The sequence below is a fragment of the Populus trichocarpa genome, chromosome 2 (genome assembly GCF_000002775.5).
Source record: "Populus trichocarpa isolate Nisqually-1 chromosome 2, P.trichocarpa_v4.1, whole genome shotgun sequence".
NCBI classification, from domain to species: domain Eukaryota; kingdom Viridiplantae; phylum Streptophyta; class Magnoliopsida; order Malpighiales; family Salicaceae; genus Populus; species Populus trichocarpa.
The window spans coordinates 10,393,037-10,494,197 of NC_037286.2; the positions used below are offsets into that span (position 1 = coordinate 10,393,037).

Consider the following 101,161-nt stretch of genomic DNA (forward strand, 5'->3'; position numbering starts at 1 on the left):
CCAACAAGGATAATGTAGAAGGATGAGATTTAAAAAAAATCAATTAAAAAAAGAACATAAAAAAACAACTTGAGTTTATCCTCCAAACCATGACCCAAGTTATTAGACCAAGATAACCTCATAGAAAAAAAATAACTTAATTTAACCTAGATTAATCTGTCAAATCTTTAACTTTGATTATGAGATTGAGATAGCCTGAGAACAAATCAAAATAAATTATGAAACTCAATTTCCTATCGTCTTTGTCAAACTCAATGTAAAATGATGAAATTAAAAAAAAAACTATAATTAAAAAAATACACAAAAAACAAGTGAAAGTCAATATGAGTTAATTCGTTAAAAATTATTAGTGGGTCATGAGGTTAGGATCACATAATTAGAAGAAAACCAAAACAAATCACGAAGACCAAATTATCAATCAAACACAATATTAAATGAGGAAATTGTAGGGCGGGGAATCAATTAAAAAAAGAAAAATAAATAAGTCAATTGGGTTAACCCGTCAAACCAACCCAATAAAAAACAAATCCAATATTGAAGGACCCGTGACCCGAGTTATAAGATCAAGATAACTTTTTATAAATAAAACAAAAAAATAACCCGATTTAATCGGAATTAAAATGCCAAAACCTCTGACCTTTATCATGAGAACAAGATATCCTTATAAAAAACAAATAAAAAGATTACAAAACTCAATTCCTAATCACGTTAAGCACTATTTTCAGTTCATGAGGTTGAAATTACATGATAAAAGTAAAGAAAATAATAATCATGAAATCTAATTCATAATCAATCCAGTATTAAATGATGAAATTAAAAAAAAAAAACTTAAGGTAACTTTTCAAATCCACAATTTGTATTGTGAAAGTATTATAATTAAATTAAAAAAATAATATTAAATAAAAAAAAAAAAAATATCATCAATAAAAAAAAAAAAAAAAAAAAGAAGAAGCAAAGCTTAAATAGTGATTTGTAAGAAGGTAAGCTCCTCTTTCAGTTTATAGTTAATTAATTAATAATTAATGAGAAGGGGACGTGTGATTACAACTTGCAAGCTGTGAATGTTGCCGGTTAATATTATCGGGATTTGGCATCTTTGGTGGTGGTGTTTATATATATATAAATATATAATATTTGAGATAAATTATTTCAATATTTTTTTCTTTTGAGATTTCTGGCTAAACAATAGCACCTGTAATGCTAATTTATTGAAGTAATTGATTAGATGTTTTAAGAAAATACGTTTGAGTTTTAAGAACATTAAAATTGATTATTTTTTAAAGTAATTTTAGATAATTTTAATGTAATAAAACCAAAATCACTAAAAAAAAGTCTAAAAATATCAAATTAATAACTTTTTCATCGATAATTATTTTTTTAAAAGAGATATCTATATTATATCATCAAATTTTACAATATCCCTGAGTAGCTAATAATATTCTATTACTTACTCTCTGGATCCACTTTAAATAAAAATAGATACAAGTATGAGAGATAAATTATAATATTGAGGAATTTACACGATTCGTTAATAAATTGACATTTCACATATTAATTTATTATTTGTATTTAATTGAATTTTATAAGATGATTATCCCAAATCACAATAATTATCTTTATAATTTATTATTTTTAATTAAGCATTACCTTTTCAACATTGATTTATCGGCTTTTAAGCTAGGAGTTTATATAAATTCTAAGTGAAATAAATTCTTATTATTTCTGGTGGATTATTGATTTTATTTCCTTTCTCCTTTTATTATTATATTTTTTTTTAAAATAAACCCAATAAATAATTAATAGATATTATTATTTACTTCTTGATCATCATGAGATTTTTAACTAAACATGATCAATTGCATGTTTCGGTCATATCCATTTCACAATGATTTTTGGTAGTGTTTGATATTGTGATAATAATTGTTTTTTAAAATATTATTTTACTTGAAAATATATTAAAATAATATTTTTTTATTTTTTAAAATTTATTTTTAATATTACCACATTATAATAATTTAAAAATATCTAAAAAATATAACTTAAAATAAAAAAATATTTTTTTTAAAAAAAACGACAACATCACTGTAACAAACACTCCCTTGATACTGTATATGGAGCGGTTCGCTTGTGTCCAAAGGATTATACGGTCCCGAAAGGTCCGCATATCTTGGTCGTCGTCATCATCATCATATATATATATATATATATATATATATAAAGATTAAAGAGGCTTGTTTAAAATCCAATCAAGTTTTGATATTTGGCCCACTAATTTAAAAAACATTAAAGCTCAAGGCCAATCCAAGCCTTCTGTCTAATGCTATTTATATTTGTTTTTGCTTCCTCTTTCTAATTCTACCTTACCGCTCTCCTATTGTTATCTTCTCGCGATAACAGTCACCGACGAAAAAACCGGTCAATAGACATCTCAACTGTGAATCGCGATTACCTCGACGGGGAATCATCGGAATCTGGAAGCCTCTCCTTCTATAAGCAATACATCGCGACCTGACCATGAATCCAGAGTAGTAAGTTACTTTTCTAACAATAATCAATTACATCAAACACTTGTCAGTGTTTTTATTATGGACTGTTTAGGGTTTTTATTTAATCTCATTATCTGTTTTTGGATTGGATGCTGAAATTCGGTTTCCAAACCCTAGAATCACAAGCTCTCGCTGTAGATCCATGGATTTTAATAAAATTTATGTGTTATGATCAACTAATCGGCCCGATAAAGATTAATTAATTGGACATAATTGAATATAGGCTCGATACATTGTGTGTAGCGTGATTGATTTGCATGTGTTTTCCAATCATAAATTTGAGCTATGATGAAGGTTTTGGGCTACAGGGAAAGGCGCGAAAGCATTCAGGATGGAAATTTTGTAGTGTGTATGTTTTAGATGCGTGCAAGATTGCATAGTTGTGGCCAACGTTGTGTGACTGGAAAGGAGGAAGGGCTCTTCTTATAAATATATTTAAAATTTTGCATGATTGTTGTAGATGAATTTTTCGATCTTAATATGTCAACATGGGATGGAAGAAACGACATTGAATTTATTTATTTATTTATTTTTGACGTTTTTCATTGACTTAGTCTGTAATTGTCGTCAGCAACAGTGGTTATGGTTCTTGTTGGGGGCTCCTGGTTCCTGGGCTATTTCACCTTTGCAACCTACATTTTGATGGAGCTCTAATTTTTCTTCTGTTCTTTTGCAGTGATTATTTGTTCAAGCTCCTTCTCATTGGTGATTCTGGTGTTGGCAAATCCTGTCTTCTTCTAAGATTTGCTGTAGGTCTAAAACTGTTTTCATAGTGAATATTTGTATTGTGTGTATATTTGGTTTATTAGTGCTTATTTCTGTGATTTTTATTGGACAAAAAGTTTACGCACTGATCATAAGAAATTGAAATGTTACCACCATGGAGGAAATAATATGCCCTTGCATTGTTTTATTCTCTGTGGACACATGCACTTGATTTTTGTTGAGTTGTTCTTTGTGGTTGCATCTCTTACATTTGAGAAATCTATAATTTCTGTTATGCAGGATGATTCATATATTGAGAGTTATATAAGCACCATTGGGGTCGACTTTGTAAGTTAACAGTACAATGCACTCCATAATGATTCTCATTGACAAAGTGATGACTGTTGTACCGTATCACTGATTTCATTTTTTCTTCCTTTGCAAGAAAATACGTACCGTGGAGCAAGATGGGAAAACCATAAAACTCCAAATCGTATGTGCTTTGTTTTTGTGGACATCCATTTTTTAGACTGCCATATTCTTTATTTATCACAATATATATTGCTGATGGAGCCTTGGACTTTTTTGATTTTTTAGCACTTGGTGTGACCTTGTCATAGTTTCTCAGCGACTTATTTAATAGTTTGATTGCATTTTGTTTGACATTTAGTGGGATACTGCTGGGCAAGAAAGATTTAGAACAATTACCAGCAGCTACTACCGCGGGGCACATGGTATCATAGTGGGTGATCTTTCTCATCTATTTCTCTTTGTACTTTGATTTCACCTAGTATTTATCTTTTTAACATATCTCTTCATGGGTGGCTGTTGTAGGTTGTTTATGATGTGACAGACCAAGAGAGCTTCAACAATGTCAAGCAGTGGCTCAATGAAATTGATCGATATGCTAGTGATAATGTGAACAAACTTCTGGTTGGAAACAAGTCTGATCTCACTGCAAATAAAGTAGTGTCATACGAGACAGCAAAGGTAGATCTATTTTATCTCTATGTAACGAACTGTTATCAGCTGGGTATTGACATGTGTATATTTGTGCTGATCAAAATTTAGTTATTGAACTAAACTCCATTTTCTTTGTCATTTTTAGGCTTTTGCTGATGAGATTGGCATACCTTTCATGGAAACTAGTGCAAAAGATGCCACTAATGTGGAACAAGCTTTCATGGCCATGGCTGCTGCAATCAAGGATAGGTGCTGTTCTGTTATTTTTTGTGTTAACATTGAACCCCTCTTCTCTCCAAAAAGAAAAGAAGTCATGTCAGACGAGTCTAGGCGTAGAAGTTCTTATTTGCCTCTCTAGTTTTTTTTGCATTTAACTCATAGATTAAAGAAGTCTTTTGGTGGAAAATGTTGCACAAGCTGAAGTAATTGCAATGGTCAGATTTGCTAGCTTTTTGGACAAGTCGGTAAATGGCTTATTTGCAAGTGTGAACTGTGATTTGGTTTGGTGAACCTTTTTAAATCAAACCCTAGCTAGGTGATTAAACAGAGATTAAATGCAAGATTGTATTTAAATGAACTCTAAATACGTTCAGTTTGATCCAAAATACCAGAAAAAACGAGCAGTAAATTAGATTTTCTGGTTGATAGATATTTGCTGTATTGGGTGTGTTTCTTCTATTGTTCATTGGTGCTCCAGTTTAAGTTGGATTAAGCTAATTGTCATATCTGAAATCAGTGCGTAGATGTTCTAGAATGTAGTAAATTTCTTAATTTTGTCTTTGCTTGCCTATTTGTGCACTTGCTTGCATCTTTATGTAACACACCTCATACTTTACGTTTCCTATCAATCCAGAATGGCGAGCCAACCAGCCATGAACAACGCAAAACCTTCAACTGTGCAGCTCAGAGGACAGCCTGTTGAACAAAAGGGAGGCTGCTGCTCGTCTTGAGCCAGTAGAAGTATTTATGAGTTTTCTGTGCCTTGTCCATTGGCTCAACCATTACCTGTAAGAGACCTTTTCTTCTTTATTCTCATGCACTTAAAACCTGATTTGAAGCCGAACAATGTTATTAATTTCCCTCCTTTTAAGTTTCTGTAAACTGTTTCAAGGTCCGTTATTTAAACACATTTGGGCTTGTACAAAGTAGTAATAGTATTCCACATTGTTCCTCATGTGACCCATTCTTTTAAACCACGTGTCTTTACTGTATGTTTTCAGTTCTGTGGTTAATTTTGCTGTTTATTCAAGTGTGGATTCAAGCACATGAATAAATGAGTATGTTTCTGGCCATGATATGGGCTAGTTCAACTATTGGGATGGATGAAGTTTATGCAAATGGCCGTTGTCCAATTTTATTTCCAAACAACCGAGTCAGAAATGAGGATGGAGGAGGGATTCTAAAGTAGAGGGGGATCTGTAGGACGAAGCAGAACTTGTATACAAGATTGGGAACTCTGGTATAAATTGCACATAGGTTCAAAATGAAAATGCTATCTGAGGTGATTTTCTCCCTCAGGAAAAGGGAAACTGGGTCATCCTTGGATATCTCTGGCAGAGTGGTACTATCTTCCTCGTGTTGTCATGGAGCTTGCTTCAAATAGAGGGGTAGCTACTTACTGGCATGAGCCAGGTGCCTGCTCAGAAGCTGGCGATGTTTGGCGATTTGGGTACAGCTCGATGCTAACCTAGTCCCCAAAGTTAAAATGAACAAAGAGGTAAATGATGTGAAAGATGAAGATATGGTCCTTGGGCTCGGTAACGATAAGCTAGGATGGGGAGTTTCGGTTTTATGCCGACATTGTTTTCGACACGCTGATACAGTGGTTAATTGTTAAGGATTAGGAGGAAAGGGGAACTGAACTTGATATCCGTCATAGCATGGATTAGTAATAGGATCGTCTGAGGAGCTAACTATGTCAGTCAGTAAACTTCAATTTCAGTCGATTTAGGAATTGAACCTATTACTAAGAGGCAACTACTAAGGCCCCAAAGATATTATTAGCCAATACTAGAACGATTTTCTTATACAACTTCAACGTAAACCTAATTGAGAGGGGCGAAAATGTTAGCATAAGCTATTTAAATCATGACTCCGTCCACCCAACCCCACCAAAGCTCGTCATGTTAGGGCCTGTGATCGCAGCATAACCCCTTTCTTCTTTTTTTAGACGAATCCCAAGCTGCATAATCGCATACCAGGTGTGAGAAACGTCCGACAAATTCCACATAAAAATGCAAAGCAAATTACCCTTAGACCATACCCTGCACCAACATGGGCTACATCAAAGCTCAAGAATACAACAAGTAAAAATAAAATCCACTCCATCGACTCCATCCGACTTGTCGCCTACCGCACCTTTATCTCAAGTCTTAAATATATATAAAAAAACATATTTTTTCTATAAATACCATCCAAAAAAAAAGAAGGTAAACCTTGTAATGAAATGAAAAGAGAAAAACCTTCCAGGGGATAAAACACAACCAGCACTTCAGTTTTACTCATCAAGGCCAGATGATGCCATGCCCAATAAGCAAGAGACTTGGGCTGAACCCATTAAAGTCAGTAAAATTTGGGCTTTAAGAGTCGGTTCCCGTGACCCATCGCAGAAAGAAAACCCTGCAGCCCTTTGTTCCGATTTTTAATCCTTTTTCCTCACAAATAAATGTAAGCGAAAGAAAGGAGAAAGATAAAAGGAAGGAAAAAAGCCATGGCAGCGACGGAGGGAGATAACGGAGAGTTCTACCTTCGTTACTACGTAGGTCACAGAGGTAAATTCGGTCACGAATTCCTGGAGTTCGAGTTCCGTCCAGATGGCAAGCTCCGATACGCCAACAACTCTAACTACAAAAACGACACCATGATTCGCAAAGAAGTCTTCCTTACCCCCGCCGTCCTGAAAGAGTGCCGCCGCATCATCTCCGAGAGCGAGGTACTCGTCTTCCTCCCCCTCTTTTTCTATATGGATGCTATCTCTTGTTTCGCTTAGGGTTTAGTTTATTTTTTCGGTCTCATTAATTAAATGAAAATAACAACCATGCCATTTTTGTAATTTGTTCGTTGGATGTTTTTATATTTCCGAATGCAGATTATGTACCTATATGTGATTGAATTGGATGCTGTTGAAGATGTGATTAGTTCTATGATGGTGTAAAAATTATAGTAAAAATGCAGCACCCTTTTCGTAGATTTGTAATCCAAACAATTTTTTTCAACTCTTCGGAGCTGTTTCGAATTTGTAAGCAAATTCTGATGGAGCTTAGGGTTTTTGGTTTACTTGATTTGTAATTAAATAAGCTACGCTTTCGGTCATGATAAAAATCAATTCTCTTTTTTGCTTTCATTTTATGTAAGCTAGAAAATTACTTTCTGAATTCTGATTCGTTTTTTTGGTTTGGGAATGGGGCTTTTCTGTTCTGGATTTTGGTAGTTGCTCTGTGTAGCTTTTATTGTTGTTTGGTCCTTTTCATATATTTGAAATCATTGGTTTCTTTAGATTATGAAGGAAGATGACAACAACTGGCCAGAGCCAGACCGGGTTGGGAAACAGGAGCTGGAGATTGTGATGGGGAATGAGCATATTTCTTTTACTACATCGAAGATTGGATCACTTGTTGATGTTCACAGTAGCCAGGATCCTGAAGGGCTTCGCATCTTCTATTATCTTGTCCAGGTGATTGCAACTCATTGATTGTTTTTCATGCATGCTTTCTTTTATGGTTATCTTGGTTATGAACATGAATATCTCTTTAAATGTAGGAGTTTGAGCTTGTTTTTGTGCATAAATACTGTCTTTGTACGTTGCATTCTCTGTAAAAGAATTCTGATTTTGTGTTACTTTTGAATGCACTCGTTCTTGAATTGCAAGTTATCCTTGTTAACATGCTGATATGTGGTTGATAAATTGGGGCAATACTGAGAAAGTAGGTAATATTGCTTCCCCGAAGAAAAACTATACATTTTTATCATGTGCAATATATGTCATGATGAATTCAAACAACCTTTTTATTTTAAACAAAAAATGAAAAACGGAGTATTTTAGAATTTATGGTTTTATTTGCTTATGGTATTGTGGGATAGAATGACTTTTATGATTATCCATTAAACCTTTCTTGAGAAAAAAATACGTTCTCTAATTTTCTGGGGAAGGTTGACATGGTTCATTGAACACTAAAGGATGTTAATGGAAAAGCAATCTTCTCTTGTTCAAAATTCAAAACACCTTTTTATGTTTATATGTACTTGTTAATATTGGCATTAGTGTTTCATTGCTAGTCAATTTTAATTTTTTCTGGGACTTATTTGTGTTTATGTGGTTTCAGGACTTGAAGTGCTTTGTTTTCTCTCTCATCTCTCTCCACTTCAAAATCAAGCCCATATAACAACCATCATCTCAACCATTCATTGCATGCTTCAAGGGGCTGTTTTTGCAGATGTTTGAATTGTATACTTTGCAGTAGGGTTTGTCATTTGCTCTTTTTTTTTTTCTTTTAGTTTTATCCGAAGCTGTCCAAGGTTTTATCAATGCTTGGATTGATGAATATTTCGTGGACTGGAATGGTAGTGTTATGAAACCTTAATGTGTCCTGGATGCCTCTCCAGCGGTGTCTGAAATCTTTGGATATGTTAACTACTAAGATTTTAATCTAAAGAACATTCAGCTGTGTTCCAAATTTACAGTATTGGCTATTTAATGAAGCTGGTGACTTGGCTTAATTCGTTCCAAGGGTTCCAAGGAATCACGACGGACACGAGTCAGTGGATTTCAGGTGGAATAACTTGGTCCTGGTCATGCATTTTCCATTCGGCCTGATTGAAAATCTTTCCATCAGTTTGATTGCTTCTTCTGGTCTGCTGGTCATTGACCTCTAGCATGTAACGGAATGAGCAGGACCCTTGAATAAAACATCAGATTGCTGCAATACTTTTGTTGACCACCCAGAAATAGGAGTCACCAGGTATGATCACGGCTAGAAACATTTCGACTGTAATGTCTGATTTAGAGCACTGCTGAAACCAAACAGAGATCATCGGAGGCTGTTAGAAAGGTTGATGCTACAGAGAACATGAAATGCAGGAGCATTAAATTTGGATGAATGAAGTTCAAGCTTCCAGGACATGATTTTTGACCGAAACAAAAAAAAAGAAAAAAGATTGTGCTGAGCTTGTCGCTCTACAGTCAAAACTTTGATTCCTACTCCTATCCGCTTTGCTATTTTTGTTCACTTTTTTTACTTCGACTCTAATATTAAACGCTTTGGTATTCTCTCCACAATTACAGCATTGTATTACATAGCTTTCTTAATCTAACTAAGATCCAAGGTACAGATAAATCTTCTTGTAGGGAGTGGATAAGGCCAGCTTCTCCATCGACCCCATAATTTCTTTCCATGACATGGTTGATTCCTTGGCTCTAGTACCATCCTTCTACGCAACGGATGCCATCTTTGTGAACCATTATCGTGATAGCACTCACGACTTGCCTCAAACGCCTTCGTAGACCCCGCGAGCTCTGACGGTGGGTGCATTTTCACTGCAAATGGCTTCAATCAAAACCCTAATTGAACCCTGGATCACTGCTAACATTGAAGAAGGCGTGAAATTAGTTTCAACCCCACATCATCGAGTACGAGAATAAAAATTTTCCACTCTTTTTCAAGGTGCTCAAGTATTGCATGTGTTGTTTATCCCACCCATGTTTTATCGAAGAGTTTCCAACATTCTTTCTAAACCCACCATGCCTGCAATTGGAACGACAAAAGGAACTTGACGATTGAAAGGGGCAGTCAGCAAGATAATGATATTAGAGACGTCATATTCCCTTACCTCTGAGCTTCTAAGGGAGGAGTCTGTCTTCAGGTTGGGGTTATACTGAGGAATTTTATCGACAGTTATATAACCACTCCAAACTCGGTTGCATCCTTTCAAAGTTCATCTAAGAACTTGTTGATCTTTTTAACTTTTAGAGCCATACTTGTAGGATATAAGAAAGGGTTGGAGAGACAAAGAAGTTGCGCACCTTCCCCTTGAGATTGTTTTGAATCTCCAACTTCGGCCTAAGAATCTCAAGCAAACTCGTCTAATACATCTGCAGCACAGTGAGCTGCATTTTAGGCTTTTCCAACCAATGCCTCACAGATTCTTCTGCCTCTGGACTTTGCTCAGCGTCATGTAGAGCAGCTTTTATAATGGTCAAGACCTCCTTCAGCTTTTCCAGCTTTCCCTTAAATCCCCATGCAAGACTTGGCCATTCAATAGCAAGTGAATTCCCCCCTATTCAACATCTCCTCCATAGCAGATTGGAGAAATTAGCTGCCATGTTTTTCTTTGGTAACTATTAATGACGAGAGAATTGCCTTGAAAGTTTTGGAAATAGAAGTGGAAAAAGAAAAGAAAAAAAAACATAGCATGTTGTTACTTTTGTGCTTATAAATCAGTGAAAGATGAGGTCTCTTTCACTGAACCAAGAGTACCAATGTAATCAAACATTGTGCATTGGGCAACTGAGGTCTCTTTCTTTCTTTCTTTTTTTCTTTCAAACGGTTCATGATTAATGAATATGGAGTAGAAACATAAAAAAAAACCAACTCCGCTATGCCAGGACCGCTAGATTTGGAAGAATGCACATTCAAGCTTCAATGACATGAATCTCGAAATCATTAAACTCTTAGACTGGACTGAACTTGATTTGTCCTTTTACAATCAATCCCATCTCTGGTTTTCTAGCCCTAAGCAAACTATATTTGGCTCAAAATATAAAACCCTCGGACTCTCGAGAGTATCAGGACGTTGTATGCCAGAGCTTATTGATCTAAAAAAGATACAAACATGATATTTTATATTGAGTTATTGACATACCAGTCATCAAGTGAGAATTTATACAGGGAGTGGATCAGGCCACCTTCGCTTTACCTCAGATTTCCACCTGACCTCCCTTAATTTCCCATTTAACCCATAATCCCTTTCCATAACAAGATTGATTCCCTCATCTGAATACCACCCAACTCCAATGCAAAGGATGCCATCTTTGCTGACATCAACATAACCAGTTACCCCTCCAGGCAGCCAAAGGACAGTTACATCCTGCATATCTATTATCTCTTCCTCTCCAAAGTAAACTGGATTATCAGGCAGGCTTCTCTTTTTCAAGGTCTCTGTACAGAGATAGACATATGGGGTACCGTTGCTTTCCTCTATAGCAATCTCATCCCCAAATATTGGAGTAGCGCTCATCTCAAATACTTTCCAGGGCCCTGTGAGCTCTGATGGCTGGGTTCGTTTCCGCTGAGAAAATGGCTTCACATCAAACTCCAGATCACTGTTTTAAGTTGTTAAAGCATTAAATTAGTTTCACCGCAAAACGAGAAATATAAACTGTTCATGCTTATAGCTCTATTCCTAAGAACAGAGCATATGAATGCACAAAAACGAAAGAGGGGGTTTTGTACCCTGCTCGATAAGGTTGAACTAAGACTTGCACTGACCTATGTTACCTCACTTGTTCACCACTTGATCCAACATCCAAGGACTGTATATCTTAAAAATTACCTTTGAAACTTAAATGATACAAATTATGAACATTTATCATTCAAAGCTGCAGTACCATATAATACTGAATTGTAAATACCTTTCTGCACGAAGATTTGCAGGACTGACCCACTCTTCCTCGTAAACAGCAACTCTCATGATTTGTATATCTGAACCCCCATTGTTGAATTCTATGGTATGAACAATACGAAGTCTTTTGTGACAACCTTTAACCAAACACTAAGCACAAAAAAACATCAACAAACAGAAGCACTGTTTTTCTCACTGTAAAGTAAGAAATCGAAAAGCTCATGTATCATTAAAAAGCTCCATGGCGCTACCAAAGCATGCTAAACTTACTTGTTCAAATTTAAAAGTCGGAGAAAGGTAATAGTTCGAATCATCAACTTCACCAACTGGAATATCAACTGGTCCCCTGGAATATGATCCGTCCTGAAAATTCATCGTGTAGACCATTATATACCTGACCTTACTGATCAGGCATGCAGAGGAAAGGATGTACAAATGCATGTGTGCACAGACGCACACGTAGATATATAAGCAGTTTCCAGTTAAACAATTGATTGAAACTACAATTATGAGACTTCTTGAAACAACTATTCTAATAGCTCTGATGAAAGTGACAGCAATTACTCGGGTACACTGAATGTTAACATAAAGCAAACAAAGCACCATAGCATCGAAAACCCTAGTATAAAAATATGTGTCACTGCTTTCAATCCTCAAAAAGTAGCCTGTGCATCACATGCTAGCACAGACATAACTTCCATCCAGTTTTATATCAATAACTAATTGCAGCTGGGGTTAATCATACCTCAAAGAAAACTAGTCCTGGTTCATTACCCATAACATCTTCTTCCATTAAATCACTAGTTTCAAAGTTAAAAGATTCAAAACCAGGCAGAACATGATTCCTGATAGCAGGGCCAGCCATTTTTTCAGCAGGTAAAGATGCATCCCCTTCTTTATGATCATCTTTACTTCTATTGCTGCCTCCTATATACTGTGGCACTTCACCATAAGGATTTAAAGTCACCCAATTAATCTTTCTTTGAATTTGAGATCTCTGTTCTCCAGATGGAGACGGCACTGCTTCAATGCGAGCAAGAGTGTAGCAATCATATAGGTTTTCATTCTTGCTTCCAACTTCAATGGGCTCCATTTCAGCAGTAATTGGTGAAAATACAGCCCCCACCCCCTTCCATATCCCACTGACACTACTGGTAAATGTATTCCATACTGGTCTTATCACAGGTTCCTGAAAGGGAAAAAAACACGACTTCTCATCACTTTAAACTCCAAAACACCAAAAAATAATTTAGCAATCAAAGTTTGAAACTTTGAAGCCTGTATTCTACGTGCAACTAAAATGAAAGAAAACATCCCTTGAGACAAATAACAATTCCCAAAATTCAAGCAATTCTATTTACCACTTATTGCAAATTCAAATACAAAAGCAATCGCATCACAAAACATACTGAGAAAGTGAAAGAAGAAGAAGAAGAACAACAACAAGCAGTATCGAAGTTTAAAACTTTGAAGCCTAATTATATGTGCATCTAAAATGGCAGAAAAGAGAATCCAAGCCACGTAACAAAATATCCCCAAATTCAAGCATTTCCATTCCAAATTCAATTACAAGAACTATCCACGTAACAAAAAACACAAAACCAAAAGAAAGCAATAATATTTTATAACTACCTGGGTTTGAAGAATAGTTTCAGCCTCCATTAACATGGTGCCAGACATCATAATTCTTCCAGCTTTATTCCTCTTCCCCCTGACAACTCTCCTTCCTTCCCTCCTCTTTTGTTTCCCTCTATCCTTTGCCTTATCAGATGTGGTTTTTTCCATGTCATTGTCAATGCTCCATACATTTTCCTTCCTGCCCCTTGCTTTCACCCTCGCTTTACTCTGGTGTTGCTGAGGTTTGTTGTGGCACTGTGTTATCATGTTGAGTTTTTTGGGTTTGGGAAAACCGGAGGGATTTTGTGTGGTTTTGAGTGTGTGGTAGTAGAACCCTAAGTGAGGCTTGGATGTGAAAACCTTGCAGAGGTGAAGACATGGTGATTGCATTCTCAGACAGAAGAGGAAGAGGATAGAGGTGATTGACACGGTAGTGTTCGACTTTGAACTTTGAAGGGGATAGAGATGGGTTACTATTTCATTTTTTGTGTCCTCAAGGATATGGAGTGAGCCCAAACTAGCGGGTAACTAGCTCGTTAAAGAGAAGAATATATGGTGGGGAAAGATGAACCAAGCCCCAAATACTAACCCATTAGCCCAGCAAGTAAGGAACTAAAAGCCTGTTTTTAACTAAATCATTATTACATATTTGAAAAACCTAAACGAAAAAAAAAAGTTTTTCATTTCATTTTTCAGATTTGATTATGAAAAATAAAAAATAAAAATGATATCAAACTATCCCTTAATTAAGAGAAACAAAGAAGGAAGAATGTTATTATTCTGTCCTGAGATGGAATGGGATCCCTCCTAACAACTATTCTTAAACTCCACTGTACGTGATAGAAGAAGCAATGCTCTAAGCACTTGCCTTAATCAAATAATTGCTCAGTGTCCTGCTGCGACTGCTAGTGAATTTCAAGGATTAAGATTTCCGATTAAAAAGAATGGCAAGAGAAAAGGAACATCCCTTCTCTCTCTCTCTCTCTCTATCTTTTCTGTAGAATCTGTCTTGAGCTAATTTTATAAGAAGAAAAAGGTGACGAACGCATGTAAAGAGGCTTTGGTGTGTTTTTATACATGACTTTCAAAGCCTTCGGCTCGATTTATGCACTAAACGCCTTTTGATGCCACAAAAGGAATGATATCTAGAGATTGGGAATTATATATGTGCATGCTATGCAAACGTTGGGCCTCCCATGTTAGATTCAGGCCTCTGCATGCCATTTCACATGCATAATCATATGTGTACTAGTTCAAATTGAATGGTTTATTGAAATCCCAACTGCAAAAGATCTACGTAACGTTTGGAAATCCGATTAAATCGTGTTTTTTTTAAAATTTAAATGTTTTAATCATGTGAGGGAGTATGCCCAACAAATATATAATGATTAGGTTTTAAGTTATAAGTATTTAAGCTTATTATTTAATGAATTAGAGATTAGACAAAAATTAAAAAAATAGTTTATCTAAACATATTACGTATTATATCAGTACCGATGATGAGTTGGATAATATCAGTCATCAGGGTAAGTGTGAAGAAAATTAATTGGTGATTCATAAAACTTACCTAGATCTTTAGGATTCTAGAAGAGATCAATTATTTATAGAGCGACAACTGATAATTGATTTAAATATCTATATAGAATGGTATTTGCTCATGACACACTGGTATGTTGCACCTGTATTGTCATATTTCCTGAAGCATCCATGTAATCTAATGCATCACGAGCCTTGATATCTAAGATAAAATCGATTGGTATGCAATATTTTTTCTATATATAACATTTATAAATAATGGTTACTTTTATTATAGATGATGAGGGCTAAATAATTTTTTTTATTAGATTACTTTTTTATCACAAGAGGCTTATAAAGCAATATCTGTTATCCGTGAAGGCATTGATGAGATGACACATGCCTTGACCAACAATTTGCTCAATTTGTGTTGTTCTGAACTTGAGGAGGTTGGGTATCTCGAAGCGGTATTAATGGAAGATAAGATTGTTTATCATGAACATTTACATGCATTTAGAGAGGCAGGCCTATCTATGAGCGATCCAGGATTGTCCATAAGCATTCTATGCCCTGTCTATGAGCTAAGATGATTTTTGTGCCAACCCCCTACACGAGCCCTACAAGCCTATCCTTAAATTGGACAAGTTGGGGGTGGTACAAACCTGTTCATGAGCTGGGATGATTTTTAGGTGTAGTTAGATTGCATGCTTTCAGGTTTAAAAATTATGAATTTAGTTTATATTTAATAGAATGTTATGTTAATTTTTATTATGTTTAATTATGGACTGTTATATTTCATGAATTGTGATGTGTATTGATTTTTTTAATTGTGTTGGGGAGATAAACTGAGACTTGTGTTTTTAAATTGTAATGCGTGTATTGTGTTGTTTTTTTTAGCAAAAAGTTAAGAGTACGAGAAAAACTGTCCCAATAATTTTTTTTGGTGAGTCACGTTTTTCGTATGCGACTCGTGAGTCATGTACGAGGTATGCAACTTGTCAAATTGTGTTATTTTTCTAAATAAATTTTGAATTGAGGTATTTTACAAATTGTTTTTTTAATTGTGCTATATATATATATATATATATATATAACTGCATGATAAACATGTGCTGTAATCCTTACACATAAAATCTCTTCATTACTCTACCTGCACCCTCATCTCTTTTTATTTTTTCAATATTAGGTCAAGAGTTAAAAGGTTTCCATATAATTTTAAATTTATACCGTGACCTCCTTTTTTTTTTGTCTTAATTTTAAAAGTGTCCAGGAATATTATGTTACCATAACGAGAAGTAATGTAATAAAAGCAGCGCATTCATGAAACTTGACCCGACAGAGGTCTTGGTAAGAGTAGAGAGTCCACGCAGGATTGAATCGGCATGGAATAGTCTAGTTTATTCTGTTGCTTGCCAGGCGCAAACTGACAGCCACATCTCACGAGCACACTTACTTCATTTCATAACTTAATTAGTTGCAACGGAAAGATGCTTGTTCAAGTACCAGTAAATTGTCCAGTACCATTGCCCTCTCGTCAAGCAACCTCAGGAGGAGGTACAAGAAACGTTTCAAGCACTTATAATCTGACCATGGTAATAATATTTGATGTCGCCAATCCCAACACATAGGATTTTGTGTTCAATGGGATCTGTCTCTTTTTATTTTTATCTTTTATAGTTCATTTTTTCGGAGCTAGCGCTGAGGAATATTTTTTAAATATGAATTCACAAGTTTTTCTTAAAACTTGCAGGTTATACATTTATCTGTGAATCATATCAAGTATCAACGCTGCCAATATGATCTCACAAGTTTTTCATTCCTCGAACCAATGTCCTAGTACTTCCAGCCGGCTATCTGGGAGCCCTGGGTTCGAATCTCCACGTCGAGATTTTGCTTGAAAGTGATCTCATGTGTCAGAGGTGGCTACATCGTTTGTTTTACACCTATTTTTGTGTTTGAGTTGCAATAAATATAGCAAGATTCATTTAAAAATTGAGTTTAAAATGTAGATTTTTATGAAATAATTTTTATATGATTTTTTAATCGAGTTTTGTAAAATCTTATTTGTTTTTTGTGTTTTAAAAGTGTTTTTAAAAAAGTTTAAGAATTTTTAATTTTTTTCTTTGCTTCAAATTAATATTTTTTGGTGTTTTCAAATCATTTTGATGCGCTGATATCAAAAATAATTTTTAAAAAATAAAAAAATATTATTTTAATGTATTTTCAAGTAAAAAACATTTTGAAAAGTAATCGCAACCACACTTCCACTAAACATTTTAATATGTTTTTTTACTACACATAAACTTCAATCATAATTTTTACCAAACACGTATTTAAATCCAACTAACCACGATTAATCACACTTTTTTAAATTTATTTTTTAAAATCACGAACATAAAAACTGCTTTAGAAATAAACACACTCATACTCCCAGGACTTTCTGTGGTGGGCTGAGTTGGTCTCTAACGACTAACATGTAACCGTTCCGTTGCTTTCTCTAATAATTCACGGAGGGAAAACAATTATTGTAGCGTGTATGTTGAAAATGAACTTCTATCAAGTCCGCGCTAGCTTGCACTGTCAGTAACACATCCCGCGACAGTGTACAGAATTAGATTAATAATCTTGATTTTTTTATTTTTAATTCAGAAATAATCTCTCTTTGTCATGAAAAGACCTTTTTTTTTTTTGTTTATTACAAGAAATCTTATATTTATTTTGCCCTTAATTCTTTATCAAGAGTTGCCTTCAGTGCCTCGAAGTCCTAATTGGATGGAGAATCCAACAAGTCCTGGTCCACGCTGAAAGTCTAAGGTCGTTTGCTTGGGAGAGGCGGTTTTCGAGATGGGATATCTTGGGTTTAACAGGTATAGGTTACTGCTAAATTCTTTATTATATTCACATTAATTATTTGTTAATTTATTATATTAAAATTTTAAATATTTTTTCAGAAGAATAAGGGTTAACCCGCGTGATCTGGCTCCTAAACCAAGTTAATAACTAGATTTAACGACTATAATATAAATTTTTATTTATTTTAATATAAGTACTTTTAAAACATAAATTAAAAAACAAACGGGGTATATTTTGCTAAACGGTGGCCCAGAGGTCGAAAGTGAGTAAATTTACGAGCTAGATTCACACATACGCAGAGTAGAGAAGCAGTTTGGTGGAAAGGCCCCTGCGTGGGGACCATGCCCCTAATCAGTCACTGTGGTGTGTGGGCAAAGTACGACTGATGTTTTTAGCGCAGTCCCTGCGCACTTAAATGAACCCCATCCATCGTGCCCTTGGTCCACGTTTGGCGACATCCCATGTGACCTTTTTTCACTCTTCTCAAGGGCATTTCCGTCTGCTTCTCATCTTATATCGCGCAAATAATTTCTTCCTTTCTACTTTTGCAAATCTTTCTCCTCTTTTTTTTTTTCCTTCTATTTATTCAAAAGTCAAAGGCTTTTCGAAACTAAAAAGTAAATTGACATGGAATTCATATTTTATATGCCAAACTAGTATAAAAGCTAACCCTATCAAAACGTTTTCACATTTTTCCTTGAAATATTCCCATGCGATACAACCTCGTGGGATAACATTTATGTGGTAATGACTTGCACTTCATTTCCTACGAAGCCCATCGATAATCGAGCTGCCCGTTGAAGTAGTTAATTTCTTTCTCCAATCTCTTTTCTTTTTTTAGATTTTATGTGGTAATGACTTGCACTGATTCGGATTTTATCGTGTAAAAAGTGAAGCTCACAATAATAATATTTAATTCTGAATATAGTTTAACGGTTAGGTACTCAACTTATTATCTGGAAATCATCAGTTCGAATGTAATAAATTTTAAGGTTATTAGAGGTTTATATAGTTGTAAAATTTAGAGTCTTAAGGGATTAATCAAGATACGCGTAAACTATTATAAACAACCACAATTAACAAAAAAATAAAAAAATAAAAAGATATCAACATTTAATTGGCACCTCTTGGGAAAGAAGAAACATTAAAAGCAAGCAAATTACCTAAATATCTTATATTATCATAAATTTTAAGATTTTAATAGATTAATCGAGATACACGTAAGCTATTTTAAATAATTACAATTAAAAAAAAAAAAAAAATATCAACATTTAATTGGCACCTCTTGGGAAAGAAGAAACATTAAAAGCAAGGAAATTACCTAACTATCCTATCCTAACCAGCCAACCTTCTTAGGAGCCCTCTTTTTTCCCGCTCGGCACCCTCCCTCCTGTTTAAAGCCCACACCAATCAGCGTGAACATCAACTTCCCCGATACGTTACCCGCCGTAACCACACACAGAGTCACACCACCGCCCGCTCGTCCAAGATCAAGCACTAATTAAGACGCCGCGGCATTGAAGCTGAAACTAAATTCGAGATTGTTTTTGGTTAGCAATTGCGTGAAGGTTATGTTTTCATCTCCATCCCGCAAGCGTCAAACTAACTCAGCAGCAGCGGATTAAGAGCCTCAAGTGTCAAAAACGTAACATTATTATTAACTGGCGTATTAATTAAATCCCCATTAAATTCGTCACTCTCTAAAAAGATCACCTGTCCCTCTCCCCAAATAAACAAAATGCCTCCAAAAATCCAGAGAGACTGAAACAGAAAAGAATACAGCGAAAAATTCACACCGCTCTCTCTCTCAGATCTCAAAACAAACCCTGGCTTTCCTTTCCTTTTTCACCCTCTCATTCAAAACAGATTCTCTTCTTTTTTCTCTGACAATTTCTCTAACATTTCCTTCCTCCTTTGCTAATTCAACGAACAAATAGAATCGCTTGTTCTCCGTTCTTCGTTTTCTATAATTTGTTACCGTTTGTTGCTGACTCCGATCCGGTTGACAGCTGATTTGGCCGGCATTTCCATCCGGTTGACAGCTGATCCGGCCGGCATTTCCGATTCCGCTGTGGTTCGGTACTTTTTTCACTCATATTTCAATCCGTTTACGTTTTTTTTATATATATATTTGTCAATTTTGTGATGTTTAGGTTTTTGTTTGGTTTTCTCAGTGGTGAAATGTTGGAGTGAATAGAGAGAGAAAGGAGAGATGGATGATAGAGGAGGATCATTTGTGGCTGTGAGGAGGATTTCTCAAGGTCTCGAGCGAGGAAATAATACTTGCCATTCAACTTCTGGTAATCTTGTTTTAATTCCTTTTCTTTCTCTGTTAATGAGTTGTCGTTACTGTATTTTTTTTTAATATTGGATCTGTGGCTTGAATTGAATCAATTTATTTACTATTAATTAGGTTCTGAGTAACACGAAATTCTTCATGTCACCTTCATGTTTTCTGGTATTCAATTTTTTTTTTTAAAAAAAATTGTCTGCATATGTAGTCTGTTTATGATTATTCATGAAGTTAGATATCTGTACATGGTTTTTTTTTTCTTTTGCTTTTAATACACTTTAATCTGAAGTCGACAAGTCAATTTTTTTGGATGTTTATTTTGCACCACCATCACATTTTGCCTTGGTTTGGCTGTCAATAATTTGGACCTAAAATTTTTTGTGAAGCTTATTTCTGTTACTGCGGTTTTGAAGAAAAGATTGTTGGATATTGAGCATTGAGCATGCTCGTTAAGTATGATGTTTTTTCCTGCTTGTATTGGGGATTAGCAATAAAGCATGTGGATTGTTTTCTGCTTGTTGTTCTTGGAATGTTGCTGCATTGCATTGTTATGCTTTGCTGTTGAAGTTGTAGAAATTGAAATTTTCATCTAGAAGTTTTTATTGTGTCACAGCTGAGGCTGTGGCAGGATCAGCAGCGTGGCTTGGCCGTGGTCTTTCTTGTGTTTGTGCACAAAGAAGAGAGAGTGATGCTCGTCCATCATTTGATTTAACCCCTGTACAGGTATTTTTTTTGTGCCTGATCGATCTAAAGCTAGTTTTCTTTCCTTGTATCTCTTTTTCAAAGGGAAAACAAGCTTACTAGGAAGAAGTTTTCATCGACAATATTTTCTGCATCTCCTGGTGCCTTCTTTTGTTGTTTTTTCCACACGTGTTTTATTTGTAATGTAAATCCAACATTTGTTCCGTTTGTGGTGGACTATAACAAAACACTGAATATTTTTTCCTCCTCCTTTTTGATAGTTTCTGTACTCATCTGTTGCTTTCAAAGTACATGTACCCTGTTAATATTCATCCTCTGTTGTCATTAATGTTAAAATCTGCTGCACCAGCAATGCCAAATGAGAATTATCAAAGACACCGACCTCCATTTTTTAACTACTCTTTGGCTTTTCTTTAGTGACTTACTATCCTCGCCAATTAAATTATTATCTTCTCTTTGATGCGTTCAGGAGGAATGCTTGCAGAGGTTGCAGAGCCGTATAGATGTTCCCTATGATAGTTCAGTTCTTGATCACCAGGTACCCATTCTTCTGAAGGTTCCATTGATGATATGAACATGACAGATGTAGAATCAGTTCAACCAATTTAAAATATGAATTGCTTGTTTGCTAGATTTGTCATTTTTATGAGTCAATTATTCAATTCACATGTTTCATGCATATTATCAGGCTATAAATTTTTTGAAATGTGAAGGCTCTCTGATTGTGTTATCATGTCTTATTGCTGCTTTCCTCTAGGAAGCTTTGAAGACCTTATGGAATGCTGCTTTTCCTGAAGAAGAACTTCATGGTTTGATATCTGAGCAGTGGAAGGAAATGGGTTGGCAAGGAAAGGATCCATCAACAGATTTTAGGTAGACCATCGGTTCCTTTGTTAATCCCATGATGTTGTTCTCAGCAATTCCCACCATCATTGCCTTGTTATGCTTATGATACTCGCATTTATTTTTCTAGGGGTGGTGGTTTTATATCATTGGAGAATTTGTTGTTCTTTGCTAGGAATTTTCCGGTACGTATTGTTTAGAAACCTCAGTCAACTTGATTTCCTCTGTGGCTTCCTTGGTCTTTTTTTAATGTTTTTTAGGTGACACCATGGAAATCTAGACCATTGCATTACATTTTTTTTTAATGGACACCACAATATTTAGGTTCAGACTTATTGAATTTCTCTATCTCATGGCATTTGAGCTAATCTGTGCACTTCATGTGTGCCGCTAACAATAGTTATTGCATTTTTATGCATGTTACCCAATGGTTAATAAGCTGTAAGATTAGTGAACCTGTTTAAGAGTGTCATAATTTTTTTTTGTGGAAGTGTAATAATTTTAAAACGAGAACTATTTAAATTCTGCTATCTATATCATCTTTTTTCCTCTGAAAGTAACCAAACCTGTCCATGGCTCCATGCAGAAGTCCTTTCAGGATCTTCTTCAAAAGAGGGAAGGTGATAGATCAGTATGGGAATACCCATTTGCTGTAGCTGGTGTGAACATCACGTTTATGCTTATTCAGATGCTTGATCTTGAAGCAGGTATTTTCAGGGAAAAGTTCTTTAGTTTTGTTTGGTAATCCGTAACACTCTAATCTGGAGGAGTGTACTGATCTCCAAAGTTTCCTTTCTATGGTTATTAGTCTTTGGTTTCTGTTGAATAGTAAGAATATCTTGAAGTTTGATGTCCCATGGATATGGTTCACATGTCATTCTGAAATTGTTTTTTCTCTCATTCTTTTGAGATTTTTAAATGAGGCGCATGATTTTCTTGAAACTTGTTTCTACATCTTCTTGTAGGGTCTTGTGAATGCTCTTTTGCTTTTTCGGACAATTATGGTTGTCCTTTTGTTTTATTTATGCAAAGCTCAATAGAATTCATTTATATCCAAGCTGCATGCACACAAAGTATATTTGCAATTTTGAATTGGAATTCATATCTGGAGTAACTGTATAAAGCTCAATGTAATTAATTAATATCTATGGCACATCCAAATTGCAGTCTTTGAAACTAGATTTTTGGAATTGGAACTTGATTTTCTGGAAATGTAAACTATGTGCTTCAATTCTACAGTCAAACCACGAGCACTGGTGGGAGCAACTTTCTTGAAGTTTCTTGCAGGTAATATTAAGCTTCTGAGTTGTTAGATTTTTTGGTTTATAAATGTTTTTGATGGAATATTGTTGAAATGGCATGCATGGAAGCATTTCTTGCTCTTTCTGCATTTTTCTCCCTTTTCTCCAGTATATTGGTGTAGAAAATCATTAAGTTTCTTTTTCCCCAGTATTCTAGTCTAGAAAATCTGCTCTTGAGTCTCTGATTTAACTAATATTAACACCAAAAGTATCTATCCTGGTTATTTTTTTTTAACTAATCTTTGGCTTTTGCCTTGGCAGAGAATGACTCGGCATTTGACCTTCTCTATTGCATAACATTCAAGCTTATGGATCATGAATGGCTTACCATGCGCGCCTCCTATATGGACTTCAATGTATGTTTTCTTGCATCATAAAATTCCTTTTAGAGATAGGGAAAGACTTACACTACCATGTTGCATGATTTACCGTTGGATCTTGCATACAATCATGAAAATGTGACTTTTGGGGCAATTTTGAGGTCTTGCATAAATGCTATGAATGCTGTACTTGAAAGTGTTCAGGATGCACCGAGGCTCTTTAAGATATTTATCAAATTGATTCTCTAATATCTGCGTAGACCTTAAAACACAATACTATATTTTTTTAATTTGCTTTCTATGATATTTTCACCAGGCGGTTATGAAATCTACACGCCGTCAACTAGAGAGGGAGCTTCTGTCCGAAGACATAACGCGGCTAGAAGACTTGCCCTCTTACACCCTCCTTACACGATAGGATAGTAGTTGTAGAGTTAATTTTCCTGCAAAAGAAGAACCACTGCCAGCATTTGGCACATTTGGGTTCCTGCCACGTTCTTCTCCTTGTTCCTTTTAGTTGGATGGTGTTCTGTACATGATATGTTGCTTCACATAAAAACTTTAGCAGAAGCTATGTAGTGAATCCCCCATTTAATTTCAAAAAAAGGTTTTTTTGAGCTTTTCAATTTTCTTGTAGCGGAAAAAGGGAAGAAGAAACTTGATGAGTTTTTAAGGATGATGACAGGTGTGGTTCTATTTAGGTTCCGAACGCAGTGGTTCATTTCTAGCATCGCACGCAAAACAGTAGAGCCTCCCATTTTACTCTAGGTAGGTTTAAATTGTTTATCACCTATTGTAAGAAATTGAGCGGGAATTCTGATCCAGCTCATTTGGTTCTTTGCCTATGTTTGCTCTCATATAATTTCAGGTTCTTTTCCATGGAACAGATTGGCCACGTCTGGCTGCTTGAATTTCTAAAATAGGGGGTGAAAGTCGCCAACCATTTTGAAGCTCACGATTCAAGCAGCGGGCATCCTTTCCCTCAGTCTGAACCGACGTTAGGTTTGGATACTTTCCCTCAGTCTGAACTCGATGTTAGGCGTGGATTAGTCTTCTGGATATACACTGTTGCTGATCGATATCTGAAATTTCTGGTTCATTTGGATCGGAGATCCAGTATTGACAACTGCTTTCATCAAGTCTGATTGATATCTTTGATTTTGAGAGCTCGTTTAGTAGTAGTTTGCATGTTCCAACCCTCACGATTTTCTCTCAAAACGGCTACTTGTGCGCTTATAATGATAAAAGGGCCACTTGTGCACAAAATGAATGCGGAACGATGTGAACAATTTTCGGAAAGATATACTTGGAATCAGACCTTTGAAATATGCTACTTTCACTGTTGCTTTCCATCCTAACCTAAGATATGGCATAATCCAAGGATTTTTCACCTCGAAAAAAAGTTTTTGATATTGGGAAAAACATGCTTCCTTCGCTTAAACGATGGCCTAAAACAACTGGTGGGTAGTTAAAATCCATTTGTGTAACATGATGATAACAGATTAACTGATAAACATTTGTTAAAACAAACATGCTATGCATGCAAGCTAACATTTGTCTTTCAATATTCACTCCATATAAAATAGAACTCAAGATTAACTCCAATTAAACTGTTAACGATGATGATTGTTGATGCTTGGAAAACTATAGAGCTTGGTAAGAATGCTGATTAACTTGAGCAACTTAACAAAGCAAAGTCGCAGAGTACAGACTTGAACATGCTAGGATAACAACTTAACATTTATTGTTCACTGATAGAACAAACATGAGAAGCTAAATAAGGATGGCCAATGGCTTCCAAACTGGCACAAGTTTTACTCATAGATCCATGGGTGCAGGCTGCTCTGCCAGTTAGCAGGGCCCTCAGGGAACCACAGTCCAATTTCCTTAGTAGCACTCTCAACAGAGTCGCTTCCATGAATAACATTCCTGCAACGCAGCAGTAATGTTTCTATATTAGATATTTAGATACCACTGATTTGAAGATGCAACCATGTATCTAGATTTTATACTTGGATAAAACCATGCAGATTTTAATAGGGTATGCCAAATGAAACTTGATGTTAGAGATATATGGGTTATGGTTTGCAAATAGTGATTAGTATGCTACAGCCATAGTTATTTCAAAATTAAAATGCCGAGTCGATTTTAACATGAATGATTTAATGCCATATTCCTTAGCAAGAACTGATCTTTGTCGCAGAAGATACACACTATCACGAATCATCGAAAGGCAAATTCGAATTCCAAAAATAACTAACCTCCCAACATCAATAGCAAAATCACCACGGATAGTTCCAGGTTCAGAAGCCGCAGGATTTGTGGCTCCGATAATCTTACGGCCAGTGGCAACAACACCTTTTCCCTCCCAAATCATTCCAACAACTGGGCCAGAAATAATATACTGAACAAGACCGGCAAAGAATGGCTTCTTGGCCAGGTCCTCGTAGTGTTTCTCAGCAAAAGATTGCTCAACAGTCTGCAGCTTCAAACCTAAACCCAAACAGTTCATACTAATGTAACGACCATGATATTTTAATCAATACTCAAATGTAACTAAAAAATGATAATTTTCTGTTTAACACTACATACACGAAAGTTTACAGAATTTTAAACAAATCAATAGCAAATTGATTACCTTTGAGAGTGAATCCCTTCTTCTCAAATCTTGAAATAATCTCACCAACCTGAGAAACACAAAAATCTATTCATATTTCTAGAAAACTTAAACCAATTATCATACACCTGAAACACAAAAATTCCCGTTTGGGCTAAAAAGCTCATTATCTAGTAAAATAATTCAAACCCATGATGGATCTAATCATTCTCTTTCTTCTCAACAAAGAGGCACTAAATCTATAACTTATTATAAAGAAGTCAGCCAAGAAATTGATAGCACGAAGAAACCCAGTTCAAGGAAATAAAGAAGAGAAACTTACGAGTCCTCTTTGGACGCCATCGGGCTTGATCATAATGAAGGTTTGCTCCATTTCTCTCCCTTGAGTCTTTTCCTCTTCTGTTGCAGTGAAAGGGCAAAAACAATGAGTGACGGAGAAAGAGATTTATGACGGGCTTTTATACGTAGCAAAAGAAAAGCAAACCCTAGTTGGTAGAGAATATTCGGTCAAAAATATATTTTCTTTCTTTGTTGTAGAACTGGGCTAATTATTACACGATGTACCAAATAAATGCTAAAACAATTCTAGAAGGAGCGGTTTTTTTTTTTTTGAAAATATATTTACACCCACAATAAAATTAATGGATTCAAGATTTTAACATACAGAACCCATTCACTTGATTTTGCTCCTCTTTTTTTTGGTTAGTATGTTCAGAAATCTATAAAAGACATCCATTTTAATGTTTTTCTAGAGCTAATCACATTGTGCATGTATGTCATACATATGACCGGTTAAGTTACACCAATGCATGCTGTTGAAGTGTTAGATTAATGTGAAAAATGGCATCATTTCCGGGCTTTTCTCCTTATAGACAATAAATGAAACTAATGTACAAAATGCATGTTAAAGTATTTCTTACGGTTTAGTAGAAAACTAGTACATTTACCCATAAGTTGGATCAAAAATTTTCTTTAAGAGTTGAAAAATATTAAGATTGTAATTTTTTATTTTGAGAATATTATTAAATATGATCCATCAAGTTAATTTTGAAAGGAAAAAAACAAAGTTAAATCTTCCAAAACCAAGAACCGAGTGAACCCCCTGTGCCTGCAAACATGTATATGAATTTTCTAAAGTTCAATAACATGATTTTTTTTAAAAATATTTTTTTAACAATATGATAAAAAAATAGATGACCAAAATCGAGTTTGATTTTTTTTTAAAAAGCATGACGCTAAACTTGTGAGCCGAGAAACCTGATTTACCACATCAAACCCATAACCCTGGTCATTGACTTCATAAAGTATAATAACTTGATTTTTTTGAAATTTTTTTTGTTTAACTAAATGTCAAAAAATAAACGATACCAAGATGTCAGGATATTTTTTAAATACAAATATGATGGTGCGATATTTTACAAAAAAACTATGGATCACAATTGAATTTTTTATATTTTTAATTCAACATGTTCATTATGATTTATAGTTGATAATTTAATTTGCTTGAAACCATGATAACCCTATAAAAAATAGAAAAAAATCATTTATTTTTCAACTAATCCAATATTTAAATATGAAATAAGTAAAAATAATTTTTTTAAAAAATATCATTGATATAAATTAAAAGATCGAATAGCCCCAGACCAAATGTTTAAAATGAAAAAACCAATATGAGATTACAAAAAAGCCCCTAAAGCCATGCTTTATAATTTGTTATTTTAGGGGCAATATAACAATAACATTGTGCTTTGAAGAGTGGATTTTTTTTAAAAAATAAACCCCTAGACCTAAGCTAAGTGTTGTTTTACTTTTAAGGGTGTTTTTTTTAGCTACAATAAAATAAAACCTGGGTTAATTTTTTTAATTCATAACCTATGAAACTATAGAGACATATTCAATTAAAAAGTTCAATCTTCAATCAATTTAATATTGAAAGATGAAATTAAAAATAGATTCTCAAATAAAAAATACTTACCACCGTAGTATTTTTTTTAAATAGCAATGAAAAGAAATAACATCAAATTTGAAAGAAAAACAAATTAAAAAGGATGAAATTGAAAGAAAAAAATTCAAAATTATTCAAAAGGTAAGGAAACCTTTGACTAGAGAGTTACATGAGTTAATTTAGGTTTAAAATATTTTATTTCAATTTTAGCCCTCAATCTTATTATTTATTCAATTAAGTCCTCAATTGAATTTTGATTCTTAGAATCAATTCAATTCACCCCTTGTCAAATCTTAAAATGACCCTACGAGTTTAGTGTCTCTTTTAATTTGATTCTTAATCTTTGATATTTTCGATTTCATCCTTTACTGACCTTCAAACTTCTAATTTTTTTAATTTTGACCATGATTTCACTTAATTGGGTTCCCAAATTCACGCTCCTTTTTTAAAAAAGATTCTTAGTCTTGAATTTCTTCATTTTGGACTTTAATTGACCCTAAACTTTGATTTTCCTGCAATTTCAACCCCCTAATTTCACTTAATTGGGTCCCCAAATTCACACTTCTTTTTCAGAAAGGTTCGTAGTCTTGAATTTCTTTAATTTGGACCTTAATTGATCCCAAACTTTAATTTTCATGCAATTTCGATTATGATTTCACTTAATTGAGTTTGGAAAAATTAAATTTGGTTCTTTGAAATTTCAGTCTTTTTAATTAAGTCCAAATTAGGCTTTCAAACTTAATGTTTTACCATTTAAGTCCATAATAAAATTAATTTTGACCAATTAAAAGCCTAATTAAGTCTTTCTATTTAATTAATTCTTTTAATTTGATCCAAATTAATTCTAAAGTTTAATTAAATCTTTAATTGAGCTCATGACTAAATCAAATTGACCTACAAAGCCTAATTAATCGCAAAAGAAGTATCAAATGAATAGATATAGTTGCAGACTTTGCCATAATTGATAACTTTAAGTGGCAACGAACGCAGGGAGTAGCAAGCACATAACAATGGAATGATATCGTGCGAAGGCTCCCAACTGGGGGCGTCTGGGTTTGACAATCTTCATCGTTGCCGAAATTGCAGTGGCCGGTGAAATGCTAACGATGCTAGCTCTAAATAACGATGGCATATGTTAAATAAATATTTATGTAGTTCAAAACCCGCCAGAACCTCAAATAAAAAAAGGGCTGATTTCTTGACAATCAATTTGAATCTAGAATACCTCTAAAGCTCAAGCATTTGCTACGAGCTCTCTTGCCATCTGGCTAGAATGATTTTTTGACACTGACTTCCTTTTCTTCCACATTTAGCTTTAATAGTATAAGAAATTAAAGGGTGTATAACAGATTTTACAAAGCTGTCATAAGCTCTGGTGAATTAATTACGACTGAGAGACTGACAGCAAAGTTTGGTGAAGATATCGAAGGCTCACCTGCAAGAACACCTCCCTCAGAGTTGCAACCAACCTATGAAATTAGCTAATTATAAAGGGAAAACAAAAAGAACGGACAAGGTTTGAGAGGCAGTGGGATCCACCAAATATCTGATGCCTTACTCTGTCATCATGAAACTCGGAAGACTTTAGGAATCGATTGAAAGGCCATGATGATTGCATGGAATTCAGCATATGCAACCTTTGCTTACCCTCTCGATCTTTTATTGAGCACGCTTTTGAACTTGAATTCTAGCAATGAAATCTTGTCGGATCCGTACCTTTCCCCTTTCTCACGGGTTTTTCCCGTAGCAAAAGCATTCTACAAGAGATTGTTTATTTTTCTCATTTAACTTGTTTTTTTATCTAAATAAATATTAAATTGATATTTTTTAGATATTTTTTATGATTATAATGTAGTAATATAATATAAAAAATATTATTTTAATTAATTAAAAAAATAGTGTGTTACCAAATAACAAGTCCTTGTTTGCATATTGATAAAATTAAAAGAAACTAAAAGAGCTCTTACTTTATATATATACAGGGAGAGTATTCTTCAAGCCGTGAGAAAGTAAAAAATATTATTTATTGATCTCAAGATAAATGGTTTAAATTCTCTCTAATCAAACAAATAAATAAATCACATAATTAGTAATTAACTTGTCCACCACATAATTAGTAATTAACTTAGTAGTTTCTTAAAAGAAACACTTGATGTATACGCGCGCGCGCGCACTCTATTTTACTCTCTTCACCTTCAGTTTCCACGCTTAGATCATCGCACCTCCCATAGAATATTTCTTGAACTCCATTGATGATCTTTGACGAGTTTGGAAATTGTGGTACCCTCAGGGGTCTCATTTTCCTCCCGTCGGCGGAGAGTCTCACAAGCAGCTAATCTTAATTTGAATTCTTATTGACTTTGCCGAAGACAGGTCTCATTTGAATTCTTATTCTTAGTTTTTTCGATTTAATTTCTAGATTTGCAGCTAGCAGCCACTTTTCTCTTATTCGGTAGCCTCTTTTAACTCTAGCAAAATGTTTGGCATGGAGACAGGGGGAACTACAAGGATAATTCTTAAAACCCTGTACTTGTGTACCAATTTTTGGGAAGGAGAAAAGGGGTTTTTTTTGGGTGTTTATTTTTGTGCTTTCCGTCTATTTCTTAAATCCACTATTAATTAATTTATTTTTCAAACTTCTCATTTTAACCACAACTTGAATATTACTTAAATTTTTATTTAATTTAAAAATTGATTTAATTTATATTGAGATATATTTTTTTTGTTTCGGACTAGTTTGTTTTATGAAAAATAATTTCTTGAAATTTATTTTCCAAACTTTTCTATGTTTGTTTACCTTTATAAAAGTTGATCAACGAAAAAGTATTTTCCAGTTAAAGAAAAATTAAACTTGTTTTTTAAGAAAAAATTTTTCTTTTATTTTAGACAGAAAATACTTTTCAGGAGTTGTGAAAAATTCAAAAATACTCTGTTATTTTTTAATTATATCAAATTTCATCCTCAATCTTTTGATTGTTATATATTTTGTTTTAAATATTTTTTTTTTATTTTCAATTTCATTCTTAAAAATTTGATTTTTATATCAACTTTGATTCTTATTTTTTTAATTGCTATTTTTTTTTCTCTTATTATTTGTTTAATTAAAATTTTAAGATGAGAAACATACGCAAACTAAGATATTCAATCTTAAGTTGTGGGAAGCTTTTAATTTTTTTTACTTAATTATATGAAACTATTTTTTTTAAAGAGTAACAATTAAAATTCCATTGAAACAAACTAATTTGCTAGTATAAGCTTTCCTTCTCTTATTAACATTTTTAATTTCAACAAAAAATTCTAATTTTTTGCTCAATGTTGTTTATTTATTATAAATAAAAAATAATCAGAAGACATAACAAAAAAGTTTAGATTATTTAAAATAAGGATAAAAAAGATGTCTCTCTAACTAAAACCCCTTTGTCTCATTAACGTGTTTATTTTTTTTAACTTTTTATAAGAATATTTATTTCATAGACAAAATTTTATCATAATTCCAAAAGCAAGTTTCAATTACAAAAAAAAAAAATAACATTCTAATAATTTTAATACAAGGGCATTGAAAAACATAAAGTCGCTGCAATTGCCAATATGCTGAAACATTATTTGGCTTGTAAATCTAATACATAAATCTGATGTGATTTAGTTTTAGAAGCTTCCAGATTTAATGCATGAATTCTAGCTAAAAACATCACTTTTCTAGTTATATTAAGACTTAACTTTATTATTCATTATTTTCATTAATTAGTCAGATTTAGTTGTTATTATTTGAGGATAATATTTAGAATATTTTTAGGAGATTTGTCAGGCTTTTAATACAGGGAATGGACTTCAAAAGGGAAGGAAACCATCATTCTAGGGACATCTTTTTATTCCCTCTTCCCTAACAACTCTTTCAGGGGTTTTCATCATGACCTTGCATGACTGCACTTTTATAATTGATTAGAGGAGATAGAAGCCTTGGAATCAATACGGTGATATATGATTATTTTTATTGTTTATTTTACACTTTGAGTAATGGATATTTTTCTGTGTATATTTTTATGATTGTCTCATTTAATTACTAGGAGGCATACTAGTGTATTATTCATTGCAATTTGCCGCTAGATATCCATAATGTTTAATCCCTCTAATTTGTGAAGCAACTAAAATTTAATGATTTGCTGCATCATAAATTATTAAATCTTAGAAAGAATATTCAACTAAATTAAATGCAACTACTGCTTGTACTATTTAGTTTTATTAATCTCTCTAATTCTTAAGGTTACAACTAGATTACACTTTCAACACTTGTCTTAGGTTATTTAGTAGTTACGATTAATCTATTAATTAGATTGCTTATTTCTAATTAAATGCAATTAAAAAAAGATATGAAAATAATTTCAATGGTGAAAACTCAAAGTGTGAATTGATATATACTTGCATTGATGATCAATTATAAAATTTCAACTGTGGATGTTGACTTGAACCAATGTTTTTCTAGTTAATTTCGATCCTTTACTTAGAATTGTTTCTTAGTTGTTTTTCTTATAATTGTTTCCGTTATACTTAAACCCCCCCTCATCTTTGTTCACACAGACTAGGTTAGATACTCTACTTGGAAACGATTTTTACTCATTCTAGTAAATATATTTTTAAGAATTTAGGTTTTATATTTGGTTTCTACAACAACGGTAATTTATATTGAAGGAAGGTTTGCTCATTATGGATTTGAATGTGTTATATCAGTGGTGTATGCCTTAAATAATGATAACTCTTTTAAAAAAGATTTATGGAATCATTTTGTGGAAGTTAAAGCCAATATTACTAAGCCATGATGTCTTATGAGAGATTTTAATAAAACTATATTTCCTTCTAATATAAAGGTGGGACTACTAGTACATGCATGTTATATGGAAGTATTTGGAGATTGCATAAATGCTTGTGATTTGCTTGAATTATCTTTAATGGGTAAAAAGTTCATATGGTCTCAGCTAGTCATATTGATTTTTCTTCTGAATGGTTGAAAAAATTCCCTTCCTCCTTTTTGTGTGGTTTTTCTAAGTCTATTTTTGGTGTTGGATATATACTCAAACCTGATGATAACTAATTTTAGAAGAATGGTTCAGGGCTTCTAGAGGTTTTCTATGAATTCTATCTGTGGTGGTGAAAAAGTTATGAAGGTTGTCAAATTCCTTAAACAAGCTCTGAGAACATTGTGGAATAGAGATATTGTCGGTAACACTGGTGAAAAAACTTAAAGCTTTAGAGAAAGAAGTTAAGACTTTAGAGAATAATAAAGAAAGTAGGGACCTGTCTTTTGAAAAATAGGACAGGCCATCTTGCTCAAAACTGAAATTCTAGAAACTTTTGTCATCTTTGTCTATCTCTCTAGAGGTACCATTCACATTGGATGAGGTTAAAGAAATTATTTGGGACTGTGATAGTAACAAAGCACCTGAACTTGATGGTGTTAACCTAAAAAAAGCTCACCTGGTCACATTTCACATACATTTTTGTCTGTGCTGTTGTTGTTAGGGTGTTGAAATAGCAGGGAGTTTCTAGTTGTTGTTGATGTAGGTATTGCGGGGGAAGTTGGGAGGGACTTTTCATAGATAGAGAGAGCGAGAGCGAGAGAGAGACTGTGGATGTGGTAACATGTGAGATCGTGAGTGGAAGGGACGGCGGCCATGATAGTTTTTCGTTTCTCTCCTTTTTTGCAGGTTAGGTAAGGGTGGCCCGAGTGGACAGATATACTTACTATGTATACACACAGATACAGACATGGCTTATACTGGAACTTGATTTGGCAGGATTCCGGAGGCTATTATCCTTTTCATTCTTTCAACCGCCGTATACATATGTTGACATTGATGGAAGTTTTCATGTACCCCACCACCACTCATTGCTCCCAAAGACTTCCTCTTCTCAACCCACCACACCTCTCTCTCTTTTGTTTCTTATGAGAACGGACATGAATACCAGCTACTCAAGAATCGATTTGAGCTGCAGACACTCCCTTTCTCTCACATATTTGATTGATATAATATTCGTTTGTCATAACCCTTTTTTTCTCTCTCTTTTTTCAGGCTACTTAACGTTCCTCACCAAAAGAGGCGGAACTGGACGCCGCCGCCTCAGCCCTCCCGAAGTTCAAAACAATCTTTATTTCTAGTCTTAAACTGTGTATATAAAACACCCTTTTAGAATGAAAAAAACAAAGATATTCTTTGGTCTCTAATTCATAACTTTTTAATCTCATTGTTTATATTTATGAAATGATTGTTTCATCTTCATAGATCTATCGGCTCTTCAATATAAAACTAATTTGATCGACTCTTGAAGCAATTTCTTTTAATGATGCTTACTTACATAAATGAAAAAAATTAAACTTATATCATAGTTTGATTGATATTATCGAAAGGACAACATAGCCACTACCATGACCACTTTCTTTGATATTGTTTTACATGCCCATAGCTCCACATCTCCACTATATAATTAAGCTAACTGAGAATTGCAGCATCATGGAGTCTGAACGACGCAAGGAACATAGCCAAAGCCACGCACATCAAAAACCTTATTTTATGGCAACCCAGAAAAACATCAATTTTAATTATGCACAATCAGAATTGCTTTGGTTCCCCCCCCCCCACCCTAAGATCGTACTATCTTCAATATCTTTGATTAAAAATAGTTAATTTTCTATACAAAACGAAGTTGATCTAGAATTTCTAGGAATATCCTTTATGCTTAAAGAAAGAGAATCATATAGTTTTAAAAAAGAAGCAGCAAATAATTATGACGAGCGTATTTGATTGGGATTTTAAACAACAGTTGCTTAACTTTGAGAGTGAGATTTTTTTTTTATTAAAATATTTTAAAGATATATTAGCTTCTATTTTAAAAATCATGGAAAATGTTGATATTTTTTTTAGATGAAAAGTTTTTATTTATTTATTTAGAAGATAAAAACAACCATAAATATGGGGAAAACAAAATTAGATGGGAGGGGCAGATCTATATATCACTTAATTGAAATGTATCTTTGAAAAGCATTTCGATGAGAGGTATATATCAATCTCTTTTAGGATATTACCTGTACTGTAAGAAAATTGTTTTTAAGGATAAGTTCGACCGATTATATTCAAGCATGAAATACTAACAAGAATTTCACAAGTTAAGGATTTAGATAATTTAATTAATATCCACATCACACTTGAAAATAAATCTAAAAAGAAATAGTCAATTAGAAGAGGATATTTTTTATACAAATTCTATTATTTATATTTTTTAACTCATGTATAAATATGTGATGGACTAGGAATTTTGAGTTAATAATTTTTTTTTTATGGTTTGGTTTTTAAGAATAAACGCTTATCTATAACTCGTGTTCATGATATAAAAAAATAATTTAAAAAGAGAATTAAGCTTAAAAAGGGAATTAAGCTTTGCAACCAAGTATGTGCCACTTTTATTTCCATATTTAATTTTGATTTTATTTAAGTTCCTAATATCTAACACAAAAGAATATATTTTACTTAAGGGATAATTAAGATATAGGATAATTAAGAGGCTCCCTTCTCTTCTAATTTGCTATATTTGCACAGAAAGAAAAGGTAAATTCAATGGCCAATCCTCTCCTCTCATTTCTTGCCCAAATTGGATCGGTGGATGGACAACATCCAACGTCATCTTTTAAAAGCAGCATTTAGTGTGGATTGCATGTTAAGATAAAATTAAAGAGTGATTAACGATAAACAAGTTCTTAATTTGCAACATAAACATACGCGGCACCAAAAAACGTGTTTGCTTTAATTTATTGTTGATTAAATACGAGTTAAGTTTAATTTCATATATATATGTGTGTGTGTGTGTCCTTATTTGTTCCACATTCAGTTCATAATAGTAATTACTAATTAGCTTTTGAAACTTGATTGATCGCTATTGATTATTATCAAGATTAAAACCTAACTAATAATTAATTAATTAATAAGAATATATCACTAAATTTAATGTGAGAAACGTGCATTAGATAAATAGTCAGGCAAATACATTATTATTTCAGAACTTTTCTAGCAACTTTCACAAAAATATATACATATATATATGCTAATTTGCATCAATTTTCTATACGAATTATTATGTCACACCCAGAACCAAAACAATCATGAAAATACTTATTTTTTAATTTTTAATTGCTAAATATTTTTTAATAACCCTAATATACAAGCAAAAACTCAATTAAAAGGTAAGAATAGAGAACACACATCTTAAATTAATAAAAGAAAACAAAGATTTTGATACTAGATTAAATCTCATTTGTGATTCTAACAAGATATATATATGCTAGCGTAAGTTAATATAAGGTTTTATTTTCTTCGTAGTCTCTAAATTATTATATAATTATTAATAAATCCATTATTTCTTATAATACCCTTAATTAATAAAAAGAGGCATAAGAAAAATCATAATTAATTATATTATTTTATTTATGTTTACGTTTTTTTTTTCCGGTTTTCACAATTAGAATATATATCCTCTGATGAGCTTCCACACAGGTATTTAATTCCTCTCATGTAATGTTTTAGACAGTTATATATCCATTTCCGAACTCGTGTTATATATATATATATATATATATATATATATATGTGGTAGGGTTTGGTTTACTTAATTATTATAGTCCTCTCCCACTTACACAGGATGAAAAAGATTAGCCCTCAGTGTTATTTATTCAATTCATCTAGTGACCTAAAAAAACCTAATAATCTTATTTGATAGACAGCTCAGATATTACCTTAATTAATGGTCCGTACAGTTGATTTTGTGTATAAGAGGGAGATAAGCTGTGACTGTTCAAGTCTTTTACTTCTGTAAACTCTATTGGTACAACCTTAAAAGGAATAATTTCCAGGAAACATTCCGTTCGGCCCTTACTTGTTGACCGGACTAGTACATGGTGTGAAACACAGAAGGAGCAAGGCCAAGTACTGCTTGTGTTAGCTTGACACATGCACCAAATAAGCCAATAAGAGGAGGAGGAGGAGGAGGAGGAGGAGCAAAGCTTCTTGATTAGAATGGATCAAGGAGGAAGAGAAGTTCCAAATTACGGGCTACAAGTCTCTTTCTCTACACCACAAGCAATCCATGAGATGGGTTTTGTTCAATTTGAAGAAAACCAGGTCTTGAGCTTCTTGGCCCCTTCACAATCTTCTCAGATATCTCAACCGCTCAATACTAATACAACCACCAATAGTCACATGGGGTTTAGTCATAATGATGAGCAGGTATGTATTCTTTACTATTCTGTAATGGAAAATCTTGTACAAAAAAGACTAGGGTTGTTAGATCTTTAATACTATTCATGTATCTTTCTTTGTTTTTTATTTTTCTTCTTTTGAAAAAAACTTGGACCATTTCTCATCATATTACTCAATTAGTGTCAGTGATCCTAATTTTATCAGATATCTTCTTCTGTAATATTGGTATGCATGTGGAGTACTGCATGGTCGGTTGATTTCGAACTATATTATTGTTATCGAAAATTTAGGTGGGGACAATGGATCCAAAGCCTTCCAGTGACGAGAACTGCACTGGTAATGCTAACAACGATGGCAACAATTCATGGTAATGGTATCCTTCTCTCTATGGCGTGTTTCTTTTCTACTGTTCTGTTTCAAAGAGCTATAGGCACTTTGTTTTGTCTCTCTCCACAACAAGGACAAACATGCACGCACACAACATATACATGGAAGAAAATATTCTTCAGGAGGTCTAAATTTCAACAGAGTCCAAAGAGATCTACGCATCATATAAGTGGAAGAGATAAATGGTTTCCACTTTGTCACAGTGTGCTTTTATATACAATAGTACATAACCTCTCTCTTTTCTTCTGTTGAAGTCTTGCTACCCTTTGATTCTTAGATCTTCCTGTCCATCAATGGATCTCTTATCTTTTTACATATATTTAGATAAATACTTGTTCATTTTTTGTTCAATCTGAATCCCCCTATATGAACCAAGACAAAAGGTTGAGCTAGCTAGGATTTGAAATGATATTTTTGCAGGTGGAGGAGCTCATCCTCAGAGAAAAACAGGTTGAAAGTGAGGAGAAAGCTTAGAGAACCAAGGTTTTGTTTCCAGACAAGGAGCGATGTGGATGTTCTTGATGATGGTTATAAGTGGAGAAAATATGGCCAAAAAGTTGTCAAAAACAGCCTTCATCCAAGGTAAATATGTCAATAGTTAATCCCTGTCATTTTTCCAAGGTTAATGCTTTCAATCCCAGACAGGTTCCATGCGCACCTGAACCAATATTAGCAATGGTTGTTGCAATTTGAACCTTTACTTCAAGCAACGCTTTCAAGTTTCAATATATTCAACATAACATTTATTACAAGTATTAATTTAATTTCAAACTTTGTCATTTTATAAAATAACCAGCATAATCTTCAATACCTTTTCGAACTAATTAATAATTCTATAAATAATTAATTAAATACAGTTATTTTAGTGAGTGACATCATGCATAATGTATTTTTTTTAAGAAAGTTATGCGTAACTGTTTGATTTATTACCCTAGCTAGGTTAATTCTTTTGGAAACAATGATAATGGCATTATTGTAGTAAATCATAGCAAAATTCATAAACACCTCGAAGCAGTGATTGTCAATAATTTCATTCAAAGTCATCCACAGGTAGAGAAGAAACAATAATAGTACTACGGTACTGTGTCAGCCGTTTCTTTCAATCATTTGTCGGGGATGCTAAGAGAATATATAACCAAAAATTAATAATTATTATTGGATTGCTATTTAGTTTATTCAAATTTTATTTATATAAAAAATAATTTGATAGTATTAAATTATGGTATAATAAAAAATCTTACATAATCATTTTCAGTTTTACCTTTTCTTTTTTGGTTTTTTATTTTTGTTATAGCAAATCAGTTTTTTTTTTCTATTTCTCTAAATTTTTTTATGGTCTTTTTAATATACTCTTGATAATTATTAAAAAGAACACAAGCAAGCAACTGATTAAGGATTGATGGTACTTCATCACTTGTTCTTTGAACACTAATTAATTTTATTAAAGATTTGATTGCTTTACATTTAATTAATATATTGCACAATTGTAACCAAAAATTAATAATTATAATGCAAAATGTTTTTAATTACCACTATTTTAACTAGAAACCATCCTAACTTTTCCATCTATCAAACATTATTTTGCAACCATTTCTATACTCTTCAATAATATTTTCAAGGAAAAAAGAAATGCTCTTATAGTTTATTTTATTTTATTTTATTTAAAAAAACAGCTTCTTTCAAGCTTTTGGAAGTAGAGCTAGGTACTAGCTACATTTTGATAAATCAGTCCAAACACACTCACGCACAAATTAAGACAGAGACATTGCCTTCCGAAAAATACTTGAGATCATTCTATAGTTAAATACTTGCTAGAGTATGGGAGCAACACAATTGTAGATAATATATAGTATCCTAATTAACTCTTAATCATTTAATTTAATTAAAGAGGCTCTAATATGCATGATAATATAGAAAATCTTAATCCAACAATTTAAACAGGTGAATTCACATTAATTCACTTGAATCAATATAAATACACTCACACACAAAACATATACATTGCCTTCCAAGGAATACTAGTTAAGATCACCTACAAGTATAATTGAGCAACACACTTGTATTCTTTTTGTAATTTTGCTGTGAGAGAACGAGAGTGAGTTAACCGAGTAATTTAATTCACATATGAAAACTACCCGTGACCTCTAAGGTTAGGCTTTCAGCTTTGAGGCGTCCGTGTACACATAGAACTTCAACAATAGTAGCTTCTCTCCTTGCTCCTAATTATCTGTAAAATGAGATAGAGATACCTGGGAAATACCAACCTGTCGAGAGAGTTGCCTTTAGTCTTATCCAGTAAGACTCGAGAGGCAGTCTTCAGTCAGGAAATATACATACAGTGAGCATATAATATCCAAGAGAATGGTCAATATATACTTCTTCTTTTTTTTCTTCTCATTTTCTGTTTGTAATAACGTGCTGGCAGAAGCTACTATCGTTGTACTCACAACAACTGTCGAGTGAAGAAGAGGGTTGAAAGATTATCAGAGGATTGTCGAATGGTGATAACAACCTATGAAGGCAGACACAATCACTCTCCATGCGAGGACTCAAATTCATCAGAACATGAGTGCTTTACCTCTTTCTAATACATGCTTTAGTTAAAGTATTAAGAAAGACAATGTTGTAATATTAGAATCATAATGTTTAACGTGTCATCAGCTTGTGACAATATTTGCTAGTACATGATTTTGAGGGGTTTTCATCTTCCCAAGATCAACAAATTCTGACAATTCTTGATATTCATTTATTTGGATATCAATCTGAGAAAGATGTGTTCTCTTTATGGACTTCATTTAAAAGACTTGAATTAATCATGGATTATATATGGAGGGTACTATATTTCAGGAGTCGTAAGAATTTTCGGTAAAACTGGTATTGTCATTTCAATCTTGTAAGTTCGAGGTTAGTCTCGATCGATGTAATGAGACTCGCAAATGCTGTATAAAAATTTAGATCCTATAGCTCGTGTTGTATGGATAAATGGATGACACATGTACAAATCTGTGAGGCAAGGCCACGGGGAATAGATTCTTTGTGAATTTTATAAGCTCCACGATACCACCGAACTATATATATATATAGACACACACACTATTTATTCATTTATTGACCAGATTTAACCATTTACTATTTTATAATTCTCAAACCTTTTTTTTTTAATTGTATCCTTTTACAGTCTAATTATATAAAATTAGATTCTAAATTATAATGAAAATACAAAAATAAAAGATAAAAGATTTAAATGTAAAATACTGAGAAAAAACATAACTCACCTTAAACTCACAACAATTTTTATTTTGGTCCAAATATTTATTTTGTTTATTTTTTAGTTCTTAAATTAGAGAGAGGATAGAGAAATTTGCAACAAAACAATAGAAAAGAGAGAAAATAGTAGGCAATCATGATTCCAGCAACAAAAAAGATCAAGCTTGATGTCAATGAATTCCATTTAATAAGGAGAGTTTCATAGTGATAGGTTTTTCCAGTAAACATGCTTGAAAAGGAAGATTGAGTTTTGTTTTGATTTTCTAGGTTCAAATGATTTTGGTATTCTAGGGTGATTTAACGGTGTTTTAAGGTTAGTAAATAGTTTAAAAAAGCTTTTATGATGTTTATTATGTGTTTTTTTTTTAATGAAATGAGTTGAAAATAGATTTTTAACCTAAAAAACCCTGCCTCATGATTTTTAGACTACCACAATAGTGACTAGATTCTAAGTTGGGCAATAATAGGTAAGGTGTCACCTACCCCAACAGGCAATATATCGCCCCTTATAAAAGAAAAATAAATAACAAAGGCCACGCGTCTGGGATTTTTAAGGCACTAACACATTAGGCCACTTAGGCCCACGTTCCTAGCCTAGCCTGTTTTTTATTTTAATAAAACAACCCTTCAAACATTAGATTTTTTATAAAAAAATTATTATTATTTCAATTTTATTCTTTAATATTGGGTTTATTTTGAATTGGTGTTTATTTTTTTATCATATAATTAAAATTAAAAAAATATTATTGAACCCATTAGAGTCCAAGACCTAGGTTACTAATTTGACAAGTTAACTCGAGTTGACTGGAATCGATCAAATATATCATCAGCTCAATATATATATAAAAATATATCAGCTTTGATTTTTAAAAAAAGTCAAACCACTTAATCTCAGTCGTCAAGGTTATCTTTTGAACCTGCATGTTTGGTCTTTGTTTGTTTTTTTTTTTTAATCTTTGGACCTGCCATATCAACTAGGTCACACATCAAAGTAACTCCCATATAATTCAATTTCATACCCGGACTTGGAAAGGAGTCGAGTTGGGAGTTTTCAAATTTAAGTCGTTGGACTATGTTTAATGACAATGTTAAAGAGTTCCCCGCAACTTGGATATTCTCTCTTTTTTTTATGTTAAAAAAATTTAAGTCTAACATGCAACATAATTCGAGAAGTAAACTAGTAATATAAAAAAAATAAGAGATACGTATTGCCAAGACTCTTAGGCCTTGGTCCACATTAATTATTTGTAGAATTACCAAAGCCCGTCCATAAAAATAATTGACCTAATCTCTAATTGAATAAATATTGAAGGATAAAACTTAAAAAACATGAGCTTAAAAAAAAAGGAAAAATCAATCAAATACGGCGAATCTCTCAAATCTGGGTTAATCTCTAAAACATGAAGCTCGTGAAATCATAAATTCGAGCTTAGTCAAAAGGTTCAATTCTTAACCAATCTAATATCAATTAAGAAAATTTGCTAAAGAAAAAAAATTAATACTAATTGTTGTAACATATTTTTGGGTCCCCGCACAAAAAAAGAAAAAAATACAAAAAATAAAAAAAATAGTCGGAAGAAATCCAAAAAAATAATAGCAGTAAGAATAGGATGCCGGAGCGCCCAAAAAATGGTCAGAATTTGGTTGAGGGGGTTCAAAAAAATAAAGATTGAAATTTGACAGTATATATTTGACTGATGAGTGTCCTGTTGAAAAAGAAAATTCAATTCGAGGAAGAAATGCCCAAAATTAGATGTTTATGGACTCAATTAATTAAATTTTATTGAAGGTTTCATTGAATTTATGGAGGGTTTGATTACAAAAAAAGTTGATTTTAAAGTCAATTTGGGCTTTAATTGGAAGCAATTAAAATTCTAGGATCAAATTATAATTCTTGAGAGTTGATTTGGTCAAATCAAAGGTCTAATTGAAGTTTGAAAGCCAATTAAGGGCTTGATTGAAGAAATCTGAGACCAAGGGCTAGAGTGAAAAATACGGCCAACATCGGGGACTGATTTGGAATCTGATGCGTTCTGGCGCCATTTTTTCATTTAAATGAAATGGTGTGTTTTGGGTAAAACGATGTCGTTTCATGCACTATTCACTAAAAAAAAGTCAAAACGGTGTCGTTTTGAACGGCACAGTGTGCCTTCTTTTTCCCCTGGACACGTAGAGGCAAGGGAAGAAGAAGATTCTCTCCCTTGCAACACCATTATCTCCCTCCCCACTTGCACAAAACCTGATACAGCCCACGTCCCTCATTTGCCACCATGATGAAGATTAGACAGAGGAGCCCTGTGGGCGGCTGAGGCAACTGCACAGAGACGCCCCAACCACCCTACCCTGTCTCCAGGATTGGACATAGGCAGGGTAGCTCCTCTCTCTTCCTGCCTATAAATACGGGGGAAGAGAGCAGAACAGAGGAGGGGGGAAGGAGAAAAAAACAGGGGGCGGATAGAGAGAAATAAGTGAGGAGAAGAACGAAAAAACAGAGGGGGGATTTGAAGAAAAAAGAAAGAATGAAAACAGAGAGGAGGAGGAACGAACTGGAATAAAAGAAGAAGAAAGAACCACAAGGAAACAGGGGAGGTTTTACAGACGAATGAAAAACAGAGGGGGGTTGTTTTGAGAATTGAGGGGCACAATCAGAATAGAAGAGAAAAGAAGGGAAAGAAAAACATAGAGGAATAGAGACAATGAGGAACAAAGACACAGAGGGGAGAAATATAACAGAATAGAGGGGAGAAATGGAACAGAATAGAGAGCAGGAAAACAAAAAAAAACAACAACGAAAGAGAAGAGAGAGAGATGAGAGACCAGAAAGAGAGAGATGAGAGACCAGAAAGAGAGAGAGAATGAAGGATAGAAAGAGAAACAGAGAAGAACAAACAGAAGCAGACGAGGAGGAAAAACAGAGACTTGTGCCTTTGCACAGGGAAGAAAGAAGAAGAAAAAACTACAACAACTCCTCCTGGAACCACCGTCATCAGCAGCGCCGCCAATGACAGCAACCACCATAGGTTAGCTTCCCTCTCCTCCTTCTTCCTCTTTTTCTTCATCGTCTCCATTCTCCACTGTTCACAGGGCCGGGTCTGGCCTAGTAAAATATTCAAAATTTCTAATATTCTTCCAAAACATTTGTGATTTTCCGCGTATTTTTCTACTGAATTTTAATCAATATCGGTCTGTATTTTTATATTATAAAGATACAAATCCGGTATTAAAATACCCGGTTTTCTCCAAAGTGTTACAAAAAAAAAACTACGCAAAAGAAAAAAAGATGTCTTGTTTTCATGCATACGGTCAAATATCTAAAAAAAAAATCATATTATATTTTCATACAACAATGAAAACTTCAAAAAATATGTTTTAGCATGCATTTTGGCTTTAATAACCAGTTTATTAAAGTCATGAGAACTAGACCAATATTTCAAAAATTTCAAAAAATCAATTTTGTTTTCTTTTAATATTAAGGATTACACTCTTATACGTAAGGCATATTCCTGATATTAAAAATGTAGTTCTTTTATGTATAGACTTTAGAGCGGTTAAGTTTTACCTAGTAAAATAAGAATCTCTTTATCGATGAGAACTTTTTTTAAACCGTGGATGGACCGGCAATTGAAAATACAAACAAGACCTTAGATTTCTATCAGACAATTAAACAATGCAGCTTACCTTAAGTAGGTCGTATATTTAGGGTGCTAATACCTTTTCTTTACGCAACTAGTCTCCGTACTTGATCTCCGAGACCAGTTAGGGTTCCTAGTGACCAAAATACTAGGTGGCGACTCCCATTTCCTTTCCCACTGATAAGAGACAAGAATTCCTTTTCTCTTTATATTTGCTAGATAGACATTATACCTGAGGGTGGACGATTCATCGCGACGCCGCACACGTGCGACAGTAATAAAAAGAACACGAATCAAATTTGACAGGAAAAAAAACTTAAGGAGGATGAAATTGTAAAAAGAAGTAGATTTAAAAAATTATCTTAAACAAATAGCGATCAAAAGAATATGGATTAAATTAAAAAAAAATAAAAATTAAAGGGGTGAAATTGAAAAGAAGTTTTCATTTTATAAATTGTTTTAAAAAAATTTCCAATATTAAAGGATCCAATAAAAAAAACCAATTTAAATAATTATCCAAAAAAACCCAACAAAAATTACAAATAAAAAGATTTGAGATAACCAAAGTCATTTTCAAGATTAGTAAAATATTCTACAGAAAACAAATAAGTAAAAATAAAGGGATTTAATCTCCAATTGAATAAATATTGAATGATAAAAATAAAAAAATAACTTAAATAAAGGAAAATAAAAGAAAATAAAATTGTAATATACATGATATTATTCATGAATAGTAGTTTTTCTCTTTATGTTTTTTTTCTGCATATTTTTCTAGATTTGTTTCCAATGCTATATATTCTTAAGTTTTGAGAAAGAAAAGAGGATGTTTTTTAACAACATTATAGCACATTTTCACTGCACAAAGAACACACTCAACAAGACAAAAAACAAACAGATCTCTTCTCTATACAGATGCAATACTAACAGGGTAAAAGACGCAGCCTATAGCTTGGATATATAAGGCTTCTCAATCGATCCCTGGAGTTCTATAAACCTTAACTATATGTAGATAAATAAACTGAAGTTCTTAAATCTAAAGGCTGCAACCTTTAAATGTAGAGAAAACTTTCATAGTTTTAAGAGTGTGAAGCTTTAATTAATCAGTTATAGTCCTGCTTGTTGATTACTTAATTCCCATAAAGCTTCTTGGCGTTTCCTTCTCCTCCAGCACCCAGGACAGCACCTCTCTTCTACAATTCTGGTGGCTCTTTTTCTTCGAATAAGATCTTATAAGGCATGGCCTCAGCCCTCGCAAGCTCCTCCTTCAAGTTTATCTGTATAAAATTAAGATATTATTATAATAGAGGAATAGAGAAACACGATCAACAACACCATCAACATGAGAGCATATATAGTTATCGAACTTGGTTTGGGAATTGACCCGATATAAGGGTTGATCCAGCTAAGAGATTGGATCTTGGGTTGCATAGGTTGACTCAAGTCAACCCAAATCAACTTGAAATTTTTTAAAAAAAAATATTTGAAATTTTAATATTTCATATAAAAAAATTATGAAACAATTCATGTGAATATAAGCTATATATGTTGTAATTAATAAAGTTTAAAATATTATTTCAAAAGATTTTTTATCTCACATTTAAAAAATATAATTTTTTTCTTTTTATGAACATAGAATATATATTAAACAGCTTCAAGTCCTATATTAAAAACATAAAACATTCTTCTAATATTTATATAATGAACTTTAAAATTGATTAATAATCAATTAAAAAATATATATAAAAAAAGGTTTTTAATTAAAAAAAAAACATAATTAAAAAAAAAATCTCTATCAAATTTTGCTAAATCATCTACGTTCTGCGTTTACCCGGAGGTTGTTAATCTGGGTTTTGATAAAACAGACCCGGTTAAGATACTGAATTATCTGAATTCCAGGTTAACTAAACGAGTCCGATAAATGCTTCGAAGTACTAGAATACTCCTATTTAATGATTTTAAGTACAGGATGAGGGAATTAATATATTACCAGCTCTTGGTCACGGTCTGCTATCTCCCGTGCATGGTGTGCTGTTGTGGCCGTATAATGCTCCCTGAGCCCAAAGAAGGCCCGTATCAGCCGCTCTTGTCCCCCCATTGCCTGAAACCATATATAATTACGAGCAATTAATTTTAAGATCTCGTCAAAAATTTAGAGAAGAAATATTAAGAAGGTAAAATCCAGTGATGGAGTATTAGGGATGGAAAATATCTTAGAAGAGGTGAGGAGTTAAAAATGTGTGATAGAAATTGAAAAAACAAATAAAATGATGGTTAGTGAATCCTATAATAAATCAAATCAAGTCAAATTTATGTAATTATAAAATATTAAATAATTTATATTTGTGAAGTAGGAGATGGAATAAAAAAAGTTAAATTAAAAAAAAGGAAAAAATGCACGTTTTTCTCCCTTAAAAATCCTTTCCCCTCCATTTCCAAGATTAACATTAAATGTTAACTCTTCTAAAACCCACCCGTCTGTCAAAAAATTTACCAAAAATTAGTAAAGAAGATGAAAAATTACAACCTCTTTACCCCCTTACCAAATATATCTTCAGTGAAAAGAGAGAGGGAAAGAAAAGAAAATGGAGAAGTACCAGCTGGGTCCACTCCTCGGGGAGTGATTGGCACGGTTTGAATGACTCTGTCGTTACTGATCCATCTGACTTAATGGCTGCAACAGATAGCTCTAGTGGTGGGTAAGCATCCTTGTCTGTGGAGGCAGATATGCTGCCGCTTCCACCAGGGAGTGGCTGCATAATTTTCTTGCGCAACAAAAGTAATTAGATGAACTCTGATTTACAATCAAGGGAGAAGTAAAAAAAATTACTAATACTTTGTAACCAGTGTTTTCCTGATCTGTATGATGGATTAAGTGTATGGGAGCCATGTATATGCTCTTGACATCCAAAATTAAGATAAATCTAAGAGCAGCATTTACCCAAGAAAAAAGCTGTTTAAAAAATGATATATCCAAGACTTTAAGTTTATTCACTGAAGCTAACAACCTCAAACAAATGTAGAGCAACATATTCATGCTCAACAGCAATTCATAGGTCTTATTTTTTCATAATCCAAAAGTTGTCCATGCATGCATCTCTGAGAATTTATTTACCGTATTAATCAATAAGAATAACCTTCTAGCCTGAGATATTATCCGTTGACATATGTGATGTTGATGGAGATTCTAACTGCATCCATGAGTATGAGTGTGTGCATGCCTGCAATAACATATCTTCATTCAAACGAACTCGCATGTTTCCTGAAGTTGCAGGGTGCACAGTCCCATCATTATAGCCCATTTAATGGAAGGGTATATGCATGGTAGCCTGTGATCTTGGATAGATGCACTTGAGCTTTTTATTAGGAAGTCTCAAGTGAGGATTCGAAATCACAGAAGAACTATCCCACTTGTGCACGTAGCACAAAACTCGCTAGATCCCCATTGAACCAAGAAAACAATTGCTATAAGCGGAAACAAGGAGTGAGAATAAAGGGGCTCTATTGACAAACTTATTGCATGCAAGATTCCGTAACATATCCATAAATGAACTTTGATGTTCAACATAATAGAAATTGAAGTTGCATTGATTGAGCTTTTACAGATCTCCTCAAGTACATAAAGAGGGAGCTGGAAGCAAATGCATGGGATAAAACAAATGAAATGGGGCATGCATCTATATATGCATTGCACCCGTGATATCAGTACTCGGTGATATAAAGAAATAAGGTTGAGAGCTTCTCCCAGAATGCACTGGATATTGCTTGTAATCGATAGTGAATTTTTTTTACAGGAACGTTTTATTTTGATTGTGCATTAGTTTTGTGCAAAAAATAACAGGATAAAGAGAAAAGGAAGCACCTTTATTATATCCCAAAACTGATTCACCATATCAGTTTGTTTCTCGACAGTGTCTCTGGTGTGCCCTCTACTTTCTCCAAGCTCCTGAACAAATTTTCCGATCTGACATGCTTCATCCAATAAAGGTTTCATCATTGACTTCTTACAAAGATCTAATTGTCCTTTGTAGTAGTTGCACTCATCTTGAAGAGTTTTCAACTGCGCCTCATTGTTTTCCAGCTTTTTCTGCATTAGAGATATAGATTAGCAAATAAAGGCTGAACGAGTTTGAGATAGTAATTTTCTTTTCCAGCAGGTATAAGCTGTTAGGAATCTCACAAGCTATTTATTAGGAATAGATAATCTATATACATTGACTTTCCTATTGTAAAGCCTAACTTACAGGATGATAAACTATAAGGAAGTAATTGACTCCTAAGCTGTGAGAATGACTGTAAATCTCTTGTATAAATATATGATGTGATCAATAATACATTCATTCCTGCAAATTCAATATTTACATAAGCCAATGATTGATTAAAATACATTCATTCCAGCAAATTCAATAATTACATAAGCCAATGATTGATTAAAAGACAACGAGGCAAAGCACAAACTTGGAGAGGACACATATATACAAGTATAAAAGCAAAGATGCGCAGACCAAGAAACAAGAAAAGGAAACAAAAGGAGCGACGGTGCTAAACAACAGGCACTACAAAACCAAGCAACCGCAAAACTGTAATAAGAACGACAGCATCATGATTAGATATCAGAAAACTTATATAAGCAGGTAAATTAAATTTTGTTTTTGAAAAAGTGGAAGATCACGCGCGTTACAAAGAATAAGGTAACAAGGAAAGAAGGGATAGAAAGTTTTTGAGGGATTCATTGCATATCAATTCCTCAAGATATACCTTTTTCTTTTCACGAGACTTCTTGTCGATTTCCTGTTTCCTTTTCCTTTTTGCATCTGCAGCTAGCATGAGAGAAATCAAAGATCGAAATCGGATCAAGAACAGTCCCATGAATCACTCTGATTAATTAATTACTCGACACAGAAGTTAGCAACTTCTAAGTTTGGTGGAGAATAAGAAATGATGAGCATAGTCAAGTACAACCATGTATCCTTAATGTTTTAGTCAAAACTAAAACCTGCAGACGATGGGTCTCTAAATTATACCTTCGAGTCGTTGATGATCAGATGGGTTCTCGGTTGGATCGGTTGCCATCTATAGAATGGGAAATCAAGTATCGGACGACTACTTGAACACTCCAAATTAATGGCGAACCAGTATTATGAGAAAAGAAACAAGAAATACTTTGGATAGAGGGACTGATGAGAGAGTGAGAGAGAAAGAAAGAGGGAGATAAACATGTTATGGATAATAAAGATGAAAGCATAGAGGAGACATATTCAGATATCGTTCGAGATCGGACCCTAAGGCATCGAAATATTAAGACATGCCGCAGCAAGGAAGCTATTTTTTTCTTTTCTTTTTCTTTAATCGATGAAAATCTTTAACATAATTGTTAAATCCGACTCAGTAATCAAGTCACATGTTTTGGTGGTGACTATGGGACTGTTGGTGGTGTAGATTAATTATCTTTTTTATTTCAAAATATTAATTAAAAAAACTATTTTAGTGGTATTTACATTTTTTATACCAAGTAAAAACCCAACACAAGTCACATTCATCATTGCACTCATTTATCTCTTATGACGGTCCTGTTCTCATTTGGGAATCTCCCTAAAACTTTAATCAATTGATCCGTTTGTTTGATATATGAGAAGATTATAAAATAAAAATAAAGCCAAAAAAAAAAAAAAACTCACACCACCATTAAACTACTGATCAGTGATCACAACACAACTCACCAAAAGTTTTTTTATTTATTTAAGAAAATAGCTTTTTTTCTTTTGAAAGGCAAACGAAATACTAGGATAAATTAACTTCCTCATTTCACTGCTACCTAGCCAGTAACTTCCCTTTGAAAACCTTGAACAACAACGTTTTTTTCTTCAGTACCTGTAGGAAAACTTCCCGTACCTTAATTATAATTACCAGATGGAGTGTTGTCCGGAACCTTGTCTATTTTCTTGCAGCTTGTCATCGTAATCGACATAATTATTAATCACCGATCATATAAGCAACCTTGAAGCATAACTTGCTATCGTTTCCAAGCCTGGATCGTGTGTTTTAAACCGCCACAAATTAAGCTTCTCCTCCAAAATCTGCAGGATCTTTCGCTGCTCTCTTGTTTTCTTGCCCTTACTGCGTACATGTAAATCAAGGGAAGGACAGAAAGTTAAGATCAGAAACAAATATTGAACATGTGAAAAGGTTGAACTACGTGCAGCTCCTATATTACCTTCTCACTCTCAAGGAGGTCACTTTCCTGCTTGCCAAAATTATCCACCATTAGCACCAGCAGCAGAGACCTGAATATACGAGCTTGTTGTACAATAGGAGAGAAGTGGATGCAAATTAATATCACGGGTTACATAAGGATAAATAAAACGTTGACGAAGACTTGCAGAACGAAAGGCGACGGGTTCACCATGTGAGAGCGGGCCATCATAATATAGTATTTGAAAATTGCAAATTGTTCGTGGACTTTTCTTTGGTGGGAAATTATATATCAATCTTTGGGAACTTCGCTTATAGTTAAGTCCAGAATTCAAAGTGTTCCTGATGTGGTTAGATTATCAGAAAAATTTCTTTTTCTTAAAAAAGAAAAAAAAAGAGGGACCCTGAATTTAAGAAAAATAAATGAATATGAAAAAAAACATCGGGAATGATTTAGAATTTCACTCCTGTTACTGGACCAATTCAATGAAAACTGGAGGTAATACGAGCCGAGCCCAAAGAGTTTTTAGGCCTATCGGTAACACAGGAAGGGCTGTTGGTTTAAAAGCCCAAACCCTCAAGACATCCCGGTTCATCTGCGCGGCGCAAGAAAGACTCTCACCTCCCTCGACTGTGAGAATGGCGTCAAAATCCTCTCAATTCCTGCGTTCTTTTGGTAACCCAAAAAAGATACATAGAGACGCTTCGTTTATATTATCGATTATTACCGATATTGAGATTATCACTGCTTCTGCTGCTGCTGCTGTTGTTGTTGCAGGCTACGATCTACTCTTAGGATCAATAGCTGCTTTATACGTCTTCGCTGTACCCTACACTAAAGTCGAGGAAAGCTTCAACATTCAGGTTCTCCAATTATTCCATAAAACAATCTTAGAACTTTTCAAATAAGCTTGTTTTTTATTTTGATTTTATGAAATTTTTTTTATCGGTCAAGGCAATGCACGATATTCTTTACCACAGGCATCGCCTAGAAAATGTAAGTTTATTTACCTTCTCCGCTGTGTTCTAATTTGATTTTTTTCCTGTAATTTAATTATTAATACTCTGTTTGTTTGTTGTTATTATTATTAGTATGATCATTTGGAGTTCCCGGGGGTCGTGCCTCGCACTTTCATTGGTAAATTAATTCTCTGCGCCATCTGGGAAAGCTTTTATATTCTATTCTAGACATTTAGTTACTGTTTAGCTTTTCATGAAAACTGAAAATGAGGATTGTTAGGGTGTGATGTGACATGTGAAGGGAGTGATGAACTGTGCATCTTGCTCTGAGAAGGCATGTTACTCATTATTGTTTTCTCATAGGAGCGTTGATTGTCTCGATTTTGGCGTCGCCAATTGTGGTGGTAATCAACTTGCTGCAGTTGTCGAAGATCAACGCTCTCATTGCAGGTAGGATATTTGGATGGTTTGTGGGGCTCTATTTTATTTTAACAGCAATTTTGTCTAGGTTTTAACAATGGCTTACTTAATTTAGTTGCTTTTGGTTAGTGCGATTGGTGTTGGGTTGTGTGGTATTATCTACACTGAGGTTTTTCCGGATTCAGGTATGTACTTGATTTTTTTTCAATCAAGATTAATTAAGTTTGCTTGTCCAAGGGAATGATGAGTTGTGGTGGGAAGTTGAATACATGCAATTTTTCTTTTGAGCAGGTTAGACATAAGTTTGGTCATCAAGTAGAAGCTTTCTTTGTAATATTAACAGCACTTCAATTTCACATGCTGTTCTATTGCACACGTGCTCTTCCCAATATACTAGCTTTGGCTGTAGGTGATCACTTCTCGCGGTTTTATTTTGTCTTTGCTCCTTTTGTATATATGTCTTAGTGAATATATGAGGTTCTTTTCCATTTTGATTTCTCTTGATGGTTAATATTTTGATCAATTTTGGTATGGTAAGATAAGTAAATTTTGTCAAGGAAGTACTTTATTGAGCTGTTTGCTTTTTTCCCATTATATCTATTAGTTTGTATATTTTAAATGAACACATGCATTTGGTAGAAGGAGATGAGTGAAATACCTGGTTCTGGTGAATATGTGACAAAATTTGAAAAAGCACCCAGCTAGTTTTGAATTATAGCTCGTAAACTCTTATGTTGCAAGTGTTAAGCAGCTGAATCAACTAGGTGAGTTTTTGAGGGGATCCTTAACCATGTTATGCAAAACAACTGTCAACTAGCCAATCTTCAATTAAAGGGTCCGGGTGAAGATCAATTAGAATGTGCACACCTCACTGAACAGGAAGTTTATGGATACCTGATATTTCAATGACATGTGTACGAACGCACCACTTCAAATGCTATAATGTTCTTCATCTGGTTGTGAGACCAAGCATCATCATCCTCGAATCCTCCTCCACCACCAGAACCACCATGAACCCCATCTTATCATTTCAATTCCCAACCTCTCTCTTCTCCCTCACAAACTTAGATTATTTTCTGTATCTGCTTTTAGACAGCTTTTATTATACCATAGTATACCTCTAATTTGACTTCTTTTACAGAGTTTTCTGCATTTCTGTGCTCTTATTTTACATGTGTGATGGTTCATTGTTGATCCAATAACATATATTTTATAATAAGTTATCTAGCATATATTTCAATATCTGGAAGTAATGCTACTTTCCTCAACCTTATGCAGTTAACATGGGATATGCATATTGGTTCAGAGGGAACTTCTACACAGCATTAAACTGTCTGGTATGACTGCTCATATTTCAAAAATTACAATATGCAATATGAATTACACTCAATGTAGCAAGCTCCTATATGCTGAGCTTATTCATGCTATGAAAACTAATGTCATCTGTGTCTCCATTTTATTGGAGATAAATGCAAGTCAATATTCTCAACCTTTTCCTGTGAAAAAATACTTGTCTTGATACTTGAATGCACAACAAGGTTTTCCTTGTGTTGGCATGCACAATGTCTTCTCACAGCTGTTTTGTTTTATAATGGCTAGGTTTTCGCCACAGTTGTATTTAGATGCGATATGCTGTTACTTCTTTGCCCTCTTGCTCTGGAGCTTTTGTTGGTAGGTTCCTCTTTGATCTTGGCCCTTTTTTCATTAGTAACGTTTTAACTCGTTTCCTACCCCAGAATCCAATATTATTAGTGATGCTTTCTTGGAAATGTATCTTGACAATCTTATTTTCAGTTACCTTGATGATATTTATGCCCCATTGTAATAACTTGAGTTTAATGATACAGACCAAATCTATTTCATTGTGGGGAGCTATTAAATACTGCATTGGACCTGCGCTTCTGTCCATAGGTTGGTCAATTCTTTTATTTACATTTATGTTAATTACCTGTAATTATCTTGAATTGTTTATGTCAGCTAATTTAGTATAACTTTTATGTGAAATCCTCCTCAACACAGGTTTTACCATAATGGTTGATTCAATAATGTGGAAGAGGATATTGTGGCCTGAATTTGAAGTTTTCTGGTTCAACTCTGTTCTCAATCGGAGTTCTGAGTGGGGTGTATCCTCTTCTAGAACTTTTCTGTTGCATCGTTTAATGTGTTTTGAAAATTTGAAAAATTCCTATACGTTGTCTTTTTAGGAAGTTATCTACCTGGAATTTTTTTCTTCATGTGGGTATAAAGGTGCAGCTACATCTAGCTATATAATTATTCATGGCCTGGTATTTGTGTATTTTCTAGCTTGCGTAGCTAGCTTCTCTCACTAACATTGTGGATACGATTAGTAATTACTAGTGCTAGTAAGGACTCAAATGTAGTTGTTTTTGAGTTGGGGTGATCTTGGGAAACTTATTTTTCTCTGATGATTATGTGACTTGCCTGGATTTCTTAGCACATGGTCAATAATATTACTATAACTGATATGAAGGCAAGATTGTTGTTTGTTGGTAGGTAAAATGTGGACTTTAATCTGGGTATGTTATTATTAATGGCATATGGATTTACCATCAAATTTCTAGTTTTTTCTAGTCACATTGAGATTTTCAATGCTTCTTTACCTTTTGTTGTGCATTGATATATTATTCTAGTTTTTTTCTAGTCACATTGATTTCTGATTAATTATCTTCACTCGCTCTGGATAATGATCTGAAATACTACGATTCTTTAACGCTTACTTTTCCTCTCTAGACACATTCCTTTCACTGGTATTTCACTTCAGCTCTCCCCCGGTCATTGCTTGCTGCATATCCTCTTTTTCTGGTAAGTCTTGGAAGGGTGGTAAGAAGACAATATTTTATGTCACTAATCAAGCCTCAAGTATCTGTACCTTTTGACCAATGGGAGTTTACAAGTCCTGCTATTGCTGTCAAAAGAAAAAAAAGAAGAAGAAGAAGCTGTAGCTTTTGCTGTGTTCTACGTTTTTGCTGCCCAGTGTGTTACATCCCTAGCCAAATGTGTCTGTGTTACCAACTGATGTGCCACTTATAACATAAGAATGTTTTTTCCTCAAGTAAAATACTTTGGTACACAGTACATTCAATAAATATCATTACTCCGTAAACTGTATTTTAGGTATTCTGAATATGATTAGTTAGATTTTTTGTTTCTCTAGTGTTATAATTCCATGAATTTCTTGACAATTTTTTATATTTTTGAGTTTTTTTTTCTGGAAAAGTCAATTTATGTTGAAAATTTGGAATAGCTATTTCTTATGAAAAAAGAACAAAAATAAAGAGAAAAGCTTGAATTAGTCATTGCAGAACTTGGAGAGAAAATGGCTGGGATCATAATAAAAGCAAATGCAGAGATATAATGCTAACATCATAAGGAATGCCATAGCATTAAGGCCTTTAGTTGCATGTGATTGTTATTGCTCCATTGTGATTCTTAACTTGATGTTTTTCCTTCTTGCAGCTTGGGGTTTTGATTGACAGGAGGGTTCTAATCTTTGTGCTTCCAGTTTTCTCCTTCATTTTGCTTTACTCTAAGCTTCCACATAAGGTTAGTCATGTCAAATGTGAAGTTCAGCAGCTTAGTTCATTTAAACATTGCTTTTGGATGAATCATACTTTTGGATGAAGCAGGAACTCCGGTTTATCATCAGCTCAGTTCCAATGCTGAACTTATCTGCAGCAGTTGCAGCTAACAGAATGTATGTGGCTTCTTTTTTTCCTTTTTTTTTTTTTTTTTTTTTTTTTGCATTTATTTGTTGAGTAGATTCAGAAAATAATCGTGAGCTTGAGTTATTAATAGCATTTATCTTGTCCACCACTCGAGATGGATAAGATTTTTCTCTGGAAATAATACAAGCCTGTCTCAAAAATTATAACACCACTGGTTCACAAGGAGAGTCTTAAAGATTTCTGGTACTAAATACATGTACTTCTAATGGAACTTATGTTGTTTATTTTGTTGTTTTATGTAACTAATTTCTTTGTCTAAATTTCCGATAGCCCGTCAATATGCTTGCTAAACCTTTCCATGCTTTGAATAGTCAACTGATCTGTGATTTTTCTTGGATCATTGATTTATGGTTTCTCTTCTTTACTTTTTGCAGCTACAATAATAGGAAGAAGACACTATGGAAATTTCTGAATTTATTTATGCTGGGATTATTTTTTATCAGGTTGGATGGACATTTTATTTGTTGCCACAAATATGTTTTGCATCCTAATGTACTCTTTTGCCTCTGTAGTCTAGGTTGCACTATAGTGTTTTTCTTGGCATCCTATGACAATTATCCCAGTGGTAATGCATTAAAAGATTTGCACCAGATTGGTGAGTCCTCTTTCTCTTTCTTTTTCTCATGCAGACACATGCATTAGCATGTGCATGCTCATATTGGGTTGGTATAAAGCTTATTAGGTGCTTTGAGTTGCTCATCCTTGTTGAACTTGAACCATGCAGGCAAGCTTTCTGTCTGCTTAGTGTCCCTTTTCTTTTATTTTCTTGCTCTTTTTTCCCTTTCTTTCTTTCCTTTTTTTTTTTTTTGTGTGTGTGGGGCAAGGTTTGTTGTGTACATGGGGACTGGTATGATTGTCTTTGCATGCCAATGATCCTTCAGTCAGTGATTTTATCTCTATGAGTGGAGAGTATAGTTACCAAATCAAATATGCAGGAGATTGTATTTTTGTTATTTGGACCTTCTTCTTTGTGTGAGTTTTGTCATTTGATATTAAAAAAAGCTAAATTTCAGCTGTTCTGACAGGCCATCTTAATAACACCAATGAACTGTGGGTTCACATTGATACTTTTTCAGCCATGAATGGAATATCAAGGTTTTGTGAAAATGATTCACCATGGAGGTAATACTTGGTCTTCTTGTGATTCTTTTAGGCAATTATTTTTAATTTTCTGTTACAAGTAACTAGTTGTGGTGATTTCTAACATGAAGGTTTAATATCACTTAATGAGGATCTATCATATAAAATGTAGGTATTCCAAAGAAGAGGGGATTCCTCTGGAAGAATTTTGCAGGAGGAATTTTACTTATCTTGTGAGGTGAGTTTTTATGTCAATAATGTTTCTTGCACAAGAAGCATGATTGTTCTAAAACATGCTATGTGAATTTAGTGAAGGGTACTGCATTTTTACTTGAATGAGTCACTGGTGTTTGAAAGATGCCTTGAAACTGAAGAGCTTTTGCTTACATTCTTCACCGAGAGAGATTTGCGCCTCAGATGTACACCAACATCATCATGCCTGTTTCACTGCCTGATCCTTATATTTACACATGGACTTTGTAGAATATGGATTTGATGAATTGTTGTGACTTTAAATCATTATATTTCTAGACAGAAGGCCACTTTTCTGTTTGACATTTGAAGAAAGGGCGATGTTCACTGGATGATTACAGCTCTTTAATATTATTATGTATCAATGAGCTTATTTTTTTATTTTTCCACCTCCATTTAACAGTGAACAGTTTGCTGTTGATGGATTCAAGTGCTTACATTATGTAAGTGGCTTCTCATGGGTTCGTCTTCAAAGTAGTCTTCCACCTGTTATCCTGGTAGAAAATCAACACCATTCTCCTTGACTAGTTGCATTTTCTCATTATAGGGTTTAACTTTTAATACTTTTTTCAGGTCAAGGAACCCAAGTTATATATTCATGGAAATACAAAAATCAAGGATATAATGCAAATAAATTGGGCAGGGTGCTCTTGAATCTTTCAGAGGATGCTGGACTATGGGGAACACTGTAGCCTGACATGAATCCTACCTGCACATTCTCTTGTTCATGCAATGCCTGGTCATGAATAGGAGTACCTTTCCAGTGGTGGATGGCTGTGCTTATCCAGCTTTAATAGCAATGCTAACCATGTTTGAGGTTGATAGGATTTGTGTTAAATAGGAGCGATGTTGACAAATACTCCATTTTTTTTGTCCTGCATGATTTGTAACTAGAACCTCAAACCACTTTTTTAAAGCTCTTTCACCTTCAGCTTAATTTTTTACTCATCATCCTGGTCTCCATTTTTCTTTTCATTGTGCTTGAGTTTTGCTATCTCATTCCATAAGCCAGCAAACAGCATGCCTCCAAGAAATGTAACAGCTTTATTTCGCGTAGAAATATTATAGCATTGGTGTCAGGAGCAGGTAGGTTTTGCTTGTTATGAAACTGTCAGATTTCAGCAATCTGGCTGTAAGTGAGGCGCTGCTTTTTCAGTTCAATCCAATATCCTTTTATATCGTCCATAATTCCATCAGTTCAGAATGTCATTGGGTGTCAGCTTGTTGGCCACGGGACAATGATCAATTTAGAATCCGTCTCTTGGTTACGGAGGTTTTGTGAGGGCCGCTGCATTGTGATTGGGTGTATTGACAGGTTCGAATCTCGTAAAAAAATAGCGTTTGTCAAATGCCAAGTTGTGCTGTTTTCTCTTACGAGAGACATTGTACTGGTTACGGGTTCTCTCTTCATCTTTTTCATGACAGTAATTTCTCTGAAGCACCAACTGGAATGTGTTCAATTTTAAAGAAGCACGAAGGATCCGAGATTCAAATTTGATTTGATGGGTTGAATAAGTCTGGTTAATTTAACAATACAATTAAAAAAAAAGATATCAATGGTAAATTAAAGAAGAAGAAGAAGAAGAAAGGGGCAATAATTAACCACAAAAAAAAAATAACATCATACCCAAGAGAGGGGATGAAAGAAAAGTTCGTTATAGACTATGTTACTTAGCAATGGACACAAGCCTTTGATCATAAAGAGCTCGTCGAGATAGTTTTAATATCATTGCAAAAAGACTCTATAATAACATTGAGAGAAGTTACACGCACCGTCGTTAAACAACAACCAAGAAAATAAACCAAACAAACTATTATGAAGTTAACATTTTATATTTATATTTAATCAATTAATTTAATCTATTTTTACAGAAATATTTTTTAAAAAAGTTAAATTATAACAAAAAAAAACATGAGATAATTCGGGTCATTTTCAAGATTAGTGAAAAATCCTATAGAAAAAAATAAAATAAAAATTAAAGTTCAATCTTCAATCAAATAAATATCAAGAGATGAAACCAAAAAACATATGAGCTTAAAAAAAGAAAGGAAAAAAAAACCAGGCGAATCGCCTAAACATGGGTTAATAACTCAAACTCGCAACCTATGAAACTATGATCTGGGTTCAATTAAGAATTTTAATTCCTAACAAATTGAATGTTAAAATATGAAATTGAAAATAAAACATTAATTTTAAAAAATTTCCAAGTAAAAAATAAAATAATCAAAAGAATGAAAATCAAATTTAATATAAAAAAAATAAAAGGGGATGAAATCACCATAAAAATTCAGTTTTAAAATCATTCTATGTAAAAAATTAATAATTAAAATAATATAAGTATCAAATTTAATCATTGGAAAAAAATAGAAATATGATAAAATTGAAAATAAATTCCAATCACATAATTCAATCAAAATAAAAAAATAATTTAAAAAACAAGTATGAAGGAAAAATTAATTAATTGGAAGACAAACTCAAAAATAAGTGGAGAGAGGAAGAATATGGTAGGAAATGTGTTTGGGAATCTGTTTTGGAGAAAGCAATGGCTTTGGCTTTTAACCGGTCACCGTAGAAATGCCTTATAACAGAGACCACCATTTTTATTTTTATTTTGTTGGTTAAGAATCCATTGATTGGATTCTTGAACAGAATCGAAAGTGATGTTCGGTTATGGAAAAAGAAAGAAGAAAACAAAATCCTATGTTCCAACACAAATATCGAAATGATAGTAAAAGGAAAATCCTGATATTCTAATTTTTTTTATAAAAAAAATGGTGTATTTTTGGAAGGCTATACAAAGATTCGCAACCACGGACTTTCAGGTAATTTCACCAACTTTATCTTTAAAAATCAAAATCCAACACGACGGAATCTCAGAAGACCAAAACCTCTCTGCTTGACACCTCACCCTGCTGCAATCTCCCAAAACCCTAAGCAAAAATGCTCCTCCAACCTTCCCTTCACCACCACAAGGTCTCCCTCTCATCCACAATCTCCTACTCTCACCCTCTTCCATGGAAAAATCCCAACTTTACCCTGCACCAGACAGTAAACTACAAGAAACTCCCAGTGATCACCTGCTCGATATCACAAATCCACAACTATGGAACAGTGGACTATGAGAGAAGACCAATGATGAAATGGAATGCTATATACAGGAGGATTTCATTGATGGAGAATCCTGAATTGGGTTCTGGTAGTGTGTTGAATCAGTGGGAAAATGATGGAAAAAGGCTTACAAAATGGGAACTTTGTAGGGTTGTTAAGGAGTTGAGGAAGTATAAGAGGTACCAACAAGCTCTTGAGGTAATAAAAACATGGCTCGTTTGGGTGTATTTTTTGAGCTTAAGTTTGTTGCTTTTGTAGATGGGTTTAAAAATTATGAGTTCTTAAACTTTCGAGCTAGCTCCTTTTAGTATTGTTTGAATTTGGTTTCTTTTTTAATTTATTTTGTTAAATGAGTAGTTCATGTACCAGTGTTGATTGGGTTGGCATTCAGTTTCTATTTTGAGTTTGTTATAGTTCATGGATGTTCGGTTTTTTTTAGATGATTGAGTTCTTAGGTTGTTGCTCGAATCTTTTGAATCTGGTATGTTTGGTATTGCTTATGCTGAAAAAATCAAATTCAACGGTTTGCCATTTTACAATTTTGCTTGTAAGTGAGATGGATTTTAGATTTCATTGATTCTTAAGATTATAGTTGAATCAATTTGGGTTTTTTTTTCTTATATAGAGAATGTAGACTAGAGTGTATCGATATTTACTCTTTAAACCTACAGGTCTATGATTGGATGAACAATAGACAAGAGAGGTTTGGATTATCACCTAGTGATGCTGCGATTCAATTAGACCTTATTGCCAAAGTGCGGGGAGTTTCTAGCGCTGAAGATTTTTTCCTAAGGCTTCCCAACACTTTCAAGGATAGGAGGATATATGGAGCTTTGCTGAATGCCTATGTGCGAAACAGAATGAGAGAAAAAGCAGAATCTTTGATTGATGAAATGAGAGGTAAAGATTATGTCACGCATGCACTTCCCTATAATGTGATGATGACTCTCTACATGAACATCAACGAGTACGATAAAGTTGACTTGATAATTTCAGAAATGAATGAGAAAAACATCAAGCTTGACATATATTCATATAATATCTGGTTATCATCTTGTGGATTACAAGGATCAGCTGATAAGATGGAACAGGTATTTGAGCAAATGAAATCGGATGGATCCATCAATCCCAACTGGACAACTTTTAGCACGATGGCTACCATGTACATTAAGATGGGAAAGTTTGAAAAAGCTGAAGACTGCTTGAGGAGGGTTGAGAGTAGAATCACAGGTCGGGATCGGATACCTTATCACTATCTCCTTTCTCTATATGGTAATGTCGGTAACAAAGAAGAGGTTTATCGTGTATGGAATATTTACAAATCTATTTTTCCCAGTATTCCAAATTTGGGTTACCATGCTATGATCTCATCTCTGGTTCGGATGGATGACATTGAAGGGGCAGAAAAGATTTATGAGGAATGGCTATCCATTAAGACATCTTATGACCCAAGAATAGCAAATCTTTTTATGGCTGCTTTTGTTTATCAGGGAAATTTGGATAAAGCTGAGAGTTTTTTTGACCATATGCTTGAAGAAGGAGGAAAGCCAAATTCACATTCATGGGAAATTCTTGCTCAAGGGCATATTTCAGAAAGGAGAACGTCTGAGGCTTTGTCTTGCTTGAAAGAAGCTTTTGCTACTCCAGGATCAAAGAGTTGGAAGCCAAACCCTGCAAATGTATCTTCCTTCTTTAAGCTCTGTGAGGAAGAAGTTGACATGGCAAGCAAGGAAGCTTTAGCGAGTTTTTTGAGGCAGTCAGGACATCTAAAAGATAAAGCATATGCATTACTCCTAGGCATGCCTGTTACTGGTGATGAGCTATCAACAAAGGAAGAGAGAACTGAAGACCAGATTGACAATGAGGAAAATGATGGTGACAATGGGTCTGAAATGCTTGTCAGCCAATTGCAGGGTAGTCTGTGACAACTCCATTGGGGTGCTTCTATATGCAGGAAGTTTATTTTTGACCTTGAGTTGTGGAGCAGGTTTTATCAGAACTTCGGTCACAAGATGCTTTTCTTCGTGGCAATCATCTCCTGCCAAGTTTGTGAGTCCTGCCAGATGCAAATGGTGGCCGGGATTTTGAAATTTGAAAGTTCTGGTGTGGCATGATATTTATTCATACAGATGTTTGTCCTTAAAGACATGCTCAGCAAAGGAATGAATGCCCTTGACTCTTCCTAATTAATGACTGTAACCCATCTCCCGTTCTGCTGTTTTAAATTTTTTGTTGCGGTTTGTTTCGTCAAGGCACAAAAGCAATTTAATTTACGTAGTCAAGCGACTCAAGTCGTCCTGTATAACAGCAAACTGAATGTCAATTCAGTCCCTATGCTTTCGATTCGAGCACAATTCCATCCCTAAATTATTAAGAGTCAATCCCACAACAGGGAGGGTCAGTCTCTGAGGTCCATCCCAAAAGATCAACACACTGCTGCCCAACACACCCAAAATAGAGAATAAGCCGCTCCTGATTTGGTGGTTTGGTAGATAAGCAATGCAATTAATTACCTATTTTCCTGTTTAATTAAGATTTTAGCAAATTGTATCAATTTAAAAAATGCTTAATCAATTTTGTTACCAGAAATCAAACCCGAAAAGTAGAGTTTTCATGAAACTCCTGGCTAGAATCATCAGGCTATGAAACACAAATGAATATTTTCAAGAGCTATCATTTGTCAATAATATATATATTAAAATGCCATACCATTAAAATTATGGATATTTTTTATAAATCTAGAAAAGAATTTATAAAAAAAATATAATCTCTGAAAATATTTGAGAAATTTAAGTAGCTTGAAAAACTATCAACAATTAAAATTTTAAAAAAAATCACACAATAGAGAATTCTTTAACCGTTGATTTTCACGGAATAGATAAAAACAAGGTTTTTTTTCACGGAATATTTTTGTAATAATTTTGAATAAATTTATGTTATTTTAAAATAGAAAATGCAAGGGATGTGTTTTTTTTTATCGTTATTATCTATATCTCAAGAAAATAACTAAAAACTATATAAAATATTAAAATTAGAAGAAAAAAACTGATAATTATTTGGAAGTCGTGGTAGATTTATTATCAATTGGCTATGGCCATGCGCATTGGCGCTTGCCCTACAAAGGAAGGCTGAGCCTAAACCAATTTCCAAAATTAGAATCCAAACAACTCAAAATAAACAGATCACCTCCACCGAAAAAAAGGAAGAAAGAATCCCGGAATCGGATTCTTTTCAAAAACAAAAAAAAAGTCGCTATTATCTCTCCGATAAAACTTTAAAAGCTGGCCACTAATAGTAAACACCACCTCTTGTCCCCGCACCTCCCTCCTCAGTCAAACCGAAGACCACAATCCACTAAAAAAACACCACTAAAAAGTGACTGCTGCTCGTTAATAATGCCAGCGCAAATAACCTCCCAAGTCATTGAACCACCCACCACCGTAGACGGTGGGTTACCACTTACCACTATTCCCCAAATGGATGATGATGATGATGATTATCTTAATCATCTATGATCATCACAGCCACCATCATGGCCAAAAAGTCAGAAAGTGGACCTCTCTTTTGTCCCTAGACTAAGGGTGCGCACGTTAGCCCTTCCCTCCCCGCCCACTCACTCACCCAAGCGGTGGCCTCATCCGCACACCCCTCCCTCCCCCCACCCTCCCTCCCTTATTCAATATGCCAACAAACCCCAATTTCCCCCTTCCACCACCACATCCACAACAACAACCACAACCGCTTTTCTTTTTCTCTCTTATCCTCCCTCCCTCTTCAACCTCAAGTATCCCCCTTAACGTTCGCCACCTCTCTTTTCTTTCTTATCGGTCGCTACCACCACCAGAACCACCACACGCAGTTTTCTCTCTAATCTGCCACCTCCACGACAAACACAACAAACCCACTATTCCATTTTCTCTCTAATCTTCCCCACTCTTCGCCCTCAAAATCTTTCCTTTGCTAACGTGCGCCGATTTTAACCACGAAAGCCCTTAATCCACACCCGCACCCATGTCCGCGCCAATCAAAACCGGATCGCCATCATCACCACAAGATCTGACCCCCCTCCAAACAACCGCTCAACAAACTCTCCCTGCACCGCCAACGCATCCATCCACCAACCCACGGCGTCTGCCTCCACCATGTTGGACCCCAGATGAAACCGTGGCCTTAATCGACGCTTACCGTGACAAATGGTACACGCTCCGCCGCGGTAATCTCAAAGCGAACCACTGGCAAGAAGTAGCTGATGCTGTAGCTCGCCGTTGTCCAGATGCTTCGCCACCAAAAACAGCTGTGCAGTGCCGCCACAAGATGGAAAAGCTCCGGAAACGGTACCGGACCGAGATCCAAAGGGCTCGATCTATGCCGGTCTCGAGGTTTACGTCATCTTGGGTCCATTTTAAGAGAATGGATGCGATGGAAAAGGGGCCTCAAGCTAAGGCTGATTATAATTCAGAGAGCGAAGGCGATGATAATGACGATGATAACGAGGATGATGGTGATATTCGTGGATCTTATTTAGAGAATTGTAGGAATGCTAAAAATTTTATGAATACGCGAAGTATTCAAAAGCTTTATGGAAATGGGATTGGGAATCCGGGGAATGGTGGCGATAATAATGGCTTGAGTGGCGGAAATTCTAGTTTGGGTTCGGGTAATGCTGGTGGATTTCGAATTAGAATACCGACAGGAGTTAGCGTAGCGCAGCCGGGACCTAAATTTTATGCCAAAACAGAGCAGAAGCATGGTGGGAGTCCTAATATGGGTGTTAATGCGAGCCCAGACCCCTACCCGAAGCCTAAATATGGAGGTGGGGTGGGGACTAGTAGTAGGGTTATGAGGGGGAGTGAGGAAATGGGGAGGAAAAGGGAAAGGGAGCCGATGGAGGAGTTGGTTGCAGCGGTAAAGGTATTGGGAGATGGGTTTGTTAGAATGGAGCAAATGAAGATGGAAATGGCTAGAGAGATGGAGACAATGAGGATGGAAATGGAGATGAAGCGAACGGAGATGATTCTGGATTCGCAACAGAGGATTGTTGAAGCTTTTGCTAAAGCTTTATCAGAGAAGAAGAAGAGGCCTAAGAGAATGCCCTCACCTGAGTCATAGGCGGGTGAATGCGACTGTCTTTTGTTTTTGTTGTTAGTGTTTGACTATTGTTTGTGGTAGGGATGGAGTGGTGCGGTCAGATTTCATTCATCTTTGGATGAATAGATGGAGATGAGCAAGTCAAGGGTTGAATCTTCATGTTTAGATCAGTGTTAATCCACTCGTTTTGTGATTGTTTATTTAGCAACTTGGGAAGATGTGGAACTTTGTTAGTCTTTTCAACTTAACTTTTGGATCAATGTAGCCTTAAATTTGTGAGATTAGATGCGTGTGTACAAGATGCTCGATATGGTTTTTGTGTTTGTAGTGTTTTTATTGAATGGATATTCGAAAGTGGTGGAAGAACCAAATGATTTGCTAGGTAGGGAATCAAAACATTGGGCATTCCCTTAGCATCAAGTGACTGTGAGATGGTTACTCTTTTTTTGTATGATTAGTTTTAGATTTTTTGCTACACTTTTCCTTTCAAGCACTTCTGAAGTTGTGCACTTTTACTTGGTGGATAGAACTCGGAAGTTAGATGTGCAAAAGGGATCGTATCTTGAAGTTGCAGAGGTTTCCCCTGACTTGTTTACACGGTTCAATAGGGATTTTTGCTTTTTCTTTGAAACTGAGGTTTCAGTTTTTCAGATGAATATGTTGCTTGTACATTTGAAGGAATGCAACTTGCTTGTATGGCATCTTACTCATAAAAAGGTTATGCTCCCAGTGTTACTGTCAGCTCAAAAACCGAGTCAGGTGGGATTTTGAGCACCCGTACATCTCTTGTCAAAACTGATCCTTCTAAGTTCTAAAAGCCAAATATCTCAGCATGTCGTTAGTTGTCATAAATATAGAGAAAAATAAAAGAATGGATCATTCTTGGGAATTGAACCCGACGTGAATCGAACACGCAACCTTCTGATCTGGAGTCAGACGCGCTACCATTGCGCCACGGATCCTTACTGTCAATATATGTTGTAAATATTTATTTAGTCATTGTTAATAAGACCATGAACTTGGCTTGCCCGACATCAAACCACACTCGACGTGTGAACTTTGAATGCTGTATCAGAACCTTGAGTTTAGGATTCTGGCAGTGATATATCAATAGGATAGAGGCTAAGTTCGAATTGGAACATGACTCTCGCCTGATGGTAACGAGAAGGAAGGGTGTGTGCACATACAAAACAGCGTTGCTCGAAATGAAACCATGTGAAGCTGTCTTAAAGATACAGAACAAGCGGCCAACAACACAGGCATTTAAACAAGCTGAAGTAAACCACCAACAACCCTCATGGGACGAGTAAAACATTCTCCATCTATCTCTGGATGAAGTTTCAAGATGGGGATAACATAAAAACTGTTTTGCAGCACGGTTGAATATAGATTTCTTCCTTCATTTCTCGTATTTCTCTCTCTTTTTTTATTTCTTTTTTTAATCTACAAAATAGATCCACTACAAGGAGGAGCTACCAAAAATTGGGGTCCAAATCATCCCTTTAGTCCAATTGTGAATCTAAAATACACCTAAGAAGTAAGTGCACGACAATAAACACCTAAAAACTAAGACCCGCTTGAGCTGGTGCCTCTGTTCGTATTAAAGTTTTAAGTTTCCGACACTTCTCTTGATTCTTCGGACATGTAATGGGACAGGATTTTCCAAGACAGCAACATTAATATTACTCCACACTTCTGGCTTGGCTGGGAGCTGTGCAATTCTCTCTATGATCTCCATATCTTCAGTAAGAACGAAACCAAACACTGTATATGCCTTATTCCACTCATTGTGGTTAGCTAAACTGATGAAGAATTCTGGACCAGAATCAACCCATGCAACCGAACCTCTTCTAATGGTAGGGAAAGCCTCTGTTGGAATATCCTTAAATACTGTCCCATAGGATCCAAGAGTCCCTTGAATTAGTGCAAATGGAGGGCCGTATGGAGCCTGCACAGCTCAAGTGAGGAGATTTATAGTTAGAAAACTCAAAATACGGAAAAACACATTACCTTGCATGTTATGTTATATGAGGTTTAGTTAGAATACTGTGTGAGAAGAGCACTCCAACGCAATTTGTTTCAAGATCACTCCTGTTCTAAGTAATTCTTTCGGAAATTATGGAAATCCCAAGCCAAACATGGAACTTTATCAATTGGCAGGCAGCCAGGCTCTTCAATGGGCCTACTTAAAACTTGGTATTTAGATCTTACATGTTCAATATGATTTCCTTCTGGATCCCAAGACTTTCCCCTGCTTTCTGCACGGTAAAAGTGGCAGCCCACACAATGGCGTGATGCCAACAACTCAAGAATATACGAAATAGAATGTGGGGCACAATCAGGTAATAGCTGCACATAGCATCACAATAAAGCTGGGTTAGAGCTAATACTAGAGTAAAAAAACAACATTTAGTAGGCTGCAACGTGCAAACATCAAATGATAGTTGACTTGATGATTTCCAGTATACTCAACTAGTTACTTAGATGGCAATAAGAACCCAAAGAAAACATGCAGAACAATAGGTGATTTTTTTGTTCTTTTTACTGTATCTCTCCTGCTTCCAGGAGTGTAGACGAGCCTACTGCCACACAAGTTTGAGATAGGCATGCCTGGTGCATTTTATGTTAGGTCATATATCATCACCATGCACTCTAATTGAACATCAACAGCAAAAGACAGCAAGCACCACACAGGTGACCATAAGTGTGTTACTGCAATCAGCTGCCCTAACACTGAGGGTCTTCACTATGTTAATGCTTTAGAGGGCAGTTATCAGCTGGAGTTTATGAGATGATGAGACAGTATAACTGTTGTGCATTTTTTACAGAACTAACTTCAATTTCCTATGTTGGATATGCTGCCATTCATTCTAACTTGTAACAATAACGGAGAACGTTTATAAACCATTGCAACAAATCTTGCAAGGGGTTGATCACCTAATTTAGCAGACAACATAAAAGCATATCGTTTTAGGAACATGCAGGTTGGAATCATAAGCATATGTTATAAAGTATGAAGAGTGTTGTGTTTGAAACTCATACCAGCGACTACCATATAAGAAAGGTCAGGCATACAGGAATGTCGATGAACACTTACTTTTACATGAAATGTCCCGTATCGCGTTTCAAATCCAACAATGCCCTGCTAAGGAAAAGGAAAAATGAAAGATGATCAACAAATCAGCAACTGAGAACTCAAGGTAGATATGCTAATGCTCACAGCTGTGGAAACTAGAAACATGAATTAACAGATATGTTTCAGAATTTCACCCATGTGTTGATGATGAAGAAATGGAGGTCCTTCATGTGACCAACTAATAGTTATATTGGTGGATTATTATCCAAGGAAAAATCAAATAAGGCCCAAAGAATTTTCTTCAGGAAACCAACATGGATGATAATTCGATCCTCCTACACTTTTAGAAATAAAACAAAAGGAGTTGCCATTCAAATCCAGCTACTATCATATCTGAGAATATTGATCGTCAATGTTTTCCACTTTATTTTTAATACACGATGTGTACTTAGCTGTTGCCTTTGGATAACTGTGAAAATGCACACGCATCGATGTTAGGTGCTACTGTACTCAACGAGAAGCTAGGAGAACATTGCAACATCCATAAGACCTTCACTAAGTAATGTACCTCTCCTCTCCCAAAAACAACTCCAGAAGTCCACACAACATGATCTCCTGAGTCTCGCTTTTCAGGCTCCAAGGTATCCTTCTGTTTCTTCAGCCAACACTAAAGCAGAAAAGGAAAAAATGTCTCAGAATCATGCACATGCACACGACTGTAAACACAAATTATACCAAAAAAAACATTTTTAACCCATTCTCAATCAGACCAAGTCACTTTCTGCATGGCTTTTCTGTTCATTTAAAATTCTGCGTAGCACACAAGAGGCGATGTCTGCTAGTGTTTAAAATTTACTTTGATGGCAAAATATCATAAAATTGCAGAAATGAATCATCATTTCATTCTAATTACAAAAAAAAGAGAGAAATCAACAACAAATTCATTAAAAATACTATAACTTGAAACTCAAAATGAAATTGGAAAGGACCATACCTCACCAAATTGATCACCACAAGCCAGTTTATCTCCACAAAACACCCAAGAATCACACAAACAAGGCCCGCTATCATCACTGCACATTCCTTTACAAGCCAAGCAACAATCTTTAGAAGAATTGACTTTATATTCAGAACCCCATTTAACAGCATCTCCCCATAGCTCCAAATGTTCAATCCCTCTACAACAATCTCCATTTCTATCTTCACGCTTCAAATCATCGCTAACTCTTGAGTCCAAAAACTCTGTACTATTAATAGGTGGTCTAAACAGTGCTGAGAAACATAGGTAGACCATGCAACAGGAGATTGTACCCATCGAGAAAAGAACCAGAAATCCATAACGACGATTTCTAGATAGGTTTGCTTGCGACCCATTTAAAATTTTAAAGAGACCCGGATGGGTTTTTGGTTAAATTTGATTCTTGATTAGTTTCTTGATTTATTGGAATTTGGTGAGAATGGAAACAGGGGACTCTGTTTTTTCTGGTTGTCGTGAGATTGTCAGGGAAGTTTGGAGCAGAAATCTAACGATACGCTTGCTTGTTGTGGACACGTTTACCCTTAAGGAAGGAAGAAAGAGAATTTTCTATTAAAAATGTTCATGGCATGAAAATCTCTGGTATTTTTTTCTTATTAACACGTATTTAAAAAGGTTTTTGAAATAGAAGAACATTTGGCAAAATAGTGAGTATTTTTGTTTATTAGTACTGTTTTAAAGAAAAATTAGTAAAATATCACAATTAAAAAAAATTTAAAAATGATTAAATAATATAGTTTGGTACACATCATTATGAGAAAATAATATGCGACATTTAAAATTGTAGTATGCGAGAAACATAACATTTTAAAGAAATTGTTAAATAGGTTGCATGATAACATTTTAAAGAAATTGTTAAATGGGTTGCATGAATTACAATGAGAAAAGAGGAAAGAGAAAAAAAACTTAAAGGTATATTGAAGCCTCATTACAACATCACTAGTATCATAAAAAAATCTCGAGACGAATCTAACAAAACCAAGAAAAGTTATTAGTGGTGTCTGGAGCGAACCACATTCTTCATCCAAAGACAAGTAAGCAATTACAATGAAAAGAAAGGAGAGAAGAATAAAAGAAAAAAGATTAGACCTCAAAGACAAATCAAATATATGATTATGACATCACTGGTAAAATTAAAATAATCTTAACAAGATAAATCCATTAACACCAATTAAGGTAACCAACGGTGACTGCAATGGGTCACACTCTACGTCCAAAGGCAAGTGAATCATCTGTCACGTCTAACTCACTTCGATCATCGTTGGTGATCTTTCTTGGTATCATTAAATTTGTCTCTGTCAAGATCTTTTCTCTGATACCGATGATGTCATAATTGAAACTTTGACGTGTCTTTGTAGTCTCTTTCTTTCTTTATTTATTTTTTTTTTCTCTCATATCTCCTCATTGTAATTGTTTACTTGCCCTTTAACAGAAAGTGTGGCCCACTCTGATAACTATTAATGACATTTCTTAGTGTCGTTGAATTTATCTCATCGATGATCTTTCTGATAGTACAACTGATGTCGTAATTAGAGCTTCGATGTGCTTTCAATATCTTTTTTTTTTTGTACTATCCTCTATGCAATCCATTTAACAATTTTTTTTGAAATGTCGCATTTCTCACTGACTTTAAATGTCGTGTTTTCCAATCGCATTTACCACACTGTTATTTTGCAATTTGTTTTTTAAAAAAGTGTCAATTTTAAAAAATCAAAATAGCATAGTCTGGTATTTGTTACTGCTAGAAATAAGAACTTTGTAGCAGTTGGTTCAAAAGAAATTATTAAAACAAGTTGACACAAATTTCTAGGAAAAGAGCAGAGAAAAGAAAACAAGGTGACACAATTATTAGTGTAGGGGCGCACTATCACTGGATTTTAATATTTATTTGGGCTGAAACGAGATGCATTATTTATTCAATATCACGTAGAAGCTAAGATAGTTCGTGCTTTTAGAAACCACTTAATTGTTCACAAACTATCTTGCAATCTTAAGGGACAAATAAATAGCTAAGATAATTTACTCCGTTGACTAATTGAATTCGAAACTTAGCAATCACTTGAGAAACGTATTCTTCATAGATGTAGAGAATACGTCCAAAAATATTTTAATCTTGGATGAAGTTTAAATTAACATTAAAATACCTTTTCAGCGTATAGATGGAAGGAAAAAAAAAACGTTAAAGTGAACTCTCACGTGATGCTTTGCACTCTCTATTGAGCTAGATCATCCATTTAATTTTAATCGTGAATCATTCACAAACAAAGAATCGTTATTTGTGGTGAAGCAAATCATAGGCCGAGGCTTGGAAAAGTGGACGGCAGCTGGACGGTTGGCATACTTTTTATCTGTTTTTGGTGCTTTTTTCTCTGGCGTGAAACGATGAGGAAATAAATTCGAGTAAAAGCCAGCATGAAATCTGTAATGAGCTGGTATGCCAGCTTCCGATCCAAGTTGAAACGTTTCAACAAGACGATCAATTCTCCCTCGGACACTGTTTGAGCAAGCGGGAGCACAGCGAGACTAGAGCCACAAAACATGTTTTGAAGCATGGGTTTGTTAACTTGGTTTCCCTTTTTGAGATCAACATCAGCAGTCACTAGATGCAAACTACCATTATAAAGCCGATGATATAAAAAAAGTTCGAGAGGTTGCTACAATACATTCCTCAGGAATCTTACAAATAAAAGCAAAACAAGTGTCAACCAATGCATGAAATGAGGTAATGCCAGACAGCTTGTTTATCCAAGACAATATCAGAATGGAATCAAACCGATTTACAGGGGAACCATAAAAACTCAGACGATGAGCAAAGAACTTACATTTGATTCATAACGAAGATGAAAACTTGATTTCTGTTGGCACAAGAGAAGAGTAGCTCAAAATTGCTTCAAATGAAAATAGCACAACCCAGAGAGACTCCAATTATAAAGGCAAACCCCGACACCAGTTCTACAAAACAAGCAAATAACCTACCATCCAAGTTCGTTGTTAGTTGAAAAGAAAAATACCCGACCCCTCAAAAGGGCCACACATGACGTACATGAAAAATTAAAATCATCCTCATGGACAGCCTCCTCACCACCGAATCTTATTTCCTTTTGGAATCTATACTATCCTGATGAGAGATCTTTCACTCTGCATGTACATATGTAACACTTATCTTCGAGCCAATATCACAACAAGGAATTGACACTGAAGACCTCAGAAGGGCTGCGACAGGCATCCTCAAGAAAAGTAAACAAGTAAATCTGGTTTTTCATGCTGAATGAGTAGGCTTCTTTTATTTCGGTTATTCACCTGCTTTACAAAACAGCAAAATGCAATCTCAAGGGTGATGAAAACTCAAGCCTGTCCAAAAGACCTTATCTATTCAGCAAGATGAATTCCACTATAACCTACCGAAACAGCTACCCCTCTCATTTCAACTACCAAAGCATTACCCAACATAGTAAACTGAACATTGATTAAATTCAAAGGAAACTCCAACCAAGTATTGTTGAGCTGTACTGGTTTCTGAGAAAAGAAATCCGCTTGCAAGGACCTAAACCACAACTATCCCACAAAAGCACCAAGCACTTGTGAATCAAATTTCCTTTCTTTCACCACCAAATCAGGCAGTTGGTGTCAAACCTATATTAACTTTAATAAACCAGAAGAGCCCAGCAACAGGTGGTTTTTTATCAAGCAAAGACAGTGAAAATAAAATAGCAAATGTCCGTCAGTTGCAGCATTATGATTTTACTGCTGGTGACAGAAAAAGCTTCTATCATTAACAAACCATCTTGTTTGCCAAACATACTCCATGTATAACATATTCCAACTCTTGACAAAGCAAAACTAAATGCAAGAAACACAAAACCCAGTTTTTACACAACACGTCAAACAAAGATGTTTCACAAAGTCCACACACTCTTGATAATATGTTCAGCTTTCCATTGCATCTTAGAAACACTTCCAAAGTAAAAACATATCATATAGGGGTGCCGGCCATCAGGACAATGGGGACATTAGTCCTTTTTGTAAATCAGCGTGCAATGAAACGACCCTGATGCAAACCATGTACATTTGGCAATGACCGCAGCCACCAGTAATAGAGCTAGACCATTAGTTAGAGATCCATAAATAGCTTGAGGCACCACAGTTCCAAAAACGTTTGCTTTGTGATTATGCTAGTTTAATGTATTGCATTAGTTTCATTTAGATGCTGCTTATGCCCATTAAGCGAAACATATGGCTGTGGCATGGTACAAACACAACTAAATGCCTTCCAAGTCTTATTTCAAAGCTTTTCCAATGAATTTAACGTAGGAAAAGGACCAAATTCCTTACCATTCCCGAGTAAGTCATCAATCTCTTAGGCTGTCCGCTAAAGTAGAAGATGCAGCAAAAACTCCCAATATCCATGAGATGGAGAACTTAAAGAGAATAAAAGGTCAAATTCATACATATCATACCAAAGCATTCTTATTTCCATTCCTAAACAGGTGAAGTTTCCTTACAGCGTGGACTTGAGACTTGATAAATATCCAGTCTGCAGATCTAAAAAAAACTTGAACAAAAGCAGACCTTTTCATTCTACAGAACTTTAAGCTCATCCTTTTCCACCACTATAGAGGCCTATTACACTTGACAACATCCTCCAAAACTGTAAGCATGTAAGCACTATAGCAGCCTCTTTGTCATCTCAAATCTGTTCCATAAAGAAATAACTCGTGACCATAGGCTACTTTTTTGACCAACTATGTCTCTTAGCAATCAATAACAAGCCAATATCTTCAGAAACCATTATCTCCAGGAAAAACACGAAGACACAGTGGTTATATAATTCCCTGGGCGATTCATAAAATGAAATGACATAAAAGAAGCAGTTCTACTCACACTAATAGTATGATCCTGAGCTACCAGTACCCATGTAGCTGCTGCTGCTGCCCATGCCTCCACGACTCGAGTACATTGACGAGTAAGAGCTACCACCAACCTGCCATTGAAATGCAGAAAAAAAGTGTTTGATACATAAAATACAATTGTCAGCATTCTTTATGTTGAGAAAGGGTTAAGGGCATACATCACCACTGCGAGACATGTAATCACCGCCATAGCTTGATGAGTACATTCCACCATCATTGCCTCCATAAGAACCTGATAATAATTTCATAATGGAGTATAATCATTATGTATAATACTACAACTTCAATGATAACATGCTATTCATATTAATTTATTAGCAACTAAAAACACACCTCCATAACCCATACCCTGACGGCTACTATACATCCCATGTGAATCCTGACTGGAAATAGAACTTCTGCTGCCCCCATATCCAGCAGCAGATCTCCCAAGTCTACCAATCACAATAGGAAAGGAAGAGTTACCACAATAATGCAGGAATATTTCATTGCAACAATGAAAAAAAGGAATATAACAAACCTATCACCATATGCATCCCCATATTGAGAAGCACTAGAACCAAGTTCATAGTCCAAACGAGGCCTCGAATGGCGCACACCAGCATCAGCATAACGAGGAGGAATATCATCCTTGAATTGTATAACACATCAATACCACTTTCGTTATAACTTAGATTTGATGATAAATGGGATATAGAGATTTGATGATAAATGGGATATAGGATAGAAATGTTGCATCATCATCATCAAGCATAAAGTCAACATCAAAACTTACCATAGCCGGATATGGACGTTTTGAACCAGCAACAGAATCATAATCACGGCCATGCCCTTCACGGTAATTTGGAGGAGGCCTCTCGTACCTTTGACTATAGCCATCATCGGCATAAGCTCTCCTTGCAGACATGCGAGAAGTACTTCTGGGAAGATCAGCGTAGCTGGTACCACGAGAAGAATATTCATCTCTATAAGATGGGCGTCTCTCAGGGATAGACCTAGGATCATAATCTACAGCAGGTCTGCTCCTTGAAGGAGGAGGCTCATCACGCCGACCATATTCCCTCTTCAAGCTCTTCGCGTAAGATGGAGCTTTCAAAAGAGCAAAACAAGAGGTAACACTTAAGCATTAATACATCCAGTAAGAGAAACCAGCCAGTGTAATAGTAAAATTGAAGCATACGAGGTGGTCTTCTCTCAAAGGACCTAGAAGGCGGAGCCAAAGGTCTGCTTCTTGCTGGCATGGACATCACGGGAGGACGTCTCTCTCTCAATCCTGTAGAACTCTTTAGACTGAAAGGTGGAGCACGAGTTGCAATTCCTCTTACTGGACGAGTAGAGTAGCTATGCGGCACAGGACGAACCCATGGACCCTTGACAACTCTACTAGCTCCATACCCAGGTCGGAAATCTCCACGACTTAGATGCTTTCCTTTTCCCCTCTGAAGGGGTCTTGATAAGCGGGCCCTAACTTTAGCCTGAATTGTGAAAGTAACACCATTATAAAAAGCAATTTGCAACCAAGCCAAACCAAATCATATAAAGGCAATGAAGCAGTAATACAATACAATCATAATTTCCTCCAAATAACTGACAAACCTTGTTGTCTCCTTCACCCAACTCTGCATTGTTTATACTTTTAGCACATGTCACTGCAGCATCATGAGTATCAAAGGTAACAAAACCAAAATCCTTTCTCCTGGCAGATGGCATATTCCGTGCAAGCTCAATCTTTTCGATCTCTCCATATTTCTTCAAAAGTACCCGAACACGATCCTCATCCCATGAGGCAGGCAGGCCATCAATAAACACAGTCTTCACCTGAACTTAGACAATAAAGTTAGTTGAACCATTCTAAAGTTAAAACGATACATTATGTGTACACCACCATGTAAGCACCTAAGCACTCTTGTGCCTCATTTTCTCTCGCTGCCACAGTAACTGTGGCAGCCAAAAAGGCATCAAATAAAAACACAGTCAGATAGGATCAGAATATAAAACTAAAAAGAAGAATGCAAAAGACCACCCTGCATGAACTCCATTGACCTTCACCGAGGACAGACTAAAATTGCATAGATACATCACACTGTACTGTATAAAACAAATCTCATGTAGATATCAAGAGAAGTATGATCCACTGCTCAAGCCATCATAGGTGGCATTAAGTACAAACTTGCCCTTGGTGCACATCAATCCTTCCTCGCTTAGCACAAAGGCTACAAGTGAATGCAGTTACTACCACCCAAGATAGACAGCACCATATGTTGTGGCATACAGAGAATTACATACAGATGATACAGCCACAGGTGAAATCTACAGTTTAGCATTGCAGTTAAGTAAATTTTTACCTGTGCCATGATTTCATCACCAGGGTCAATGAAGGAATCTGCAAAAGACACCTTTGCAGGCCTATCAACTCCAAATAAAACATCTCTCTTCTGAAGACGCTTAAAAGCATCCATGGCATCTGAACGAGAAGAAAATTCAAGAAACGCAAATCCCCGGTTCATTCCCGCGTTGTTGCTATCTTCTACCAGGGTCAAATCCTTAACATTCTCAACTCCATAATGTTTCAACTTCTCTTTCAACTGGAACCACAGTCAACAACCAAAAGTGTGAGGAAAATGACAACTCTCAATAATCACTGCAGAGGAAAACTTGATGCTTGACAGTGACGCTATATACTTACAGCTTCCTTAGTCCATGTCTTGCAAATGTTACCCAGAAAAAGGGTGTCACTGTCCTGACTTGGAGTAACACCGCATTGTTTCCCATTGATCTGGAATTCAGTCATTAAATTACATATGTAAGTAGTGATGCGAACTTACTAGATATTCCAAAATTTGACATGAACAAAAAGTTACCACTGGGTTTTTGAGTTCTGTCACAGCTCGTTTTGCCTGTTCAACAGTTGCAAAGCGTAAGAACGCAAACCCTTTGTTTTTCTTAGTCTGGGGGTTCATCATCAGCCTGACTTCAGTAACCTCACCAACACGGCTGAATATTTTCCGAAGATCATCCTCAGTAGCATCCTTGTCTAAACCCCCAACAAATACTTCAAACTCCTTCCGCTTGCGCCTCTCCTTGAACACTTCATGATGCTCGTCCTCTTCCTCCACATCAGCCATTTCAGCATGCTCTACCTCCTCACCAGCATGCTCATCATCCTCTTCACCCTCATGTTCTTCAGGATCCTCTTCCAATTCCTCCTCTACTAAATCACCCTGTTCCTCTTCACCAACATTCTCCTCCTCATTTTCTTCCTCCACTTCATCTTCCACCTCCTGAACATCCTCCTGTTCAATTTCCTTATCATCATAATCCACCCCACCATATTCTTCAGGTTCATATTCAGGCTCATTATCATCAAAATCTAACCTCTCATCTTTTTCATACTCATCTACAGATTCCTTGCCCTCTTCTTCTTCTGCCATGACAAAAAAAGGTACGTGATCCAGACCAGCCATGAAACACTCAAATCCTCCACTATCTTCAAACAAAAATATAACCCACTTTATTAAGAAATATTCCGTATAACCCTGAATCCTTCCATGGTTAGATACTCTCTCAACAAATTAATACCTTGTGGAACTTGGTTACTTCCTTTTGTAACCTAAATAATTTTAACTTCGAATTTGACAAACACCACTAAATATAAATAACACCAATTCTGACTAAAGCAGCAAAAAAAAATTGAAGCAATATAGATTTTTATGTCTATTTTGTTCGGTTTTAATGATAATAGAACTACATAACATAAAATTGATAAACAATCAACCCAAACATTTTATTACCAGAAAATCTAAACAATTATTATCAAACAAAGATACCAATATATCCCCAACTTAATCAAATTAAGAATCATTATACTAAAAAGAGAAACTTTAACAAATTTCAACAAAGCAAGCACTCGATTAAGACCTCAAATCCAATTAGATTCTGGAAAGGACACAAATTTTCACAAATTCCAAGAAAAAAATACACAGCCAAACACACAACAAACTTATATTTCACTAGATCCAAACCAAACAAAAACAATTAGAAACAAAAACACTTACTTTTCAAAGAAGCCGGTCCATTGGCGACCAAATTCGCTTCAATCTCACCTTCTCTATCTTTCTTCTCATCAATAACTAACTTATCTTCAACAAACACGCTCTTCTCCTCCTCCACGACCACGGGCTTCTCATCAACCACCGTCGGTTTCACCTCCAAATTCAACACATCCTCCGCCGCTTCCGGATGTTGCTGACTCAGCACCTTCCTCAACGTTCTCTTCTTCCCAGCCGCCGCTCCTCTCTTTACCGCCCGTGGAGGCATTGTTTATAGATGGACTAATATAAATACCCAGATTTCCGTAAAAAAACCCAGTTGATCTCCAAAATAGCCAAAAATTCACGAATTTTGAAGATAAAAACCCCAAATCCAAACGCAACGGGAGAACAAAATTGGGGATTTTGAAAACCCTAGGTCTTAATTTATATGTGAATGATAAAGAGTTTAGGCGGAGTTTGGTGCTCGTGCGGGTGTTTAATGTGCGGCACGTGGAGATATGTAATTGGATTGAACTTATCTGTTTCTTTAAAAAGTATAAACTTTTATTTTAGTCCCTAAGGATTTAAAAACGTTACACTTTGATTCCTAACCTTGAATACCTAATTGAATGCCACTTTTTTCATCTCTTTTCTTTTACTTTTTCATGTTTTTCTCTTTTCGATTCATAAAAAATCCCCATATTTTGTTCATAATAATATAAAATAAAAAATAAAAAATAAAAAATGAAAATAAAAAGTTATTCGCATAGTGAATCCATAATTATCTTTTGATAATTATTTGTTGATAGGTAAGGATCATAATAAATCAAGTTAAGAGTGTGTTTGGTATTGCGGTAGCTGTTGTGGTTGTGATTTGAAAAAAGTTGTTTTATAAAAAGTACTTTTAGTTGAGGTTGATTTGAAAAAATAGGTGTTTGGTTAAAACTGTGGTTGAAATTGAGGTTGAGCAAAAAGTAGTTTAATGTGTTTGGTTAAGAATACTTTTGAAATTGAGGTTATAAAATAATTTAAAAATATATATATTAATATTGATGGTTTTTAATTTAAAATTTTATAGATTTAACTATTGATATTATATCATAAAATAAATAATACTTTATATAAAATATTTTTTATTGTTCCATTAAAATATCTACAATTTTGCAAATGCTACGTCATCAAGCGATCTTTATCTAATTTATATAGTTAAATATTGAATAATATTAAATACTATTTTTTCAAATAAAATACAATTAAAATAATAAAAAATAATTTTTATTTTACTGGATCGAACCCGTTTTAATATATTTTAAGTTTTGAACCAGAACCGGTTCGGCCAGAATAATACAGCATGCTACACTGTTGACGCGAACAGTGCAGCATGCTGCACTGTTTAATTAGCATCAACAGTGCAGCATGCTGCACTATTCACGCGAATTAATTGGCATGAACAGTGCAGCATGCTGCACTGTTCATGCCAATTAATTTGCTTGATGTGCGAAAGCATGCAGCAGAGAGGGAAAAACGCAACAGAATGCATGTAAATTCTGCTTCAATAAGGCCTGTTTCTGCGTTTCAAAAGCACTTTTGATAAAATTTGAAAATTTTTTATTTTTTTATTAACTTGAAATTAATATGTTTTTAGTGTTTTCGAATCATTTTGATGTGCTGATGTCAAAAATGATTTTTAAAAAATAAAAAAACATTATTGGCATGCATTTTGGCACGAAAAGCTATTTGAAAAGCAACCGCAACTATACTGCCAAACAAACCCTAAAACCGTGTTTTCAACGCAGAGAATGATAGGTCCCATGTAAAAAAATCACGACACATTTCTTAACCAAACACTATATTGTCACTGTTACATGCTAAACGCAGCCACAAACTCTTAGTCAAACGAACTCTAAGTTAGATTATCATCCCCTTTATATTATTTGTATTCACTCTGAAAGATTATGTGTTAGATCAAGGATTGCAGACAAGGATGAGACCTGAGTTTCTACTAGATTTCAGTTGAATCATGATTGTAGTGTTTGTAGTACTTTTAATGTAATTTTTATAATAAAAAATAACTTTTTCAATAAAATATATTGATTTAATAATATGTCATAAAAAATATAATTAGCTAATTATGTTATGTGCTTGATAAAGGACAGGACAAAGTATAAATTGCATGATTACGGGGTGCAAAAACATGCCATTGTCACGTGTTCTATCCAATATTGCATCATCGATGGTTATTTAAAATAAATTGAAAATTAATATAAAATTGATATTAAAGTACAAATTGAGTTTTAACAATGATGATTAATTAGTTAATTATATCATAGTACAGAGACGGGGTTATAGTTCATTAAAGATCTACAATAGACTTTGGCTTTCTGTGTTTGTGTTTGTGTTTGTGTTTTCCTTCAGTGAAAAGCAAAAAGAACCTGAAACTAAACTTTAGTTTTCCAAGATTCCCAACATCCAAAATGTCCTGTCCAACTGAAAGGCACGGTTATATTACTATGAACTGCAGCGGCTTTAGCAGTAGTTGCCTTGAACTTCTTCCAATCACGAAGAACAGCAGTTAAATCCTTAACCTTGGCATTTATACTCCGACAACAATTGGCATGGACAGTGATCACCGCGTTGATATCTTTGCTATCTGTGCAAAACCCACTGAAGTAGACAGTGTCCAAGAACCTTGCCTGAAGGCCCAGTTGCCCAAACATGCCCGCCTTCATTATGTCAAAGAGCACATCTTGCTCTTTCTTGCCTGTGGAATTGTCTTTTCTGCCATACCATGCATCAAACAATGAGATGGTCTTGTTGTTTGATCTGATGTAGTAGAACCCGGTGTTGATGGCATTTTTTTCTGAGTGTGGGTCGCCGTTAAACCAATCGGTGCTGATCTGGAGGTCCACACTTTCGTTATAAATGCCTAGCCTTGAAAATGGATTCCTTAGCCACATCACATCAGTATCCTGTCACCAGAATTCAAATCATTCGTTAGCAAAACTAAAATTTCAACAAATTGTCGAAGTTTTCAAATGGTAAACAAAACTTCAAAATCATGCTGTGCTGTTTAACCAGCAGAGCATAAAATTAAGCAAAAAAACCACTTTAGTTGATAAAATCACTCGATGCCATCAGAAATTGTAATGGTAAGGACCTTGAAGTCACTGTCATGAACAACCTGTGATTAGATTTCTACTTGATGGGTTGACTTGCATGCGTTACTGCCAGAGTTTAAACTATGAAAATTCTCATCAATTTACAAATCTAGACCTGAAGAAACTATCATCGGTGAGACTATCGTGCATGCAGACTCAATCTCAATGCATTAAATCTCAATGCATTAAGATGGTAATTTATTTTATTTATTTTTTGGTAACCCGAGGTGTTTGAGCCAGCTTACGCGCACCACAACTAATCCCCGGACCCACTGAACACCGTGCAAGCCCAGTAGACAGGTAAGACACCGCGGGGGTGACAGGCGTGCACGCTGAGGCTCGAACCCAGGTGACAGAAGCAAGAAAACCTTGCCTCTGCCGCTAGACTACAAGCCTCGGTGTAATAAGATGGTAATTTTATAAGGTTCATAGAGTGTCCAATATTATCTAATCTGATTGGATTGGATTTTTATCCGATTCAATCAAAAACAAATGCAAAGGTGGGTGATAGATTCACGTATTTTTAATCTTTTTATTTTATTTTATGAAGTTATAATTTTATCATTCAGGAGAGTTTTTTATAATTTTATGTATAGATTTTAAGTTTAAATTTTATTTTATAGTTTTATGATTCATGGATAAGGATATAGTTTGTTTTTAAATATTTTATTTTATTTTTAAAAATAAAAAGAGATCAAGTCAAGCACCGAAGGGGTATTGGCTAGGAGGACTTTCTTCACTAACCTTGTTTTGATCGGGACGAGGTGGAAAAGCAATGGTAAATTTAAATATTCTAAAATGGAGACGAACGAAATGATTTTTTTCTTTCAAAGTAGAATATTGGGGAAATAATAAAATAATTGAAAAAATTAGCATAATTTAAAAGTCATATATTGCGTCTTTGACTCGCTTAAAAAAAATATAGCAAGTGCAATTTTATTAAACTTTATTAAAAGTTATTTTGAATTTTAAATTTTAATCTCAATCACAATAATTTTGCACAAAAGTCTTTCAAAACTTGCCTTGTGCGTTAATTTGTGGCAGAAGCCTCTCCAAGTAAGCGGGAGCAACAAACGCAGCACGTTTCTCAACTCTGAAGATTTGTATGCAAGAGAATGCGAGATGATAGTTCCAACTCTGAGATTAGGGAAATTATAGTGGATTTGTAATGTGTTTTAAAAGTATTTTTAAAAAAATTATTATTTTTATTTTAAATTAAAAATTTTTTATTTTCATATTGTTTTGATCTGCTAATATTAAAAATAAATTTAAAAAAATAAAAAATTATTTCTATACATTTATAAACAAAAATACTTTAAAAAGGAACAGTTAGCACAATATCAAACAAGCACTAACTAAGTAAAACATTAAAAGGTACAGGGTATTTACAATACAAAATGCACTATGGATTCCCTTACAAAACACCAACTACACGGAGGAAATTATAGGATCAAATTGTAGGTCACTTTGGGTTAATTTATTAAAGAGCGAGATTAAAAGACAAGGAATCGAAGTGAAAATACGAAGGAAAGGGATGGCTTTTTCAAGTTTCAGGGTGAGATACGCATTTTGCCCTTAGATAGAAAACAAAAGACTTGTTATTAGGGGTAATTAAGTAATTTTATAGCGGTTCATTTGTCACTGTCAAGTTTAAAAGGGGAAATGATGTCTTTTCAATTTTATTATGCACAAAAAAAAAAAATCATTGCATCTCTAGATTTAAAAAAAATGAAAGCTTAGTTTATGGGTGTTTTAGTCTTTTTATTTTGTGAAAAATAGTAAAATGATTTGGATGCCCTTAAAAGTTCAATTTTCTATAACTCACATAGAATGGCATTTTTGTACTTGCACGCGCAGAGTGTACGAGGTCGTTCAGTGGTGAAATGCTGCCTTCTGCGACGATGTTCGAATCGTCTCGGCACCCACTCCATGATGAGATGGTGTGTATTGCCAAAGGCCGTCAGGTTTAGCTCTAACAACTTTTTTTCCTTTTAGTTTCTCTCTCTTCTTTGATTTTCATGTTACCCTTCAAAATTTCAAATTGGCTCTTTAATTTGGTCCATGTACTTCTAATTGTTATTTGTTCTATTTTAAATAATTTATAAAATTAAAATTCTTTCTCAATTTCAACTCCTTTCATCTTTCAAATTTGATTCTTATTCTTTTGATTGTTATTTGTTTTGTTTGAGATAATTTTTCAAATTGATTATGTTTTACAATTTCATCATCCTCGGGTTCATTTTCCTATAAAATTTGATCTATATTTTTCTAATTGTTATTTTTTTTTATTTTGCTAATTTTTTAAAATTGATTTTTTTTCAATTTTGTCATTCAACATTAAATTGTTTTGAAATTGAGTTTAAGTCTAGAATATCATGATTTACAAGTTTTAAAGATTAACTCAACTAATATATTATTTTTATAAAAGAATAAACAATTTCTTTGTGTAATTTAAGAAATTCTTGCAAGCAATAAAATTATGAATCGTGGCTATATTCTACAATATATTAAAAGGGATCAATGTCCTTGTTATTGTTTATATAGACACAAAGCACCGTGGATTGGAGCAGTGTAATGGCAGAGCTCCCCTTACCACAAAGAGTTGGAAAGACTGCAGGGGGTGGGGTTGTCTTTTTTACTGGGATGCATGTGGCATTGAAGGAATGGTTAGAGAGAAAATGGTCAGCTCCAGTTTTGGTGGAGCTACAGGCCCCGAACTACAAACACCTAGCGCCAACAAGCCCTTGGTGTCCGCGCGCCAAGTGGGGCTGCAGACACATGGCGTCGGTGCTGCCCTGGACAAGAGGGCTAGACCCGCGTGCATGGCCACAGACCTAGGCGAGAGAGTCTGAAAACCCGTTGAGGATGCCTAAGCCTTAGGTCCTGCGTCGGGACCCGATGTTGTTGGGCCATGCATCAAGACCCAGGTCTCCTGGGTCCTATGTCGAGACCCAATCCTCTTGGGTCCTTTGTCCGGACCCATGAACCCTGGGTCCTTTGTCTTGGGTCTTTGGTTTATTAATATAATTATTTGTGTTATAAATATTATTATTTTTCTTATAATTCAAAGTATTAATGTAAAAAAAATATTATTTGTGTTATCAATATTATTATTTTTATTATAATTCTAAGTATTACTATAAAAAATATTATAATTTGTGTTATAAATATTTTTGGGTTTTTTAATATAATTATTTGTGTTATAAGAATTATTATTTTTATTGTAATTCTAAGCATTACTATAAAAAATATCATTATTTGTTTTATAAGTATTATTATTTTTATTATAATTCTAAGTATTAATATAAAAAACATTATAATTTGTGTTATAAATGTTCTTGGGTTTCTAAATATAATTATTTGTGTTATAAATATTATTATTTTTATTACAATTCAAAGTGTTAATATTACTATTTGTGCTATAAATATTATTATTTTTATTATAATTCTCTTGGGTGCTCCAAACGTAGAACCAATTGCCCTTGAGTTCTGTGTCTGGATCCAATTCTGTTGGGTTTGACGTCAAGACACATGCTCTTGGATCCTGTGTCATGACCCATTTCGCTTGGGTCCTGGGTCTGGAGCCAAATGTCATGCTTCCTGCGTCATGATCCATTTTGCTTGGGTCATGCGTTAGGACCCAATCATCTTGGATCATTGTCAGGTTGTGTTCTTGAGTTTTGGATTTCTAAATATAATTATTTGTTATTAATATTATTATGTTTATTATAATTAAAAGTATTCATATTAAAAATAGTATTATTTGTATTATAAATATTATTATTATAAATTATAATTAATATTATTAATAAAATAATTAATAAATTTGAAAAGAAAATTTCATTATTATCATCATCATTAATAACTTTTAAAAATATCATTATTACTATTGAAAAAAACCATCATTTTTTTAAAAATATTAAAAAATATAAGAAGTTTGGCAGGCATGTTAAATATTATTATTAATAATATAAATAGTATTGTTACAGCTAGACTCGATATTCTTAGATCTGACGTTGCAACTAAACCCAATATTTTTTAATCTTAAATTATTTTAATATTTTTTATAAAAATAAAAAATTAACCTGCGAAGTAACACCAAATAGTGCTCCCTAGACACAATCTTTTTTCTAATAATGTGTCGGTTGCAGAAAAAACTTCTCAAGATGTATCAAAGCAGTTAAACAGTGCCTAATTTCCCGCATCTTCATCACATTCTTCTCAACGGTGCTATCATAATCATTGTATTTAAATAGTTAGTTTGTTTTTGTGTCTTTTTTTTAAAAATTATTTTGATATGTTAATATTAAAAATTATTTTTTAAAATAAAAAAATTATTTTAATATATTTTTAAATAAAAAATACTTTAAAAAATAATTAAAAGGTATTAAAACTGTAGCCGGGAGCAGTTCCACTGGAATAATCGGGAATAATTTGTGATCCACTAAAGATAGTCACCGCAAGTATGATTGCCCCTATGCAATCCTCAAGGTGAATTGAGGTTTCTTGCATAATATCATGAAGGCTATTTATTTTTAAAAAAAAATGAAAACAAACAATGTTTTTCATTTGATATATGTAATCTCTCTCTCTTGGAAAAGATTTTCAACCCCAAAAACGTGAAAAATCTTCTCTCTTTCCCTCTCTCTATTTCCTCCATGAAAATGACATGGCAGAAAAGGAATTGGGTCCCTGACGAGCCAGCAACCTTCAGTTCAAATAGACAGCAATTAAAGCTAGATCCCACTACAAGACTCGGGGTGACATCCGTGTAAGGGACGACAATCTATAGGACCTAAATTTCCATGTGAACCAAGTTATTTTTTGTTTTTTTTTTTAAAAAAAGAAAGAATTATATTGTGAACAGGAGGAGATCGGGCCTGTTCGAGGGCCTGGGTTGAAAGGAGGAAGGGGGAGGCAGGGCAGCTGCGGGTTCTCAGCTGATTTGATGGCGTCGGCTAGTTCGTCTGGCTAGAATGATTTCAGGCTGGTGGGTTGGGGCGGCTGGTTTCAGTGCTGGTGGAGGGAGAATTAGGAAATGGTAGATAGGTATTTTTATCTTTTAGAGCTCTTGATTAGCTAGGTGTGAAAGGTGATAGGAAAGGTGATGGGTTTTTTAAAATATTTCCTTTTAGGTGACTTGTTCTCGGCAGGAAGCTTAAAGGTAGATATTTTTTTAGTTTAATATAGTGTTTTGTTAGCTTGCGTGTAACTCAACGACCATGTAAGTCTCCAGTGGCCATTATATAAGCACCTGAGATCACAGAGAGAGCAAATCTCTTGGTCTCAAGCTCTTACCACTGAGCCACTACCTAAATGGTTTAAAGTTAGTTACTTCTAATTTATTAATAACATAACTTCAATTGTTATTAAAAAAATATGAATTATTTTTTATAAAACTACAAAAAGATTAAATGAATACGAGATTATTGTTCTTTAACAAAGCCATATCAGTTGTAGGAAAGTAAAATTTTCGTAAATTGACAGTAGAGTAGGCACGTAGTTCATTATGCCACATATGGCCCCAAACACCATGACTCAGCTACTCTAATGACTTTTTTTCCTAAATTAGGTCAAACTAATTAATTAAAATTATGTAGCCTTTAATTTACCTGCCGACAAGAAATGATAGCCGAGTAACAGTCAAACTAAAACACAGAAATCAATGGAGTTTAGCAAGAAACGTACCGTGAAAATAAAGTTGTATCCATGCTTGAGAACATCCAACAACAAAAGGGTTCTTCTCCACATCATCTTGAGAAAATCTTGTGACATGAAGATCTTTTCTTCTCCAAAATGACCTAAACCTTCCGTTTCCAGTTTGTAACAGTTTAGCCGCTTGAACAAACACCTCTCATAAGCAACTTGATCGACAGCGACTAAGAGTAGATGATCGAGAAGTGGCCTAGTGTCCTCTCCTAGCCACAAACTCTCGAGAAAAAGATCAAGCATTGTTGTTTCAGCATGAATACTTTGTTCTACATAAGCTTTGTTAACAACAGCTATAATCACTGTTTTGTTTGGCGTTGAGGCCTTCTCCAGAGCCAATTCAAGCTCGTCTATTGGAAACTTCAACCTTTTCATTTCCTGTGACCGGAAAAAATAAATGATTTCTACAGCGAAGGAAAACCATATGAAACTATGCTATATAACATACACAGATGAATACTTACAGATTGCGAGTGAGATGGCCAATGGTTAGATGATCTTCGAGACGAGAATAATAAAGGGCTTGATCGTGAGGCAGACGACCAGGTGCAAAGGTAAAGTACACTAGCAATGAGAATTGAGACGAGTGCTATATTTCCAAGAGAGTTCTTTGAGGAGTCCATGTTGATCATGTCGGGCTTTTTGTTTTTTGTTTTTTTTGTTAAAGATAATGAAAGGTTTGGTATAATTTATCGACGATCGGTGTGATTTACCGAAGACAGAGAGAAGAGGAAAAAACCATGCGTGGGCGGAAAGGTTAGGTGTGTAGGGTAGAATGGTCATTTACATATAGGTAGAATATACGGGCCATGCAACAAGTACACGGAACATATGAGGTTCTCTGACTTGTAATCATAGTTGAATACGGTAAGCAAGCCAAAACTAGATACGGAATTCCGGAAATCAAGTTTAGCTGGAAGGAAATAAAATAGTTAGGCCCCAGTTTGAAGAAACCACGTCGTTTCTTTTGGGTAAATTACAGTAATCCGATATCTACTTTATCTTCTGATTAAATATTTATTTACTAGTGTATATATATCCTTGCTTAATTTGTAAGTCTGGGATTTACACCAGGGATTAAGCTTTGCATGGAAGAAGATTATGAATATGCTCTAATTAACTCACCCTTGGCACAAATAAATGAACTTTTAGCCACTATAGGAGCAAAATAAATAGTACTATTCTATTTTTTTTAGAAGAAAAACGAACTAATTAATCTGTATATTCAAAGTATGTTGCAAATTAAATTCTCATATTTAATATGAATGAAAGACATTAATTATTAAGAGTTGATTGGATCCATTGGATTATAAGTTCAAGTGTATTCATTTGGACTTTCAAAAATATTAGAATAAAATATATATATCAACTGTGATTGAAGACTAAGTAAAGGTATCAGGCGTGATTGAAGCCTAAGTAAAGGTTTCCGCCGTGGGTTTCTGCGGTTTTATAAGATATTCATGGGATAATATAAATTATATTTTAAAATTTTATTTAATAATTTAAGATTTTAGATTTTTTAAGTTTGAGATAATTTTTTAATATAATAACAGAGTTTTGATGATTAAGTGGTTACGAGTTCAAATTTTACTATTTTTATTTATTTAATAAAAATTAAGTATAAAGGAAAGTCGACCTGTAAAAGTTTTAAGGTCAAAAATATTAAAAAAAATAAAAATTATATTTTAAAATTTTAAATTAAAATAATTAGTTGAAAGTGATGCGTACCTGCAAAGGATTTGGTTATGTATATTTAAAATATCAGCACAGACCTTCTGTGGTGGCTAGCTAGGCTGTCTCTTAATTACTCGCTAAAAACTTGAAGTTGCGTAGATGAGTTTTTTATATTAGCTTTTGTTCCTAGTTCGTTATAATTGAGTTCAGAGACCCACCGGCAATTGTTTATTTCTTAAGAAATCATTGTTTTTTTTCCGTGGGAAAAAAAATAAGTTTAATGAAGATTTTATAACCACTTTACGTACGGTGTTTGTTTTTGTCTTACATGTAAATATTTAATTGATAGAGCCTTACAACTAAACAATAATAAACTATAAATCAAAGTCAAGAAACATGTAAAGCAAGCTATTGGCATTCTGCTTTTTTAATTGGAAAAATATATTTTGGATTTCAAGGGTTTAGCGTGCCATTTCTGTAATATATATATAACAAATATAATTTCAATTTTAATTTATAGATAAATTTATTCAATTCAAACTTAACGTATAGATATAAAAATAGGAGTTGAACCGATATGACCCGATCGACTTCGTGAGTTCAAAAATACCTAGACAACTAATAAAAATCTAGTTTGACTTGAAGAAATTCAAGATGATATATTTTTTAAAAAATATCAAGGTGATAATATATTTGATCGACCTGAACCAACCTTTTAAAACCGTAACTGGATTATAAAACTATAATAGCTCTAAAAAAACAAGTCAAAGCAAATCATGAAATTCAATTCTTAATAAATCTATTGTTAAATTATAAAATTATAAAATATTCAATCTATAAAAAAAACAAAGAAAAATGATAAATACCAATCCAATGATCTGATTAAAATATGAGATTGATACCATGAAAACTATATAATATTAAAAAACAAACAAGAAACAATAATTGACTCAAACGTAACTTAAAAATTCCAACTAGAATTTAGATAGAATTCACAAAACAAGCCAAGATTCTAAATAAAAATAAAATTTATTAGTTTATTCTGTTTTTTAAACTAAAATAAAATACACTTGCCATTCTAAAATATAACAAAACAAAGCCGACAACCTTAATGTAAAGTCCTTTTACAACAAGTGGTCCGGAAAGTCCAGCGTCTTGTTGGTTTTCTCACAAAAACACCATAATCATTACGGGGAGAGGGTGGCTCTTGTTAAAGACGAGGTCCTGGGAATGGGGATAATTTCCACCCCACTTCCCTCGGTCACTATGCAGCATTGAACCAGGGAGGTTTTATGCAGGGATGAAAATGAATTTCTACAGGCCAAGGTTTTTTATATTCGCACTTAGTGATTCTCCGCATTCTTAAAAGTTTTAATTTTTTTTATTAAAAGTAATATTTTTATATTTTTAGATTATTCTGATGTGCTGATATAAAAAATAATTTTAAAAAACTAAATAAAATATTATTTTAATATATTTCTAAATAAAAAATACTTTAAACCGCAACCGCTATTACAATCTCAAATATGCTCTTAATATATTATTCAAAGTAAAAAAATTAAATATTTATATTCTATTCACTAGGTTTCTCTTATATACTACCCATTTTACTACTATTATATATTATTTAATAAAAAAATAAAATAGTAATATCTATTTGAAGCATATACATATATATTAAATAGTAAAATTATATATATATATATATATATATATATATATTTGTGTGTATTATATCAGTATTGATATATGTATATATTAATTTGAATTAAAAATATAAATATTCTATATATATATATATATATATATATATAATAAAAATATATAACTTGAGCTAGGTTTAGAATAAATTTGATAATATTTACACCCTAATCGCTACTCGTCTGCATAAAGCAATGTTTCTCCTTTATTTTATGCAAAACAACTATATATAGAACTTCGATGATAGAAGAAAGCTTAAAAGTCAAATCATTTGTGCATGATTACCGGGCTGAAGTGGCGGGTCCACGCGACAGAAGTGGTTTAACTTTATAATTAAAGGCTGTAGACAGAGAGATTTTTCATGTCTCTACCGAATTGACCCCTCTAATTATAAAATAAAATTCCGAGAAAGGGATTAAATCTGTGTTCGACTAAAATGATACGAGAGCGTCTAGTAACAAGGGACTTGGTGTTTATTTGGTATTTTGTTTTTAATAATGTTTAAAAATTAATTTGTTTTTTAAAAAATCATTAAATTTATATTTTTTTAATAATTTCTAATTTTTTTAATTGTTCATGTCAAAAAAATATAAAAATAATTATTTTAAAATAAAAAATACCTTAAACAATAATAATAAACACATTCCTAGTGGGATCACTGCTATGATCAACATCAGAGTATGCACGTAGCTCCAAGAAAGAGGTGGATGAAAGTAAGAGGCTCTGAAAAATTGTGCCCCAAAGATATCGTAAAGTACGAAGAATAGCTGTCCAGTAAACAGTAGTAGGAGAAGCAACAAACTAACTAATAACATGAACAACATATGCAATATCTGGACGAGTTATGGTGAGATATACCAAGCTCCCAACAATAGTACAATATAAAGTAGGACTTGTCAAATGCAAACCATCAGAAGAAGAATACCTTGCGTTAACTTCAATGAGAGTGTCTACAATCTTGTTATCAGTAAGTCTAGCCCGCTCAAGAATATCTACAACATATTTCGTTTGAAAATGAAGGTAACCTCTAGGTGAGTAAGCTACCTCAATACCCAGGAAATATCAAAGAGAATCCAAATCCTTCATTTCAAATTGTCTAGCCAGCTTTGTCTTCAAAACTGAGATACCATCAATGTCATCACCAGTAATAATCATGTCATCAACATATAAGAATAAAATGATACGACCTACATCAGTGCTCTTAATAAAAAGAGCAGAATCATGACTATTAGAAACAAATCCAAGAGATGAGATCACAATAGAAAATTTCTCAAACCAAGCATGAGATGCTTGTTTGAGACCATATAACGCTTTCTTGAGCTTACAAACATACCCCGAGTCATGTGAAACACTTTACGCTTTCTTGAGACCATATAGCTTTTTTAGCTGGTATGGAGTTTCAATTAAACTTTGACTGGGTTTAATTAATGATATCGGGAGTTTGATTGAAGAATGGATAAGTTTGAGGACTTAATTAAGCTTGTAATTAGTTTAATTAATGAAATCAGGGGTATAATTGAATAAATATTAAATTTCCGAGTTAATTAAGGACAAAATTACAAGTGATCAAGGTCCAGGGACCTTTTTGTAAAAGGAGCCGAAATTCTGTCCAGGGGCCCCCTTAAAAAATGTTGGAACTTGGAGGACCAAATTGAGAAATGGCCATTTCCAGTCCAAAACGACGCCGTTCGTCATTGTTGTTCACTGTCTTCTTCCTTTGGGAACAGAGAACACCCCCTGCAAAGAAAAAAATCGCCGCACACAAGCTAAATTCAAGGTTGCATTAGCTACCCACGGAACCCGTAGGGTTTGTTTTGGTCCCCCTCACCTTCATAATTCTCCCCTGACGCAAGGATAAGCACCACCAACAGTCCAACAATGGCAGGACTGTTGGTGTTTCCGTTCCATCCAAACACCGAGCCGATTCACTCTACACAGGATGAAGATCCCAGAGAAGATAAGGATAAGAATCCCTCTCAAGGTCTGGCTCTATAAAAAGGGGAAAGGAGAAGCCAGAAGAGGGGAGGGAAACGGAGATGAAAAGCAGCAGAAAAAGAAGATAGAAAACGAACAGAGGCGAGAAAGCAAGGAGAAAAAAACAGAGAAAAAAATCGAGAAAAAGAAAAAACCCAAAAACGGTGGAGAGAACCCATAACACAAACGAAACACACTAGAGCAGAGGGAGGAGGGACTGAAAGGAGGAGGAAGAGGAGAACATTCTCCGGCTGGTGCTAGGACCATTACCTTCGTCTTCGTCTTCGCCAGGTAAGGCTTTCTTCTCTTACTCTGTTTTAAATTTGAGCTCTTCAGAACAGTGCGAAGGTAATTAATTACCTTCGCACTGTGCAGTGCACGCGTGAGTTGATTCACGCGTGCCTGCTTCCTGGGCCGGTTCCTGGTTTGAACCAGTAACCGGACCGGGCCAGATGGGTCCAGCCCAGCCCCAAAAAAAGAAAAAAAGTAAAGAGAGTGGCCGGATCTGGGCTTTAGGCCCAGCCGGCTCAAATTATGTTTTATTAAGGGTGTGTTTGGCAAAACATACTCTTATGCCCCGATCATAATTTTTATGTCTATTTTAGTTTGATATTTGGCCAAATTATCCCCTTTTTTATATCAGAAAATTCCAAAAATATTTGGGGATCTTTGTTGATTTATTTGTTGGCCCCTCACACTTTGATTTATTTTTTTTCTTCACGTTTTGTATTTTTTTTAGCTATGTGCTCAATATGTGACCTTTTATTATTAAATACAAATATGTCGTGCAATATTTTTTTTATTTCCATCTAAAAAGAGTAAATAATAATAAAGGATAAACAAGAAAAAATGACATAGAAATTTTTTTTGTCAAATTCATTTTTTGCGAAAATATTCACTGGCGCCAGAGTCAGGAGTATCGTATTTTTTTGGATTTGTGCGATATTTACCAACGTCAGAGTTGGAAATATTCGTAAGAATTGTTCAAAGACGCCAGAGTTAGGAACATGAAATGAAGAATAAAAAATGAAAAAGAGAACAAACTTCTTAGTCATTTTAGACAAAACCAGCAATGCAGCTTGCCTTAGGCTGGACGCTTAAGGGGTGATAACATCTTCCTTTTTGCATAACCAGTTTCATATCATAGAATCTCTATTGACCAGTTAGAGTTTTTAGTGACCATAATACTAGGTGGCGACTACTTGAACAAGACCTTTTCCACCAAAAAAAAACAAGAAGCCAAATATCTTTTTTTTTTTTTTCATATCAAGATGAATTTTTAATCGGTCGCCGCGATATCCGAGTGTGATAGAATACATATCTGGTCACAAACACCACAGGCGGGTATTGGCGGATTTTCTCTTGGATTACCATTATAAGCTGCTTGTAAATTGTTGAAAGTCAAGATTAGAAATTCAGACAAAGACTTGGTTGAATTTCCCTGCATGTAGTTAGCAACACTTGCAGTTTTGATGTTTCGAAGCCTGTCAGCATCTGGAAGGTGATTTGAATCACCTCTGTAAGAGCACGAGCTTGTCATTCTTGGTGAGTAGCTAATAACACAAGGCACCATGAAGCTGTGATAGTGGTGGCTTCGTGTCCAGCAAAGTATATAGCCTTGCACTTATCCATTATGAACCTGTCCAGAACATGTCCTAAAATCTATATGCATTTCTTTGTTTGTTTCTTATCGGAAAAGAACATTACCCTCAGATCCTTTTTTTTTTCTTAAATAAACCGAGATTTTATAGAGAATTTTTTTTTTTTATCAATTCAACCCTTTTACATTTTTTTTTCAATTCCCTCCTTATTTTCCTTCAATTTCATTTTTTTTTTCTCAATTTCATTCTTAATTTTTTTTAATAATCATTCGGGTTATCTTTGGATTGACCATATTAATTAGATCACACCAGAGTAACTCTCACATGATTTATTTTTAAACCAAGGCTAGGCAAAGAGTCAGGTTTAGATCTTTTTATGTCAATTTCATCTTTATGTCAGAGTAATTTTTACACGGTTTAGTTTTAAAATTAGATTAAATAAATAGTCGGATTAAAAAGTTTTAAGGTTTACAATAACAATGTGTAATAATTCTTTATAACCTTGATGTTTTTTTTGTTGCATTAAAAAAAATTAATTTTGATTAAGAATTAAAACTTAACCACTTTTTATAACATTGATTCATAATATTCATGAGAATTGTAGACTTACTGCATTGTATAATCAACTCCTTTAAATTTATTTCATAACAGGCATTGAATTGAATATTATTAATTCATCTTTGCAGTATTTTTTCGTACATGAAAACAAACCTCTCTCAATTTAATTTTGAACACTTAGTTTATACCGAAGTGATGCATCTCAATCTCTTTCTAGATTATAACCCAAAACCAAAACATGCAACCTAACACCTGAGCAAGCACCTCAAATTCCTACACTGGGCTCGATTTTCTCATTGCAGAAACTATATCTCAAAATGATGGGCTAGATCTAGTGTTCTTCCCTTTGTATCCTTTAAGCCCAACAAAAGAAAGAACAATAAGAATAGGATAAAAAAATCTCAAAGAAAAAAACAAATCTTCAAAAGGAATGGAATGACAAGAAAAAACGAAGAGAGAAAGAGAGCCCATAGAGAGAAAGCGCTCTCGCGTAAATCTCCTTCCTTCTCCCCACCAAAAAAATAACCCTAGCTCTCTCCGTCCACACCCTTCTCTTCAATCCAACCCTAATTTCTCAAATTCATCTTTAAATTGTCAAATCCTTCAGAACCCATAATTCTCCATTAATCTAGGGTTTTTTTCCACCATGTTATCCCTCAAAGCTTGAAACTTTGCCAAAAAAGATCGAAACTTTGGGGTTTTGAAACTGATAGAGAGAAGAATCATGTACAAAGATCGAGGCGGGTTTGGTGGCGGGTCATCAAGATCGGATATTGTAGGAGGACCGCTTGATCGAAAGCGTATAAATGATGCGCTAGACAAGCATCTAGAGAAGTCTTCTCCTTCAACTTCGAGAGGATTGAATAATAGTAGTAAGGATAAGGAGAGATTATCTGTTCCTTCTACTTCTACCGGTAAATCATTACAGCACCATCAGCAGCAGCTTGATCATCATCGTGCTGATTCTCGCTCCGCTTCGCTTTCCAAAAACAAATGCTCTGATGGTACTAGTGCTTTCTCTTGGTTCTTTATGCTCAACTTGATTATTTTTAATTGTTTTTGTGCGTCTGGGATCTGGGTTTTTGCTGCTTTTGTTTATCTTTTTTTTTTTGTGTGTTTTCTGGGATTGATTAACTGTCCCTATTTTTAGGGATTTTGTGTTCTGTGGGAGCTGTGGACAATTATTTGGAGGTGAATGTGTGTTATGGCATCTGGGATTCTCTGGACAGTTATTTTTTTTTTTGAAGTTTGGTTTTTAGCTGTTCTCTTCGGAGCAATGTGGCTCGTGTGTATGCTGGTCTTTTAGCTAGAGTGATTTTTATTCTTTTAATTTTTGGGGTTTATGTTGATTTGTTTTTGAGCTTATTTGGTGCATGGGATCTTGGTTTGTGGAGCAACGGTGATGATTTTGTTTGATTTAGTAAGTTGAGCTGTTGTATGTGTGTTTCTAAGTGGATAAGGTATGGTTATGGTTAAGGGGTGATATACTACTTACTTTTTTTTATTTTCGCTCTCCTCTGTGCTTGCATTCATCTAATGTGAATATTGTTGTCTGAGCGTGAGGAGTTTAACTACATTTTGACTTATGCCTCGGTGAAAGCAACTGGCTGCGAGCATTATTCAATCTAATCAATACATTAACTTTGGCATTTTCTTGCTCGTTGTATTTATACTGTATAGTTACATTTTAGTGGCAAATGGATCTGGGTTTGGTATTTATTCTGTTACTACTAATGTATTATTTAAGTGTTGCATGGGATGGTATATAGAGAGTCCTTTACAACTAAGAATAATGGGTAACCATTTAAGTGCTCTTCTTTTTTCTACACTCTTCATGTGTGGAATTGCAGTGGTAGGAGAAAATGATGTTTAAATCTATTGCATTTGGATTCCTTAAGATGGTTTGGCTACTTGGATTCTATGTTAATTTGGCTGATCTTATTTGTTGTTTTTAATTGAGGCCCTTGGACTTGCTTTATTCTCTCTTCCCTCTATGCACTTAATTATTTATGTAAGGTATTAACAATCATCTGCTATGAGGCCCTTATTTTGATGAACTGCAGAGGAATCTGAGACAGACAGTGAGGAGTCGGATGTTAGTGGTTCTGATGGAGATGACACATCTTGGATCTCGTGGTTTTGCAATTTGCGAGGAAATGAATTTTTCTGTGAAGTTGATGATGAGTACATTCAGGATGATTTTAATCTTTGTGGACTGAGCAGTCAAGTTCCATACTATGATTATGCACTTGATCTTATATTGGATGTTGAATCTTCTCATGGTAAGCAATTCCCTGTTGTAAATAGGACTACGGCTTGTATGTAATTTATGTTTATTTGTTGAAAATTCAAACTGAACTTTTGGAAAGTTTGGTTTTTCCCTTCAACCTTTCTACTTAGAATCCAATTCATTTGCTATGTGTTCTCTGTTGCTTGGTAATCTTTTAAGTTGAACTTTCACATGGCGTGCATCCATAATCTACGAGCATGAGATACAAATGCAGAATCTAAGCATGGGCAGCTGCCTTTTGTATTCTGTTGAAACCAATGTCTGATTAATGTTTAATTTATATCGGACATGTCTTTTTTCTGCACATTATGACACTGAGTTTGAAAATATGTTTTATTAAAACTCCAGATGAAGGAATGAAAACTTAAAAGAGTGAATTTTTCTTGCAAAGAAAGATTTTCTTCTTGTGTATGCTTAACTTTTCCCATATGAATGATTCTTCATCATCTGGGTAGTTCTCTTAACATATACTATTTTGTGACTGTTCTTTGTCCTTGGATTGTGCGTGCCTGGTGTTCAAACAAGTGATTGAATAATTTAAGGAGTCCTAGCCTGAGAAGTCCTCTTTAGGTGGTCATATTTTCTGATATCCAAGAAATAGAAAAGAAGTAGGGGTTCTTAGCTTGGTTAAGTTTTCTCACATTAACAAATCCATTATTTCAGTGTGGACCCTTTGCATCTTATTGTGTATTGTATGCTGATGTTAAGTTTCTTTGCATTTGCACATTCTCAGGTGATATGTTCACTGAAGAACAGAATGAGTTGGTGGAATCTGCAGCAGAGATGCTTTACGGTCTTATTCATGTGCGTTACATACTTACTAGCAAGGGGATGTCTGCCATGGTAATATTATTTACTGCTGCTTCTGTTGTTTCCTTCCTTTATCTGTTTGTCATCTTGTCTTATTTAATTGGTTATTAAATGTTGTTTTGGAAACTTCTACAGTTGGAGAAGTACAAAAACTATGACTTTGGGAGATGCCCACGAGTTTATTGCTGTGGACAGCCCTGCTTCCCAGTTGGTCAATCAGACATTCCTCGTTCAAGTACTGTCAAAATCTACTGTCCAAAATGTGAAGACATCTATTACCCTCGATCCAAGTATCAAGGCAGTATCCTTCTATAACATGAATCATTGGCTACTTGATATCATTGCATATAATTGGAATCTGCTGATACCTTTTGCTATATCTTTAAAGATTTTACTTCATCTGGTCATATTTTTATACTGACATGAAAGTTCCCATTTCTTTAGACCAAATTAAAGTTTGACATCAGAGCATCATTCTTATGATTCTGCATAACTTTAACTTTTGGACTAAACATGCAGGCTGTGTGCCGGACTATGTTATGCTTGTGATATTAGATACCTGGCCCGTCAGGTTCAACTATGAGCTTAATTTTGCATTGCATAGTTTTTATGGCTTTATGTCAGTATCTACATGTTTAAAGTTACACTCTGCTTTGTTTCTATACAAAAATTTCTTTGACATTGCCTAGACATTGATGGAGCTTATTTTGGAACAACATTTCCTCACCTATTTTTGATGACATATGGTCACCTAAAGCCACAGAAGGCAACACAGAGTTACGTCCCAAGAGTTTTTGGCTTCAAACTCCACAAACCTTGACACTGAGTTGCAAGCTGCATGCGATTTGTTTGAGGTCTCTCCCTTCAATGAAAGCTCGTTCTTTTGCCTTGTGTGTTCGCTGGAAGTAAGACCGACTCTTAACAATCAAGGTGAAGGTGCAGCAGTTCCATAATGGTCTCAATTAATTTCAAATGAAAGTGTTTAAATTGCGCTACGGGCTATTAGTTGACCTGCCTAAAATTTTATCTGTGAATTTAACAGAGCGTTTGTAAGATCTTTTTTGTTTTTATGGACTTGAGAATTAAGTTTTTTTTTTTTTTTCGCTGTAGTTCCCCTATCATCTTTCTCCTTTTTTATGATAATTCGTGCCTTACTTTACAGCTCCTGATGATAGCTCTTCCAGATATTTAATCCTGATTGCTATCTGCAGACCTCACTGTGGAAGAGTGAATAGTTTGTCATTACATTGATCCCTTGCCTGCAACTGTCCTGCCAGTCTAATTTGCTTGTATCGTGTTAAAAGAGAGAGGGAAGGGGCTTCGCATGTCTTGAAGTAATGGTGAAAATGAAATCTCCTTCCGCTGTATACTCCACATACCTTTCTACTAACAAGAAGCATTTAATGTAAAGCAACATTTCTGAAAATTTGTCATGGTAATGACTTACCATTGGAATTTAAATCCAGTTTCTGAAACCATTCTCACTTTCTATTATGTACACACAAGCTGCCTGCTTGCACTTTCCACTAGGTATTTTTCTGGGATTGCAAGTTGCAACTTGAGTCGTCCGAACCAAAAAAATAAGAATCTCGAAAATGCCTTTTAACTAATTCATTAGTAATTATTTACCTTCGGTCAATTTTTTATACTAATTTTGTTTTTTTTTTTTTAAAAAAAATGATTTCTCGAGAAGCATCTTCTTGTTGAAATTTCTTGACAAAAATTCATTAAGTCCCCTGCTAAACATCATTTTTTGAGCGAAAACAAATTGCACAAATTGAATGGAATCTATGATCAAATATGGAAAGAATACTTCATTAAGGGATAAAATAGATATAAAAGTTTGTTTGGCGGTAAAATTGGTATTGCAAAGATAGCTGGGGAGCATTTTTGAGGGGTTTCCCAGTAACAAGTATATCAAAACATTCCCGTGTAGTTTGTCTAAGAAATTTGTCGTGAAAGCTTTTCTCTGATGATGTGGGATTTTTCTATCCCTTTCTCTTCCCTACCTCTGACAAAGTTTCTGCTAGTAATAATTATTCGATGGTGGAGCTTTATTCACTTTAAGATGGATGTGGAAGTCTCCCTTTAAGGCCTTCTTTGCGGCATACTTTTCAACTCTCCTGACACCCATCACCATCCTTTGTAATAAAGCAAAAAAATGCCCTGGTCCTGGTTAATTTTAATCAATATGCAGATGTCCTCGAGGCATGCAAGTGTTGCTCAGCCATGAAATAAGAAACTAAGGCCTTAAACATGTGCTGTTGGAGATGGATTTACAAGCGCTGGTTGATGCTGTGCAGGGGTTTGACTTTCGTAGCATTTGATCGAGAAATATGGTTCTTGCTTGTAGTTTCTTGTTCCTGAATTGCTTGCAGCACCCTTTTCCATCCATGAAAATCGGAAGCATCATCAATGATACAAGCAACACACAATACAAAGTGTACACGTTGATTTAAACAGCATTTTAGGCAGTATATAATCTTCAATTTCAAGCAAAATGATATACCAAAAACAGTTCATGAATAGACTTAATTACATCATAATTTGTCCAGCATGCAAATGCCACTCCCCTTAATCATATATTAATTGTGGAAGATATCTACGTCCGTCACTATATATCTTCACCCGCTCCCCTTTGACAAGGAAATAATGGCTTCATGAGTTGAGTGCTTTCCTTGCTGTATGGACTTTGTGACATCATTTCGTTTGCATTATTACCATTTCTTACATGAACCTGTGCTTTTCTTTTTTGACCTCTTTCACATACAGAGAGGTATATCCGCTAACGGAAATATTGAAGAGATATTTTTGTCAGAATTTTATTGATTGAAATATTTTTTTAGTATATATCAAAAAAATTATAGTGAAAAAAAAGAATTAAAATAAAATAAAAAAATACGATGACATGTTATTTATACCAATAGAATTAATCATGTTAGTAAAATCTGTCGGTAAAATCATTGGTAAAATGTTTACTTCTCCCTGACATTGTTCATCATGTCAATTACAAAGAGAATTTTCAAGAGAGCACTGGAACTATTCACTTTCTAATTGCATTATTAATTACTGTTATTTACAGACAAAATCACTGACGAATTGAAAAGTCATCAGTGTTATTTGACGGGTTTCTGAAAATTTTTGATTGAATTGAAAATTTAAATTAAATATTACATACGAAATCACCGACGGATTGAAAAGTCGTTGGTGATATTTGGCGGTTTCTGAAAATTTTTGATTAAATTGAAAATTTAAATTAAATATTACAGACGGAATCATCGATGAAATGATTATAAATGTTAATATTTAATTATTCATCGGTAAAATACCTCAATAAATAGAATCCCTCATTTCACAATAGACGAGCCTGATCTTCTTCTTCCTCCTCTCTTCTTCTTCTTCTTCTTCCCCTTAAGTAAAAAACATC

General features: G+C 34.5%; 14 protein-coding genes and 1 non-coding gene across 31 annotated transcripts; 8 read left to right on the plus strand and 7 right to left on the minus strand.

Moving 5' to 3' along the window:
* Positions 1-2,243: 2,243 nt before the first annotated feature.
* Positions 2,244-5,407, plus strand: LOC7453919 (GTP-binding protein YPTM2). Its single transcript, XM_002301198.4, has 8 exons — positions 2,244-2,528; positions 3,223-3,295; positions 3,552-3,599; positions 3,697-3,744; positions 3,922-3,993; positions 4,086-4,241; positions 4,360-4,463; positions 5,068-5,407. The coding sequence occupies exons 1-8, from the start codon at positions 2,515-2,517 to the stop codon at positions 5,162-5,164; spliced, it is 612 nt and encodes a 203-aa protein (XP_002301234.1). The 5' UTR covers positions 2,244-2,514; the 3' UTR covers positions 5,165-5,407.
* A 1,455-nt stretch (positions 5,408-6,862) lies between these two features.
* Positions 6,863-8,887, plus strand: LOC18096320 (protein mago nashi homolog). The gene is made up of 3 exons (XM_024594688.2): positions 6,863-7,146; positions 7,711-7,887; positions 8,537-8,887. The coding sequence occupies exons 1-3, from the start codon at positions 6,925-6,927 to the stop codon at positions 8,594-8,596; spliced, it is 459 nt and encodes a 152-aa protein (XP_024450456.1). The 5' UTR covers positions 6,863-6,924; the 3' UTR covers positions 8,597-8,887.
* Positions 8,888-10,853: 1,966 nt separating this feature from the next.
* LOC7453921 (uncharacterized) lies at positions 10,854-13,974 on the minus strand. The gene is made up of 5 exons (XM_024594687.2): positions 13,464-13,974; positions 12,577-13,020; positions 12,102-12,194; positions 11,842-11,981; positions 10,854-11,532 (listed from the first exon to the last, which is right to left on the minus strand). The coding sequence occupies exons 1-5, from the start codon at positions 13,836-13,838 to the stop codon at positions 11,091-11,093; spliced, it is 1,494 nt and encodes a 497-aa protein (XP_024450455.2). The 5' UTR covers positions 13,839-13,974; the 3' UTR covers positions 10,854-11,090.
* A 5,238-nt stretch (positions 13,975-19,212) lies between these two features.
* On the plus strand, positions 19,213-23,901 carry LOC7483801 (uncharacterized). 5 transcript variants are annotated; one of them, XM_052450377.1, is made up of 11 exons: positions 19,238-19,832; positions 19,866-19,895; positions 20,014-20,116; positions 20,723-20,832; positions 21,281-21,349; positions 21,569-21,684; positions 21,785-21,839; positions 22,241-22,361; positions 22,894-22,941; positions 23,217-23,311; positions 23,592-23,901. In XM_052450377.1, the coding sequence occupies exons 3-11, from the start codon at positions 20,029-20,031 to the stop codon at positions 23,691-23,693; spliced, it is 804 nt and encodes a 267-aa protein (XP_052306337.1). In that variant the 5' UTR covers positions 19,238-19,832; positions 19,866-19,895; positions 20,014-20,028; the 3' UTR covers positions 23,694-23,901. The 5 variants fall into 5 exon arrangements, with proteins under 5 accessions (XP_024451659.1, XP_052306337.1, XP_052306336.1 ...); XM_052450376.1 differs by having other exon boundaries at positions 19,239-19,812; positions 19,846-19,895; positions 19,991-20,116; XM_024595891.2 differs by having other exon boundaries at positions 19,213-19,895; positions 19,991-20,116.
* Positions 23,902-24,853: 952 nt separating this feature from the next.
* LOC7453922 (nucleoside diphosphate kinase 1) lies at positions 24,854-26,372 on the minus strand. The gene is made up of 4 exons (XM_002302462.4): positions 26,215-26,372; positions 25,914-25,962; positions 25,537-25,768; positions 24,854-25,204 (listed from the first exon to the last, which is right to left on the minus strand). The coding sequence occupies exons 1-4, from the start codon at positions 26,263-26,265 to the stop codon at positions 25,090-25,092; spliced, it is 447 nt and encodes a 148-aa protein (XP_002302498.2). The 5' UTR covers positions 26,266-26,372; the 3' UTR covers positions 24,854-25,089.
* Positions 26,373-36,669: 10,297 nt separating this feature from the next.
* On the plus strand, positions 36,670-40,248 carry LOC7483802 (probable WRKY transcription factor 12). The gene is made up of 4 exons (XM_002301201.4): positions 36,670-37,103; positions 37,367-37,443; positions 37,884-38,045; positions 39,889-40,248. The coding sequence occupies exons 1-4, from the start codon at positions 36,894-36,896 to the stop codon at positions 40,049-40,051; spliced, it is 612 nt and encodes a 203-aa protein (XP_002301237.2). The 5' UTR covers positions 36,670-36,893; the 3' UTR covers positions 40,052-40,248.
* Positions 40,249-45,283: 5,035 nt separating this feature from the next.
* LOC7453923 (uncharacterized) lies at positions 45,284-50,812 on the minus strand. Of its 6 annotated transcripts, none has more exons than XM_052450358.1 (7): positions 50,574-50,812; positions 50,267-50,476; positions 49,118-49,173; positions 48,222-48,446; positions 46,957-47,124; positions 46,350-46,460; positions 45,284-45,636 (listed from the first exon to the last, which is right to left on the minus strand). In XM_052450358.1, the coding sequence occupies exons 2-7, from the start codon at positions 50,325-50,327 to the stop codon at positions 45,553-45,555; spliced, it is 705 nt and encodes a 234-aa protein (XP_052306318.1). In that variant the 5' UTR covers positions 50,328-50,476; positions 50,574-50,812; the 3' UTR covers positions 45,284-45,552. The 6 variants fall into 6 exon arrangements, with proteins under 6 accessions (XP_052306318.1, XP_052306320.1, XP_052306317.1 ...); XM_052450360.1 differs by having other exon boundaries at positions 46,957-47,112; positions 49,118-49,179; XM_052450357.1 differs by having other exon boundaries at positions 49,118-49,179.
* Positions 50,813-51,068: 256 nt separating this feature from the next.
* LOC7483803 (dol-P-Man:Man(7)GlcNAc(2)-PP-Dol alpha-1,6-mannosyltransferase) lies at positions 51,069-57,960 on the plus strand. Of its 5 annotated transcripts, none has more exons than XM_052450356.1 (20): positions 51,069-51,227; positions 51,330-51,415; positions 51,507-51,548; positions 51,644-51,689; positions 51,875-51,961; positions 52,061-52,116; positions 52,223-52,340; positions 53,210-53,268; positions 53,531-53,602; positions 53,779-53,842; positions 53,951-54,054; positions 54,683-54,754; positions 55,409-55,495; positions 55,579-55,646; positions 56,052-56,120; positions 56,190-56,272; positions 56,691-56,799; positions 56,930-56,995; positions 57,413-57,506; positions 57,583-57,960. In XM_052450356.1, the coding sequence occupies exons 1-20, from the start codon at positions 51,191-51,193 to the stop codon at positions 57,661-57,663; spliced, it is 1,500 nt and encodes a 499-aa protein (XP_052306316.1). In that variant the 5' UTR covers positions 51,069-51,190; the 3' UTR covers positions 57,664-57,960. The 5 variants fall into 5 exon arrangements, 4 of the variants coding, with proteins under 4 accessions (XP_052306316.1, XP_024450434.2, XP_052306314.1 ...); XM_024594666.2 differs by having other exon boundaries at positions 56,703-56,799; XM_052450354.1 differs by having other exon boundaries at positions 56,052-56,272.
* A 1,886-nt stretch (positions 57,961-59,846) lies between these two features.
* LOC7453924 (pentatricopeptide repeat-containing protein At1g02150) lies at positions 59,847-62,308 on the plus strand. Its single transcript, XM_002301203.4, has 2 exons — positions 59,847-60,316; positions 60,790-62,308. Exons 1-2 carry the CDS (start codon positions 59,951-59,953, stop codon positions 62,041-62,043), a joined length of 1,620 nt encoding a protein of 539 aa, XP_002301239.2. The 5' UTR covers positions 59,847-59,950; the 3' UTR covers positions 62,044-62,308.
* Positions 62,309-63,190: 882 nt separating this feature from the next.
* On the plus strand, positions 63,191-65,577 carry LOC7453925 (trihelix transcription factor ASIL2). The gene has a single exon (XM_002301204.4). The coding sequence runs from the start codon at positions 64,130-64,132 to the stop codon at positions 65,225-65,227; it is 1,098 nt and encodes a 365-aa protein (XP_002301240.1). The 5' UTR covers positions 63,191-64,129; the 3' UTR covers positions 65,228-65,577.
* A 519-nt stretch (positions 65,578-66,096) lies between these two features.
* Positions 66,097-66,168, minus strand: TRNAW-CCA (transfer RNA tryptophan (anticodon CCA)). Its single transcript has one exon. It is a non-coding gene; the product is annotated as a tRNA-Trp (tRNA).
* Positions 66,169-66,585: 417 nt separating this feature from the next.
* LOC7453926 (uncharacterized) lies at positions 66,586-73,616 on the minus strand. 3 transcript variants are annotated; one of them, XM_024594324.2, is made up of 6 exons: positions 72,141-73,616; positions 69,277-69,841; positions 68,851-68,949; positions 68,304-68,348; positions 67,418-67,555; positions 66,586-67,154 (listed from the first exon to the last, which is right to left on the minus strand). In XM_024594324.2, exons 2-6 carry the CDS (start codon positions 69,595-69,597, stop codon positions 66,807-66,809), a joined length of 951 nt encoding a protein of 316 aa, XP_024450092.2. In that variant the 5' UTR covers positions 69,598-69,841; positions 72,141-73,616; the 3' UTR covers positions 66,586-66,806. The 3 variants fall into 3 exon arrangements, with proteins under 3 accessions (XP_024450092.2, XP_002302500.3, XP_024450093.2); XM_002302464.4 differs by having other exon boundaries at positions 68,304-68,351; XM_024594325.2 differs by lacking the exon at positions 68,304-68,348.
* Positions 73,617-73,769: 153 nt separating this feature from the next.
* On the minus strand, positions 73,770-78,761 carry LOC7483804 (uncharacterized). 2 transcript variants are annotated; one of them, XM_052450431.1, is made up of 12 exons: positions 78,284-78,761; positions 77,090-77,652; positions 76,915-77,004; positions 76,574-76,813; positions 75,825-76,046; positions 75,409-75,703; positions 75,004-75,317; positions 74,749-74,858; positions 74,562-74,662; positions 74,387-74,460; positions 74,200-74,299; positions 73,770-74,011 (listed from the first exon to the last, which is right to left on the minus strand). In XM_052450431.1, exons 1-11 carry the CDS (start codon positions 78,543-78,545, stop codon positions 74,201-74,203), a joined length of 2,370 nt encoding a protein of 789 aa, XP_052306391.1. In that variant the 5' UTR covers positions 78,546-78,761; the 3' UTR covers positions 73,770-74,011; position 74,200. The 2 variants fall into 2 exon arrangements, with proteins under 2 accessions (XP_052306391.1, XP_024450091.2); XM_024594323.2 differs by having other exon boundaries at positions 77,090-77,715; positions 78,284-78,748.
* Positions 78,762-80,496: 1,735 nt separating this feature from the next.
* Positions 80,497-87,905, minus strand: LOC18109608 (uncharacterized protein At1g28695). The gene is made up of 3 exons (XM_024594853.2): positions 87,591-87,905; positions 87,106-87,504; positions 80,497-81,228 (listed from the first exon to the last, which is right to left on the minus strand). The coding sequence occupies exons 1-3, from the start codon at positions 87,756-87,758 to the stop codon at positions 80,698-80,700; spliced, it is 1,098 nt and encodes a 365-aa protein (XP_024450621.1). The 5' UTR covers positions 87,759-87,905; the 3' UTR covers positions 80,497-80,697.
* Positions 87,906-95,044: 7,139 nt separating this feature from the next.
* LOC7483807 (putative casein kinase II subunit beta-4) lies at positions 95,045-98,833 on the plus strand. Its single transcript, XM_002301205.4, has 5 exons — positions 95,045-95,638; positions 96,698-96,916; positions 97,658-97,767; positions 97,870-98,035; positions 98,424-98,833. Exons 1-5 carry the CDS (start codon positions 95,359-95,361, stop codon positions 98,552-98,554), a joined length of 906 nt encoding a protein of 301 aa, XP_002301241.1. The 5' UTR covers positions 95,045-95,358; the 3' UTR covers positions 98,555-98,833.
* Positions 98,834-101,161: the final 2,328 nt, after the last annotated feature.

What these genes read in the sequence shown, in the direction of transcription:
- LOC7453919 (XM_002301198.4), top strand. An exon ending in GTCTTCTTCTAAGATTTGCT is followed by an intron (nt 3,296 to 3,551) that starts GTAGGTCTAAAA and finishes TCTGTTATGCAG; the next exon opens with GATGATTCATATATTGAGAG. An exon ending in GCGGGGCACATGGTATCATA is followed by an intron (nt 3,994 to 4,085) that starts GTGGGTGATCTT and finishes TGGCTGTTGTAG; the next exon opens with GTTGTTTATGATGTGACAGA.
- LOC18096320 (XM_024594688.2), top strand. Translation starts at nt 6,925, where the DNA reads ATGGCAGCGACGGAGGGAGATAACGGAGAGTTCTACCTTCGTTACTAC. An exon ending in GCATCATCTCCGAGAGCGAG is followed by an intron (nt 7,147 to 7,710) that starts GTACTCGTCTTC and finishes TGGTTTCTTTAG; the next exon opens with ATTATGAAGGAAGATGACAA. An exon ending in TCTTCTATTATCTTGTCCAG is followed by an intron (nt 7,888 to 8,536) that starts GTGATTGCAACT and finishes ATGTGGTTTCAG; the next exon opens with GACTTGAAGTGCTTTGTTTT.
- LOC7453921 (XM_024594687.2), bottom strand. Translation starts at nt 13,838, where the DNA reads ATGCAATCACCATGTCTTCACCTCTGCAAGGTTTTCACATCCAAGCCT. An exon ending in CAGGACTAGTTTTCTTTGAG is followed by an intron (nt 12,195 to 12,576) that starts GTATGATTAACC and finishes ATGAATTTTCAG; the next exon opens with GACGGATCATATTCCAGGGG. An exon ending in CGACTTTTAAATTTGAACAA is followed by an intron (nt 11,982 to 12,101) that starts GTAAGTTTAGCA and finishes TTTTGTGCTTAG; the next exon opens with TGTTTGGTTAAAGGTTGTCA.
- LOC7483801 (XM_024595891.2), top strand. Translation starts at nt 20,029, where the DNA reads ATGGATGATAGAGGAGGATCATTTGTGGCTGTGAGGAGGATTTCTCAA. An exon ending in TTGATTTAACCCCTGTACAG is followed by an intron (nt 20,833 to 21,280) that starts GTATTTTTTTTG and finishes TGATGCGTTCAG; the next exon opens with GAGGAATGCTTGCAGAGGTT. An exon ending in GATCCATCAACAGATTTTAG is followed by an intron (nt 21,685 to 21,784) that starts GTAGACCATCGG and finishes TTATTTTTCTAG; the next exon opens with GGGTGGTGGTTTTATATCAT.
- LOC7453922 (XM_002302462.4), bottom strand. Translation starts at nt 26,265, where the DNA reads ATGGAGCAAACCTTCATTATGATCAAGCCCGATGGCGTCCAAAGAGGA. An exon ending in GAAGGGATTCACTCTCAAAG is followed by an intron (nt 25,769 to 25,913) that starts GTAATCAATTTG and finishes GTTTGGGTTTAG; the next exon opens with GTTTGAAGCTGCAGACTGTT. An exon ending in TTTGCTATTGATGTTGGGAG is followed by an intron (nt 25,205 to 25,536) that starts GTTAGTTATTTT and finishes GCTGCGTTGCAG; the next exon opens with GAATGTTATTCATGGAAGCG.
- LOC7483802 (XM_002301201.4), top strand. Translation starts at nt 36,894, where the DNA reads ATGGATCAAGGAGGAAGAGAAGTTCCAAATTACGGGCTACAAGTCTCT. An exon ending in TTAGTCATAATGATGAGCAG is followed by an intron (nt 37,104 to 37,366) that starts GTATGTATTCTT and finishes TCGAAAATTTAG; the next exon opens with GTGGGGACAATGGATCCAAA. An exon ending in AACGATGGCAACAATTCATG is followed by an intron (nt 37,444 to 37,883) that starts GTAATGGTATCC and finishes ATATTTTTGCAG; the next exon opens with GTGGAGGAGCTCATCCTCAG.
- LOC7453923 (XM_052450357.1), bottom strand. Translation starts at nt 50,327, where the DNA reads ATGTCGATTACGATGACAAGCTGCAAGAAAATAGACAAGGTTCCGGAC. An exon ending in CCGAGGAGTGGACCCAGCTG is followed by an intron (nt 46,461 to 46,956) that starts GTACTTCTCCAT and finishes ATATGGTTTCAG; the next exon opens with GCAATGGGGGGACAAGAGCG. An exon ending in CAGACCGTGACCAAGAGCTG is followed by an intron (nt 45,637 to 46,349) that starts GTAATATATTAA and finishes AATTTTATACAG; the next exon opens with ATAAACTTGAAGGAGGAGCT.
- LOC7483803 (XM_052450354.1), top strand. Translation starts at nt 51,191, where the DNA reads ATGGCGTCAAAATCCTCTCAATTCCTGCGTTCTTTTG. An exon ending in ATCGGAGTTCTGAGTGGGGT is followed by an intron (nt 54,055 to 54,682) that starts GTATCCTCTTCT and finishes TTTCCTCTCTAG; the next exon opens with ACACATTCCTTTCACTGGTA. An exon ending in ACTCTAAGCTTCCACATAAG is followed by an intron (nt 55,496 to 55,578) that starts GTTAGTCATGTC and finishes TGGATGAAGCAG; the next exon opens with GAACTCCGGTTTATCATCAG.
- LOC7453924 (XM_002301203.4), top strand. Translation starts at nt 59,951, where the DNA reads ATGCTCCTCCAACCTTCCCTTCACCACCACAAGGTCTCCCTCTCATCC. An exon ending in GGTACCAACAAGCTCTTGAG is followed by an intron (nt 60,317 to 60,789) that starts GTAATAAAAACA and finishes TTAAACCTACAG; the next exon opens with GTCTATGATTGGATGAACAA.
- LOC7453925 (XM_002301204.4), top strand. Translation starts at nt 64,130, where the DNA reads ATGTCCGCGCCAATCAAAACCGGATCGCCATCATCACCACAAGATCTG.
- LOC7453926 (XM_002302464.4), bottom strand. Translation starts at nt 69,597, where the DNA reads ATGGGTACAATCTCCTGTTGCATGGTCTACCTATGTTTCTCAGCACTG. An exon ending in GTGGTGATCAATTTGGTGAG is followed by an intron (nt 68,950 to 69,276) that starts GTATGGTCCTTT and finishes TTTCTGCTTTAG; the next exon opens with TGTTGGCTGAAGAAACAGAA. An exon ending in AAGGAAATCATATTGAACAT is followed by an intron (nt 67,155 to 67,417) that starts GTAAGATCTAAA and finishes TGAGCTGTGCAG; the next exon opens with GCTCCATACGGCCCTCCATT.
- LOC7483804 (XM_024594323.2), bottom strand. Translation starts at nt 78,545, where the DNA reads ATGCCTCCACGGGCGGTAAAGAGAGGAGCGGCGGCTGGGAAGAAGAGA. An exon ending in GTGATGAAATCATGGCACAG is followed by an intron (nt 76,047 to 76,573) that starts GTAAAAATTTAC and finishes GTCTAAGTTCAG; the next exon opens with GTGAAGACTGTGTTTATTGA. An exon ending in TCAGGGTATGGGTTATGGAG is followed by an intron (nt 74,461 to 74,561) that starts GTGTGTTTTTAG and finishes AATTATTATCAG; the next exon opens with GTTCTTATGGAGGCAATGAT.
- LOC18109608 (XM_024594853.2), bottom strand. Translation starts at nt 87,758, where the DNA reads ATGATCAACATGGACTCCTCAAAGAACTCTCTTGGAAATATAGCACTC. An exon ending in GGCCATCTCACTCGCAATCT is followed by an intron (nt 87,505 to 87,590) that starts GTAAGTATTCAT and finishes TTCCGGTCACAG; the next exon opens with GAAATGAAAAGGTTGAAGTT. An exon ending in GATACAACTTTATTTTCACG is followed by an intron (nt 81,229 to 87,105) that starts GTACGTTTCTTG and finishes TTCTGGTGACAG; the next exon opens with GATACTGATGTGATGTGGCT.
- LOC7483807 (XM_002301205.4), top strand. Translation starts at nt 95,359, where the DNA reads ATGTACAAAGATCGAGGCGGGTTTGGTGGCGGGTCATCAAGATCGGAT. An exon ending in CAAAAACAAATGCTCTGATG is followed by an intron (nt 95,639 to 96,697) that starts GTACTAGTGCTT and finishes GATGAACTGCAG; the next exon opens with AGGAATCTGAGACAGACAGT. An exon ending in TCGATCCAAGTATCAAGGCA is followed by an intron (nt 98,036 to 98,423) that starts GTATCCTTCTAT and finishes GACATTGCCTAG; the next exon opens with ACATTGATGGAGCTTATTTT.